At 40.0% G+C, this 142,443-nt stretch overlaps 2 protein-coding genes and 5 long non-coding RNA genes across 7 annotated transcripts in view; 4 read left to right on the forward strand and 3 right to left on the reverse strand.

The window, feature by feature from the left end:
• The first annotated feature begins 6,199 nt into the window (after positions 1–6,199).
• LOC103476643 (uncharacterized) lies at positions 6,200–15,462 on the forward strand. Its single transcript, XR_014091045.1, has 2 exons — positions 6,200–12,074; positions 13,420–15,462. It is a non-coding gene; the product is annotated as an uncharacterized LOC103476643 (long non-coding RNA).
• A 5,726-nt stretch (positions 15,463–21,188) lies between these two features.
• On the reverse strand, positions 21,189–75,227 carry cdh5 (cadherin 5). Its single transcript, XM_008429111.3, has 15 exons — positions 74,328–75,227; positions 52,694–52,933; positions 52,204–52,477; positions 50,301–50,423; positions 49,998–50,165; positions 49,486–49,667; positions 45,923–46,030; positions 44,954–45,099; positions 44,745–44,878; positions 42,214–42,323; positions 41,969–42,071; positions 36,963–37,093; positions 36,748–36,862; positions 25,898–26,030; positions 21,189–24,178 (listed from the first exon to the last, which is right to left on the reverse strand). The coding sequence occupies exons 2-15, from the start codon at positions 52,928–52,930 to the stop codon at positions 23,794–23,796; spliced, it is 2,349 nt and encodes a 782-aa protein (XP_008427333.2). The 5' UTR covers positions 52,931–52,933; positions 74,328–75,227; the 3' UTR covers positions 21,189–23,793.
• LOC103476641 (uncharacterized) lies at positions 63,142–65,934 on the forward strand. The gene is made up of 3 exons (XR_001777348.2): positions 63,142–65,381; positions 65,489–65,582; positions 65,669–65,934. It is a non-coding gene; the product is annotated as an uncharacterized LOC103476641 (long non-coding RNA).
• A 2,954-nt stretch (positions 75,228–78,181) lies between the features above and the next one.
• Positions 78,182–79,535, reverse strand: LOC103476640 (uncharacterized). Its single transcript, XR_001777347.2, has 4 exons — positions 79,471–79,535; positions 79,251–79,325; positions 79,093–79,145; positions 78,182–78,672 (listed from the first exon to the last, which is right to left on the reverse strand). It is a non-coding gene; the product is annotated as an uncharacterized LOC103476640 (long non-coding RNA).
• An 8,408-nt stretch (positions 79,536–87,943) lies between these two features.
• Positions 87,944–89,232, forward strand: LOC145555153 (uncharacterized). The gene is made up of 5 exons (XR_014091249.1): positions 87,944–88,028; positions 88,319–88,460; positions 88,633–88,770; positions 88,883–88,988; positions 89,079–89,232. It is a non-coding gene; the product is annotated as an uncharacterized LOC145555153 (long non-coding RNA).
• A 42,044-nt stretch (positions 89,233–131,276) lies between these two features.
• LOC145555121 (uncharacterized) lies at positions 131,277–131,792 on the forward strand. The gene is made up of 2 exons (XR_014091211.1): positions 131,277–131,479; positions 131,570–131,792. It is a non-coding gene; the product is annotated as an uncharacterized LOC145555121 (long non-coding RNA).
• Positions 131,793–139,630: 7,838 nt separating this feature from the next.
• Positions 139,631–142,443, reverse strand: part of LOC145555188 (rap1 GTPase-GDP dissociation stimulator 1-A-like) — a 10,902-nt gene continuing 8,089 nt past the window's right edge. Inside the window, exons 6-7 of the mRNA XM_081616626.1 lie at positions 140,053–140,168; positions 139,631–139,954 (exon numbers count right to left, since the gene is read on the reverse strand). Coding sequence (XP_081472752.1) covers positions 139,631–139,954; positions 140,053–140,168 — 440 coding nt within the window. The remainder of the gene's footprint in view (positions 139,955–140,052; positions 140,169–142,443) is intronic.

Below are 142,443 nucleotides of genomic sequence, written 5' to 3' on the forward strand. Positions count from 1 at the left end.
CCACCCCCACCATTTACATGAGTGGGATGGCCCAACCACACAGCTGCTTCGCTGTTGGCTTGTTGGCAAAATATGTTAATTCAATGTTGAATGGTGTCAGAGTCTGGTCCGCATTGCCGGCAGTAAGTTGGGCTCGTTTCCGGTGAGAGTTGGACTTCGCCAAGGCTGCCCTTTGTCACCGATTCTGTTCATTACTTTTATGGACAGAATTTCTAGGTGCAGCCGAGGTGTTGAGGGGATCCGTTTTGGTGGCCTTAGGATTACATCTCTGCTTTTTGCGGATGATGTGATCCTGTTGGCTTCATCGGAACCTGATCTGCAGCTCTGACTGGAGCGGTTCGCAGCCGAGTGTGAAGCAGCCGGGATGAGGCTCAGTGCCTCCAAATCCGAGGCCATGGTCTTGAGCCGGAGAAAGGTAGAGTGCCTTCTCCGGGTCAGGGGGGTCGTCCTGCCTCAAGTGGAGGAGCTTAAGTATCTGGGGATCTTGTTCACGAATGAGGGAAGAAGGGAGCGGGAGATCGACAGGCGGATTGGGGCAGCGTCTGCCGTGAAGCGGGCGCTGTACCGGTCCGTCGTGGTGAAGAGAGAGCTGAGCCAAAAAGTGAAGCTCTCGATTTACCGGTCGATCTACGTTCCCACCCTCATCTATGGTCATGAGCTTTGGGTCATGACCGAAAGAACGAGATCACGGGTACAAGCGGCCGAAATGGGTTTCCTCCGCAGGGTGGCTGGGCTCTCCCTTAGAGATAGGGTGAGAAGCTCAGTCATCCGAGGGACTCAAAGTAGAGCCGCTGCTCCTCCACGTCGAGAGGAGCCAGTTGAGGTGGCTCGGGCATCTGGTAAGGATGCCTCCCTGGTGAGGTGTTCCAGGCACGTCCCACCGGGAGGAGGCCTCGGGGAAGACCCAGGACACGCTGAAGGGACTATGTCTCTTGGCTGGCCTGGGAACGCCTTGGGATTCCTCCGTAGGAGCTGGAAGAAGTGGCTGGGGTGAGGGAAATCTGGGCCTCCCCTCATGAAGCTGCTGCCCCTGCGACCCGACCCCGGATAAATGGAAGAAGATGGATGGATGGATGGTTAATATTGGTATTTTATAAATTGTGTTGACAGACTTTCAAAATCAATTACTTTCATTCGCTAATTAACTGTTTTTGGGCATTAAAATTCGTAGTAAGAAAAATATTTTAATACAATGTCCCTTCATGATCAGAGAATCATACTTTAATTTGTAAATTAAAGTAAATGGAGAAGAAGAACAGAACGCACGAGAGTAAAGAGAGAACTGAAGCTGAGCTACGTCTGATGCCTGCTTATTTCCACTATTTCAATATAACACCACAGTGCCATGGCCCAGCAGCACAGGGTGCCAGATCTGCCAGCCTGCCTCAGCCTGGCACGGGGTGCCACAACCAGCTAACGGCAACTTCTTGCTTATTTGACGTATGCCACGGCTTTTGTGCCAGACTGAAATTTTATTATTTTATTTTGAACCAAAAACAAAACAAGCAACAAAAAAGCAAATACATCCGTCACGAATTCGGTGACATATACACCGCAGCTTCTGTGTCAGATTGAATAGGAATGAATTTATTTGGAAAATTAAAAAAAAAAAAGACACCAGTAGATCTGGCACAAAGTATTGCATTTCCTCTTAAGTGTTGCGTTCCGTCACAAAAAGCAAATACGCCCTGGTCTATTTTGGATACAGTCAGAAATGTCAATTTAAAATTTCTAATATATACACATTTAAAGAGCCTCAGTGAAAACATGTTGACAACTGCCACGTAAGGAGCCACGGGTGCCACGGACTGCTGCGTAAGCTGCCACGGGTGTCACGGGCTGCAGCGATCTGCTACTGGCACCTGGGACGGGTGCCACGGCCCAGCAGCACAGGGCGCTGGACCAGCCAGCCTGTCACAACCTGGAACGGGGTGCCATGAGCTACAGCTTAATCACGGCAACTTCTTGCTTCTTTGACGTATGCCACAGCCTTTGTATCAGACTGAAAATATATTATTTTATTTTAAACAAAAAACAAACAAACAAAACCAAATGCATGCACCATCACGGATTCGGTGACATATACCTTCTGTGTCAGATTAAATATGAATGAATTTATTAAAAAAACGAAAGAAAGGAAGAATAGAAAGAAAACATCGTTTTCTTTTGCGTTTCCTCGCAAAAGTATTGCATTTCCTCTCAATTGTTGCGTCCCCTTGCAATAAGCAAATTTGCCCTGGTCTATTTTGGATACATTCACAAATGTCAATTTAAAATTTCTTATATATACATATTTAAAGAGCCTCAGTGAAAACGTGTTTATATATTCTTAACTCTGTTTTGCAAAAAAACGGATTGAAAATTGACTAGTGAAATTAAACCTTGGCATTCAGACAACACTTCTGAGCGCTTCACAACTGAACAGGACACGTAAAAACAGAGGTATTTTTGTTTTATTGATCTTTGTCTCATTAACATTTGAAACAGAAACATTTAAATTTGACAAACAAAAAATCTGTAAGAGGGTAAATGTTTTCAGATAATAGATTCACATTTTGTCATCAATATAACCGTACAATTGTAATTGTATAATCGGAAAACCTGCTGAAATAATCAGTTTTGTAAAAAAGATGTTTAATTTTGTTATCTGGGATACCTCCAGTCTGTATTTTCTTGGGTAAGAGAACTTCAGCTCTTGTAGTTCATACTTTAAACCACAAGGTGGTTTAAAGTACAAAGCACAAAAGCACTGCCAGGTTGTTTTGAACCAGCTTATGCTCATTTTCTGTCATTTACTATTTCAGATTTAGTTTCTCCATACACATTAGGAATATCACAATAACTGCAATAATACAACATGGGCCAAAGTTTCCTTTCACCTTTAGTAAATGTGTTACAAAACAGTGATTCTTGAGAAATGGGACAAAATGGATTTACATTTTCCCACAAAAATTTTTAATTATTCCTCAAGCTTATGTATACAAATATGACAAATAATGATTTGGAAATGTAAAGATTCTAAGGTGCAGGCTCCCAGGTGCAACATTTTTTTTGAAAATTACATTTTTAATGGACCTGACCCAGAACTTTGTCAACACCATCTGACAAAAATAAATATAATTTTTTAATGACCCTATTAGTGACATTTTTACTCAGTTTTGCAGACAAATGCTTCTCAAGAAACAAAAGAAATAGTATTTAAAACAAAAAACAACAAAGTCCATCTGATGGAGTTGACAGTGCATGTCGGAGTTGACACAGAACTGAAAGTGGTGACAAACTAGTGAGTAAAATGAAAAACGTGATACATGTGAAGTAATGCCATTTATGTAAAATATATTAAAATGAGTTCGTCCTGTGTGTCACTGTTGCCCTGTGACAGACTGGCGACCTGTCCAGGGTGAACCCTGCCTCTCGCCCGGAACGTTAGCTGGAGATAGGCACCGGCAACCCTCACGACCCCACTGAGGGACAAGGGTGTCAAGAAAATGGATGGATGGATGGATATTAAAATGAATTAACTACACATTTAAGTGAGATTTGTCAACACTATCACCGAATGAGTCACACTGCCAGTTAAAAACTCTGATGGAGTTGACACATGAAGGAGTTGACAAAATGTCAAACTACCTCAATTTATATGATGTTATTCTGAAGGAGGCCATATTGTATCTCATCAGGTTCATGAAATCTTTACAGTATACCAAAATTAAACATTTATTTCACAAAATTTCAAAGTTTTGTAAATTGTCAGTTATGGAGTTCACACATCATGGTTGTGATGCACAACTTAGGAATAAAACAGAAGAAAAAACTAAAGAGTAACATATGCCAACCAGAGCTGCCTAGCCCTCTTAGCAAAGGAAGAGAAGGGAAAGTGTCATGGGGTCCTCAGAAGTTCTGATGCCCACCAATGGTGCCCGATTTTTATTTTTTATTTTGCATTCTTTTTATGTCTCACGGTGTTGACAAAAACTTGGGACAAATTTCAACTGAGTTGGAAAATATATAAAAATTATTTTTAATTCAACTTGATACTTTTACAATTATTTATTTAAATACTTATACTTAATTGTCATAATATATTATTTTAATATTTCTATATTTGTTTTAAACTATTATAATGTGTTGAGTTCTGCTCCATGACAAGGGATTTTACAGACACTATCCACATACTACAAAGTTTACAAAAAACACCAGGAAAACATACATTGTTGTGCTCACATGACCCAGGTTAGTCAAGTCAGATATTTGAAAAAAATATATTTTGTGTATATTTTATTCAAATTTTGTGCTTCATGCATAGGACCTGTTTTGTCCCTATTCTCAAGAATCACTGAAAATATAAAAAATATATTTTTATTGATCAGTCCTCCTAGACTTGATTATAATGATCAAACATGAAGACAGTTTTTTAATTTTAAATCAGACATAGCACACATTGTCTGTGTCCATGAAAAGCTGACATGCTTTCCGGTTTATGGAGGTAAAAACTGAGTGGGCTTTCTTTATTGTCAGCTGCTGATCAATGGCAGAATGCTTGGCAAAAGCTCGAGAGTCAGGCTTTGTTCAAAGTTAACCTTTTGTGAGCACTCTGGATTTCTACAGGGAAGAAAGCAATCAGTCTTCCAGAGGAAAACATTTCCTTGGGGATTATTTACCACAACATTTCTTGTTTTTTTTTTTCCTGTTTTTATTGGTTTTTGTTGCCAAACAGCCTGTCTGCGGTTCCCCTCAAACGCTCAGTGACATGTTGGCTGTCTACATATGAGGCAGCTCTGGCTCTTTTAGTGGCTCTTTAGTGTTCGTTGGTGTGTGTGATGCCGTCTTGTTTTCGTAATGGTTGACTGCAGTGCTGCTCTGAGGAGGAATGAGGAGTTTTCAGTTACTATTTGCATGTAAGGCTAGCTGGTGGGTGTGAGCGGTCCTGCTTGAGGCGAGGAAATAAAATCCTAAAATCTGCCAAATGTCACAGTCTATCCACTTTTCTGCTGCACAGGCATTCCATTTTCCTTATGACAAATACAGAAACACATCTGCTAAACAGACCCAACTGAGGGACATGAGACAAAGCAAACCTTGTGCAAATACACACATTTCACATTTATGTTCATGTTTAATGTGTTTAGTGTTTCTTAGAAACAATATCCAGTTGCTTTTGACACTAGAACACAGAACCTGGGAACTTCAGGGAGTTTTTTTGTGTGGAGCAGTTGTGGAAAATAAGTATCCAAGGAGCTGTAGATTAGAGTTTAGATTTGCCCTGCTCTGCTCCTATCAGTCAAACATAATTTTTGTCAAAAGAATTCAAGCCAACAACTAATCAGAGCAGGATTAACGACTTCCATGTTAAATGCCTCAAACTTAACACTTCATTCACAGTTCTAGCAAACATGTTAATTTTGAAGGGCTGTAGACAGTGCTGAAGATGAACAAACTGTCAAGCCCCCATATTTTCTACAAAGCAACATTAATGAAGTGTCTGTTTTAGAGAATGAAGAATTTAATTTTGATTCCAGCTTTCGCTATAGTCAGATGCAAAGACAGGCTATTCAATCTGAACTTCTTAACAGTTATTGACCAGGAGCAGCACATTTTATCTGAAGTTGCTGTTGATTATAATTTATTATTTATCTAACATTAGTAAGAAGGCTATCATTTTTGTTTCTAATTATTTTTCATCAAAAATTCTTAAAATCTGATTATAATTGAATTTATTCTAAATATACTAAATAATGCAAAATACTATGCTATTTTGGATAGTATACCATTTTATAGATTTTATAGATACCATTTTATAGATTTACAGATTTTTTAAATTTTGGAATTAGATTTTACAGAACAATATACCAAAATCTGATAAAATGTTTGCTGAATAGTTGTAATGAGCTTTTTTAGAACATTCCACATAGCCGTTTTATTCCTTTTTCATATTTGCCTTCAAAGTTTCTGTGACAAAGTGGTTCAGTTTGTGTTCACCACTTGTCCCCTATTTTTATTTCTGATTCTCTTACTTTCTATAGTTGCTATATTGCTTAATTGGGGCCTGCCAATGCCAGCATTACACAGGGAAGTGAAGTGACTGCCTTGCAAAGCATTATCATTAGCCTTTTCCCTAAAGTTAGCAATAATATTAGCCCATTGCTCTGGGCAATGGGCTAATTGCCCAGAGCAATGGGCAATTAGCCCATTGCTGATTTAAACAAACCAGTCACATGAACCAATTACACATTGAATTAGTGTGGTCATTAAAATGAAGCTTACTGAAAGTTTCAAAATAAAAGCCTGCATATTCCTCTCACGTTAGTGCACCGCCATAGGCGGTGCAATAATATTAGCCTTTTTAATGTTTTTCTCAGGATAGGGATAGTGAACATTAGCACAAATATTAGTGCACATTATTTTTCTCTCATCGCTGTTAATACTGTGAGTGAGGTAGAGATATGAATCGCGGGAATATCAGAGATGACATATGCTTCAAACGGTTTTCGAATATGTGTCACGGTTCCTGAACGGAAAGAAACATAGAAGCATTTTATTTTAAACATTAGCAAATGAAAATGTTAGAATATTTTGTTTCAAATTTTTATGGAAACACCTTAAAATCACCGTTTCTTTTTAACCAAGGTTATGAAACAACTCTTGAAATTACTCCTGCCATTTTATGTCTAATATTAAGTAATACTATGGACTGGTTTAGTTGAAATTTGTTAGTCAAAATCCAGAACTATGTCCACATTTTGTTTTGAAAGATGAGGCAAAAAGAATTACACATGTGCGAGATATTCAGTGTGATGAAAGTAGAATCTGGAATTGGCTTATATAGCCCCAAAGCATTTGCGCATTACATAATTAGTGCCATATTTTAACCAGGTCAGTGGAAGAGTGTCCATGGATCTAAATGGACACCCTTCCACTGCTTCTGATTAAAAGAGACTTCCATATACGAGTTGAGATCACTTTCTTTGTGTCAAACATTCTATCTGTAAGAAATCCCCCTGATCCCTTTCAACTTAATCAAATGGAATCAAATGTGACCTGGAGGAAATCCTGGGTTTTTCTCCAAGTATAAATGAATCACAGCTTGGTGCTGATCTCGGATCGTCTGGGGAGAGCTTGGAGGTTTCAGGGTCAGTCCTCTGTGATTGTGTTTGTGAGAGATTTGACTGATTGTCCAAGAGGAAAAGGGGGCAAAAACCAACAGTGGGAAGCAGACAAACTTTGACAAGGAAGAGACCAAAGAGACATTTTAGCAAAGACATGTTGAGGACTTGGAAACACACCATGCACAGAAATTAAGATAAAATTAAGTCAGTTTGTGCACAAACTGACTTTAAAATGGCACCGGATGCATGTTCAGTTTTATTTTCACTCTGCTGTAAGTTTCTAATTCTTCAATGTCAATCTGTTAATGTTTTAAAGTTTGGAAACCTAAATAAAGCTCGTCATTCAAGTCAGAAAATGATTCATGCAACCACTAAACCATTATCTGCACTTCTGAAAAAAGTATAGATAAGCAGTATCTAGATGTCTTCTACATCAAGATGGTTTTGAAAACATTTAGATAAGATTCTGTTTCAGGATTTGAAACATTTTGGTGTGGTGTTATACGAGAAAAATCTAAACTAAAGTGTTACCTGATAGATGTGGTCACTGCAAAGAAGTAGAAATTCATTTACCAGGGTTTGTTTCACCCGCAGGACCATATAGAGGAGGTGATTCTATCAACTGGAAACCAGGAACAAAGAGGTCACACACTCAGGAAACTCAGATAGTTGAAGCACACACTGCAATCTGCATTACCAGGTTCACCAATAGACAGACAGAGGCAGTGTTCACCATCCAGTCAGGAAAAACTGTCCAGGTCAATTACAAGGTAGGCAGAGACGGCATAACCGGTTCAGAATCCATGAGCCAATAATCATATTCAGGTACAAGAAGAGAGTTCAGACCTAGAATCAGAATTACTAACAGGACAGACAGGAAGCAGGCAGGAGGAATAAAACAGGACAGGGTTAGAAATAAGACAATTATGATGCCAATTTCCCACACCCACATATTAATTTCATTCTAGTTTGAAACTGCAGCTATTGTTTACTATGGGGTACTGGAGTCTTATGATTACAAGAAACCAGTGAGATATTAGAGCTTGGTATCAGTGACTTATACTCTATGCATATTACACACACTGTGGTCATAAAGGCATGGTCTGCATTAATAATCGATTCGTATTAAAGGTGCCAGTAAAATGTCCTCCCACCATGACACCCCCACCACAAGAACTGCTGATTCAAGGCAGAATAAAGCATGTTGCTCACACCAAATTCTGGCTCTACTATTTGAACGTTGCTATTAAATCAAGACCAACCAATCTGTGTGATTCAAGCCTTTAGTTTTATGTCCTCAGTTGATGGGAAATTCAAAGATTATTTTCTGCATAAATTGATTGTGATGAGCTGATATTTGAACTACTGTTGCCTTTGTACCATCTTGATGTTGAAAGTTCAGACATCAAGAAGGTGTCAAATTCAAACAACTTTTGCTCACTGGATATTTGCTGTTACTCTTTTTTTGGGTCATTCACCATAAAACTAAAACATGATTTAATCTCATTGTGTGAGCAGTTTTTGACTAGCCATCAACAACCAAAAGTCTTCCCTACAAAACTTCACCAGGTCAACTTTTCCATGTTTGAGTTGAGCTGAGGCTGTGTGATTGGCTATTTATCTTTCTGCATGTCTCCGTTTCCATCTTCTATTGTCTGCCTGGACAGCATTTCATTAAATTCTAAGTTTTTGATTATCGTGACCCTCCAAAACAGCTATACGAGGCAGAAAGATGCTTTTACTGTGCAAATTCACGGAGTCATCAGTTATTCAGGCGAGGAGGACAGCTGGGAAACAGGACAGATGTCATCAAGAAGGAGGAAAAGATGGTCAATCAGCAGAGAACTGCAGCAGGACTAGACAGTTAACTTTGTAACAGGCTCCATCACACTGTGGTTTCTCTAAATATGACAACATGGAGAATATGAGAGGATAATCCTCTGAAGCTGGATCAAAGGAAATCAATGTGGGTTTCTGTCTGTACAAACAGAAAAAGTTGATATATGCACATTTACATAATGGCAGGATGCAGTCCTCTAAGGATATAGCATGTATATGTAGCTTCGACTACCTGAATAGATAAGATTAGCAGGAAGCTGCAACTTCCTGTGCCCGCTACAGCTGCTGCAAAAGCTGCTTTGTTAAATGGACCTCATACAAAGTGTTTCTAAAAATTGTATCATTTTTAAGTTCTGCTAAATTACCTATTTCAAAATGATATCCAAATTATTACAAAAATCTGGCAAATGTCCCACAAATCCAGTCACTGTTTGAAGCAACGTCAACCTTTTAGCTTTGAATCACTGAACCCAGCAGATGTAGCTCAATCAAAATAAACCCAGAGGGCAAAACAGGCAGATGCTATCAAAGAGAGGAAAGGAATCTATTCATGCACTGTTATCATTTTAAGTCCCACAACCCCTTTGGTCATTCATTACAGAAGCTGGTTGAGCACCAAAGCAATGCTTGAACCTTGAAAAATTTGATTCCCAAAGTAATCTCAGGAGTTCAAATGACTGCATGAAAACATGTGGAAATTAGCTACAAATCCTGTTGAATTTGCTGCTTAACGCGAAGCTGCAGCAATAGAAATGGAGCCAGTGATGCATACAAAATGGATGCATCACTGGCATTTTTTAAGTAAGAAAATTAGCTAAAAATGTATTTTAGGTGAAATGCTAATGCACTGGCCTGCGCAAGCCAGTTCCATAACCTGAGAGAAAATGCTAATAAAGGCTAAAATTATAACTAACTCGAGGAAAAAAGACAATAAAAGCTAATATTATTGCACCGCCTATGGTGGTGCACTTACCTGAGAGGATTATTGAGGCTTTTATTTTGAAATTTTCATTAAGCTTCATTTGAAATTGCAACACTAATCCCAGGTGTAACAGCGGTTTTGTTAAACCACTCATCCAATGGCCAAAAAAGCAATTACATGATGTAAAAATTGTCAAGGTTTTTATTTTGAAATTTTCAGTAAGCTTCATTTGAAATGGCCTCACTAATCCCATGTGTAATAGTGATTGGGTTTAAATCAGTTACATAATGCTCAAAACACAAGTAGTTCTGAATACCAGCTAAGTCCTCCTCTGCAGTAACTGACAGTTCCGCCATGTTGTAGTTCTGACATGCTGCTCAGGCCTCTCTTTTAACTGAGTCTTGGTCAGTTAAAAGAGACTACAGTTATGGCGTGTTTGTAGTCCCAAGCAGCCGCTCTGCCCTGGTCTGTGTTCTATTGCTACGGTAACAGTTGCTACAGTAATTAATCCCCTAGTGCAGCTGTGAGTGACAGACAGTTCCCCCATGTTGTAGTTCTAACATTCTGCTCAACCCTCTGTCAATAACTGAGTGTTCAGGCATAGTTAGAACTACAATTAAAGCTGCAAGCAGCCTCGAGCGGCCCTCGCAGCAAAACGCCACTCCTGCCTATTGGCCACCACGGGGGTTCCAGCTCTGCCACCCGCCGGCCACCTCGGACCCTCCCGTGTCCGTCTGCCAGGCGATACGCATTAATGCGTTCGGCAGTGCTCCCTGGCAATGCACAAAAAAATCTGGTGCAGATTGGGCCATGTAGCAAGGAGATACAGCCGTTTGATTAACCTAGTGATGTCAAATTACAATGTAATGCTATTGGGCTCTTTAGAGGTTCATCAGAGTCAATCATAAAAAGTCTGGTGCAAATCGGACAATGCATGTGTGAATTAGAGACGATCGTAGACACATAGCGAGTATTGCCATTTGTTATTTAGCCACGTCCACACAGTTCAGCCAGTAGCAAACATTCGCAGATTTCATTATCATGTCATTTTATGTCAGTTGGCACAGCATTCAACCCATTTGAATCAGAGAGTAAAAGTAAGACATCCAGCAGAAAAAACAGGTGACTTGTTGTTGGAGGTGGGTGGGGCTTAGGTGTTGTCATCAATTGACCACCTGAATGTGATGAGGGCTGGTCTGTAGTCAGACATAGTGTAATGCAGCTGTGACCTTCTATGTGGAAGTTATCGCATCTTGATGTTTTATGGCGAGTAGTCAAAGTTTGGCACTTAGCCACGCCCACACTCTTTGATGTACGGGAAATCTTTTGATAACTTTTCACCTTCAATGTCTCAAGACTGTGCTGAGTTAGTTTGAAGTCTGTATCTCAAAAGCTGTAGGAGGAGTTCGATCAGATGTGACGTCTATAAAAAAGAGAAAATGGTGGCTTTTATCCAAAGTGGCCAACTTCCTGTTGGGTTTGGACCATGGCTCCAAGAAACTTTGTAGGGTCTGACAAGATACACAAGTGTACCGAATTTCATATTTCTTGGTTAAAGCATGGCGTGGGGCTGATCATTTAACAAATTATAACGGGCGCTATTGAGAAATTAGGCCACGCCCTCCAAATATTTTTGAGATTACAGACAAACAAACCCTAACTGACTCTAATTTGCTTCTTTCCTTTTCCTCTGTCTGAGCCTTGCTGCGGTGCATCTGACCTCTGATCTTAACTCAGACCTGTCCTGCCGATCAGATGACATACCCCCTTCATCACCAGCCAATGACAGTTGATATAGAACCGAAAAAGGAGAAGGAAGATTTCTACCACCTGGACACTGAAGGCACTAAAGTGTCCGCTGATCCTAATTCCTGGACATCTGGGAACTGCCATGCAGCAGACTACTGTATGGAGTCCTGCTGGACATTTTGACTGGAAGCTGATGCAGCTGATCTTTTACAATCCTCGCTGGTTTACTCTTTGGCATCAGCGTAGAGAAGGAAAATAATGTGTTTTAAAGAAAAAGAAAGCAAACTGAACTGTTGCCGCTTGTTTCATTGGTGGACAAAGGGACGGTTTGGACAACTTATAAAAAAATCCAACACCAGAGCCAGTTGGACTGTCAGGGAGCTGGAAGAGAGACGGAGGGAGGACCAGCTGCAGCGATGCCAGCAGCAGGAGGGGGAAGCGAGACGGAAAGGAGAAATGTGAGATAAATTATACACACACCGCTGTGATAGAGAATGTGTTCACTAATCCTGTTCACATATAGGAATTATCTATCTAGAAAAGAACATTTTGAAGGTTTTTAGGTACAATGTTAGATAAAATCATTCATTTTGTACCCTTTAAGGACCAGTGATCCTCTTAGGGCCCACAAGCCATAGGGAAACTGTGAAGGAAAAAAACTGTAATGACTAAAAGTTAAGAAAAAAAAAAAACGACAACGTGATACTGCTAAATTACATCAACAAAAAATCATCACAGATTCAAAACTAATAATGATTTGCAAATGTTTTAATTCCTTTGAAATAGTTTGGAACTAAATTAAACATCTCTAAGTGTTGAAAATAATTGATATTGCAGTGTTAAAATATTAAGAAGTATTTCTTTGCATTTAACTGAAACATTTAACTTAGAGTTGAATTCTATAAAGAATCCACAAATTGATTGAGATAAGTTTTGTGTATTTTGTATTGGGATGAATGAAAATTATTATGAGAAGAGAGAAATTTTACTACAAAATTGAGTAACGGATGAAATTATTGACTATTTAATTTAAAATATAAAAAAAAAACTTACATTGTTAACTTGTCTGAAATGCAAGGTAAAGTGAAAGTCTGAGACTTTAAGCAACCTGGGAGATGTAAATGGCTACTAAAAACTGATTGTGAGTAAAAGCAACATTTTCTAGATTTCAGTCTAAAACATTTTAATCTAGATTTGACAGTCAGTAAATTCAAAAAGAAAAATGTTGAATTAGAGGATTTGAGATTTGGTTTAAATTAAAGATGGCCATGTTTATTTTAGAGAAATAACATAGAGATGTTGAAAGCTGCTGAATTAAAATAAATAAATAAATAAATGAAAGGTAAACCTGTAATTAAAAGACTTGTTTGCTAAAGGATCTTCTAAAAGCAGTAAATATATGAGTTCACCTGAATTAACTATTAATCCTCCCAAAGTCATTATTTGAAGCAAAAGTGATTGTGACACATGGACAATGCCATGTGTAAAAAGGGGGGGAAAGGGAAAATGGTGTGGTAATACTATATAACTACTAAAAAATTCTTACATAAATTTTTTTTTATGAACTTTTGAATTAACAAATACTGTTAGATGATTGATGCTTTTTCTAAATGGGTTGAAATAGTTCCAGCAAAGCATGCTTTTGAAATAATTCATGGGAGAACTTATAGATTGCCTCTGTTTGCTCCAGACTTACAGAAAGCAGATGAAGAACAAACATTAGCAGATTTTATGATCAGGACTCTTAAACTGAAGGAAGTGTCCAGTACAGATTTACTGCCTTCTGATTCTATTCCTTGGCAGGAGGCCGTTCCCATCGAGCCAGGAGACTGGGTCTACATTAAAGTCATGAAACAAAAGAACTGGACGAGTCCACGGTGGGAAGGACCATTCCAGGTGCTGATGACAACACCAACAGCTGTAAAGATTGCTGAAAGACCTAGTTGGATACATCTCAGTCACTGCAAGCTGCAGAGAGTGTTGGACCCCTAATCCTGAGTGGCGGGGAAGGTTGGCTACACAGGGGTTCCTGACCAATAGGGAGGTTCGTCTCAATGCCAGTTAAGAAACTCGACGCATCCTCACTGTTTAGTTTGGGGGTTTTGACATCTCTGCGCGCCGAGCAGCAATAGAGACTCCATATGCCAGGTGGATCTTCTACTGCGCTGTGACTGCAGCATGCCTGATGTTCGGAGGAGGAAGTGACCTCACTTTCCACCCACATGAATACAGCACCAACCTGTGGTGGCAGCTGATGAACAGGACTGCTCACGAGGAGAAAGAGGTGAATTGCTAAGTGTGTGCGCAGCTGCCAATTGCCACACACAACTCAGGTCTGCGTGTAGGACACATCACTGATGACAAACAGATGTGTCTCTATGGCCTGAGCACACAACCACGACTTAGCGTGCCAATACCAAAAGGATGCAAATGGTGCAAAAAGGATTATTCTGTTCTACTTCGGACAGGAGATGCCACGAAGGGACTTTTTGGAGTTATGAACTGTTCCTTTAGTGCTGACGTACTTCCGTTTCCACAAACTGCATGGAAAATACCACAGACCATTTCTTTGGCAGGAGCTGAACCCGGGTCTCTGAGGAGCTGCGTTTTCAACAACGGACACGTTTCTCTTGGGATGTTACCTTGGAATTTGTGTAGCAAAGTTTACACCTACTACGAAATGACACCTGATTACATCAACTGCATTGCCTGCAGGGGTCAGAGGGCGACCCCCGACTGCAAAGTCTGGAAGGACAACCCAGTCTGTGACAACTTGCTTCAGGAGAAGAGTTTCAACATCATACATCGGACGAGAGGACGACAGGAGACAACACTGTGCAGCGCAATAGTGCCAGGAGACTATGGTTCACGTGTGATGGCGGACTGGTACTTCCTGTGTGGAAATGGAGCTTACATGGTCTTGCCACGATATTGGGGAGGACTGTGTGCTTTGGTCCCCTTAATCAGCCCGATTGCATTCATCAGGAAAGGACAACACGTTCTAGCTGCCCGCTCCAAGCGTGCAGTTATGCCGGAGGTCAAAAGATGGGGAGGCCTCACTACAGAGACTGGAGTTCCTTGGGAGTTCAAGCTTTGGGGCAGGGGAGAAAAGTTTATGCAAGGCATGTTTCTATGGGTCGGAGTAGGTGAGATTCGGGACCACGTTGAAATCAACAGATATGGATTACTGCGACTCAACAGCACACACCAGCTGGCCAATGGCACCGTGAGAGAGCTGACTGAACTGAGAAACATGGTTTTGCAAAACCGTGTTGTACTGGACTTCCTCACAGCCTCTCAGGGAGGTGTTTGTAAAATCATTGGCCCAGCGGGCTGTACATTTGTTCCTGACGAAACAGGAACTGGTGGAACTATTTCTGATGCTCTGACCTGGAGGAACTTAAACTTTATGTGGAAAGTGGAACGCAGGGATAATCTTCTTTAGACTTTCTTTCTTGGCTCACTTCCGGACCATGATGGAATTTACTGTTGAAGCTTGGAACATCTATTCTGGGTGTTTTGATTCTTTTTTGCCTATTCACAAGTTGCATTATTCCATGCCTTCGAAGCATGATGCTAAAGACATTTAACACTGCTGTGGTCAGCTATCAGCTGGTGAAAATAACCTATGACACAAATGAAGACGACTTGTTTTCTGATGATGAAGTTCTGTAATCAATAAACGGATTAATTCATTTGCTGAATGATTCCCACACCAAAAATGTGAAAACAAGTGGTGTTAGTGATGAGAAAACTGCATTTGATTTTTTTGCTGTTTCTTTTATTTTTCATTTTTTATTATATTCATATATTCATTGTGTATTTAAAAAAAGGTTCTTGCAGCTATTGGATGTATTCTTTTCTTTTCTATGCTTTGCTTTTGAATAAAGTTTACACACATTGTAAAATGATAAAAAAGGGGAGAAAATGATAGGTGTTTTTCCCTTTTGAACCTTCATTAAAAGAACCACAGACAACGTATATGAATTTTATGACCAAGCTTTTGCAAAAGAAGACTCAGCAAACTGCTCCTCCAAGCCATTCGTTCACTGAGCTTTCTAAAGACCTTTGGTTACAGCTTGTCTTTTATTATCAAGCAGAAACGGGGAGGATAGCTAAAGAAGACAGCGGAGACAAATTATTACTGCACACAGGCAGTTTCTAAAATGGGGAGTATTCCGGTCGATAAGGCACCTGTGGAAACGTAATTTAAGGTCTGGGAAACACGCAGTTAACCGTTTCACATGAAGACAAACAGGCAGATGGGGCCTCCAGGTCAGTTTATACACACAGAAGAAAGAACACTTTAAATTGAACATTGGACTGAATATGAACTAAAGTAATAACAAAATGACAATACCAAAAAATCTCTAACATATGGCTTTTCATCATGCTTAGGATCACTTGCTGGCAGCTGCAGAATGTAGAAAAGAGTATCAGGGCATATGGGAGGCTCCAGGAGGGACAGTTAGTTTATCTGCGTGATCATAGTGCTAGAGGTCGTCATAAAATCCAGGACCTCTGGAACCTGGTTATCCATCAGGTTATGAGAGCTCCAACAGCTGGAGGGCCAGTTTATACTGTTGCTCCTGTGGGCAGCTTGCAGAGAACTCAGAATGTGCTTCCTGACATGCTGAAGGCTTGGGCTGGGCAGGAACCCATATCTGTACCCCTGCAATTAAAGCCTACTTTGCCTTCAAAGGGGTTGAATGACTCCCTGGAGGATGACTTGTGCTGGTTAGTTCCTGATGCTTCAGTACCCACCTCTGCAGCTCCAGGGTTGCCTCCATAGGTGACTTCAGTAAATGTTCACCCTGTTCAAACTTCTGCAGAAGTTTATCCACACTTTCGTTGCACTGTAGGTGTTCAAGTGCTGGACAGCATTCAAATGTCCATCACCTTCCTCGACCTATGGGTCAAGCCAGAGGATCTACACAGCCAGTCTCCAATGCGCAGTTTGCCATTTTTCACCCTTGGTGTTGAAGTGTGCAAGGTTATCAACAAGGTGACGATGCAACACTGGGAGGTAGAATGTGGTGAGATGGGGTTCCACCCTCCCCATTCTGCGCACCAGGTAAGGGCAGAAGTGCACTGCTGATTGATGGGCAGGGCAGATGCCTTTATAGTTAGGCAGGCCGCTGCTAAGGTGTGTGTGTCTTTGTTTCTCCCGCTACATGTCAGCTGCCTGAATTGCTTGTGTTCTTGATCTGATTCTAAGTGCCATTTTTACAATCAGTGGCTGGAATTGTGGTTGGTTTTTGGGTGCAACACCTACCATGCATTTCTGAAGTGTTGTTGCTCTGCTGGTGTTACAGGTGTTCTGTGTATCTGTGCTATAGTCAGAACACCGGTGCTTTTTATATATAGCCTTTTAAAAGTAACCCCCATCACCCCCATACTGGTAACAAGTGGAATACAAGAGGCAAAATATGTAATAAACTCCTGCTGTATTTACTGTAGTTGAGGTTTGTTAGTAAAAATTGTTTTTTTGAGGAATATTAGCTTGTTAGACTAAGAGTCTAGCAAGCTAATACTAGCTGGTTTTTTAGCTGGGCTGTTGGCTCATTTAGCTAGCCTACACATAATATAACTTTAGGCTATTAGCACACCAGCTCTGCTTTCCAAAAACCATTACCATACAAGCCACCCACCTTTAGTTTCCTCCCAAATAACATTTGAAACTTTACATAAAAGACTTCTTGAAAGTGGCAGACTGATTAGCCTTTTTAGCCAGCAAAAGATTTTAATTATTCTTCTTCTGATTAAAATTAACACCATGTATCGTTTTCCTTCATTATACACGCTGTGCTGTTGGTCTGCTATTTAAAGTTTCACAACTAAAACTGTGTTGTAGATTAAAAAATCTTCAACTGATACAGAAAAAAAAACAACAGAAGACAAACGAGATTTTTTTGCCATTTATTTTGTTTCTACACTTACAAATAATGGCAGGTAATAAAAAGTAGCTGCTATACACCATAGAAATAATATAAAACATTGTGTTAACCATAAAAACAATTTTCTTTACTTTTAAGAATAAAGGCACATGGTCCTCCCCTACAAACCTCCATATTTATATAAAGAAAAAAATCATTGTTGCTTTTATGAGATTAACACTATATGAATGCAATGGAGACTAAAACTAATCATTATGGCTAGATACCTATTCTTCACATCATGCAATTTTCTGTAGATTTTTTCTTCAGAAATAAAAAAATGCCAAATTTAGAAATAAAGTAATTTCTCAAAGTAAAATCCCTCGAGGAAAGCGCAAAAAATTCAAATAAGTTCACTTTAGACCAGTGTCATCAATTCTAGAGATGTTACTTGTTTTGTTATGAATGTAAAACTTTATTTGCCTGGATCCCATCCTGAGACATTTGTCTTCATTGTCTGAATCCAAGCTGAGTTTTTTTAAAGACAAAAGAAACACCATTAATATCCTAAAACTGTTTTAACTATTTTTAATGGATAGTTTTTGAAGAGCTCTTACGTTGAAAGGTTAGAGAGAATAACTCTTAGTATCTTCATTTACTATAAAGTCATCTTAAAACAAAAGGTCAAACTAAAGGCAGACCAAGACAAAAGTGGGCTTTTATTAGTTTAAACAACTAATATTTTAAAAAATCTTAAGGCAGTTTATGCAAAAGCTATTTTATCAACCTTCAAATCATAGTCATGTTTCAGATATGGTAACTATTTACACAGAAATCGCTGATTATTACAACAAATAGAGGTTGGAGGTTGTGCACCACTGATGATCTTCCTATGTGAAACACAAACAAAATGAAAATGGTATTTCCAGTTACAGTATAGCTGTCTATATAATGTAAAAAGCAAAAATAATAATTACAGCAGCTCAAGTGAACTCCATAGATTTTTACAATGCTTCTCCATTTAAGTTGTCTCTTTGACTTGAAATGTCTCAAAAAAACATTTAAAAAAATGTCTCTAAAAATGACCAATAAACTCACTAGAAAGTCAAGATATGAGAGAAAAGTTAATCACCAGCTGAAGCTGAGATCAAGTAGAACTAGAAACAAAAGCGGTTTTCAGTCACCATTTTCACAAAATGTTAACCTCCACGTTTACGTGTTTGTGGCTTCTTTAATAATCTGTGAATGCTCATGTATTGACATGAGCATTCACATTTTGGCTTAAAGGTTTTAAAATAATGTTTGCATTAGGACACTTTTCACACTGTAGTCTCCTTTAGTCTTCTTGGATTAGCCGTTAGCTTCCGCTAAGACCAACTAATTTGCTTTTATACTAACATTAATGAGATGTTAACTGCTTTTGCCATGACATATTTAAAAATCCCATCATTTCTCTTAAGATTTTTACGGAAAATAAAAACGTTTCTCAAGTTGTGTTTCACAAATCTCTGCGGTTTGTGAAACAACCACTCGAACCAAGTGCATACACTAACACACAAATCACATTTATAAAACAAAATTTGCATACAATATCTCATCTTCATCTTTGAAAAACATCTTTACATTGTCTGCACTAAAACGATGCAGCAAACATTTCTTGATGAAAAAAAAAACATACTGAACTTGTGTGGTGTCTGGCCAATCCTTTTCTATTTTTTTAGACATGCACATTGTTTTCAAAAACAAGTGTAAATACATAAATGATGACAATACATGACAGATTAAAGGGCGTAGTGAGTTCTAAAATATGTCAAAATAACACTGACAGATTGTAGGGATTTTAAAGCGCCAGCCCAGGGGTGCTATGGTGACACAGGGGTTGAGCACAACCCAGATAAGGAGGCCTTTGTCCTCATCGCAGGTTTGATTCCTGGCCTGGTGACCTTTGCCGTATGTCTCTTTCTCTCATTTCCTATCTTCCTATCAATTCATTATCAAATAAAGGCTAGAGCCAATAAAACCTTTAAAAAAAAAGCTCCAGTCCAGTGTTTTGTTCCCATCTTTGGTCCTTTTGTTTTTATGGCCTAAAACTGTTTAAATTTTCATGCATATTTCATGATAATTTCTCACATTTTAAAAATTAATTTGAAATTTAGATTTCTGAAAAGAAATGTATTGCTTCATAAAGAAGGGTTTTTTCCATGTTTTCTGCGTTATGCCCCAGTATTTCATCAGACGTAGTAGTGTTTCTCCTCTCCCCTTGTCCCTCCTTATCCTGCCCTAACCCCGTCTCTTCCCCTCATCCTGTGTTTCTACTCAAATCGCTCCCTCTTCCCCTGCAAGACACTTCCCACCTCCTCTTAACAGGAAGCCAACATAATACAAGAGAATGCAGACAGGAAGGGGCGGGGCCAGCACCCAGATGGACAGGAAGCCGTGTCCGCTGTTTTAGCTGATTAAAGGACAAAGAAGGGGGGTGAGGGGAAGATATGGTAAGGTTGCTCTCATTGTATATAAATATAAAAGTGAAGTAATCAAAGAGTTGGCTTCTAGCTATTGTTCCCACGTTTATCCTGTGACATTCCCAGCAGGTCCGGCTTTTAAAGAAGCACTGCAGGCCAAGAAAAACAGAATAAACAGCAGAACAAATAAACTAAAGCATTTCTAAACAAAGGAGCCATCAGTAACGCACAAAATGGATTTTCAGAACAACGGTGTGATGTCATCACTGCACAGTTGGTGACCTTTTTGCTTTATGGCTGGTTATGAATGCGTTTTTAATGGCAGAAGCCATCATTTATGACCAGCCTGTTATTATTTAAATAATGAGTAATAGCCGGGCTCTCAGGCCAGGGTTAATCAGCAGTTACTCCTGATTACTCCAGTTACCCAGGAGCCAGAAACCCAGCAGAGGAAGTTAATTCAAAATGTCCCAAAAAAAAGAGAGAGAGACATTTTGAATGATTTGCTGCTACCAGTTATTCAGATGGAAATATGTACTTTAAATGTAATCTGTGAGGTTCAAACAGGATTGGATTAGTCGAGACTTTGATTTGTAACTTTGATTTGTATGTCAGCATAAAACTAAACACAAAAATAAAAATGTGACCTTATGTTTAGTTTTCATTCTCCATATAAACTGTTTGGAGAAAGAGCAAAGAGCTCTTTCTCCAAACATTTATCTATTGATTTTCTGTCACCCCGTTGATGTTTTTAGCAAAGTGACTGAATCATATTTCCATTAAAGTGCATTTGCAAGGCGTGGAAAAAATAAGTGGCAATAATAAGAGAAGGAGGAATTTAGCATCGATAGCTATGCGTCTTCCACTTTTATATTTATTGTTAAAATAAACTAATAAAAAATCTGAACACTAAACTTGGACAAATAACAAAGGCAGTAAAGCCTTCAAGATCCTTAAAACTGCATTTTGTACCCTACAAAGTCTTTCTTATTTTCTATAACTGCACTAAAAGTCAACAAAAGTTGCAACAAGAAAGTGACTTGAGACCAGAATTGGACGAATTTCAGCTTGTTTGGCTCTGATTAGTAACTCACCAAGCAGAAACTTGGCAGGACGAACGACCTGCCAAGTCACATTGAGGTCAAAACACTTTGGTGTGGATGTTATTACTGAATGAAGACAGCTAGTAGCTAGCTTGCAGTATCAAAGTATTTGAAATCAAATTAAAGCACAACAGAGTTGTAAGAATTTAATTAAGCAGAAGCGGTGTATTCAGCATGTTGAATACATGTAGCCACTATCGTGACATGTTTACAGTCAAAGAGACAGACCATTTCAGGAGATAACAGAAAGGCTACAACAAAGCTGCTCAGGTGTTTACAGCAAAGCTGATCAGGAATCATGGAGTATTTGGAAATAATGGCAGCGTCTGTCAAATCTTTAAGGAAAAGTTGGGAGATTGTCAGGGGAATACAAATGTAGACAGCTGTTTTGCTGATCTAGCAAAAACAGCTAGCTTAATTAACATGGTGACTTAGCAGGTTGTTGTCTATGGCTCAAATTGGGAATTTGTAATAATTTGATTAAAAAGTTTTTAAGGATGAACCGATATGAAAATGTGCATTTATCAGACCTATACTGATATGCTAAAAAATGACAAATATCGTCCGATACAGAAGCTGATATGGTGCATTTGTACAAATAACATAAAAATTTTGTTTTGCAGTGACTTCTCTCTCACACATGGTGAGACGACACCATCTTTCACTTGAACTACTGACTCATTTCAGGAAGTCAAAAATATTTTGAATGCTTTCTTAGAAAGAAATCTGAGCCACAGATCAATAATCAGCCAAAGAAAACTGATTTTAGGTTGGAGGTTTGATGAGCGGACAGAAGCCAAAAAGGCGGAGAGGTTAAAGTTATCAAAGCACCTCACTGCAGCCCAATAAGCTGCTACTGCTGCTCTGTGCTTCCTTATCTGAGTCAATTCGGTTTGTTTGACTCTGCCTCTGAGGACTCAGCTTTCATCACAACAATAACTGTGATTAGTTCTGTCAAATAAAAGCCAGGAACAAGCTGTAATTCTGTCAGAGCAGCAGTAGAGCCATTTCCTTTCTGTCTTTCTATTGTCTAGTTTTGTTCTCTTTCAGCACAGAGGTAGTCTGGCCCATGAAGGCACACACCACCTTCCAAACTGGGTTTCTGTTCAGGTTTTAGCCCATAAAAATCAAAACATGGGCTAAATTTAACTCATTTTAACTGTTAAACATGACTGCTGCTCAGACACCCGATGATGAGCGAAAAAGAAGAAAAATGACTTTCCTCCATGAAGACATTAAATATCACTGTGAAAACCCACTGGACATCTCAGTGGGAGCTCAGAGCCAAACATTCCCCAAAGACGAATGTTAATAATGTCTCAGATAAAGAAAAGCCAGCTGGCACCTCGCTGTGATCAAACACCTCCAAACCCTTACAGCTCAAATTCCTGTGATTTTTTTTTTTTGCACATTAAAATCCCCAAGCAATCCTATTTGAAAATAACAAAGTTCAGAAAAGCGTTGCTTTCACTTGGAGTGTGTTATATTCCAAATAGGACTGAAACCAATAAGACTTCTTCTCTTAGATAAGAGTCCATGTTGAAAATTTTGGGAAGCCTATATGGTTTCATCCTTCATATAAAATCATATCAAATCCAAGAGTTTTTGAATGTGTTCATATTTAGAAAACTTGTTCAAATTTTGAATAGGTGAAGAAAAAGGAATTTATCAGCAACACTTTGTGCGTAACCAAAAATGTTGCTTCATATTGGAGTAAAAGCATATACAAAGAACATGACTAACATTAACAAATCCATGATCCCAGATCAGTTCTGATTAGGTTTACAAGGTATACAAACAATTACAAAAGTTAAAGTTTTAAAACACCAACAGTTTTATATCACACCATCCCTATGGCCTCTCTGCCCTTCAGTGAGAAACCAAAGAAAGTCTTATTTTGGGAAGTTTTTTAGAGCATAAAAAAAAACCCACACCTCTTAGAAAGGTCAAATAGTTTTAAAATGACACTTGTCACACTAAAACCAACAAGCAGCAGCCTGCAGGCTAGTTCCCTGAACAAAACCCAGTCAATCAGTAAATCATATCCATTGCTGTAACATAATTATTTATAGACTCACTTTTACCACATATTTACTCCAGACAGTAACGCAATATGTTCCATTTTCAAAGTAAATTTCACTGAGGAAGATCTTTTTTTAACGCATAATGACCCAATGCAAATGTACTATTGTTTAAAGGTTCATTAAAATAGCATTAGCATTAGCAAATATTGGAGTTGTTTTAAAATGACAGTGCTTTGGTTTTGCTAATTCTGACTGGCTAAATTCTACAGCCTTTCATCTGTTAGCATCTGTTTTCAGGTGAAACAGAAAGGTTAAATCCTCTTCTGCAAGTTCTTTGACCATTTGCTGAATCTTGTGTTGGATCCATAGGGTGCTCCGATGTTCGATCACAAATAAAAACCAGATGAAAATTGGTATATTTGTTGATGTCACCTTCATTCATCATGTTGGAACCTCCCGGATTTTGATGAAGGTTGCTTAGTGATTATGAGTGAATAGATAAGAGACACAAACACAAATGGATTGCTGAATCACACGTGATAGAGTAAAAAACAAAATTGTGTTTGTCGAAGTGTTGGGGACGCTTGGCTGTCTGCCTACTGTAAATAGATGTTCCTGTTTTCTGTCCGTCCTATTTCTATGGCTGTTTTCAACCACCGACGCACAACCTGTGAGGCACTCAGCGGGGCAGAGGGGATTCTCACGTTTTCTCTCAGTACTGATGGTAGTAGTCGGCACCATCCACGCCATACAGCTCAGCCAGTGCCTTGAACCTCGGCCCCCAGTTATTGAGGAAGTCGTAATCCACGTTTGATCCTGAGGAGGAACTGTCCAGAGAGCTGAGGCTTGCTGCCAGAGACTCTGGTCCCTCGTAGCCATAGATGTGTAGAGTGTCATACGGGACTCCGTCTCGGTCGTGGTCGGCCTCGTCTTTCTTCATATCGATCATGGCTGCCATGTCACCTTTGCAGGCTGTGGGCTGAGAGAGGTGGTGGGGTTTCTGGACCATGGCGTACATGGAGGGGTGGGAGCGGCGGTCGGGGTGGCGGAGCAAGGAGCTGTCATTACACGCTGAGGTGAGAATTGAAACGTCGTAGCTGGAACAAAATACGGACAACTTCATTGAATGAGCTTATAGCTAGCATGCAAACAGATCCCAGGGCTATGAGAAATGTAACTCCTAGAAAATTAGAAGATTTTGAAAAAATTTAAATTTATTAAACACACACACAGTGGTGTTTAGATTCAGGTGTTTGTCAGATAAACTCTTAGTTTATCTGCCACTAAGCCTGTCCTGTGAACTTTTCAGTGGTGCCAGAATTGCCATTCTTATAAATGTGAATGCTGATAGTTGTTGTGGTTTTTCTGCTTCGTTTTTCCTCTTTCTGCAGGTTTAGAAACACACGTCTAGCCTGACTCCTTTACCTTTAAACCTTTGCCCCACTGTTCTCCCTTTCTTTTTCATCTTTGTGTCCACTACATTTTAAATAAACCCAAAGAAATTTCATATGAAGTTTCTCATATATTTATCAAGTGGCACGCATTGGTGATGCTGTTACACTTGTAAATCATTTCCATTTGTTCTAAATCTGTTGGCCTCACCTCGATACTCAACCATTATGAGTGAAAGAAAAAAGTTAGTAATTTCCTTCAAAGTGAAGCACATAAAGGGGCGCTGCCAGAAATCGTGGGCCCCCTGACAAAAAATTTGTTTGCCCCCCCCGTGCAGCTGCTGTTACAATATTTTGAGTCTACTTGACCCATAAAAAGCGTCACAATTTTAAAGGCTTGCATCTGCCTTGCTTTCTTTGGTTTAATACTGATAATTAGCACAATATTTACTGCTCATGAATTTAACATCCAACAGTCCACATCCAGTATGCAAGTAGGTTGTTTAATTTTTTTCTATTAGTTTTAGATTACTGAAATGTCTCTCCCCAATGAGCAACAGCCAAAAGAAATGTTCAACTACACATAAAGCAATCCAGACTTCTCAAAAATGCTATGTAGATACATTTATGAATATGATTTCAATTGTAACAGAATAACTTTATTCAAAACAAATTTAAAAAAGTAAAAGTTCAGGTTTTGCAAACAATTTACAGGACAAATTAGACAAACTGTAATTACAGCAAATGTAACTTTTTAATTTCCACCCTGTGTGGCAGAACCAAAATCTATATTTTTTCCACATTGTGAAGTGTTTCTAATTTCTGCGTTATCCATAGAGATAGTCTACAGTAGAGTAAAATTTTATGATTTTATTTGGTTCTCACAATGAGCCACTGACAATTTTCGTCATAGTACCAGCAAGAATGTAAAACTAGTTTCACTCTTGACTGAACCACAAACAAGTGAGTGTCACTTTTTGACTTGAATTGCAGAGATTAAAGAACTTTTCAATGGTATTTTAAGTCATTAAAAATAACTTTTAAAAAATATCTTCCTTTTCTATTGTGCTATTTCTAAATATTTTGCTTTCAAAGCGCTTTCTGAATCTGGATGGGTAAAACCTTTGTTGTAGTTTCCGTACTTTACAAATTATCAAAACGTTCTTGAATTTTTCCGATCGGACTGTGCTATGATCAGCCAAGCTTCTTGGAATCGCAGAAAAATACTTGAGTTTCTAGAGCTGATGTTTTTATTTCCTCTTAGTGGAAATGAAGAACAAAAGAGAAAATTACCAAGAGAAGTCACAACCTCACAAGGATAAAGAAAAAAAATTGCAAGAAAAAGAAATTTTCATGGAGAAAACTGCAAAGGATAAAATGTCTTCCTCAGGTTTATATGAAATATACATATGTTTTTCTACATACCCATTTGTGTCCATCTCTCCTCCTCCTTCCTCATCATATGTGACCAGCTGCTCATGGATCTCACCATTGTTCTTCATACTGGCCAAAGAATCCTTCTGGTAATGTTTCCTCATCACAAACAGGATCACTATCACTGTACAAAGGAAATAAATATTAATGTCTTTTGGCATTAATCATTGCAAGAAGAAAATCTGATACAAAAGTGCAAATATCTGAATCTAAGATTACCATCTGAGAGACAGTAATAAGTGTAAATAATGCATTTGGGTCTTCTTGACTGAAAAAGTAAAACATATAGTGCAAAAGAAAAGATTGCAGGAAAGATGTTGATGATGTTAAAGCCACAGACAATGTAAAATGAGATGGTTAGAAAGCCAAAACAAAATGAGAAGTAGGTCTTGAAACAAATGCCACATCAGCAAGAGGATAACAGGAGGAAACCTGAAAGGAACAAATTCAGCCAGACTCCAGAAGAAACAATCTGCACAAAGGGAGAGAAGGGAGGGAGTAAACACAAGAAAGGAAATGAGTAAGAAAACAAGGTGGAAGAGGATGAGTCAGACAGAGAAAAGAGAAGAGAGAAAAGGTTCACAGAGGGTGAGGCACAGACAAGGAAGTGAGAGAATAAATAAGAAAAACATTACGTTAAAAAGAAAAAAAAACAAACAAACAAGAACTTAACAATTACTGAGGAAACACACAATGCCCTCTGTTCATTCTATGGCGTTATGATTCAATTCAGTTTGCTGTTCAATATGAGCCACTAGTCTCAAAAAACCTTTAATAAAAGAATTGACTAAAAATGAAATTAAAACATGTCCTCTATTAGGGGTGAAGTGATACAATAATTTCACAATACAATACGATATTCTGATCACGATACAATATATATCACAATATCTGGCAAACGATTCAATTCCATATGATTCAATGCAATTTTACGATTTTCTGAAAGATTTTAGAGGAACAGAGTAATTTTGATGACATTTTGTGTTCCATAGAGTGGATTTAATTAACTGAAAACTTATTAAAAGCACCAACTACACAATACCTGACTCTGGCAGGCACGTGCAAAGAGGAGGGCTGGGGGTGCTTGAGCACCTGCCCCTTTTGCTCCTTGCCCCCAAGTGCCCTTTTGGTCAAATTTTTTTGGTGTTATTATTTTCTAAGTCCTCTTCTGACACATAATAACATGTACTAAAATTATTAGTTTTTTGTTGGGGTTTTTTTTGTACATCATAATAAGCCCTCCGGTCACCTTGTAACCTATGACCTTCTGCCCGTGATTTAAAAAAGTAAAAGTTCAGGTTGCTTCTCGCACAGTGAGATAAGGCGGCTAACTGGAGTTTAACGTAGCGAACGTTCCAGATTACAGAACAGTTTTTGGTGAATTAAAAAAAAAAAAACGTTTTTGATGAATAAAGTGGAGTAGACGTGCTACTTGTCAGATGACGTGCTATCGTTTTTGCTTCAGCACGGAGTAGCAGTTTAAGCAGAGAGGTAATGAAATACAACAGACACTGACAGGTTTCTGCGTCTGCCTTTCTCTGAAGTACTACTGAGCCAGAGGAGACAGCCAGGTGAGAAAAAACTGTTCTTATCCATCGATTCAGTATTTTTATCATACAGACATTAGTCTGTTGTTGTGCTATTAGCTAGCTATTTTGAAATTATACATCAGATCTGGTTGACATTTTCTGGTGGTGTTCCAGAGGTGTCCCTCTGTCACCCAGAAGTAAGAGAAGTCACTGGAAACAGAGAGTTTTTAAGCAATAAGCACGGCAACTTAGGGGGAAAATGAATTTTTTTTGATAGGCTTTCATTTTGAAATTATACATCAGACCTGGTTTATGTTTTCAGGTTGTGTTCTAGAGGTGTCCCTCTGTCACCCAGAAGTGAGAGAAGTCACTGGAAACAGAGTTTTCAAGCAATAAGCACGGCAACTTAGGGGGAAAAAAGTTAAAATGTCCTTTTTTAATAGGTTTTTATTTTGAAATTATACATCAGATCTGGTTGATGTTTGCTGGTTCTGTTCACTCACTTCCACCCAGAAGTGAGCGAAATCACTGGAAACAGAGTTTTTCGCCATTGCATAATGTCCCCAATTATTTCTGATACATAATTTTTTTTTGCAACTGCAGCGGTTGGAAATCTATTTGCAGTATATAAACATGGACCAGATGTGCGCTTTTATTGTGAAAGCAGCATGTAAATGGGTGTACAATAATGTCTTGAGCTGTCGCGCACATAAATATCTTGTGCGGGCCGGCTGTTCGAAGAGCCGGCTAGCCAGTGGCGCAACTACACATTATTCAGGTGGATGCGAAAACATAGAAAGTCATGGGTGGCTAGCCTGGGCATGCTAATTACCAGCCTATCCATGCTTATGCCAGCCTACTCATGCTAATGACCGGTAGAGGAAAAAAGCAATTAAGCACTTGACCATTTGCGTCAGCATCCTTCTCATTTCCCAAAGCGGTCAATCAGTTACCATTTGTGGTTGCTTAGTTACCAGTGCTGGTCTGTGAGCAGGGGCCTCTGTCTGCTAGATAGTCTTAATTTTGGCGCTCATACACACCATTAAAAAGCTTTTATGGTTTATCATCAGCATTGTTCACAGGTTGAAACAATATTTGAAGTAAACCCTGTGATTTAGTCAGAGTAAGACTGAAAATGTTGATGCGAATCAAAAGATGAGTCTGGAAAAAAAGGATGACATTTTCACTGTTAAGAAGATCTTCCGGTTGGACTGCAAGATGGAGTAGACGCTTTTTCTGAAGCTCCCACCTCTAACATTACTATTTTACTAATTTTCACTTTGTGCTTGTTAAGCTAATTGTAACAATATCGCTGCACTGGAACAGTGACCAGTTAGTCAGATGATGACCAGCAGAACAAGAAAAGAAGAGCAGAAAAAAGACGAGGGGAACATCATGGCTGTGCTAATGGCTATGCTTGCTGACCACAGAAAATCCCTATCAGCGGAGTTCAATGTGGGGTTTACTAAACTTGAAACAAAACTGGAGCTCTTTGAGTCTACTATTTCTACCCACCACCAGCGTATCTCATCACTGGAGAATGTGGCCACTACCATGAGCGATGACATACAGGCAATTCAAGCCGAGCTAGCTACGGTGACCGGAGAGAACAACAGACTAAAAGCTAATGGACCTTACCACAGGGGCCGCGCTTCATTGGCTAATGCCCATTTCACGTCACAGTGCAGCTACCACGTGCGTGACCGTCTCACAAACACGAGCTACAGTAGTAAACACATGCATGTACATTGTGGACTAGCAGACCGGCAGAAAGTTTTTGCGTCAGGACTCGAAAAAGAATGGTTCTTCACTGTCAGTGACAGGATACCTGACAGGCGATGTCAGGTATCCTGATCGTATTTGTGGAACTAAAATTCACAGATTTCCAAAATCTGAAACAAAATGCCTTGCTTGGATCAAAGCTTGTGCACGACCGCATTTGCAGCTCAACCGTCATAGGATCAATAAGAGCAAAGGAGTGTGTGCTGGTGTAAGTATTGTTGCTTTGCTTTCTTTATGTGCCTATAATGTGTGAACAATGACCCCAAGTCTGAAAAAAAGAAAGTCAATAATAAACACATCCATTATGAAAACCTTTTAGCTAAGTACAGCATAATGGCAGTACCGATACAACTTCTACACCTTGAAGCCTGTCTGTTACACAGTCTTACGTTAGCTGAACAGATCAATATGCAATGTGTACCGTATCTGACATAATTGTGACATCTTGTATCTTGTATAACTGTGACATCTTGAATATAACTGTGGACATTTTGTCCACAGTTATATTTATGCTGAGGGTGTGAGGATCTGCTGTTTTCCTCATCGACCGGTAGCTTTTCTCTGTGACACGCATAATGTTGGAGGCATCGTGTGACTCAAACATCTTGAGTCAAAAAGATGACATGAACTTGTTGGTTCCCCTGTCCATTGTCGTGGCTGATATTTTGTGAAAATCCGGTAGAAATGCTAAACTAATCGACTCAGAAATACTCTTCAGAGAGTCGGTCGAAATGAAAGACGCCATGTTTACATAGAAACTAAGCTCCGCGAGTCTTTGTTTGTGAGACATGCAGCCGCGTGGGATTTTCGAGGGCGTTTCTGTGCGGAGCTTGGTAAGGTCCATTGACTTGGAAAGTAAGAGCCGCCGCAACAACGCCACGTTGGTGGGACTTCCTGAAGGCATTGAAGGATCGCATTCGACAACATTTTTCTCTCAACTACTTCTGGAGGTCTTTGGAAAAGTACGTTGAAAAGGGCTCCAGAGCTGGATCGAACACACCGGATACTAACGGCGAAACCGGGTCGTTAGTATCCGGCTCTGGGCTTCCCACCGGGAGCCCGATATACCCATCAGATCAGAGAGCTCGCTACACGTAAAGCCAGAGAGTTACGAGGTAAACTGAAGTACAAGGGTTCCCCGTTTCACATTTTTGAAGATTAGCGACAGCAGCGCTTTGCCTACCGCGGGATCATGAAAGAACTATATGATCGGGGACTCAAGCCTACATTGCGCTACCCTGCCAAACTATTCATTATGACTGAGAATGGGAGTTGAAGGTTCCTGGCTTCTCCTGAGGACGCCAAGCGCTATATCGACTCTCTTCATCCGCCCAGCCCTAGCCCCCCAGTGGAGTAATTATTAGTTGGATCCAAGCGGTTTATTTGTGGTATTAATCGAGCCACTTCCAGAACTCAGTCGGTTCTTTATAGCTTGTTTAAAGCGAAGCCCTCTCAAGGATTTCTTTACTTTGTTATTATTCCGATTAGCCTGTACAATTAAAATTAGCCTGGGACTTGATTATTTTCATACAGACTGGACTAGATGACCATGATAATATTCTACTACTCATTCTGAGCCAGCATATCTATCTTGAGGTGTATTAGGCTTTTATGTTGATTTAACAAAGTAATGGAGTTTTTTTTCTTTGTTCTTCTTAGAAGTTCTTCTACAGTTACATTAATGGAATTTGTAGTTGACAGGATTGAGCTGGTTGCCTTACCTCAAGTGACGACCCTGATTTTGGGAGGAGGAAAATGTTAGTCTAAAATGAAGGAAACCTCGCAGGGGATAGAAGATGCCCTGCTGTGCGATGGACACGTACACTTAGTTTTTTTCTTTAAAGGGGGTTTGGGTCCAGATGTGTATGTTTTTGGTTATGGCATGGATGTGAATGTGTGTAGTTTTTTTCTCTTTCTTTCGTCTTCTCTCTCTACAGTTGTTGGCCAACTATATACCAGGTACCAGTCTCCTCTCAGCCAAAGTCGGACTGCCATACTGTACATATCTCTTCAGGAATAGTAAAGTATGACTAGCACAAGGAAGAATCTGAGGGTTGTTTCGTGGAACGTGAGAGGCTTGGGGAATGCTACTAAGATTGCTAAAGTTATGTCTCATTTGCAGCAACTTAAAGGGGACATATTCTTCTTACAAGGAACACACCTTTGTAATAGAGAAATTATGCGTCTTAAAAGAAGTTGGGTTGGCCATGTATTTCATTCTAGATTCAATGCCAAGGCTAGAGGAACAGCCATACTTAAAAAACAATCTCATTACCTAATGTTGCTAAAAGTCTTAATGTTTTTAAAACTGAGTTGGGATTGGTGGATCCGTGGAGACTTGGGAACCCGGCACTTAAGGAGTTTTCCTTCTTTTCCTATGTCCATCGTACCTATACACGCATAGATTTTTTCCTTATCAATATCAGACTGCTTCCTAAAGTAAAAACCTGCGATTATCACACCATAACTATTTTCGACCACGCGCCAGTCTCCTTAGATCTAGAATTGTTATGTCAATCTCGTTGTTTCAAATTTTGGAGATTCAATTCTATACTGCTTACAGAAGAGGACTATAAACAGTTTTTAAAAAATCAGCATTCACTTTACTTTGATCTTAATGATCTACCTGGCATATCGAGAAGCACCCTCTGGGAAGTTTCAAAAGCGTATATAAGAGGTCATCTTATTAGTTTTACTTCTAATTTGACAAAGAAGAGGTCACGTTACACCAATGTCTTGCTGAACCAGATTAAAGATGTGGATTTTAGATATGCAGCCAACCCGGATCCTGATCCGGATCCTAATGAGCATGTAAAACTCTAAACTGATTTCAATTTGATTACATCTACAAATGCTCTACTTCAACTAACCAAGACAAGGCAGCGTTTTTTTGAATCTGGCGACAAAGCCAGGAAGCTTTTAGCTTTCCAAGCGCGAGCTCAGGCTACCTCCAAATTAATTCCATTCATCAGATCAGCGACGGGGGAGATTCTTTCTGATCCCAGAAAGATAAATGATAGATTTTTGTCATTCTATTCAGAACTGTATCCCTCCCTAGCACCTCCTTCAGCACATGATATACTTAATGATATCAGCTTTCCAATGATAGATAATGATTTTGGGAGAGGTCTTGGCGGGCCCATCACTATAATAGAGGTGCAGGTATCTATCAAGTCCTTAAGTTCGGGTAAATCCCTTGGGCCTGATGGTTTCTCTTCAGAATACTATAAAGCCAATGTGGATCTTCTGGCACCAGTATTGACAGATGTGATTCTTAAGAACGATAAAGACCTCTCCTTTTGTAGTAGCTATAGACCTATTTCCCTCCTCAATGTAGATTTAAAGATCTTATCTAAAATTCTTGCAACACGTCTCCAGCGAGTACTTCCCCTCATTATTTCATTAGATCAGACAGGCTTTATGACTGGACGACAGTCATAAAGCCAGACGTCTTTTAAATATTATCCATACACCAAGCACCTCATCACCTAAAATAATTGTATCTCTTGATGCCGAGAAGGCATTTGATCAGGTCGAATGGGGTTTTTTATATGAAGTAATGGAAAGATTTGGTTTTGATAACAATTTTATCCTTTGGGTTAAGGTGTTGTACTCATCACCGGTGGCCTCAATTAAAACAAATGACATGGTGTCTTCACCCTTTCCTCTTGGGAGGGGCACTATGCAGGGATGCCCTTTGTCTCCCTTGCTATTTGCCATCGCAATAGAGCCTCTGGCCATCTGGTTGTGTGCCGAGGGGGGTTTTAAGGGAATTCTGAGATCTGCTGTAACCCATACAATGTCCCTTTATGCGGATGATTTGCTCTTATACATTTCTGATCCTCATACTTCTCTTCCAGTGCTCTTTAACATTCTAGAACAATATAGCAAGCTTTCAGGTTACAAGCTCAACTACCAGAAAAGCCATTTATTTCCCTTGAACACTCTGGAAAGGAACCTTCCACATTCAATCTCACCCTTTAAATGGGCAGAAGCAGGGTTTCGTTATTTGGGAATATTCATCTGTGCTTCTATGTCTAACATGATGAATAAGAACTTCTCACCGTTATTGGAGAGCATGGAGAAAGATTTTGACCGGTGGTCCCAATTACCACTATCTATGATGGGACGGGTGAACCTAGTTAAAATTTTAATTTTCCCCAAATTTTTATACCTCTTTCAACATGTTCCTATACTAATTACACAGACCTTTTTTGAGAAATTAGACAGGAAGATATCCCAATTTTTGTGGCTTAAAAAACCTGCCAGACTTTGCAAATCAGTGTTACAGTCCCCAACTTATGAGGGTGGACTTGTTCTTCCCAACTTCAGGCAGTACTACTGGGCAGCTAATGTACAGAAACTTTTATATTGAGGGTGTGATGCTGAGGCTTCACCTGCCTGGGTGCAGATTGAAAGGGCATCTAGCCGTTATTCGTTGTCTTCTCTGCTTTGTTCTCAGCTCCCCCTTCCCCTCTCTCTGGTAGAGAACAATCCTATAGTCAGGGCTACATTAAGAATCTGGAGACAATTCACAAAATAGTTTGGCCTGCAAGGACCCTCTTGGGTCAGTCAAAAATTGCAACTTTATGCCTTCAGCCATTGATTTGACAGAGGGATCAAAACTGTAAAGGATCTTTATAGCAACAATACATTTTCATCCTTTGCTGAACTTTCATCTAAATTCCAACTGCCCAATTCTCATCTCTTTCGGTTCTTTCAGGCCAGGGATTATGTTAAAAAGTTGTTTCCGCACTTTCCTAATCGTCCACCTGAAACAGTTTTGGATACTCTCCTGCAATTAGATCCTCAACACAGAAAATTTATTTCATTTTTATATAATTCTATTAGTAATAACAACACCTCAAGATTTGCAGCTCCTGTTAAAACAGTGTGGGAGGGGGAGCTGGGTGCCGAAGTGGAGGGGGAGCAGTGGGAGGCTGCCAGGAATCTAATTCATAAGTCTTCGATTTTTGCCCGGCATGTTTTAATACAGTGCAAAATATTCTATAAAGTGCATTACACTAACAAACAATTAGCAAAAATGTATTCATCAGTCAGCGATGCTTGCAATAGGTGTGGACAATCGCCAGCTAACCATGCCCACATGTTTTGGGCTAATCGGGTATTGGGGTAACATTTTTAAGATACTAAGTCAAGCATATAATCAGACAATTCTCACCAATCCATTATCGGCAATATTTGGCATCCCTCCAGACCTGGGCCTTTTGTGTTCTTTGAAGCCTTCACTATGCTGCTAGCTCAGAGACTTATCCTACTCAAGTGGAAACTAAGCGTCTCGCCATCTTATGACCACTGGGTTAGAGAAGTTCTATACAACCTTAAGGTGGAAAAGCTCAGATTTGCACTTAACGGTTCCACCAGTAAATTTATGGAGACTTGGAGACCTTTCCTATCTGTAGTAGGTACAAAGACTTTGCTACTTGATTCAGAAGAAAAGTAAATTATCTGTAGGCCCTCTCATCTATATTCAGTTCTTTTGTTTTTACCCAATATATATTCTGTGTATTATAATTTTTTCTATTCTTTATTTATTTGACATTTTGTTTGTATTTATTTATTTCTCTGCCTCCTTTGGAATGAGTGTGGATGGGTGTGTGTGTGTGTGTCGTGTTGCTAAAAGTTGTTGCAGAGATTGAATCTCTGCTGACTTGTCTTGTGTTTTGACCTAGACAGGGGTGTGTTCGGGGTGGGTGGGGTTTTGGGATAAATCTGCTTGAACTTCTCTCAATGTTATCTGTGACTACTGTGTCTTCATGGTAATAATGATTACTGTATGTGAAGCTGTAAAATTCAATAAAGAAAGTGAAACAAGAAGATCTGTGACTGTATCAATCTGAAAATGCATCAATTTAAGACATGAAAGCTAAGAAGTATTCACTAAGAAGAAAAGAAAGGAAAGGAGGGAAAATATGGCAAGCAGCTGCTGAGTGAAGAAAGAAGGCAGAGTGAGAGCAAATCAAGCACAAGGACAGATGAGGAGGAAAAGAAGGAAAATGTGACATTTGATTGGGCCCCAAGTCTCTGTCTCCATGTGAACATCGAACTCTCTCAGCAATAGCCACAGCTCTTGACTGAGGGAGAGCGGACTGATTTAAGTTTGCATGGGAAACCAACAGATTAATCTTTTACAACACATGCTTCTCAGCTTAATAAGCTGCAGATATCAGGCTTAGAGGCTTAGAGACAAGAGAAAGTGATGGAAAAGACGACTGAGAAAAACTTCTGGGTGTCAAACCTGACTTTATGTGAGAAAATGTGTGTGTGAATGGCAAATTGCTTTGTGGCCAGACAGATAATGACAAGGGCATTAAATAGTTAATCTGGCTTGCTTTTGGGCAGTTTGATAAAAAGAGAGGAAGACAGAAAAGCGTGGTAGAAGAAGAGACACCCTCAGGGAGAGAGGAAGAGGAAGAGAGAGATGAATAAAAATGAAAGAGAAAGGATGATAGTGAAGGAGTGAATTAATAGTTAATTGGTTGGGTGTTTGCTGGTGTTTGATAAGCAGATGGCACCTAAAGAGCTGATAAACTTTCCTTATTACCACTCCTATTCTTCCACTGTTTTTCCCACAGTTCTCTCTTTCCAACCGCTTCCAAACCACGTTGTCTTCTGACATTTAGCCTGACCGATCGCACCTCAACTCTTTGCCTTTGTCGCGTCTTTCACCTTCTTAGTTTCCCCAGATCCATGTCTGCATAGATGTGTTTCTCTCTCTGCCTCCATCTCTTTTTAACTTCCTTGTCTCTTTTCCTTCCGTCTTACGCACCCCTCATCCTGGACCCCTCACGTCTGTCCGACTGTCTCCATTGGGCCTCTGATTTGACATGACAAGTGTCTCTTTTTCTCCAGGAAGAAAAACGAACATTGGGTGAAGGTATCAAACAGAATCTTGAGCTCACAACCACGAGCGTTATTTCCACATCCGTCGCTGTATTATTCATAAAACCAAGATCTTGGAGAATGGGGTTTGGTGCACCAAAACCTAAATCATTTATTGAACCTATGTTTATGTGCCAATTGCTTAGCAGTGCATCATTCGCTGCTGCTGCTTTATGGATTTCAGTTTTTCAGTTGAAGCTCTAAACTTTAGAGTGATAAGTCATTAAAAAACACTTCCTGTCTTCTTCATTGTTGTTTCCACCACCAGTAACGTCACTGATCACCTGACTCGTGTGATGCAATAAGTGTGAAACACGCTAATTTTTACACAGCCGAAAAGTGTGAGGTTTTTTTTAATTGGTGTATTTTCCTTAACAATTATTAATTATAGTTAAACATAATAAATTATTTTCGTACTTCCAATTTGTGCAGTGGAAACACAGCTGCTGAGATTCATGGGAATGTTCTCCAAACTTACATCAAACAAATTTCCTAACATTCTCCACAGGACTATTTTGTCCAATCAAAAGAGATACGCAGAAACATAGGCTATATTAAAGAAAAAATAAAAATGCACAAAAGACAAAAAGGTTCATGCATGAACCAAGAACATAAATCCAGACTTACCCAGTATGGTCAGTATGCACAGCAGTATGGTAATCAGGGCGTGGACGCTGACCCCCATCCTCTGCATACTGGCCTTACACCTTGAAAAAACTCGCTTGGCGTCACACTGGCATAACTGAGACAAAGAAAGCAAGCGCTTGGTTCTTTCTGTTGCCTACTCCTTCAGAAGACATGTTGGACATTCCCCTTTCAATCAAAGCAAAGCATAAAAGAACCTTGATTTGCAGTTTGGTGATGCTGCTCATGAGAGGCTGGCCTCCATCACTGATGCGCACTTCCACACTGTAATCACTGGAATCCTCCAGGTTGAAGGGGCCCTCCTTCACCAGTAAAGCAGCCGTGTTATCTGCACAAGATGAGTGGGAACACAAGTAGTTAGCATGCACATCAAATTATCTTTGGACTAGGGCTGGCAGAGATCAAATTAGCCCTGGAAAAAGTCATTAGTAGTGCCAGTAGGAAATGTTAGAATGTTATGTTTTCTACAGGCCATGTCCAAAACAATGGAGTCATTAGTTCAATTATTGGAGGACAGAAGTTTCCTGCTGAGCCAATGAGGAGAGCTGTCCACAATATACCTCGGTTTTAGGAATTTGAGCGAATACAATGACAGGAAAGTTCCTTTTGCTCCACTTGCTGTTCTGCGTTAAAGTTCGGTTTGGGGTGGTCACTAAGACTTTGGAATGCTTTTGTCTAAAACTCACTCTATTTTCAGTCCATGTCTATGATTTCAGTCCATTTTAAAGCAACGGCAGTGAAAGAGAGAGCAAATTTTCTCAGGTTTTCCATAGCATTCAGTTAAGCAGTGCTATTCCTTCCTCTTATGTTGCTTGAGGCCTGCTGGCTGAAAACGCCTTTTCTGCAATCTGGATCTAAATCAGACTGATTGGCTTTATAATTAGTGCTGTCAATCAATTAAAAAATTGAATCAATAAATCTATCACTATGATTTATCACAATCTATCACTATGCTAACTTTGTAAACTTGAAATGTAAAAATACACGTTTTCCAAAATTGCTTTATTGCCTCAAACCAAACGATTCAGTTTTCCAGGTTTTCATATTCAATAAGCTTTAAAAGAAATCATTTTGTTTCAATCTGTAAACTGGTTGAGCTTCCAATGAAGGATAATTCACCTTTACAGTGTCGGCTACATGCTAGCTTGGTTTTATCCAAACGTTCATCACGGTGGATTTTAAAATCAAACTTACAGCCGAGTCACCAGCCTCATTCAATCATCTTTCCCTCATATTTGTGACTGCATTGCTGACCGCAGCACAAGACAGCATACCGTGCTGCTGTCAACTAAGTAAGACTATTAGAGGTTTTTAAGTCAAAACAGGTAACAGGTCAAAACATAATGTATGTTTCTCTGCATTACGAAATATTAACACATTAAAGTTTAAAATATTAAACTTTATAGATTAATCACATGCGCTAACGCGTTAGCGTTGGTAGCCCTAGCTGCAATGGAACAAGCCAGTTACTGGAGCAGAACAGGATTGTGTGTGTTAGGATCCATTTGCCATTTGTTGTGAATTGTTGCCCTATGGAGGAACTGAATTGGAAGGAAACTGTCAGACATACAGGAGAAGATAACTGTAATCAAGGCTTTTAATTCATTTCAATCTGACAGACTTCTTTGTAATGTTATAAATTCAGGGTTTCACAGGTGCCAGGATGGGACCAGATTTGTATTCTGAATCCAAATTTAACAAATGTGATGAGATTGAAATCATTTTGCTCTACTGAATCAAGGACAGTCTTCAGCCCTCAACTAACAATTCTCAGTAAGGTCTGAATGAAAGTGTCACTTTATTCCACTATTTCATTTAGATATTTAAAGAATGAACAAAACATGATCAAACTATTTGATCACATCATTGTAATTATTGATTGGAGACAAAGAACTTCACCAGTGCATGTTAACACTTAAAATACAAGCTTGTTAAAAACATTTGTACATTAACTGAGTGAAGAAACGATAGAACCAGTGTCTATCAACCCTTCATCCCATCACTCTTCTCTTTTTGATCCGCCTCTCGTTCTGTTTTATTTTCGTTCTTAATCCCATCTGTGAGGATTGTCCTCGCTGCCCTCCGGAGGTTTCTTCTCCTCTATCTCATTACTCATGTTTCCTTTTCCTTGTTTGTCCATCTCACCCTGCCTCTCTGGTTCTAATGTAGCGAGCTGCACAGAACAGTCGTCAGTCATGCTGTTACTGAAGGTTGTTTATGACAGATTTAAAGAGGTGGCAGACGATTAATATTTCAGCTTTCACTTTGAAGGTTTAGCGTGTTGGGAGTTTGTGGATGTTTTTGAGAGGAGCTCCAACAAACAACTACAGTCTCTTTTCTCCGTCTTCTTCACCATTCATGTCTTTTCAACAGCTGACATTTCGATTTGATTCGTTTTTCATGAAGTCTGGCTCACAGCTATTCCTTCCTTCATGTAATTTATTTGTTATTCTCCCCATCCCAACCCTCACAGTCTCTCTGCTAATTTATTCCTTCTTTGTCTTCATTTTTTGCCAACTTTTCCTCTAATATTATTCTCTTTTGATTATTCTTCATTAATCTCACACAGGATTTTTTTTCTGGAATCATGAGTAGAGACTTCCTTTTTATCTTTAACTCTGGTGTTTATTTTTCTTTTAATGCTGTTTTTCCCCAGTGCCTCCTCTCATCTACACTTCTCTCTGTTCTCCTTTCATGTCTTTCTGTTGCTCTCCTTTATTCTCCTTTTCCTCCCTCATCTTCACACATCAGCTCCTCCAGGCATGTGAAGACTGGAAATGGATGAGTGTTGGGCTGGAAAGGGTTGTTTATTCCCTTTTTTTCTCTGTTTTTCTTGCTTTTAGATCTGATCAAGTTCCACTTAAATTAAATATTAACTCTTTGCCTGAATCTTTCATCTGACTACCTGAGGCTCTGAACATTTGTTAAGTCATTTGGGGCAATGTTTTCAGATGAAACGTAAAAACCCAAAATGCTGTCATTTTGTGTCCTATTATGTTTAAAATGTGCTTTGCAAAGGTATTCACGCCCTATGAACATTTTTTCATTTTGTCACATTGCATTTCAAAACTATTTTCTTGATGCTAATGAGTGTATAATAGTAAAATGAAAGGAAAATTAGAAATAATTTTGTCTTAATTTTTACAAATAAAAATCTGAAATGTGTTGCACCCACTTTAGTTTTGTAACATTGAATAAAAATCCAGGTCAACACTAAAGAGCAAATAATACCAGACCGGTCAGTGTAACTAAGTGTAAAGCAGATTAGGATTAAAACAAAATCCAAAATCTAACACTTTTCAGTTCATCTGAAAATTAATTGAACCATCTCAGTTAATTTAACTTGGGAATATGGACACAGTGCAACACCACACAATTAAAACCTGCTGGGCTATGCTTACGTAGCAGGCAAAGGCAACACAAATCTACTTGTTTACTACAATTTGAACAATCCGACCTGAGCCACGTCTACACCTGATGCTAATTCAAATTCATATCCAATTGTTTCATCTCCAGTCTGAAGGTCCTGTCATATTTATTTTAGTTCATTGATGTGACATATGCATCATAATTGTGTACCAAAAGTCGCTGTAAATTGGGATGAAAATCATATGAAATGATGAAAGATGTTCATGTCACCACTCATGGTCCCCACTGCACATCCTTTTCTTCTCAACACAAACTGCAGTCAGCAGCAGTCATGTGATTCTTTTCGTATCTTAACTTCTTTTTAAATTCTCCAATGCTAAAGGCAGAAAATCTCATATGGAAAGATTGAAAATCTCTCTATGGGAATATAAATTATTTAGATGTCAGAAGCCAAACCAGAGCTTCAAATCAGCCAAACACCGACTGCAACAAACAAACTTACTGAAACTTTTACATCACTACTAATATTTTCATTCACAGCTTCCAAAAATCCATAATTTGTTGTAATTTTTGAAAGTGGTATTTATCCCTATCCCTCTAGAATTCTTAAGAGTTTTTGATTTATCCATTGAGTACGACAGCGATTAATAGGTGAAAGAAAGAAAAAAATAGGCCCTGCACTAACAATAAAATGAAAATATTGTGGAAAAAAAAGAAAATCGGAAAATCAAAGTTGGCAAACCAAACACCAAGACTGTATTTAGGGAGTGTGGGGAGGCGGGGCTATTAGCATGCAGCTTGCTTACCACCATCAGTTTTAGGTGTCATGTTGTCAACTTAACTAAATCTTAAATGTGTTGCTACTGCAAACACAATGACAACTAAACAACAAGGTCAGGAAATAGTTTTATTATTTAAAAAAATAGCAATGGAGAGGGAAGTAGGTTAGTTATGCTAGCTTGACTTTGACAACAGTAACAAGTAGTTACAGAATTTGGTGTGTTTCAGAGCAGTAAAAATTAGATGAACTAATCAGCCATCACTGTGTTCAGATGATCACAGATGATCAATTATTAATAATTACAAAATAAGCATCAAGCCCAGAAACATTCAACTGTAACAGATTCTGTTCTTTGTGTGGGAAATGTTTGTGTGGTTTTTGGTGTTGAAACATGATAGCTGAGAGTTATCAGTCAGTTGCTATGGCAACGCATCTGTGTGTAATGTAGCTGACACAGAGCGAGAAAAAATATTTAAGCGTGGTTTGAGTTCTTCAATGGTTTTTCTCTCTGCTGTGACACACTGACCTGAATGAATCACAACTTCATCTCTAGATTTTGTTTTAACTGATTTGTTCTAATGCAGCTGTGGCCACGGATGGCAAGGAAAATAATCGCCTTTTTGCCCTCCAGCGTTTTGCACAAGCAAAGTGTCCAGATGTAAACAATAAGATTTTATCCGTTGCAACGTGTCTGCCACTCATAAAAGCAGTCCTCTTTTTTTCTAAAGTAGTGTTTTATGCCGAAAGGGCAAAGATTAGCTCTCATTAAATTCATTCTGAAATGCCCTGTACTTCATTAAAAAAATAAAAAAATAAAAATAAAACAGAGGATCAGTGAAGAAACTGTGACCATCTTTATTCTCTGAGGAATAATGAAGCACAAAACGTGCTACAAAAGCACTCACTTACAACTAATCAACACTGAGCACTCTGCTGCCGATAGTTTCATCTGTTGCTTAGCAACAAGTTAGCAGGCCATTTGAAAGTTCCTCTTTTTGCTTGGATCAACAGGTAAAGAAGCAGCAGAGCAAGATAATTATTACAAGCACTCACTGCCGTGGTCTCTGATGGAGAAGTTGGAGCTGGGAAGAGCGAGACTGAAAGTGAAGATAGCTGCTTGATCGTCTTTGTCCGAGGCTCCCAAGTTACCGATCACCTAAAAACAGAAAACAAGTAACACACAGACTGTAGCAAATTATGTCATACAAAACACCAGATAGAGAAGATAAAATTGAGTTAAATGCAAATGTCTGTTATCTAAAAGTAACCAAACGGTATTTAGAATGTTCTCCTCTCACCGTGTTTCTGACGTCATTCTCACACACAAAGATATCATTGGCAATCAGTTCAGGTGGATTGTCATTGACGTCCAGAACCGTTACAAAAACCTCAGCAAATGACGCCAGGCCTACAGAGGAGAGACATTTCATGAATATCTGGGTGTTTTTGTAGTTTTATGTCAGCAGTTTTTCCATAAGCTGTGTTTCTGTAAATGAACCAGAAAATTCTTGCTTAGTTTTCTTCTGGTTTTGCCTTTCCTGTAATTTCTGTTATTGGCTTTCAGGAGAGCCTGCGCACTGAGTAAACTCGGCTTCTTACTGACATGATGCCTCAATCTGTCGCCACATTTTACTGTTTACAGACAGTTTATATATTTAGTCTCAACAAAGAGTTACATCTGCAATAGATGACATCACTCAGGTCAAAAGTAAAGCGAGACTCTGCATTTGCTTAGCCACTTTGCTTTACTAGCCTAGCACAGCGGCTAATTGTAGAGTGAAAAGGGATTTAACACAAGTGAGAACAATGCACCAACTTCAAGCAAAGTTTATCAATAAAACACAAATGCAGATGAAGGTGAGACGTTTGTTAAACCACTGACATAGAAACACTTTGGCCTTTTTACTACAATAAAAGAAAACGATACACAGCAACAATACTTAATGCAGTTCTCTGATGTTATGTGCTCTACCATTTTGACTTCCTGTCTTGGTTTCAGTGATACTGCTACATGGGCTTGTGTGGTTTATTACACTAGTTTCCATAGTAAGCAGACAATGGAAACAGACACTGTCCGGAAACATTGTCTGTAAAAGCGACCCGTTCTGCACCGTCCTGGGCCCTGTACAGAGGGACATCTGCAGGATAAAGTACACAACACGGTCCAACACTGGAGGATAGAAAAATGAGACTGCTTGACACAAATACAAGACACACTTGAACATCATGGTTGTTGTTACACTGTGTGACGCAACATTTCACTGCAAAACACAAAATCGCACAGAGTTTTGGTTTAGCTTCTCACGTAAATACCTTTTTACAGTTGAAATGAGACAAAACTAATTTACAAGTGACTTTTCAGCAAGTTATAGGAGCTTGTTTTAAGTCAACAATTCCTCAACAATAATCAAAAGTGCTTCTACTGGCAGATTATTTCACTTATAAGTTTTCTCTTAAGTGAAATAACCTGCCAATTGACATGTACGTTTTCATATATATTGAGGAATTATTGATTTAAAAGAAGCTCCTATGTCTTGCTGATATATGTTGTCTGTGGTTCTTTTTATGTAGGTTGAGAAAATACCTATTATATTTGCACTAGAGAGTAGAACAGAGATATTTGGTAAGATTTATAATTTTTTACAGTGTAGGTGTTGGTGTTAAACACCTACACTGGGTTAGGGTAGTCTAGAGTCATTGCCAGTCTAGAGCAATTTCCTCCTGCATACTCCAGACTTTAGCATGGCGTACCGAAGCGCAGTGAGCCATACTGAATTGCTCTGTAGAGCCAATAGTGGCTGCTGCTTAGTGATTGAGTAGTCTGTTCAGAACAAGGCAGAATTTATGGGCGACACTTTGAGTCTGTGACCATTCTAGTACTTTCATATAGAAGTCTGTTTCATTAAGAAACATCTGCTGCATGTTGCGTCTGCAATCTACAAAATTAAGGTAAAAAATGTGTTAGACAGCCTTAGAACGTCTAAATGGAGACGGTCATACTGGAATATTTCTGTTTATAAATATTAGATTTTGTGTTTTAGGCTCAGAGTCCTGATCAGAGCTCTTGTTTATTTATTTTTCAGCGGATGGGTCTGGCAGTGACTAGCTGTGATTATAATTAGTTATGAGCAATTTGCGTCTGTGACGGATCTGATTAAGGTCAACTGACTGAAAAGTTTTATATTTGCGCGCTCCGTGTTTGACGGGTATTGTTTTTTATTAAAGTGTCTCTTATTCTGCATTTGGAACTTATTTTGCTTTGCTCCTCCTTTGCTGTCTCTGTTTTTAAAAATATCTCCAGCACAAGAACAAGTTTTATATATGGAGGACCTAGTCAAAGCTCGGGGGACTGTTGTGCTCCCTAAACGTTGTGACATGCAGCTAAAATAGATCTCTGGATTTTATTATTTGCTTGTCTAAAAATACAGAAAGCTGTGTGTGAACAAAAAGACTTGCTAATGTGATTTTCCTACTTAGTTTCTATTTCCAGAGCGGTGGAAGCAGATGTTACAGGAACATGTTAAATCTGTGATACTGTCCGGAAACATTGTCTGTAAAAGCGACCCGTTCTGCACCGTCCTGGGCCCTGTACAGAGGGACATCTGCAGGATAAAGTACACAACACGGTCCAACACTGGAGGATAGAAAAATGAGACTGCTTGACACAAATACAAGACACACTTGTACATCATGGTTGTTGATGTACAACAAACAAACATGCCGTCCACTTTAAGCCCTTTTTCCTGTAATACTTTCAAATTTTCATTGTTTAAAAAAATGCACACGTTCCCATCTTTATGTGTTGGTTCAGTGTTGATGTGTGACGTACCGCCATTCTCCTCTTGCGCCTTAACTTTAAACATGTGTTGCTCCTCCGCCTCTCTGTCCAGCCTCTTCAGAACCGACAGCTGACCCAAGGTCGGGTCGATCCTAAAGGGTAAGCCCGTTTCCAGGATGGAGTACCTGAAAACAATGAGAGCTAGTGATGAGCAGGACGAGTGGCTGCACAGCTGAACTCGACTGTAAGGGGAACCGTACTCTATGCGCTTCCTGACTCCATCTGGGTCTCTGGCTTGGAGTCTCCCCAATATTGTTTTTTCCATCTGCTCCTCTAGAACGCTGAAGTTGTAGATGGAGTGAGTGAAAACTGGCGGCTCGTCCACATCGGTCACCTTGATGGTCACCTGCAGTATATTACAGAAGAGAAACGCCTTGATTTGGACATGATCTTCACTTTCCCCTCTGCTGCCCTCTTAGGTTCACAGTCGATTATTTGATGATTGTACATTCTGGATTCCTTCAAAACATCCCAGTTCAAACCTTTCTAAACTTAAACATCTTGATTTTATGGGATTATTTGTGACTCTATCTCTGGTGCTCACACATTAAACACATTAAACTTTCATTTGGGTTAAGTTTGATTTTCATTTTCTCATAATAAAAATGTCAAAAAATGAGTTCTTGGTATTTAAACTTGATCTTGTTTAATAATCAGAAAAAGAAGTAAAACGTCCCATTTTTGCTTTTGAATGAGGGCGCATTCGATCCTCACTCAATCACCATCACTGTAAAAAAATTGTTTCTTTATAACATTTTGACTTTACATCTTTTAAATAATTGGATTTGAAAAACAAGAGAGTGGAAATTCAAGCAGGTTTTGACACTCAATATGTTTTTTTTATTTTCCATAATGATGCAGTAATGTATTGTGCGAAAATCTTTGTTTGAAAGCTGATAGTTTTGTCTGAAAATGAGAGGAAATTTAGATTTAAGACTTTTGCACAGAAATGTCTGCATCTAACTCTGTTTTCTGGGGGGGTTGTGGCTGTATTTTGTGTTTGCATACAGTATCAATGTGTCTTCATTTCTTAAACAGGGTGTTTGTGTTTTTTGTTGATTATTAACAAAATACAGAATGAAAGTTAGTGAGATCCAATCTCTAAATCAGAAATGTAGAACTTTCAATTTTCTTTCAGCTCTTCTTATGCAAGCTGATGAGGGACTTACCTGTGCCGTTATATTTGCGATGTTGAGGTTTTCTGCTGGAGAAAATTGTAGTCGTTCATCCACACCGACAGTGAAGGTGTAGTCGTTCCGCGTCTCGTAGTCTAAAGCCTGCAGAGAGGGGAGGAGGTTAGTGAGCCGCTGCTATTTTAAACCTTCTGACATCATGTCATTTGCACATTTGAAGTCAATCTGTTCTAACGCTGGATTCATCCTCCAGAGAGCATGTGAAAACATGAGCGTTCTTGTTTTTGCTGAGCAGGAGCACATTTGCACTTCCATTTATTTGAACAGGAACAGCTGAGAACTTCAGGTGTGAAAAGGATGCAAACATAAAACAACCCTGGAGACTCAATCATTTACAAAATGTCAGCTAAAGCTTTTTCAAATATTCTGGTGGATTCTGGTGGATTCTTCCTCCAGAATCAGAATTATAGTAGAAGTCATCAGAACAAACATGTTTCCCATAACGTTGAGCATCTTTTTCATTTATGAGACAATGTTCTCAGCAGAGATCTAACATAGGATTTGAAACAAACACTGACATCATTCCAGGATGTTGGGTCACATTTTTAGAGTTTTAGTTTACAATTGAAAAGTTGTTTCACACTTAAATATTAAAAGTATGTACAATACTTTTAATATTAGGGTTAGGGTTAAATCTGTAAACATAGCGACCAAACAGATGTTTCATCCATCCATTTTCTTACACCCTTGTCCCTCAGTTGGGTCCTGAGGGGTGCTGGTGCCTATCTCCAGCTAGCGTGCCGGGCGAGAGGCGGGGTACACCCTGGACAGGTCACCAGTCTGTCGCAGGGCAACACAGAGACACACAACCATACACACACTCACACCTAGGGGCAATTTGGAGAGGCCAATTAACCTGACAGTCATGTTTTTGGACTGTGGGAGGAAACCGGAGTACCCGGAGAAAACCCACGCATGCACAGGGAGAACATGCAATGCAGAAAGACCGGGGCTGGGAATTGAACCCAGAACCTTCTTGCTGCAGGGCAACAGCTCTACCAACTGCGCCACTGTGCAGCCCCAGGTGTTTCATAAATGTCATTAGATTAATATGTTAGATGACTTAAAGATCCATGTCTAGACACCTGCAGAGTTAGCCTTCTACTGACAGAGAAAGATTAAATATTTGCTTTGCATTAAAAGTTGTTGAACACCACTGAGATAGCGATGATATCAGTCTGGCCACACCCATGAAAACTTTCCAGCTCTACCACTGAGTTGTACTTAATATCCTATTGGCCGACACCTGAGTCAGCCAATCAAAAAGCTGTGTTTATTTTTCTTGGTTTTGACTGGGTGTTTCCACAAAAATGGAAATAAGGAAGACTGTAGTTAGCTTCTGCAGTAGTGCTAACATGGTTTCCACTGAGTGTATTAATTCATATTAAGGTATGTTATCTATTAATTTATTAAAATAGATATTTTTACAGAGATATTTCAGCCATTCACAGGAAAATGTGGTGCCTAAACCCCTGAAAATACTAGAGGCTCAATGTGTGCAGACACTGTTATAGTCAGTGATGCTAGCTATGCTAACGGTGCTATTCACAAATAAAAGCTGCTCAGTCATTTGGTCAATTCACTAAATATAATCGCAATGTAAATGATGTGTCAAAAGACCACTGTGACTTAAACATTTGAGTCAATAAAAGTGAGGATGTGAGGAAAACTGTAGCAGTATAACTGAGTTAGCGTATACAACACAGGGAAATAAAATATATTTGTGAATGTAAAACCATTCTAGAGCAAAATATGTCAGTAACAGCAGATATGCAAGTTCAGATTAAAAGACAGGTTGAGCATCTCCATTCTGTGTGAACTTTTTTTAAGGTTAGACTTTTATTGCTTTGTTTTTTCAACATGATGCTTCAAAATTAATTTGTTTCATTATAGCATCAACTTTGAATCTTTCCGAGGTTGTTAAAGACACAGCTTGACTTCAAGCTTTGGTACTACACACATTTTCTCACTTCCTAAAATGTTAAATTCCCACCTCAATAGTGACAGTAACTTATTTTTCACACTTGAAACATCAAAATAATTTTCTTTTTAAATATGTCACTGTTTCCCCACAATAATTTTTTTTAAAAGTAAACGAAAAAAACCAACATGCTCCTCCTTTGTGATCGTATTCCTAATCAAAAAAGTTTTGCTTTACTCTGATTTTTATTTATCTTGAACAAGCTCTGCAATGAGAAACCATTCTTATCCTGTTTGTTATTTTCTTTCTGCTGCATTACAACAGCAAATTTTCATCTGCAGACGGGACAATACAGGTAGACGGGAATATTCTAACAGGATTATCCACAGTCATAATGCTGCTCAGTCGCAGGCTACCAAAAGCATTAGCAAACACAGCAATGAAGTCTTGATGGCGGCGGCGTGGACGATAGCTGGGTTTATTTTGTGAATACAGACAAAATAAGGAAGATGAAGAGCGGCTACAGAGCTGAGGGGTGAGTGAACAGATCAAAGTCCAATTTGGTTCCAGGCCAGCATGGGAGCCAGTTATTACCCTGCTTATTTTACAATAGTGCATCTTCAACTCTCTGAAGCCCTAAATACTTTATCTTGACAAGTAAACCTCCAGAAATTCCTGCAGGGATAAAATAAAAACATAATAAGGATGTCAGTGTACTGGTGTATGAGAATTTATGGAAATCTTGTCAGAGCTCGCTGCTATCATCCTTCTGCTCGACTCCTTTGTGTTTGTAATGTTCTGTGATAGCGGGAGGTATTTTTACTCTCGGGTTTTAATGTTCCTGCAAGAGTTTTCCATCAGTTCCTGGGCCTCCAAAATTTCAACACCCGAGTGTTACAAATTCTCTGCAGTTTTCACTTATTTCATGGAGTAAGTTTAGAAGAAACTCATCCATGTTTTGGATGTGCAGCTGAAGGAAACAATTCATGTGCAACACAAAGGCAGAGCTGTTTTCTGTTTTTTCTCTTGGACATGTTTAAATCCATCTTGCTTGCATTTTGTTGCAACAGACAATATATTTCAGGATCTTCGCTTTAAATACTTCAGTGTATCATCAGCTGTGTACGTATGTAACATTATACTAAGAAGTTACATTTCAGAATTTCAGATTTGAGCCAGTTCGGATGTGGTGATCTGAATGGGCCAGATTTCTACAGAAGCTGAGAGTGGATTTACATATATGTGAATTGTTTTACATTCACATATATACTTTTTGCCAATAGTTTTCTTGAGGTAATTTCTCAATGGGTTTCATTGCTAAAACTACAGGCAGACTTCAAACTTAAAACAGTGCAGAAAATCAAAGTCATCATTCATGACTTCTTCTGTTTGCTGATTGGCATGTTTGAAATTCAACCACAGCTATCCACTTCAATGGGTGAAAGCCAATGGTCAGGCTAATTCAGAACATTTTCAAACAAAAATTCCTCCCTAACCAAGAATCTGAATGAATTGAACCATAAAGATTTAAAATCTCTTACACCACATTAACTGTGAATTAAAAACAAGACTGCTTTGAGACATTATCTCATCAGTTTCTCCCCTCCAAGCCTCCTACCTGTTTGAGCACCAGTATACAGTTGTTATCCTTACTGGGTTTGGTGCTGAATACATTCCCATTGCCACTTGGAATAGAAAAGATGGGCTGCTTGTTCTCATCCTCGTCTAAGTCTATTAACTCCAGGATGCCAATCTTCTCATTAACTTTAAGGTTTTCTGGGACACTTATTTCATATTTTCCTTATGACAGAAAGCAAACACAAAAATAACACATTATATAAATATATATACAAACATGTATAAATAGATATAGACATTATTTATGTAGATATGGGAAGAGTTGCATGTATTGGTTCTGTGACTTTCTTAAAGCAAAAAAATATAAATAAAAAATAAATATATACATACATATATACATGGTTATATATATATAAATATATACATACATATATACATGGTTATATATATATATATATATATATATATATATATATATATATATATATATATATATATATATATATATATATATATATATGTTTGCTAAAGAGTTAGATGACTGTTGCTTACTTTTGGTAAAAGACGCTATATTGTCATTGGCGTCAGTGATGGTGATGGCTACTGAGGTGGTGGCAATGCAGCCAGACTCCCTTCCTTTCATGTCCTGAGCCCGGACCACCACCACGTATTGACTCTTTGTCTCCCGGTCCAGGCTACTTACCTTAGTGGTGATCACACCTGCCAAGACACAGACGAGGTGTTATCTTTGATCTCAGCTCTGACTCATGTTCAAGCACAAATAGTCTTATAGCTGTTCAAAAAAAATAAAAAATTTAGCATGGAGAAAATGTTATAGTGCTGCAGGGTGCCTACCTGTTTCATAGTTGATTTCAAATAAACCAGAGGTCCGGCCATTGAGCAGAGTGTACCTGACTTGTCCGTTGTCTGTGTTTGGGTCGTCTGCGTCGGTCGCCTTCACTTGAACTACGGTATCCTCTAGAGGAGAGGAAGTATAGTGATTTATACAATAGTGCAGCAGATAAATGAATAATTAATCAAAATCTTTCACATGCAGATAGATACAAGAACCTAACTCGGTCCAGTTTTTTAGGGGCTCCAAAAAAAAGACAGCCACTGAAAAATTCAAGATGGCCGCCCTGGTCATTAAAGAAAATTAATTTTTGTTCTAAATTTTCAAAATATTTATCAAAAATGAATATTTTCAGTTTTATATCATACATAGTTTAAATATTACATTTACTGACCAGGAAAATTTGTTTTTGCACTAACATTGGAAATGAAATTAATGTGTTTGTGGTCAAACCATAGCCTACATATGTTGAACCATAGAAATCATAAGCTTTTCCTCAATTTTGTTTCCTTTCCTGGTTTCCATGGTTGTAGTGGAGAATATATGTTTGCACTAAAATTGGCAGTAGTCATTGCCAGTGGTGGGCACAGCAAACCAAAAAGTTACATTTATTAACCACTAATTCACTAGACTATAATCTCAACTCTGCTCATGCTAAATACATATACTAAATTAACAGAAAGTAATAATAAACTCCTAAACACATAAAAAAAATTAAGAAACTTAGCTAAACTGCTAAATGCATTTTAAAAATAGCAAAAACCAACGCTCAACTGCTACACATAAAAAGCTAGCATAAGCTAACACTAAACACAAAAACACTGGTGGAAGCTAACTAAACTGCAAAACAGATTTTAAAAATTAACAGAAGATGACACTAACCATTAAGAAGTCTGCAAAATCAATGTGGGACAACTCAGTGTTACAATCTTTACCTCCTTCCAGTTGACAACACTTTTGTTACTCTCATCTGCAAAGTCCTCAGATTCAGTTTTGGTGTCTGATTTAGTAGTAAAATATTATTAATTTAAGGTTGCATAAATAGGATGAAGTTATTAAAATTGGTGACATTATATGGCAATAATTGGTGTAAAAGGCTCAAAAACGGCAGCCATGTTGAAAATGGCTGACATGCTGAAATATGGCTAATGGGACATATGGAAAACATACAGCTCAGAGGTGAGCATATCCACACATGAACAATTTTACAGTAATATGCTGCACTATAACTGACAGCAATCACTTTAATATCTTCAAATATTGTATTTGTATACAGCTCCCTTAATTTTAATACTTGGCATTAAAAGCTATTGCAGCTCAAAGCCATCAGAAATTACCCGCGAGCCCCTCAGCTACCATGGACTGAACCACAAGCAGAATAGAGACTGATGTAAAAACACAGCTGCAATGGAATTGTTAAAACAAAGCAAATTCATTGAATAGAATGGCCCAGTCAAAGTCTAGATCAAAATCCAAACCAAAATGTATAGCAGGATGCTATCCAATCTTTTAAGACTTGCAGTTGCAATTGTAGCAAAGTTAGTCGAACTGATCAGAATGCCAATGTGCATTCTGATCAGTTCAGAGGGATGCGTCTACATTTATATTTAGCCATAAATAAAAAAATACAATTCCTGAGATGCTTTCCTTAAACGTTGCAATCAAGGACTATCTTATATTGAACTATCAAGTAAAATCCCCAAAAATTTATCAAATAAAGGATGTTATTTTTTAGGCTCTGACATGGGAAACACAGGTTTTCTGTTTTTCTTTTTTTTGGCTGTATGAACTAAGTGAAGAATATTAATTCAATCATACTACTCTCTATTCAAGATCTGTAAACCAAATACATTATGGATCAAAGTGATTCATTTCTGTACTTCCTCTGCTTGTGGTCCAACATACTTGTTCTCTCCATGATGGATCCTTTGTACTCTTCTTGAAAAACTGGGCAGTTGTCATTGATATCTGTCACTTCAATATCAAATTCCCCAGCGTCCTCTATCAACAGGCCGTTTCCATCGTACATCCTGGCCGTCAGATGATACCAGGCCTTCTTCTCTCTGTCCAGACGCTCCTTGACATACAGGTTTCCTTTGTTGTCCACAATGAAGGTTTGGTTCACTCCTTCACCTTCTATTGTAAACGTCCTCACTGCCACTTTTTGGTCTGACCGAAGCTATAAAAGAACAAGAACAATACGACATTCATAACACATACCAAGATATTCTATATATTTATTAAAAAACTAGAACTCAATGCCCTAGATTGTTGTATGGCATAAGACAAAACAAAAACACAAATGTATCTGCTTTAAGTAAGAAAACAGTGCACATAAACAAAAATATAGTCCCAAAAGTCATAAAATCCTAGATTATAGAGTTACAAACCATACCTGTTTTATCTTGTAAGGGGTGGGTGCCTCTCTTTCTTCTGTCACAGAAATGGAATTCCACACCCAAGCCCTCTTCTGCCTGACCAGCACCGGATGGGACTCTTTCTTTACAATGTCAACTGAGTCTCGTCTTTCTGGTACCACCCCAGAAAGACCAGCGTCTGGAGCAACAATGACATAGAATTGGAGCGCCAAAGTGAGAAGGAGTCCTGCTGTCTGCACCTGGAGCCACGCCATTGTCTAAAAACACATCGAGACAGGGACAAGAGCAGGGAGATGAGAGAATGAGGTGATGAAAGGAAAGGATGAGCGAAGAAAGAGGCAAGGCAGTAACGAGGGAAAGAGGGATGAAAATAGAGAAAAAAAGAAGAGTGGAGATCAAATTAAAACCACTTATCAGCTGTGGACAGACCTCTTCACTGTGCCTGGGCGAGAATTAGAGGCAAGACCAAGGACTCTTTGTCCCATTACGATCTATGGCTGAGCTCGAGGTCTAGCTATCATTTAGGTCCAGGGCTCTTAAATCTTTGCAGCTTGGGACTCAAATTAAACATTTAGCCTCTCACCAAGGGAGCTGTACTGAAAGCATTTCACCAGAGTGGTCATTTGGGGATCCATTAAACATAGGCCTGTGACCCAAATTAGGTCCTCACTACAGCCTGACATATTGGCTGCAGTCAGAGAGAGACTGGCATACATGGAGAGATGACATTAAAGAACACTTTGGACGCCTGTTTTAATCAGTCATTGAAATTTTGAGTTTGTGACAACTGTTTTAACACAGCAAAATAATTCAGGGTTTCCTCCAGTGTATTATAAGCCTGGCGGGGCACAGGCTTTACCTGTGCCCCTACCGGGCTAAGCATTGCAATGCTTATTTATTAAAGTTTTTTCTTTTAATGTTTACATTTTTTAAGACTTTATAGTTGGTGTTCAGGTATTAATCTTCCAATCTTTCAATAGCACATAATTATCAAGTGATATTTTCAAATTTCCTGTCAACTTTAGAAAAATTTTAACTGAAAAATAGGACAGGTGGCTGGATGAATGACTGCCCTGGCACCCAATCACCGGGCTTGGCAAGTTTTCTGGGGAAAACTTTGCAATTGATTTGAAAAGTAAGGGATTTGAGACTAATAGTTCCTATTTAAAAGAGGGGTTATTTTGGTATATTGATATGTTCTAATAGTCGTTTGTGTTTTTAGCATAAGATTATTTGGGAGGTTGTGTTATGTCAGATGCACAATCAGCCACAATCTGACTGATTAACTCTGACATCTTACCTGATAAAGGTCTATGTTAAGAATTCAATCTCAAAGCATCACAAGTCTAAAAGAAGCTGAATTTTTATCATGATACTCTGTGATTTATGAAATTTCTGTGTATCATTCAGTTCCACCTTTGTACTCACATGTATAATTAAACTTCATCTAATAAGTTCTTCAAAAATGTCAACCCATTCATCTAATCCAGTGTTTCTCACCCTGGTCCTCACTGTCCCCCTGCTCTGCATGTTTTAGAAGTGTCTCAATTCCAGAACAGCTGATTCAAATGATTGCGTGACCATCAAGTGCTGCAAGAAGCCTCTTAATCACCCCAGATACAATTCAGGTGTGTGACAGAAGGGAAATACCTAGGACATGCAGGACATTTGGGCGGTGAGGACCAGGGTTGAGAAACACTGATCTAATCTCTTCCACTAGTCTGAGATGGTAAGGAGGGAAACTCAACATACTTCTGGACAATGACAGCATCCAGTTAATTCTCGGAAATTTAAATTTTTTTCCAAAAGCCAGGAGTGAAATCTATACATCCAGTGTGTTCTGGGTCTCTTCCCTGTAGGATGTGCCCTATCAATACATGGGAGCAGTGAATAGTTCATGTCTATTGGGATTAACACTGTGGAATCCACAGTTTTTAGCTGTGTCAGGACAGGGTGCATTACTTTTCTCCTGATGTCACCATCTCCCTATATAGATATTTACATGTTTTTATTGGCTTGCTAGTTTTAAGCACTCAAATTGATTGTGTCTCTTTATACCATTAAAACAAAAGGCAGATATGAAACAATGTGATGTAGAAATTGTGATGACATCCAAAGTTCAACAACATTATAGAAAAAAGTTCCTGAATATGTTCAGTCATACCCTGACATATTGAAGAAAAAAACTAACACAGTGGCTCCTAAATTATTATAGCTAAACTTTCAAACATTTTAGACACCTTTGCAAATTCTTGGCATCACCATATTTAAAGGTTTTGTTATAACAGATGTTTTGGTAGACTGTAACACACTCAGAGGATTAGCAACTTTGATTAGCCTGATTTATTCTGATTAAATTATTGAATAATTACATTGAATTAATTTGAGTCCCTTTTGAGTTCATGGATTTTGACTAGTTACAAGCATCTTGCATAATTTTTTTCTGCCTCCAAGCTTTTTAGTTTAATTGAACCTAAATAAATGTATACAAAATACCAGCAGTTGTGAGTGGAGTTGCTTTTTTGCAGTGTGCTTACGTTACCATGTCTGTTTACGTCGTTGTTCTCATGTCTACTGCCCCCACCCCCAACAGCTCTATCTAATAAGGCAGAAATGCCAGGGAAATAATCCTCAAAACACTTTAGCCTTTCTGCCCTGAACTGCAGCTGATTTGTTGGCGCAGCCCAGTGCCATCCCAGTGGACGGATTAGAGCATTTTATTGTCTCGCAGCCATTAGCAGCAGGGAAGGAGAAAGAGAGATTATGGTGAAGGGATTATTCTGGCACAGTTCTCCGTCTAATGGCCTAATCTGGTATTCTGCCGACCTCCCCTCACCTCTTCACACAGCTCTGTAGAATTAAGCACTAACAAAGACTCAACAGTGTTTTGTGGCCTTTGCTTGACTTCCTTCTGTTTACATTTCATGCTGTTTTCTTTGTTTTGGGACTCCATTAACTGAATGGCACTGTATTGTCCTTTGTTGCACTTCACTGCAGACTACAGAATGCAGGAGCTGATTGTGAGCCCTTATGTTTTTATGATTCTATTATAGTTAGATGTTATGTGTAGAACATATACTGAAAGCCAAAGCAAGCCATTTAGGTTTTGAAAGATTTTTTCATGTGTTTTTATTTGGACTTTGCCTGCTTTTCATTAAATCCCCATCCACCTTTTGAACCAGATTGATTAGAAATGATGAAAATTGACAAGCTGATTATGTATGAAGAATATATAAGCAGTATCTAAAAAGTCATGCCCTGAAGAAATCACAATTAAAGAGATTGATTGTAAATGCCCGTTCCATGTTTTATGTCCCGTTTGTAGGTTGTTACCCATGGTACCCAGTAGGGGCGCTGTTCATGTTGAGTTAGTGCCTTTATTTAAACAGTAAAATAAGATGATGTGCTGCTAGCCTGCCGTCAGTCAGCACTTTGGGCTGAAATATCCCAGGGACAAGAGGAAGAAGAGGATATTCTTCATCTTAATGACTCTGGACTGTAGCACACTCTTCAGAACAGGCTAAAGACAGCACAGCACGGACTTTACCGCCATAAACTTTGCAGCCCTTGGACAGCGGAGCGAGGTACATGTTTAGAGCTCTATAAGTTTAAGTTAGCGTTATTATTATGTATTCATGTTTGTCAAACAAACGCACTTAAGCAAAATGTATTTTCTTTTCTTTTAGTTTTCACGATGTATTCGAAGCACGGTGTATTCAGTGCAACAACTTGGTTCAAAAGAAGTCCGTGTTTTCTTGGGTCTGAGGGACTGCTACAGTGAAAACTCGACGCTGAGTGAAAGACGGTCCCATATCTGGCGAGTACAACCCACGTGTCAGTCGAGCAAGGCCTGCGCCAGCCGAGAGAGACTCAACTCCTGTCAAGAATCATTGCCACTTCCTCACGACTCTTCATATTGGACTCTGTCTCGGTTATTCATAAAGGTTCAGGTATTTTACTCAATAAGGACTTTGCTGATAAAAAGACCAAATTACCTGCACAGTAATTAAAAATTTAAAGCCTTAAATGCAGTCGTGGTTTTATTGTCTTAAAGCTACAGTTTGTGTGCATTAAGTAAATGCTATTTCTTAAATTGTATGGGTTACTTATCCTCTAAATAATTTGTGGTATATCAGCAGTATTTACAGTCACATTTGTTATGTGTGGATGCTAAATTGTACACCTATATGGTTTAAATGTCTGATTTGAGTGTTGTTTCCCATATAGTCTTGAAGTTAAAGCAACACTTATTCAAATTTAAGTCCAGACATTACTACAAAGAGCAAACACACGCATTAAAGGAACAAAATGTTGTACCCTGCTGAAGAACCTGACAACTTAGAACAGCAAGAGGTGAGATCCAGCAATCGTGAAAGACGCCTAACCGAAAAGGGCAAAGAAATGCATGAACAGGATGCAAAGAAACATGAACGAGCATTTAACAGAGCATATAATTCTTGGAAAGAGTCGGCTAAAGAAATTAGAACAAAACTGAAGGCCTTCTGCTCACCTGGAGATTTAAACAGTGCCAGTCATGACATAAGGGACAAGCATGCTGCTGTACAACAACATTATTATTCGCCGCAACCAAAACATGACTCCAAACGTAGTAAAAAGAATGGATGCCTGCACTGTGCTTACAACAGACATTTGTGAGATTATTGCTAAACGACAAGAAAATATTGATCAGCCCTTCAATGATCATCTTGAGAAGGAAAGAGTAAGGCTGATACTAAACAAAAATGACTATGGCTCTGTGTTTGGAGATACAAAAACTGAAACATCGTTCCCAGACGGTTCAGTTGCACACTCAAAGACGGATTCTTCAAGCAACCGTGAAGCAGAAGCTGAATTTGCAGCTAAAATGGAACAAGCAAAGGCTGCGCATGAAATACTTGCACAGCAAACTAAAGTCAACCACATGGAGAATGAATGGAAGTTGAAGGAAAATGAAGCACTGGCAAAGTTAAAACAAGAAGAAGTGGAAACGAAGGCAAGGCTTGAGCAGGAAAAAATTTAACTGCAGCATTTAAAGGCAGAAAGTGAAGTAAGAATAGCAGCAGCACGTGTAAGAGCTTTAAGCACTCTATATGATGTTGAAAGCTGTGATCTAGCATCCTGCAACAACTTTGAGAACGCTCTAAATGACTCCGTCAGTGTACCACAGCCCTCCTTAAATCCGTTGGCTCCGTCGTTTAAGCATCACTACACCGGTGCAGAACGAGGAGAACTTAGTTTAGCTGAAGCTCTAGCAAACTCCCTTACCTTAAACCGACTTCCAGTACCTGAGCCAGCTATCTTTAGTGGTGACCCTCTGAAGTTTGTTGACTGGAAAGTATCCTTTATGGCACTAATTGGCAACAAACCCCTACCTGCATGTGAGAAAATATTGTATCTAAAGAGTTATATTGCAGGTGAAGCTCGAAAGGCAGTAGAGGGATATTTTATCGTAACACTGAAGAGGCATACCAGAGCATCTGGAATGTTCTGCAAGAAAGGTATGGCAGCCCATTCATTGTGCAAAGAGCATTTAGAAACAAACTTACAAAATGGCCCAAAATAGCTGCCAACGATCCTTTAGCACTGAGAGAGTTTGCAGACTTTCTTCAGAGCTGCGCAGAGGCTATTCCCCAAGTCAAGGGCCTAGAAATCCTTCATGATTGTGAGGAAAATCACAAGCTTCTCAAAAAACTGCCAGACTGGATAATACAGAGATGGAGTCGTATTGTTGTGGAAGATTTAGACAAACATCAGGAGTACCATAAGTGATTTTGCTCACTTCACACAGTTCTTACAAAAAGAAGCGAAAGTTGCTTGCCACCCTGTCGCCTCACCATTCCTAATAAGTGAAAAAACAGAAGAGAGACACATTAAGAGAGCTAAAGCACTTACTACAACTGTCCAGTCAAAGTCTCCCTTCCCCACAGTGGTCGTTCCTAAACTTAAGCCACCTTGTTTGTTTTGCAAGGACGAACTGCATTGTGTGGCCAAGTGTCCTACATTTGCAGCAAAAACCATTGATGAAAAGAAAGTTTTCATTCGTGAAAATCACCTCTGCTTCGGATGTTTGAGAAAAGGCCATGTGACTAAAGAATGCAAAGTACGTCACTCATGCAGTAAGTGTGGCCGACATCACCCTACCTGTCTCCACAAAGAGGGGTAAAAGAACCCAAAGAAACTAAAACTGAGGACTCCGTTTCTCCAGCTGAAAATGCAAACAGGGAAGTACATAAATTCATGACCCATGTACTTACAAGAAAAACATCTGCAACATCCAGCATAGTACCAGTTTTTGTGTCAGCTACATCAGAGCCACAGAAAGAAATACTCACATCTGCCCTGCTTGACACCTAAAGTGACTCTTCCTTCATTTTAGGAGACCTGGCCTCTGAGCTGAATGTGGATAAGCAACCAGTGCAGTTAAAGCTCAGCACAATGACCTCTGTTGACACAGTTGTGGCAAGTAGACTTGCTAGCAACTTACAGGTGCGTAGCTTTGACTCTGATGCTCATGTCAAAATAAAACAAGCCTACTCTCATGACTTTATCCCAGTTGACAAGTCCCATATTCCCACTAGAGAAACTGCACTTCAGTGGCCACACCTTAAAGACCTAGCCAACCAGTTACAGCCACTTCAAGATTGTGAAGTGGGCTTGTTAATCGGTTATGACTGTCCATCAGCTCTAGCTCCCTTAGAAATTGTCACAGGACAATTAAATGAGCCTTTTGCACAAAGAACCATACTTGGTTGGAGTATCATTGGGTCTGGTAATCCCCACTTAGACAGAGAGGGAAATCAGAGTTATGTGCATCGTGTCAATGTCAAACAAATGCCGACACCCTCAACTGCTGATGTGCTTAAAGTCTTGGAGTCAGACTTCAATGAGAGAAACTATGAGGATAAGTACGTATTCCAGGACGATGTTCGTTTCTTACAACTACTCAGTGACACAATAAAGCAGAGAGAAGATGGACATTATCAGATGCCCCTTCCCTTCAAAGACAGCAAGCCACCAGCCCTTCCCAACAATAAGAGGCTAGCCACAGTTCGACTGCAACACCTAAAGAAAAGGCTAAAAGCTGACAAACAGTATCATGAGCATTACAACGCCTTTATGAAAGACGTTATCAGCAGTGGTGATGCAGAACTAGCCCCTCCTGTGACTGATGATGAGATCGCTTGGTACATCCCACACCACGGGGTGTACCATCCCAAAAAGCCAACAAAGTTAAGAGTCGTCTTTGATTGTTCTGCTAAGTTTCTTGGCGTCTCACTGAACGATACTCTTCTCACAGGTCCTGATATGATTAATTCACTGGTGGGAATTCTCTGTTGTTTCAGAAGGGTGAATGTAGCCATCATCTGCGACATCGAACGAATGTTCCATCAGTTCTTTGTCTGCCCAGAGATGCGTAACTACTTACGATTTCTATGGTGGCCGGATGGACAACTAGATGTAGAGCCCAAAGAGTACAGAATGGCTGTGCATTTGTTTGGTGCTGGATCCTCCCCTGGATGTGCTAATTTTGGCCTTAAGTACCTAGCACAACAGCACAAATCCGACTACACAAAGGCCTCCGACTTTGTCGAAAGAAGTTTTTATGTAGACGATGGGTTGACAAGTGTCCCATCAGTCAAAGAGGCTCAAGAGCTCATAAACGAAACACAAGCCCTGTGCAAACTTGGAGGTTTACGTCTGCACAAGTTTAATTCCAACCAAAGTGATGCTCTCTCTCATCTACCACCCTCAGAAAGAGCCAATACAACAGAGTCACTCGACCTCAAACCTGATACTACATCTGAAGGCCATGTGCTTGGAATCCAGTGGTCAGTCAAAAATGACACCTTCAACTTCAGTGTAAACACAAAGGACCAGCCTCCTACTCGCCGGAGCCTACTGTCAGTTATCTCATCTTTGCACGACCCCCTGGGGTTTGTAGCTCCATTCACTTTGAGTGGCAAAAGTATCCTACAGGAGCTCTGCCGTAGAGGTACCAAATGGGATGATCCCATTCCCGACAATCTGCGCTCACGGTGGGAGGACTGGAAAAATGGTTTGGGAAAACTGAAATCAGTCGTAGTACCCAGATGTTACCATCCACCTGAACTAAAGGACATTGCTAAAGTGGAACTGCATCACTTTTCCGACGCCAGTAACACAGGCTATGGAGCATGTTCCTACATTAGGTTCATAAGTGATGGCAGCAAAGTGCACTGTAGTCTGGTTATAGCTAAAGCTAGAGTCGCACCTACCAAAGTTATAAGCATACCACGACTCGAACTGTCAGCTGCAGTCACTTCAGCAAAGATGAGCGTTATGCTAAGATCAGAGCTTGAGATTAATGTTGATGAGGAGTTCTTTTGGACTGACTCCCAAGTAGTCTTGGCATATATCAACAACGAGGCACGAAGATTTCACATCTTTGTCCCAAATTGTGTCCAGTTGATTAGGGAAACTACAGATCCCAAACAGTGGCACTACACTGACACAGCTCAGAATCCAGCGGACCATGCCTCTAGGGGCCTTGGTGCATCAGAGGTTATGACAACCTGCTGGTTGTCTGGCCCAAAGTTTCTGTGGGAACAAGAGATTTCCTACTCAGCTGCCCCCTCAGCTGAACTGTTGGTAGGTGATCCAGAGGTTAAAGCAGTCAAAACCTTTACAACTCAAGCAAGTGAACAAGACACTATCCTCAGATGCTTCAACAGGCTCTCTAGCTGGTCAATGCTCCTTAAAGTAGTGGGAAGAATAAAAAGACTGAGACCAAACAAAACCCAATATGGCAGTGTCATAACAGCGGATGAATGCAAGGGAGCAGCTGACATAATAATAAAACTCCTCCAGCAGCAATCCTTCTTTCAAGAACTGAGAGCATTGAAAGTAAATGATAGTCTTCCAAGTTCAAGTCCTCTCTTTCAACTAGATCCCGTTGTAGATCAGGGACTTCTCCGGGTTGGAGGAAGACTAAAAAAGTCAACACTCTGCCAAGGTTTGAAACATCCTATTATTCTCCCAAAGGACCATCACATTACAAACCTGATCATGTCTCACTTTCATTCAAAGATTTGTCATCAAGGCCGAAGCCAGACGCTCATGGAGATCAGAGCAAATGGGTTTTGGGTGATTGGTGGGAGCAAAGAAGTTGCAAAGCTAATAAGCAGATGTGTTCAATGTCGAAAACTTCGGCGGCCTCCTGAAGAACAGCGCATGTCTGAACTACCGAAGGAACGAGTTGAAGTCTCAGATCCTTTCATTTACAGTGGAATGGATTGTTTCGGACCATTCATCACCAAGCAAGGTTGCAAAGAGCAAAAGAGGTACGGACTCCTCTTTACCTGCCTTTCCTCGCGCTCAGTCCACATTGAAATGCTAGAGAACCTATCTACAGACTCTTTCATTAATGGCCTACGATGCTTTATCAGCTTAAGAGGAGCTGTCTGTAAGGTGTACTGCAATCAAGGTACAAATTTCATTGGGGCCAAAAATTAGCTAAAAGAGGCTCTCAAGGAATGTGACAGAAATGCCCTGCAGGCTTTTCTTGCAGATAAACAGTGCGAGTTTGTATTTAATGCCCCATCTGCCAGCCATGCAGGAGGTGTGTGGGAACGACAGATTCGAACCATCCGCAGCGTTCTCAATGCCACCATTGCTCAATCACAAGGCAGGCTGGATGACGCTTCTCTAAGAACACTGTTTTATGAGGCAATGTCTATTTTCAATAGCCGACCACTAAGCATTGATGGAATCAATGACCCTAAATCACCTGAACCTCTAACTCCAAACCATCTCATATTAATGAAATCAAAGGTTGCACTGCCTCCTCCTGGAAAGTTTGTGAAGGAGGACTTGTATGCAAGAAAAAGATGGCGCAGAGTGCAATATCCAACGGAACAGTTTTGGAGTAGGTGGAAAGTGGAGTACCTTCTGAACATATCCACAAGACAAAAATGGCACCTGCCTCGTCGCAATCTTGAGGTCAATGACATCGTCATCATAAAGGAAGACATGCTTCCCAGAAGTCAGTGGCAACTGGGTCGAGTTGTTGAAGCACCACAAGAGGATGATGGCTTGGTGCGCAGAGTGAAGCTTCAAGTTGGTGATTGAAATCCAGCAAAGAAGCAGGGTACAACACACAAACCTCATATTATTGAAAGACCTGTTCAAAAACTTGTGGTTCTTTTAGAAAGTCACTAATTGATGCTTATTAGTCTCACATCAGACATTATGTCGCTGAAGGTTAATGAGTGACGTTAACTGTATTTTTGTTTGTTCGCTTCATTAACGTCCATTTGTCATGCTTAAAATCATGCATGAATCGTTGATAAGCTCTCATCATACATGATTTGGTGGGAGTGTAAATGCCCGTTCCATGTTTTATGTCCTGTTTGTAGGTTGTTACCCATGGTACCCAGTAGGGGCGCTGTAGTTTGGTTCATGTTGAGTTAGTGCCTTTATTTAAACAGTAAAATAAGATGAAGTGTTGCTAGCCTCCTGTCAGTCAGCACTTTGGGCTGAAATATCCCAGGGACAAGAGGAAGAAGAGGATATTCTTCATCTTAATGACTGGACTGTAGCACGCTCTTCAGAACAGGCTAAAGACAGCACAGCACGGACTTTACCGCCATAAACTTTGTAGCCCTTGGACAGCGGAACGAGGTTTAGAGCTCTATAAGTTTAAGTTAGCGTTATTATTATGTATTTATGTTTGTCAAACAAAAGCACTTAAGCAAAATGTATTTTCTTTTCTTTTAGTTTTCACGGTGTATTCGAAGCACGGTGTATTCAGTGCAACAACTTGGTTCGAAAGAAGTAAATATAATTCTACTGCACCCGTCAAAGCTCTCTGTGTTTTCTTGGGTTTGAGGGACTGCTACATTGATCATCCCTCACTTCATCTTCTCCTCTGCGACTAGTTTTCTGCCTATAATTCAGAAGCAATGGACCTGAAGATGCTTTTTTGTCAAACTGTGTTATGTTTCACCCGCTTCGAATGTTATCATCCCATAGAATGGCCATTATCAGTGGTTATCAGCCCCATTGAATGGCCTCAGTTGGTCCCTGCTCTGCCTGCTAGCAGGCTCAGTAGATTATCAACCATTCGTATCGGTGATCACAGCAGCTTGTCGCCGATAGAATCTTTTTTTTTTTTTAGCTTTTTTAAAAAGCCTTTATTTACAATTTATGTGCTAGTTTGAACAGGATATTAAGAATATTTACTACAAATACATGTCAGACGCATCGGTCATAATTCGGTATTTAAAAATAACTTAGTAAAGTATAAAACTGGAGGGTTTTTGTCACTTGATTTAAAAACCTTTTTTTAATTTACCAACTATTTTTGAGTATGATATCAATGATTTACTCCAAATAAATGTAAGAAAAAATTAAGATGTATTTTCTTTTGTGATTGCATGCCAAACTGTTCTGTAAACGTTTTAATATTTTTGATTGAAATAATAAAAATAAGGACGGATCCCGCAAAAATCCAAGAAGAATAAGCTGACGTCATCATATGCGACACTTACACTCCGGTGAGTAAAAATCTGCACCTGTCAAAATGTTTTTGTACTCTAAAGCCAAAAATAACTCCAAAGTGTCACGTTATAAAGTTACTGATGGTAGTTTTAGGACTTCATGGCGGTAGGACTGTGATGCGAATGGTTGAAGACACGTTTGTAACATTTTTTTCGCCGGAAAATATGCGGTGGAAGCTAGCTAAATTAGCCTCTAGGAGGCTAATTGTACCTGTACACTGTACCTGTTCTTAATACGTTTAATTAGCCATGATAGAGTCACATCATAGTTTTCATATTCATGCTTGTTGTTGCCACTTTGTAAAATTGGAGGGTTGCTAAAAACATCAGTGCCCCTAGGCCAGGGGTGGGCAACTCCAGGCCTCGAGGGTCGGTCTCCTGCAACTTTTAGATGTGTCTCTACTTCAACACACCTGCGTCAAATAATAAGGTCGTTAGCAGGACTCTAGAACCTGCCTGCACTGAGGAGGTGATTCAGCTATTGGATCCAGGTGTGTTCTACCAGGGAGACATCTAAGAGTTGCAGGACACTGGCCCTCGAGGACCAGGATTGCCCACCCCTGCCCTAGGCTGTGATGATCTTTAAAGTTTTGTTTATGAACCCTGTTTGAATACACTGATTGCATCTAGGTCATTTACTTGAATTAAAAACGAACTTGCATCAGTACAAGCACATTTATTTCCTCCTGTCTATGGTATTTATTGTTGTTACAAGCCAGATGAAGATAAGTAAAGAGCTGAGAACCTGATCTTTGAACAGACAGAGACCATAGGTCAGGAGCAGCCTAGGATGCTTACTGAGGAGCATCCAATGATGACACCAGAGAACCAGGAAGATACAGTGATAGTGCTTGATCTGGTTCCTGTTTCTTCTACTGTTGTCCCTTCCTCTCAGTCTTTTCAGAAGAAGAAAAGACCCAGAAGCATCTCTCCAGCTGCTTCTCCTCCCAGTCTGTCATCTGTCTCCCCCCCAAAGATCAGCCACATCTGCATTCATGTCATCTGCTGACCATCCCATCTCCTTAAGTCATGGTGGCCGATAAGAAGAGAAAGCATAAGTTAAAATGTTAAGGAAGGATCCCTTCAAGTGTCAAGTTTGTACCCCAGATGTGCTTTCAGTTTCTGTAGATGGAAATTGCAAGTATTACCATTTAAAGAATGCAGCAAGGTATTGTAAAATGTGTACAATATAACAATTCTTTGTATACGTTAGTGATGTTCACTACCTTTGGACTATAACACCTCATGAAGTGTATTTTATTGCTTGTTTTTCAGATTGGAGGAACAGGCTATATTTCAGGACTTTTTCATAGCCATGGATGAAAACGTAGGAAAATTTGTGGACTGTATACACAAATCAACCAAAAATGTAAGACTGCAGATTGTAAATGTATAATAACAGTAACATTTTAGCCTGTAATAACAGCATGCCTGACTGAATTGTATGCATTCTAGATTTTGTGGTGGGCAATGGTCAGCAGCCAGGGTAAGTAAGTAAGTAAGCTTTATTTCTATAGCACTTTTCACAGACCAGGGTCACAAAGTGCTGCACAAAGTGTAAAAAGTAAAACAAGTTAAAAACAACATACAAACAATAAAACACGGAATTACACTAAAAAGCAAGTTTAAAAAAGTGGGTCTTAAGTTGTTTCCTGAAAGTGTCTATACAATGTAGAGATTGAATGGTGCAAGGTAAGTCATTCCATAGGCGGGGCACCACAGCTTTAAAAGATCTGTCTCGACCGAGCTAAGATCCTGTGGGACTTCCAGATCCAGACAGACAGGATGGTAATAGCAAACCAACCGGACATTGTGGTGGTGGATAAAGAACAGAGGAAAGCCGTTGTGGAGGATGTAGCAATACCAAGTGATTACAACATCAGGAAAAAGGAGCACGAGAAACTGGATAAATACCAGGGCCTCAGGGAGGAACTGGAAAAGACCTGGAAGGTGAAGACCACAGTGGTGCCTGTGGTCATCGGGGCCCTCGGGGCAGTCACTCCCAAACTGGAGCAGTGGCTAAAACGGATCCCAGGAACAACATCAGACATCTCAGTCCAGAAATGTGCAGTTCTAGGCACAGCCAAGATACTGCGCAGAACCCTCAAGCTCCCAGGCCTCTGGTAGAGGACCCAAGCTCAGAGGATGTGAGAAACCACTCGTGGAGGGTGAGAAGGGAATTTTATTTTATACTGTATATGTATGTCATGTTTCAGACTTGATCTTCCATAATGTATTCCAGCTTATCCATGTGTATAGATCTCTCTCTCTCTCTCTCTCTCTCTCTGAGTGAATGGCGGAGTGAATGGAGCTGGAGACGGGAGTGTCAGCGTGAGTGGATTTTCGAGTCTTTTTTCAACCTTTTTCTGCAAGGTGTTTCGAACACTTTTTTCTTTATACAGTTATTCGATCTTTAAGTTAGTTTGGTTGTTCCAGACTGGTCCGGTAGCTTGTAGCTACCGGTTTGGTTTGGCGTTTGTTTGGCATCATGCCCGTTGTGGAGGGCGGTGCCGATTTTGAAAAGTTGACACGCCGTCATGCTGTCAAACTCATACCAACAGTGAATTGTTCAGTAGAGGAGGCAGCTTTAGCTGTTGGAGGAGCGGTAGGTTGCGATAGTGTGAAATCTGCTTCCCGTATGAATGGAGCGATTGTGATCTTTCTTGATAGTACATCTAAAGTGAATGAGTTGGTTGAAAGGGGCGTCGTCATTCAGGACACTTTCACGCCGGTTCTCCCGCTGGTTAGTCCAGCTAAAAAGATCATCATCTCAAATGCACCCCCGTTTATTAAAAACGATCTCCTTGTTAAGGAGTTGTCACGGTATGGACAGCTAGTTTCACCCATAAAGATGGTTTCTTTAGGTTGTAAATCTGTGCTTCTTAAGCATGTCGTGTGTCACAGAAGGCAGGTATTTATGATCCTTAAGGAAACAGCTAATGACCTTAATCTGTCCTTTACTTTTAAAGTAGATGGTTTTAATTATATGGTTTTTGCCTCTTCAGAGACCATGAAATGTTTTGGTTGTGGTGCAGAAGGTCATATCATTCGATCGTGCCCAGACAAACTCAAGAAAACACAGTTGGTGAGGGTTGGTGATGGTGGCGGTTCCGCTGAAGCGGGCCGCGGTGCCGCCGAAGCGGACCGCGGTGCCGCCGCGGAAGCGGACCGCGGTGCCGCCGGGGCGGCCTGGGGCGCCGCCGGGCTGGGCCCCACGGCCGCTGGTGGTCTCACGGTAGTCGGTGCGGATCTTGATGCTACTGGAGCCGGGGATCTTGGTGACCCTTCTGTTGTAACTGTAGAGGAACAGCCTGAGGTGCGATCCTCTGTACGTTGTGATCGCTTTAATGAGTTTGATACCACTGATGGTGAGATGATACATGATCAATCTATCAATAGTTTTGATGCAGTTTCAGAGGAGAAAAGATCTGGTGAAATTCTGTGTGAAAACCTTTGTGAAGATGAAAGCATGCTTGATGACGATTTGTTGAAATTGTCTCAGAAAAGGAAAAGTTCTGAACCTGCTAACAGCAGCACTAAAGCTCTCAGACCTAAGAGAACAAACAAAGCAGAAGAGAGCATTCTAGAGTCTGATAGTAGCTTTTCTTTGAGCCAAGATCAGCAGAATCTGTATCCTCCTGCTGAAATTAAGAAATTTTTGCAAAGAACTAAATGACTCAGGATCAAAGTAGAAGAATACTTTCCAGATTTAAAATTGTTTGTTGAATCCTCTCGCGTTTTAACAAAGAAAACTGGACATTTTGTTGATGACGTGTTAACGGATCAGGAAATATATCGCTTAAAGAAACTGATTTTGAAAGTCAGAGCCCAAGCACTCACTGCTGATGAAGATGAGGACATTTAGAGAAATATTTTACATGTCTCTGTGTCTTTTCTTTTGTTTCCTCATTTCAATGTGTGACTTTAAAATAGGCACATTAAATCTAAATGGTGCCAGAAATGAAGAAAAGAGGGCTGAGTTTTTTAGACTTATGGCTCTAAAGAACATTGATATAATGTTGATTCAAGAGACACACAGCACTGCTGATAATGAGAGCGATTGGAAGAAGGAATGTGGAGGGGAGGTCTTTTTTAGCCACAAGTCCAGTTGTTGTGGTGGTGTGGGGATTGTGTTTTCTAAGAATTTTTTGCCTGTTTCTTGTGAAGCAGAAGAATTAATTGAAGGCCACTTATTAAAAGTTAAAGCCAAATATGAAAATGTGAATATAGTTTTTCTTAATGTGTATGCGCCAACTAAAGAGGTTGATAGAATGGTTTTATTGAATACTTTAGGTGACATTGTAAGTTACTGTAGTGATCATGATTATTTGTTTTTGTGTGGAGATTTTAATTGCACCGAGTATCCGTTACTTGATAGGAACCACCTAGAACCTCATGCTGAATCCTCTCGGAGGCTCAGGCAGCTGACTGCTGCCTCTGACCTTTCGGATGTGTGGAGAGATTTCAACAGGAATCAGAGACAATATACATGGAGTCATTCTAAAGATAATCTTTTATCCTTGGCAAGATTGGACCGCATATATACTTTTAAACATCATTTGAGTATATTTAAAAATTGTCAAATAATTCCTGTTGGTTTTTCTGATCACTGTCTGGTTTGTTGCTCTGTGTTTATTAAAAATGTCCGTATTCAGAGTGTCTATTGGCATTTTAACACAGCTCTTTTGAATGATACAGCTTTTAAAAAAGCTTTTGAATATTTCTGGGTCAGTCATAAACAATCTAAATCAGATTTTTCTTGTGTCCAACAGTGGTGGGATTATGGTAAATGTCAAATCAAGCAGTTGTGTCAACAGTTCACTCGCAATGTCACTAGAGACATAACCAGATCTATGAGGGACTTGGAGACTCAGATAGTAGAGCTGCAGGGTTTGGCAGCCTCTACAGGAAATCGAGGGTTTTTAACTTCCCTCAAAGATAAAAAGGCCGTTCTGGCCAACCTGTTGGGCACAGCAGCCAAAGGAGCCTTGGTCAGATCACGTTTCCTGAATGTATCGGAGATGGATGCCCCGTCTCACTTTTTCTTTGGACTAGAAAAAAAGAATGGACAAAGGAAGATTATTCACTCCTTAAAGACTGATTGTGGTTCTACTATCTCAGGTTCTTCTTACTTACAGCATCAACCATTTGACAATTTTCAGCTGACTTATATCAAGTATATCTTTCATTTAACAACTTTATAAAAAAGTAGGTCAAATGGACCATTTCAAAACTTTTATCACATTTGAAAAACGTAAAATCTGCAGCTGTTTTCTTCCAGTTACTTCTCAGAGGTCTTTTCCCTGCATGAGCATTTTTAAATACAGCACTTCCTTCTGTTTCAAGAGTCGGTGTCCGTTCTATTATCGGCACTAGGAAGTGTAAACACTGTACCTTCTGGGAAATACCACTGGTCTGGTCATATGTGAGCTAACACGCCCTTCCTGCATTCAGAGCTCACGGACTATCGCTTCACACTGGCTTTCGCCACATGTCGTGTGGTATAGACTTTTTCCACCACTTTGATCTTTTGAGGTTTTTAATGTGTTTTTTGTCCCAGGTTGGGCACTTCAGAACTCCCATAATTTCCAGCTTTAAACTTGTTGAATATTTCAAATTGAAAGGTGTATTTTCTTGTTCACATCATCTATTTCTGTCTACTCTCAATCATTCCTTTTTCTCACCTCTACCTCTTCACGTTGCTCGTTTAGCACCTTGTTCACACTCTCCGCTGCACCTTGAAAGCAGATTTAGCTGGTCAGTATGAAGGATTAACACACCGCCACTTTCACCTTGACAAACTCTGAATTCCAGCCCATTTTAAAACTTTTACTGCTCATGAAAGTGGGTAAATTCTGTGAAATATACAAGAATTGTAAAAAGAAAATTGTTTAAATTTGACATTTTTAAACTGTGATGTTCAGGCACAAAAAGTTAGTTATTTAAAGAATTTTTAATCAAAGCATCTCTAAGAGGTATGCAGAATAAACAACACCCTAAAATATCTGTAACTATCTGTACGCTGTCTGCGAGCACGATGGTGTGGGAAGAGGCAGACACTGGAGATATAGTTGTCATTCTCAGGGATGCTGTGTGACTGACAGGTCTGACCCAGTTTTCCAGTGGAACCACAGGCTAAACCACAAAAACCAAACAAACTTCACATGGCCTTCAGCAACCGGTGGGATTATGAAGTCTTAACGTTTAACTCGTGCCATCGTTTCTGTTTTAATTATGGCAATATGTTTTGATTGTCACTCTGAAGAAACGTGTAAGAACAACATCCACAATTCCTTTTGTTTATCCTCAACTGGATTAATACTTTTTTGTCTTGATCTTTGAAAAGAGAAATTTATTTATGTTCTGGACTTTATAAATCTTCATAAAGTTAGACTTTGTCCACATTGATGTAGGCCTAGTCACGGAAGCCGCTAGGAATCGTGGGAGCCCTGACAAAAAATTTGTTTTGTCCTCCCGCGCAATTACCGTTACAATTTTTTGAGTCTATATGACCCTTAAAAAGCATCACAATTTTAAAGGCTTGCATCTACCTTGCTTTCTTTGGTTCAATACTGATCATTAGCACAATATTTACTGCTCATGAATTTAACATCCAACAGTCCACATCCAGTATGCAAGTAGGTTGCTTACATTTTTTCTTAGTTTTAGATTACTGAAATGTCTCTCCCCACGAGCAACAGTCAAAAGCAACGTGCAACTACACATAAAGCAATCCAGATTTCTCAAAACTGCTATGTAGTTGCATTTTATTCAAGCTGCAGTACATAACTTTAATAAAAAATATGTTTTCTCCATATTTTTGAAAGCTGTCACGTTGTTGTAGCAGTTTATGAGACAGATAATCTGTGAAAACAATCAATCTCCTCCAACTCCTTTCTGAATTACTATTACTGGTTAAAGTAATGCACGGTTCTGACCGAAAAGAACCAATCAGAACTAGTAGGACACTCTTAGCACTGTCAATTAGCCTCATTCACTCACTGCTAAATGTGCTAATGGTGGAGAAACAACTTATCATGACAAGAAATTGTTTATCTGCCGTCTTTGGTAGCTATGCTAACTAAACTGAGCATTCACAGTTTGAATCTGCACAGCTCTGTGCTATGCTAGCTGCAGCACGGCACAAATCGAGTGGGGGATGAGCAGCATCACATGAGATTGTGATTGACTTCACTAAAACTCCTGCCACTGACTGGTTGTTTCTAGCACTGAAAGAAAGCAGAGAAAATAGAGTTTTCACAGATTACCTTTCATACCATACTGTCACAACATAATGACAGTTTTAACAAATATGTCAAAAAAATATTCAGGGTTTCCCCTACTGTATTAAAGGTCTGGCAGCCCGCCATTCTTTACTAATAATAATAACAATAAAGCGTTCTTTCTTTCTTTCCTCTCTTAAGCCTGATTGCAAGCGTCTCTGTTGCTCTGAGTGCTTCGCTGGCAGAGCAGATTTAAAAGATATGTTTATAGAAGATAAACATATCTTCTGGCTTTAAATGCTTTTATGCATTTAAAGCCAGACCAATTACACCACTGGCACCTCTGTGTTTTATCGCGCGCTGCAGTAGCTGGGTTAAGTTTACCTTAGCGCGGATCCTGCTCGCCTCCTTTCACTCAAACTGGACAAAAGCAACGTGCAACTACTACTACTACACAGTTTGAATCTGCACAGCTCTTTGCTATGCTAGCTGCAGCATGGCACAAATCGAGGGGGTGATGAGCAGCACCACAAGATTGTGATTGACAGCACTAAAACTCTCCTGCCACTGACTGGTTGTTTCTAGGGGGGTGTTCAGGGCAAATATGGATGTGTGTTTTTTGATCTGGGAGTGAGAATATAATAATTAATTGGTTTGTTGCTGTAACTAACCATCAGATCTCAAGCAGTTGTAGTTTCTGAGATGGCCCTGTCCCTTCCTAGACTAAAGTTGATTCTTACCAACTGATGTCATCTACAGAGGGACTTACTGCTGATAAAATGTTAACAGCTTCTAACCTTTTAATAAAACCTTATAAAATCCCAAACTATCCCAGTGAGGACAGTTCTGGACAAAAACATGTAACAATTTTAGTTTATCTGGTAGCAATTTTACCAGATAATCATTTTAAAAAATGATTCCCAACAAAAATGTCAAGCATTTATTTGCAGAGAAAAATACTGGTTTTCTTACCTAACACAAGTATTATATTATAATAATTGTTAAACATAGTACTTAGTTTAGAAATCGCCTTTCACTGTGCTGCTGGGTTCAGCTGATCAAGACCTCGAGATAATGCCTCCTTTGGTCAAATTCAACATACATTCTAATGTAAACATATCTACAATGATCTCAAAAAATCTTAAAAGTTGATGCTTACAAAAAAGACATACTTTCACTTAATGTTTGAGAAAGCATTTTCTTTGAACATCACTGATTTTTTTCCCTGTTCTAATCTCAGCGAAAGACACACACTAACAGACAGACAGATCTAACAATCTGTCTGCCAGCAAGTCACAGCAACACACAAACACAGACACTGCAAGTCAAATCAGGCTAATTAGACTTTCACTCTGTCCTGAAGGATGTCTGCCAACTCCAAAACCGACGCTAATTATGCCATCTCTACTCATCTTTTATTCCTCAAAAATCCATACCCCACAGCTTAAATCAAGTATGTCTAACAGATGTTAGACATCTGCATTAAACAGATGACTAATGCTTAACATCTGTTTAGCATTAAACAAATGTTAAAACATGACCATTCAGTTTAATTTAAAGCTGTTCAAACCCAAAATCCCAAATATGGAACCCTTCAAAATTCTTCTTTTTAACTTTTGCTTTTTTACTTAAAACCTTACCGAGTCTTTCCTGTAGAAAAAGAAAAAATATTGTATTACAGGCCAGAGTTTAGTATGCTATAAAAAAAAAGGGGGGTAAATGCAGGTCAGTCTGAGAATAAACCTTAACTGGGTCTTTCAGCAGTAATCAGTGACTTGAGCTGAGCTAACAGCACCACAGCTGGACAGCTCGTGGTGCTGTCCAGCTGACATATATCTGAATGAATGAACAGCTCTAATCATGAATCTTGGGTATGTGTGCGAGTCGAGTGAGTGCACGCGTGTGTGTGTGTGTTCGTGTGTGTGTGTGAAGTCTCCCAGATGGCAGCCAAAGGATTTTTCCTGATCGTTTGCTCTTCAGGAATTAAACCACCGAGTTTAGTTGGCATCGGCAGCTTTCCATGTAACAACTAAATCAAATCACTTCTGTTGCCCTCTGGAGAAAATCCACCACAGAGGAGTGAAGATTACCACAGACAAAAACAACAGAAAAACAAGGTTGTCTCTGAAACCTGTGCTGAAATCTGTGTTGGAGGCTTTATTTCACCTTCCACACTGCCAAGAAACCACAAAGCTAATAAATTAGGACTCCACTGCATATTAGGGAGGGCTTCATCTGACAAAATGACACCACTCAAAAGACAAGATCATCTCTGACTGTTAAATATTAGATGCGTGTCATCAATACTTCATAGGTGAAGCCAACTTGAGCTTTCAACAGCCGCGACAAATCGGTTTCCTCGCAAAATGTTGGAACTCTTCAAAAGCGAGCAGCTGAGGACCCTCCTTGTGGATTTAGTTAAATTTCTTCCTGCTGTGTCTATAAATCAGCCTGTATCATTTTAATGGGCCTCGGCCGTCCGTCTCCAGGAATGACAGACCACCCTTGGGGACGGCACAATTACTGCATTCAAATCCACACCGAGCTGTCTGAGGCCATTGCCATAACATAGGAGTGACAGGTGCTGACAACCTGTCTGGGAAGGGGTTGTCATTGTGAGCTCCAGTTATTTTGGTGCCTTCTTTGAGACGTTTTTATTCCCCCACTATTCAATAGCATTTCGCCCCGTAGTGAATGAGAAAGTGGCCTGGAGCGTTTTCAAGGGATTCGGGTTACATTTTTTGCTGAAGTACGCCGCTCTTCATTCATTAGTAAAATGTATATTCACAGGCCCATTTGCTGAACAGGGATGCTCTGGTTGGAACACTTCATCATGCCCACAGAAAACTCTTAATTTACCTTCATAATTGAGATAAAAAAAATTAACTCACCTGGTTTGACTCTTGTCTTGGTGAAGCCCAAATCCTCTAAAAATTGCGTACTTGTTCGAAGACGCTGAGAGTCTACTTTAACTCCAGGAAATTCAACAGTTCCTGAGTCCTGCTACTTTTTCTGTCCAGAAAAAAGTGTTTTCATCAAAGTAAGAGATTTCAGCTGAAGTAGCTATTTCCTCCAAAGCCTTTGACTGAATCTTTTCCGGGAATCAGAAAGCCTGTTGAAGTCTCTTCAACAAGTATACAAAAGATGTAATTCCAAGGACACTTCCAAAGTCAGATCCCAGAATATTTAAGAATTAGATTATTGTACAACCTCGGCTTTTGCTAAGACTTTGGGCTTTACAGATACAAGAAAGAAAGTCCAAGTCACTCCAAGTGTGGAGTTTTATCACCAAAATGTCTTTCTCGCCTCCTTTTTGTCCTCAGGTTGTAGAGAGTTTTTTCCCCCCTCAGGTGTGAATCCAGCAGGTTCTCCGTCTCAGTTTTTTCCCTTGCTCGTCTTCTTCTCGCAGACTGCTTTGATGTGGTTTTCTCATCCCAACATCCAAAAACTGTTGAGCCCACAGCTGTTCGACTCCAGTCCCCTCTCGCACAGAGGGGACTGCCCACTTCCTATTTCCTGTTTTTGTGGTAACGGTCTTCTTTGCCGGTGATCTCTGCTACTGCTCCTTTTTTCGTGTCCTGGGAGAAGCAGGACAAAAACTTAGAGAGACTGGCTCCCCTGGTGAGGTACGGGGTTGATAGATAGATGGCAAAAAGAAAGCAGCAGGAAGGCAGAGGGGAAGCGCATGTCAGAACGGCTCAAAGATGCACAACGAAGGCAGAAAAAGCAGCCAGCTCATGCTCGAAAAGCAGATGGAGTGAGGGAGTGTGTGTGTTTGAGGAGGGAGAGGAGAGGGAGTGTAATGGAGAGCAAGGTGAGAGAGGCGCTACTCCCCTCATTCCATCTCAGAAAAACAGAGAAGAAAGGTGGTGGGGATTTATGATTCATGTGTGTGAGATAAGGATTAAGTTAAACAGGTTATTGGGGATAATCCTCAGAGATTTCCCCACATCTGACTAGTAAATATTCCAGGGGGCTGACTTTGAGATAAGAGTGTGTGTGAGTGTATCTGACAAAGTGATCTGGTCTAAGCCTTGAAATGAGATAAGATGAGCAGGACTTTTGCCACACACACAAGGAGATAAACACTTTCCACCCCACCCTAACTCCCCTTTTGCCATCTTTGGGGTGGCTGGGTTTGTCAGTAATTTAGCAAATTGGAATGTGTGTTTTCATATGAAATTCTCCCCTGGCAACAACAGTCCAGTCTTTTCCCCCTCCCTTCTCCCTCCATTGTCTTTCCCATGTTTGCTTTTATTGTTTGCACTTTCAGTTCTGTTTCTACATCTCCAATTCTAACAATATGTTCTTAACATCTGGGAGTAGTTGTGCCTCATGACATTCATCAAAGATTTATTTTGACTCTGTATATGCAATTGTTCTCACAGCTTTCCGATTGAGGCTGTTCCAATTCATAGTCAGCTCCAAATGTCGACACAGTGTTTGGCATTTTTACACAGGCTTACACTCTTAATACTCCAATATCAAAAACGTCTTGCATCAGAGACAAAAGATGAGGATTAACATGTGTATCCAAGTAAGTGTCATGAATTAAATAGTAGTAGTTGGTGGTGAGGATGAGACCTGGTCAGACACAGGTTAAGTGCAAAAATTATGGTTTTAATGATAATCTTAAACATTGCAAAATCCAGGCAGCATAGGTGAGCAATGAGCAAGGCCGAGACACTGGTAGCACTGGAAACACACAGGACTGTAACACGACATATGACACACAACTAAGAGCCGACAGGGAACAAGAGACACAGGTGGGTTTAAATACACAGAGACTAATCAGGTAACACAATAGACAGCTGGAAACAATCAGGGGCAGACATGACAACATGGAGACTCAATTAACTAGTAACACACACGCAAAAACCAAATCCTAACAGTTAAGTGTCCTTACAGCTTGGTGTTAGGACACAATCTGTTCCCAGGAGTTTTGTTAAGTTACCAACAAGAACAGTTTAATAAACAAAAAAAAACATCATTTTAGCTCCAACAAGGCAATTCTTAGAGTTGTAAAGAGTGATAAGCTGAAAAATGCTGCCGTGCTTCAGCTTTCCATTGGGGCTTAGCTAGATTTCTTTTAGCGATATTGGAAAGTTGGCTAGAAAGCAGGATCTACTCAGTTGCAACAAACTCCGGCTAATGATAAGAGTTAGAATCTCAAACATTCGATTGTTTCCCAGCACTGCAAAACATCATGGGTACAACATCAGCTGGGCTGACCAGCACCCTCTGTGATATGGATGCTGTCTATGGCTGTTACTGTAAGGATTCTTCTTCTTTTTTTTGGCAAGCAACATATTGATGTGAATTACTGCCATCTACTGAAATGGAATGTGGACCAGGATGCTACATGCACTCCTGATCAAAATCTTAAGTCCAGTCAAAAAATTGCAAGAATTTGCATTTAGCACTATTGGATCTTAAGAAGGTTCTAAGTAGAGCTTCACAATGTTAAAGGAAAAAATCAGTGCAAGAGACAAGAACTTTTGAGCAGGGAATTTTCTGAAAACTGCATTTACACTCAAACATGATTTTTTCAGCTGATCAAAAGTTTAAGACCATAGTCTTTAAAAACCAAAAGCTGTGCAAAAATCTGGATTCCAAGTCATTTTCTGTCAAGTCTTTACACTGTCAAGACCTCCTGATGGCAAAAGCAAAAAAGCTCACTGACTTTGACCGTGGTAGGATTGTTGAGCAAGGCCTCTCACAACGTGTCATCGCTGCTGAGGTTGGATGCAGTAGGACAGTTTTTTGCATTTTTTTAAAATGATCCTGAGGGTTATGGTACAAAAAAGTAAAGTGGTAGACCCAAAAAAATGTCACTAGCTCTGAGCCGCAGGATCCGATTGGCTGTCCGTCAAGACACGGAATGATCCTCTACCCAAATTAAAGCCATTACTGCTGCTGACTGCAGCCCAATAACCATCAGACAGCATCTGCGAGAGAAGGGCTTCAGAAACAAAAACCTTCTTCAAAGGCCACGTCTTCTTCAACGCCACAAAATTGCCCGTTTGGACTTTGCAAGGGTTAGCCGACAGGGAACATGGGACATTGAAAGGTGGAAGAAAGTTGTCTTCTCTGATGACAAAAAATGTAACCTTGATGGTCCTGATGGCTTCCAACGTTACTGGCATGACAAGGAGATCCCACCTGAGATGTTTTCTACACGGCACAGTGGTGGGGGCGCCATCATAATTTGGGGTGCGTTTTCCTTCAATGGAACAATGGAGCTTCAGGTTGTGCAGGGGCGTCAAACAGCAGCTGGCTATGTGGAGATGTTGCAGCGGGCATCCCTCAATCCCTGAATGATTGGGTTTTTCAACAGGACAATCACTGGACGAAAAGTGGAATTTTTGACCCTGTATTCTGATGCAAATGCAGCTAGTTAGCGACAGATATCAACAGCAATCGACAGTTGGTGGGACAGCGCAGTTTCGCCGGCCGCAGTCGAATGCTGTATCCTTCAAGGGGGGGAGGAGGCGCGGGGGAAGTGCGGGGGTGTTAACAGCTTAACGACTCTACTTAACATGTGAATAGCAACAGGAGACCCACGTGAATTGTCAGTCATTGGATGAAAAAACAAAGACATCACAATTCATTTCTTACACGTGATTGGTTGGTAGATATCTCCCTATTGGACACACTAGACCTTTATAATTACAGGCCTGGTTAAGCCCCTCCCTAATAAATTATAAAAAATAACCCAGACATAAAAATACACCAAGCACAAGGCATAAGTTAATATTTTTAATTTTTGTTGAAAAATAAATATGTACATACATGCATATAACACACATCTATCTACAAATAAAGAAACCACACATATATAAAATAAAACATCTACAAGAAACTACACATATATTTAAAAAACACATCTATAAATAAAGAAACCACAAATAACATAAAATAACATATCTATAAATTAAAAAAAACTTCAGTTTAAAAAATAAAAATAGATTACAGCACAAAATGCTTGTCTACTTCTGGGCTGTGTGGTGGTGGCTTTCTTTCTGAGCATGATCCAACATACAAACGCTTATGACGCAACATGCTGTATTTAGGGTTCGCTTCAAGTCTCTCTTGTAGTTTGGAGCAGAGGTTGCCGAGTTCCTGGCTGCGGAAACTTGGTGGTCTCACAATCCAGCCCGATACACCCTCAAAGATGACACCTTCCCAAAAGGAAATCTCCTCTGCTGCCAAGACGTTCTCCTTCACCTCAAGCAGCTGTTGACACAGAACATACATAAAGTCATAAAGAATCTTTATGAAAACATATTGTTGAAACTATACTGACATTTTAAGTGTCTTGGTTTAGAAACACCAAATATGGGGAGGTGTATTCGCCATATTTGGTCATTGAAAATTATGGCTATGTGGTAAAGTATCAACTCCTGACTATCATGTGAATAAACATGATATTTAACAAAACATTGATAAAAGTACTTAAGTGATTTGTCATTAACCATTGAGGATACATTAAAATTATTGTACACCATCTTGTCCCAAAATGTTACAGCTTCTTAAGAAAATTTAATGTTATTTTTATTTTCACTGCTGATTGCATTCATACACACATATATACAAACATGCATGCAAAACTGATGCATTTGATGCAATTGTGACATCTCTAGTAATAAATCTTGCCTGCTTCTTTCTTTAGCTACATCTGGATGACTGGCAGTAGGTCCTAGATGCAGCTGGAAAACATTTTTGTGCATTGTCAATACATAGCATAATTACAATATGTACATAAACAATGTTGAAGCATAAAATATCATCATTCTAAAATAGTAGATACTCACACCCAGTTGCATCTCTATCCTCATCACGGACATCCAAACGTTCCAGAAGAGTCTGACACAAATGTGACTCTCATTCTGTGGAGTATGTGGAAATAAATGCAAAATTAAAAAAACATTGTAGCAAATATATCGCTTTCTCAAAAATACGTAAGTAAATAAGTTAAAATTATTCTCAACCAGCCATTGTACAGTCTGTAATAAACGCAGTGATTATACATACCGGTTTCATGACTTTGTCCTCACACCTGTCCTCCATTTTGTAGATCAAATAAGCACGACATGCCGGCTCAGATGTCGCCCAGTGTTCCAACATCCGCAAACGGCAACTGCTGTCACAACTTGAGCTGACTGTATAGCTCAATAGGTAAGTCACCAGTCTTCCACCCGGGAGACCTGGGTTCGAGGCCAGGCTGGGGGCTGGGGCAAAAAGTTACAACGGTGACGTTGAGCTGTCAGTGTGGGTCCTTAGGCAAGACCCTTGGAGCTATATAGCCTACCTCATACCATGAGAGACACGAATAAGCACGACATGCCGTCGCCCGGCCAAACAAGGTGCTGGGGAACCAGAGCTTTGACCCTGATGAAAAATGGGCATTTTCCAACAAGCTCCAACTGATGAAAAATGGGCTACTGGAACAAGATGGAAATGGGCGAGAGGTGAAAACATGGATCTGTTGGAATGCTACTACTCAAGTAATCCTAGTCAGAGGGCCTGAACCCTGCATAGGCCTGAACCCTCTCAGCCAAATCATCAGCTACGGATACCGACTCAAGAATGGGGCCACGATCAGTCACCTCCTCTACATGGATGACATCAGCTGTACGCCGCGAGCGAGACATCGACTCACTGATCCACACCACCAGGATCTACAGCACTGACATTGGGATGTCATTCGGACTAGAGAAGTGTGGTCGGATGGTTACAAAGAGAGGGAAGGTAAGGAACAATAGCAGACATAGAGCACAGCTACAAGTACCTTGGAAGCACAGCTACAAGTACCTTGGAATACCACAAGCAAATGGCAACCTCGATGAGGTCACAAGGAAAGTAGCCACAGCCAAATACCTCCAACGAATAAGGCAAGCCAGCTCAATGGCAAGAACAAGATCTGTGCAATAAACAGCTATGCCTTACCAGTAATCAGATACCCTGCCGGAATACTTAACTGGCCAATGGAAGAGATGAAGGCCACGGATGTTAAGACTAGGAAGCTACTAACCATGCATGGAGGGTTCCACCCCAAATCCAGCACCCTGAGACTGTACACAAGCCGTAAGGAAGTGAGTGTGAGAGCCACTGTCCACGATGAAACATCCAAGATCCATAAATACATCAAGGACAAAGCCTCAACGGATGATGTGCTCAGCGAATGTCTCAGGCAATGGGGAACAGAAGACAGAAGATGGAAGTACCATCATGGGAGGACAAGCCCCTACATGGGATGTACCACCGACAAATAACTGAAGTGGCTGATGTCAGGAAAACCTACCAATGGCTGGAGAAAGCTGGACTCAAGGACAGCACAGAGGCACTCATCCTGGCCGCCCAGGAACAGGCCCTTAACACCAGAGCAATAGAGGCTCAGATCTACCACACCAGACAAGACCCAAGGTGTAGGTTGTGCAGGTCTCCTGGTGTACTGGCCTGTCTCCTGGTAGCGCCTCCAGCCTCTGGACACTACGCTGACAGACACAGCAAACCTTCTTGCCACAGCTCGCATTAATTTGCCATCCTGGATGAGCTGCACTACCTGAGCCACTTGTGTGGGTTGTAGAGTCCGTCTCATGCTGCCACGAGTGTGAAAGCACCACCAACATTCAAAACTGACCAAAACATCAGCCAGACAGCATAGGTACTGAGAAGTGGTCTGTGGTCCCCACCTGCAGAACCACTCCTTTATTGAGTGTGTCTTGCTAATTGCCAATAATTTCCATCTGTTGTCTATTCCATTTGCACAACAGCTGGTGAAATTGATTGTCAATCAGTGTTGCTTCCTAAGTGGACAGTTTGATTTCACAGAAGTTTGATTTACTTGGAGTTATATTGTGTTGTTAAAGTGTTCCCTTTATTTTTTGAGCAGTGTATATTAGTATATATCTCCTTACTATCAATGTCGCCTTCTAAAAGTATTTCAGTAAAGAACAAAAATATTCATTAGTAGAAATTTTGTCCAAAATATCTTGCATATTTAACTGTAATGTATTGTCTTGTAGTATTCCCTTCTCTCAACAGAATATTTGGAACAGAACAACAAAACATGTTTACTGTCTCTTCAGCAAAACATGTTGAAAACAAAAATCACATTTTCCTGTTGGATGTTACTGTAAGGATTTAGGTTTCTGAGTTGTTTTCTAGTTAATTTAGTTCCTGTGTTGTCTTGTTCACAGCTGTGTCTTGTGTTCCCTGATTAGCCCTTGTGTATTTAATCCCACCTCTGTCTGTATTTCCTGTCGGGTCCTTGTCATTAGTCATGTCATTGCTGTGCAGTCATGAATTTCCCAGTTGCTACCAGTGTCAGAGCTACTTTCCTTTTGCTCATCTTTGCTGCCTGGACTTTGTACTCTTGTTGGACTTCATTAAAACCATAATTTTTCCACTACTACTTGGGTCCACCGCATCCATCCTCACCATCAAACAGTCACACTTCATGATAGAACAGTGGTTCTTAACCTTTTTTGAGGTACCGAAACCACCAGTTTCATATGCGCACTCACTGAACCCTTCTGCAGTGATAAATAAAATACTTTTTTTCACCCCAAATTCAAGACATAGGGGTGACCCAACTAGAATCTAGTTGGGTCACCCCAAGATCACCAAGTATTCTTAAAAGGTAGAGTCTCTGAGAACAGTTCTTCAAAATATAGTCAGTGTTTTCAGCAAAGTTGAGCTGACTGTCCAGGAACGACCCAAGGTATTTAAAATTTGCCACAGTTTCAACAGGTTGGCCATTGAGAGAAACTGGAACCACTTTAAGGTCTTGTTTAGGTCATTTAATTAGCTCTACATTCTTAAGAGAATGAAAAATTAATAATAAATAATAAAGACTGCGGTATTCTGATTTAGTAAATTATATTAGTTGTGTTACCACCTCCACACCACTAGAGGCAGTAGCAACCCCGAAAAGATGCTACTAAGGAGCAGATTTAGAACCAAAAGCTACAGAATTTGGTAAAAACGGTGAGCTTTGTTGAAGTAATTAAAGACACAAGTTCAAATCCATGCTGAGAGTGGAGCTCCTTTAATCAGTGCTCCTCCGCAGCACTGATTGGCTAAGCAATGTAACGTGATCCTCTGCAGCAAGTGATGGCAAAGCGGGGCGCGTCATCACGACTTTACACAAGTGTGTCTTTACCTCCGCAGCAGAGGCTCCGCCGAACCCTTGAGACCGACTCATCGAACCCAGGTTAAGAACCACTGTGATAGAAGGACCCGACCAAACTAATGATGAGGTTCACTGTTAAAAGGCAGTATCTACAATATGAACCCAGCGAAACTTGAAAGCCTTCAACAGGTTGTATGAGAATCTTTAGACACAGCGGTAAAACCTCGCTCCATTCAGAGACATTTTAGGGTGAACCGTCAGATAAGGCTTCCGCATGTAGGTGTTCCCGCTAAACCCTGAATATACCCAATTTGGGTTGTCTTGGCCCTTTTATCGCAGGTTTTGCCTGACTGGAAACGAGAATACAACCTGTTGAATGTGACAGGTAGCCAATTAAAAAGCGCCGTAACGTAAGAACAGAGGGGAATCCCAAACAGCTGACATATCGCGCAACTGAGAGTCCGGTGGATATCGGAGATGATATGTGGAAATGTTTATTACATGTAAAGGTCATTATTATATATGTTTATTCAGTTAAAATGTTTTTTTTTTTAAAAAAGGTTTTGTTGGCTCTAGTGGCCCCCACCCGAAAGCAGTTCGACAGGAAAGAGGGAAATGAGAGAGGAGGAAGACATGCGGCAAACGCCACCAGGCCGAGAATTGAACCTGCGACCACCGCCACAAGGACCAAGGTCCAAACACGAGGGCTGCGCCCCGCCCCGCCCCTGCGCCACCACAGCACTCCATTCAGTTAAAATGTTAACTATGAAAAGACATAGTCACCTCCAAATCATAGTGCAGCAAATAGTGCGGCTGCTCCCGCGTCTTTTATCCACCGCCTTTTCTTTTTGTTACGTCTTTTATCTCTTAAAATGAGTCCACAAACTATCACTATTGGTTCTACATAGTCATCCATGTTTAAATTCCCTAAATTCCCGCTATCTTGGGGGAACCGTGGATTATCCTCTGGATTATCCTACATGGATTATTCTCTGGAATCGGGATGTTCGTGACTGGAATCTGTTTGTGTGTGGTGTGTTGCTCCTGCCTTGGACACACGAACTGATCAAACCTGTTGTACTTTTATCAGCTCTATGGTCACAGAGGTTTGGAAAATCGGCCGACAATTCTTAAATCTTGCCGTCTAAACCAGATTTAAGACTCACAAGCTCTACTCATCTCCTCTCGACCACTGCCCAAACGCTCTCTGACTGTTCGCTATGGTAACATTTACATATCCCTTCAAAATAAGATACAGATGCGCCACTGTTACCCTGCAACCTTGGATGGCTGAGAGTAATGTATAAGATGATCTTCCCTCAACGTGTGATGCTGTGGTATGAGAAAAACGAGACACACACGTGGAGCTTCTTTCACATTCAACCGGAAGATTTATTCTTCTTCTGTGTTATATACATATACATATACTCTTCATATACAACATACTTTAGATATCACATACTTCAGGTATTGCATACTTCAGGTATCATATACTTCAGGTAGAGAACCATTAACTTCATTACATCAGAAATTACTTTAATATATCTTTAAACCAAACCACATTCTTTTAACATGCTCTATTTCGCATTATGAATTCTATCAAAATACAAAATTAATTTACAAATAGCTTTCACTTCTCTAAACCATATTAATTTTGTAGTTAGTGCTTTAAATTCAAGACCTTGTCCTCTTTTCTGAGACCTTTTGTATTTAACTATCAAAATAAAATATGTAAAATATTTAAGCATTTTAACTTTTAACAATGTCCATTGTTTCAGTAGAACAATATTTTACATCTTGCATAAACAACTATTCCCTCAATATCAAACTGAAAAAGGCATAATGCTCCTTTAATACTATGCCTCGGTTTAACACAAAGATATAGTCTATCTGGTTTTTCAACAAACCCATGAAAAACATCACATTTATAAAATAAAGAAACTAGAACAATGTCCTTTGAGTGAGAACTCTCTCAAAAAGTGCAAAATACAAGTTCAAATGAACTCCGCTGTCCTTCAGCTAGCTCCTCAGCTAGCTCACACACGTGTAAAGGCCAGCTAGCATTTGCTCCCATTAACCTTCATGAACAAGTCCCGTTTTCGTACACAATAACAATTACAAAGCAAACTCCACGACTCATTAGTTGAGATACGATTCAAGAACCTTTTCAACTCTTCCAAGAGACTATGCATAAAACACATTTTTACTGACCTGTGGTATGAGAAAGACGAGACACACACATTGAGCTTCCTTCACATTCAACCGGAAGATTTATTCTTCTTGTGTGCTCAATCTTCTCTATGCCACCAACGCAACAGCGTCCCTAGCGGTTGTGTGTGGAATTGCATAGGACTAACTAAAATGACACTAAAGAACTTAGTACAATGAGAAATTAAAGATACAAAAATAAAAATTATGTTGGGGTGCCTATTTTTTTACTTATTGTTTTTATTTACTAAGAACTCATTTTTCACCCCTCTACACCACAAAAACGAAAATTTTACTTTCGTGAAAATTTAAGCTCACAATAATGACCAATAGGAACCCTGAGCGTCTTTCTCTGTAACGAGATGGTTCCTTCTGGGAGTGATGAGAGACAATGACACCCAAAGTTTGCTTATATGCAAAGCGTGCTTGGTGTCTACGTGGCGAAGCAGTTTGAAGGCTTCATTGTCTCATTAGCGAGCCTGTCGCCGCATGTTACGCAGAGCGGGCTTGTAATGTAGGACTCACCTACCAGTCCGGGATAAATCCATTCTCTTTTCCAAGTACATCTGTTTCTTACTCATTTTGCTACTTGTGGGCTCAGTGTTGGCGCTCAAGTAACCGAGAGAATCTGGATTTTCAAAATAAAAGATCCTCCAGACTCAAATAAGACATAAAATGGAAATATTTAATTATTTCTTGCGCAGCCCGGTACCAATTGGTCCACGGACTGGTACCGGTCCACGGCCCGGGGGTTGGGGACCACCGGTTTATTGGGCTGAGTTATTTTGTGTCTTTTCTTTGTGTTTACTTTGGACTCTTCAAAATGTAAAAACAGTGTTTACTGCAAAAGGCTAATGCTACATTTACATGAGACCACTGCCAGGAAATTTCCAGTGTTTTTGGATGTTTGTGAAAAGTTAGAAGCAAGATCTTCTTTAAATTTATTAGTTCAAAGAACATCTTGTAAAGATCGCCAACTCATCACAGGGCAACACAGAAACAACTTACAAATAACCATGCACCCACTCACTCCCAAATGTACTTTGGAGAGTGTGAGAAAACAAACTTTCCTCTTCTACACAGATTTATGATGACCTGGAACCATTTATTAACAACTGAAAACAGCTGGTTCAGGTTTTGAAAGGACACTTGCAACTAAATCAAGCCGAGGGTGCTTTTATAAGACATTCACAGGGAAATCTAACTAAGACCATTAAATAATGTGTTCTACATTCTTAAAATGTTTTTTAAACTAGTACTCAGTGCTGTGAAAGATTTTTAAAATGCCTTGTTTTCATTTCATTCAATAAACAAGTCTAATAGCATATGTGGAGTTTGTAGCCAACATTTCAGATGAGTTAACCTTTCTTTCTCAACACTCAGCACAGCCCATCAATTTGCAGATGTCTGCCATTTAACACAGCTCAATTCTCAATTTCTTTTCTGCTTTGTGTTAGGAAACTATTTGATCCTTCACCTTGTCCATTCAACAAGAACGCTGCTACTTTTGTCAGATCTTTAGCTCAATTGAATTCACTGAATACTTCAAAGTGTATACTTCCATTAAATTCCTTTTGCACTGGATTCCATTGGTCTAATCCCAAAACAAATGAGTTTATGATCCTGGGTGGAGCTTCTCCTTTTCCTTTTTCACATCTCTCCACCTTCATCTCTCACAGATGCGTACGCCTGGCATGTTTTCATCTTCCTGCCGTTTCCTAATCACATCTCGTCTCATCCCTTTGGTTGCACTTATCTGTTCATTCTCCGTGTCATTAAGAACCTACTGGGACTACTTACATTCAGGGGCAGATCTACTGGGGTGACAATTGCCACCCCAATTGAGAGCCTTGCCACTCCTGTTGCCACCCCAGCTGGCGACTATGAATTCAATAAATAGTTATGGCAAATCGGACATTAAGCGCATGAATCTCTTTTTTTGGATTACATTGAATGCAACACAATGTAATCTTTTGCGAATGTGTGTGTGCGTGTTTGGATTGGCAGGTAAGAAATTAACGCTCATCTTGCTCCAGTTTGTTAGTTTTATTTAAAATGATGCTTAATTAATTTTTCACAGGTCCCCCACAGTTGGACCATTGCTACTCTGTTCTGCTCTGCTTCGTTTTGTTCCACTCTGCTCGGCTTTGTCTGAGTTCGTCTCACGGATCTCTGTCTGCGTTCGTTTCACGGACTTCTAAACATTCGTTTTAAAGTTGGACTGCGGCGGCATTATCCGCCTTCATCGAAGTGGTGTTTGGGGTGTGGCATTGGCGCGCCCATTTCACCTCCCGCTGTGGAGTGACAAAAGGGCCATGCCTGGTCCTGATGTTTTAACTTGTATTGTCTATTGTTAATTTCTATTTCTTTACTTATTTTGTTTACGGCCCTTTTTGTTCTTTATTTAGTCGGGCTGATATTGTTTTTCTTTTATTAGGTCTAAGATTGTTATATTGGTTAACTGTTTTTCTTTTGTTGTTTTGCAGTTGCTGAGGTCCGGTGGCAGTGTTGGTGTTGAGTTTGGGTTGTCTCACTGCATCTGGTGTGTTAAAGGTTTTTTTTTGTTTGCAGTGTTTGGTGGATGCCGTCCCTATAGCGCCCCCTCTGGCCGGTAACCTCAGCTACTGCACTTTCTTTGATTTTCTGTTTTCCTTCGTGCTCTATTCTTAAAAAGAAACTGGTTTTAAAAAGAAAAATTTTATCATAAATTTGAAACTGTCTCATACACTTTTAATTTATTAAATAAAAGTATACTTTAAGTGAACAAAATATGAATGAATATGTATTAATTTTTAAGTGCCTTAATAATCTTTTAATATTTATTAAAATTGCATACAATAAAAATTATAATCATTTTGTAATGTTTAAAAAAGTACCCAATCCATTTTCAGATGTGTGATGTAAAACCTTATAATCAACGGCATTAGCTACAGTTCACACTCCAGACCAGATGGTGGCGGTATTGCACACTTTCATTTATTTAAACAACGCCACAAACAGAAGAAAAAACTTGAACGCATCGAAGATAACAGACGCAAATTCTCAAATTTGCCATTTTTACTCGCATAATATTGCCATAAAAGTAGAGAGGGCCTTGACAATAGTTACTAATTTTGGTAAATTCAAGCTCGTGACGTCCTACTCCGAGTTAGATGACAACACAACGGGACAACGACCGATGGAAATGAAATGTGTGTCACAAAAGGAGCCCGGAGGGACGACAGCTGCTAAGTGTTGCTAGCTGGTGGTAAGTTTGCTTATTAATTATCTTCATTTAATTATAAACAGTGCAGTAAAGATATATAATTTACGTTGGTTTCTTAAATAATTATTTTATTGTGACTTGTATGATTATTACTATAGCAATCATTCAGCTTCATGTTATAACTGCATGGAGGCTGTTTGTTGCAACTTATACTTTAATTCATAAACTTAACCTGGTTTTAATTAAGCTCCATAAGACAAAGAGACTTTGATATTGTAAAGTTGTTGTTCTAACTCATTCATCAATGTTTTATGTTCAACATATTTTTGCAGTCTAAGCAAATGAAAATGAAAGAGGAAGCCGGAGAAATCAGGTGTTAGGAAACCTAGACTTTCTGTCTCAGAAAAAGCTCTGACTCCACCAGATCACCAACCAACTCTGAGGATGAACCTCCACATCGTCTTTATGATGCAGGTTTGGTTTTTCAATGAGGAGCTAGCTACATTTTCAACAACAAAAACTGCTGTGTTACCAACACTAAATGCTTAATAAACATGATTTGATTTAAAGGTAACTGGAAAGAATTTTTCTCTTCTTGTTAATCTAACATTTCTCTTTCATTTTTTTATTTGTTATTGGCTTTCAGGGCCCTGTGATGAACTGGTGACCTGTCTAGGGTGAATCCTGCCACTCATCTGATGGCTGCTGGAGATGGGCACCACCAGCCCCCCTCACCACCCTGCAAGAATCAGTGTGTTCAGATCATGGATGGAAAGATTTTAAGGTAGTTTGTTTATCTCCTTAAGTCCACAATTAAAACAACTTCATAGTTAATGCCAACATCAACTGATTCTATGACATTGCTGACTATTTTTTTCTACTTCTAACATAAACAGGCAAAGAAGAAACCCAGAAATGTTTTTCCACCCCAGGGATCCGGTCCCAATCATTATCAGTTCTTATGATGTCACATACATGGCGAGTCCACAATGTCTTAAAATTGTAAGTCTTATTTTTTTATTTGCCATTTTTCTGTTCTCTTTAAATACAAATGCTTTCTCTGTTTTATTGCTCTATTGTTCTTTTTTGTAGGTTTCTGTAAGGTGCAGTGAACGTCGTTGATCCTCACTTACATGTTTTATTGTCACACTTAAATTTTCATGTTCATTGGGTTCACTTTTGATGTGTAAATTGATAATTTATGTAAAGTTCATAAAGTTGTGAGTAAAATTGGACAATTTTAAAATGTTGGTAATAAAACAAAATATTTGAATTACCTTGGGCATCAAAATAAAAATTAAGTGTAATTTAAATACATTAAATTACACCCGAAGTGTTGCTTATATCCACAGCCTGCTTGGTCTCTACGTGGCGAAGCAGCTTGAAGTTTCACTGCCTCATTAGCAGCCGGTCGCCGCATGTTACGCAGAGCGGCTTGTAAGTCCAGTAGGACCGGTAGGTCCGGGACTCACCTGCTCATTTTACTATTAATATATTGACAGTAAATATACTATTAATATATTAATAGTAAATTTAAAATATATTTGAAGTATATTAAATACATATTTTTAATATAATTCTGAGACAGATTACACTCAAAATATAATTATATCAAAATATAATAAAGCTCTGAAATATTTAAAAAGTGTATACTAAGTACACTTGAAGTTGTTCCAAAAAAGTACGTTTAGTATACTAAAATATACTATTAGTTGTAATTTAATACTATTTAAATACTACTAAAGTATACTAAGCACAAAATTAGTTGTTCCAAAATAGTACAGTTTAAGTACATCGATAAAAGTATGTTAAAATTTAGTATACTAAAGCAGTGGTCCCCAACCCCTGGTCCGTGGACCGGTACCGGTCCGTGGACCAATTGGTACTGGGCCGCGCAAGAAATAGTGAAATATTTCTGTTTTATGTTTTATTTGAGTCTGGAGGATCTTTTATTTTGAAAATCCTTTAACCGGATTCTCTCGGTTACTCGAGCACCAACACTGAGGCCACAAGCAGCAAAATGAGTAAGAAACAGATCAGATGTCTTTGGAAAGTTTCTTTGCAAAAGGAAAAAGGGCCAGAGAAGAGACAGGAGAATGGATTTATCCTGGACCGGTAGGTGAGTCCCACATTACAAGCCCGGTCTGCGTAACATGCGGCGACCCGCTGCTAGTGAGGCAATGAAGCTTCAAGCTGCTTCACCACGTAGAGACCAAGCAGGCTGTTGATATAAGCAACACAGCTTGGGTGTTATTGCCTCCCTTCACTCCCAGATCGGACCGTCTCGTTGCAGAGAAACAAGCTCAGGGCTCCCGTTAGTCATTATCGTGAGTTAAAATGTTCACGAAAGTGTGGCACATCTGTATCTTTTTTTGAAGCGATATATAAACGTTACCATAGCGACCAGAGTTCAGAGCGTTTGGGCAAGCATTTGAATGGGAAAATGTCTTCTACTTCTGCTGATTTTATTATCTTTTAGCTTGTTGTTAGAATTATTATTTGTTTAATCTTACTTATATGAAGCTTATAGTGTTATGCCACTTTTAGAAGTTTGTTCTGTCTGTTGTTTGTTCACTTCTTGTGTTGCAGAAGATAAGCGGCAGTACAGGAACACACTCCAACGACCTCGAGGAGAATGTGCTGTTCAGTTATCTTATATGGATAAGAGTTTGCTGTGTCAAGCTCCAACAGAGTATACTTCCCCCCCCTTTAGCTTCATGTAATTAGGGCGTTCCTAATCTAATAAAAGAGCGAGGCGAGCTGAGAAACTTCAGAGTGTTGGTCGGAGATTGTAACTGAAGCATTCTCTGAGCATTCTCCTCGCGAGTAAGAAACTCATCACTGACTCTTTGTCTCTGTTTTTTTGCAGTGTGTAAGAAATGTCTAGTGTTTGAACCTGACATTTAATTGGTCCTTCGAGCCGGAGACCGATATACCTGACGACTCCAGAGGGTGAGTAAAAAATCCAGGAAGCCTGTGCACAGCATTAAGACCCTTTCCGGGACTGGTTTTTTTCTCACGAGCTGGAGTCCGACGGTTGACGGTTTTCCTCAGAGACTGGAGACACAGTGAGTAGTTTCAGTTTAAAACCAGTATGTATGGGGAAGAAAATAAAAAATAAAAATGAAGAACGGTAAAAAATTAGAATAAAATAAAATAAAACCAGTTAAAGTCCGCGGGAGAGCAGACTCCTCTAACTATAAGTTAAATTCTGTGTGGGACGGCGGCGTCCTCTGGTAAGAAATTAAAACCCTGAGAATCCTAGGCACTATCAGGTAAAATAAAAGCAGTTAAAGTCCGCGGGAGGGCAGACTCCCCTAACTCTATCAATCAATAAATCAATCAAATTTTATTTGTATGGCACATTTCGGCAGCAAGGCATTTCAAAGTGCTTTACATAATTAAAATAAAAACAGAAAAAATCAGTGAGAAAGAGAGAAATAAAAAAATAATAATAATAATAATAAACATTACATCATTAAAACGTCGAAAAAGTTAGTTAAATTCTCTGAGTTAGTTAAAATCTGTGTGGGACGGCGGCGTCCCCTGCTAAAGGACGGCGGGAGTCCTCTACTAGGTAGTTAAAATCCGCGAAGGACAGGAGCGTCCTACTTAAAAGTGTGAAAGTGTGTGAGTGAATGAAAACTGATTATCACTAGATAAACAGTTTTATACCAAAACAACGGGAAACAAATGGTGAGATTTTGTGGATGTTTGTAGACAAGAAAACTCCGCTCTCTGAGTTGAAGTGAGTTTTACCACAATCTATTTATCACCATCCTGTTGAAATTTTCCAGTGTTTAGAACACAGCAGGTGTTAAGACCACACTGGACTAAATTTAGTTCAAAATGGGTAAAGGGGGAAGCAAACATAAACAGAAGGTCTTAGAAGACCTGTCTAGTAAGGATTGGAAAAGAGTTGAAAAAATAAATGAGGATGCAGTAAACCCGCCTTGTCATTGGGTGAAGCAGTACGATTTTTATGGCAGGTTAAGTACCACAGGCATAAAAGAACTGCAGAAAAAATTAGGAGAGGAAACAGAGGTTTTCTACCAGGGAGGAAGAGACAGAGGTAGAAGCAGAGGACGTGGGAAAAGACGAGGCAGGGGGCGAGGATTTGGTCCACACCCAGAAACTCGAGCTTGTTGGAAATGTGGAAAAGAGGGCCATCTAATAAAGGACTGTAGAAGTTCCCAACACCAACAATCAGCATGACTAGATGATGTTGAGAAAGAAAAGGATCTTGAAACAGGGGAAGAGGAAATTTTGAATTTAGAGGACTTATTTTTCGAGGAGAGATACAGGCCAGAGGTGACTTTGATGATAAAAGGGAATCTACTCACAAGCAATGTCAGCCAGCCTCTCCACCTTTGAACCTCCAAAAGGGAGCCAAATCCTGTTGTATGTAGGTGACATTCTACTAGCATCAAAAAAAAAACCAAAGAAGATTGTTTGATAGACTCTCTGGCATTATTGAAACACCTATTACTACAAGGACACAAGGTCAACAAAAATAAATACAGCCAGCAGTAAAGCATCTAGGTCACCAACTAGCATCCGGGGGCCGTACAGTAATACAGGATAGAAAAACAGCAATACTACAGGTTCCAAAGCCACAGACAAAAAAACAAATGGCAAAAGAGGGTTATGAACAGACAAAAGTCTGGCTCCAAATAGCTGAGAGAAGAGAAAAGGGAGAAAGAAAGGCTAAAGAAAAAAAAAAAAAAAAAAAAAAAGAACAGGAAACGGAGGAGCAGAAAAATAAGGCGGAGGGGAACCAGTCATTCTGTTCACAGCCGATGTTTTATCAGTTTGTATTGGAATAGTTTGTTCTTGATATGCGGAGGGCTCCATCCTAATCAGACATCCTTGAGCCTGTTCTTCTGAAGCGATGGTCACATTGTTGTTCTTGTTGATAAAATGAAAAAAACGTTTGCAGTGAGCAGCCTTATTCCGTGTTTTGTTAAGATTGCGTCCTCCTCTTCCAAAGAGGTGAAAGCGCTGCCAGTAGATCCAAAGGTTATCGATAAAAGTCACTGAGCTGGCAGAGCAGGTTTTAATCAGCCACTTGTTTATCATAAGCAGCCTGGAATGTTTTTCGTCTCCCCATTGAGGCGATGGAATTGGACCACTGAGAAATAACTTCATTTTTAATTTTCCCATAGTGTCCAGAAGAATATTAAAGTCCTTTTTTTCAGAATCTCGGATTTTTGCTTTTCCAGATCATTGGCTCCAGCATGCACAGCTAAAGTCTCCATGTTTGGCTGATTAGTGGTTGGGGGGAGCACTTTGCGGGTCAAATCAGATGCAGTGTCACCGGGAAAAGAAACCACTCTCATTTTCTTGGGATTGCAAACATGACTGATTCCATTTGCTGCCTCGTCTCCAACGATAAGCACTCTTGGCATACCTTTTGTTTTCCTGGTGGTCACTTTGTCCTTCGGAGCTTTGGGGGGTGGATGCGTTGGTTTAGCCTCATTGCTGATGTTTGAAGGTGGATTTTCACTCAGAGGCTCGTGCTGAAGTGCAGAAAATCTGTTTTTCAGTGGGATTCCCACGGAGTCAGGATGTTTTGAGGCTCGGGCTGGTCGCTTTGTCCTTGGGAGTGGGCTCGGTGTAGTCGTTTTGGTTCCAGCCACTTGTTTGTTATTCTTTGGCGGAGCAGGTGTTGAGGTTGAAGGTGCGTTTCTGCTCAGAGCTGGCCACACTGATTCATCCAGGTGAGGGGTTCTCCCCGTTAGTCGTCTCATGGGATCTGCAGTGTGAGACTTTTGTTTTGGCTTGGCTCCCTGAGCGATCCAGGGTGAGCTGTTTGGTGCGGGGTGTACGACCTCTCCGCTGATTTGAGGAAGAGTTGTTTTATATCCACAGGTAGCGTTGATCTCAAAGTTCACCTCCAGCCGTTGAATCTTTGTTTCTACTACATAGTACTGTGGTCCACAGAAGAACAAATCGATAATGAAATATTGAAAGACATGCAAAAACAAGCAAGCACACAGGAACAAAAAACCTGGATAAAAAATGGAGCAACTGTGAAAAATGACTTATACATCTGACCAGAAGGAAAACCAATCCTACCAAAAAATCTATATAAATGGGCAGCAATATTGAGCCATGGGAAAACACATGTCTCAACAGGAGGGATGGTAGGATTAGTAAATCAGCATTATACAACCTATGGTTTTAATCTATATTCAAAAAATTTTTGTAGAGCTTGCCTCATATGCGCTAAGCACAACGCTCAAGGTAATCTACGTCCAAAGCGAGGGAGGTTTCCAACACCTAACTATCCTTTCCAGAGTATACACATGGACTTTATAGAACTAAATCAAAGTGAAGGGAAAAAGTACTGTCTAGTGATCATAGATTCATTTTCAAAATGGATAGAACTGTTCCCAACTAAAACACCAGATGCCCTAACAGTGGCAAAAGCCCTATGTAAAGACATAATACCCAGATATGGAATACCAGAAAAAATCTATAGTGATAATGGTACACACTTTGTGAACCAAGTGGTAAAAAACATAGGAACTGCCTTCCACATAAACTTAAAAAATCACTGTAGCTACCACCCACAAAGTGCAGGACTGGTAGAAAGAATGAATGGTACTATAAAAAATAGATTAAAGAAGTGTATGGAAGAAACAGGAAGGCCCTGGACACGGTGTTTGGACCTAGTTAAAATGTATATAAATATCACTAGTACATCAGGGCTAACACCTTATAAAACACTATTTGGGAGACCGTACAGACTTCCATTATTTAAAAATGAATGGGAAACAGAGGATGAACCTAACTTAGCAGACTATATGAGAAAAATGTTGGAAAGACACAAGAAAGAAACTAAGACTGATGAATCTGATCCTTCTGTGTCTTCACAGGACGTCCCGTTAGTAAAACCTGGATAATAACTCTCTTAGTAATAGCCTTCACTGCTACAGTATTGCTAAGTGTTTTGGTCATCAGCCTTTTCTACCTTTTATGAACAAAGTTTTGCCTACCTTCAGTTAGACCCCCAGAGGAAGCCCGTGGTACAAAGGGAACTGTATTTCTAGTATACAGTTGTCTCAAACCGGTGAAGATAGTCCACAACTCTGCCGAGGGGTTCTTAGGAAGGGAATCAAAACATAAAACATGATGACTGAAAGAAAAAAAAAAAAAAAAAAAAAGGTGATCTTTGGTGTAGGAGCTACGGTCGTAATTATTACAGCTCTCCTGTTGTTTTGGTATGAAACAAAATTAAAGGAAGAACACATAACACGGAGGAGTATGGATGCCTCCTGGGAAGAGTTGTACGTGGTGTCCAAGGTTAGGGACATGGAAAATCCCTGTAAAGGGTCAGGTGAAGAGGTTGTAGATGAAATCTACCTGTGTGTTAATGCATCTAGATTGGCAACTGTGGTTTCCCTAGACCTAAATAAGATCAATATTGGGGGCTACCCAGGCAAACCTGGGCAGGTTATGATTGGTACATGACGTCACGGGACGTTGTTCGCAGTGTACAATGGGAAAACGTTTTTAGCTGGAGGCCAAATCCAAAGGATAGTTACCAAGCACAGTACTGGGCTAAGGTTATACATCTGGAAAAAATCAATAAAGAGCTAAAAATGATCATAAACACCACAAACAATCCGATTCCTTTCAAAAATGGTGTTACTTGTTTCTACTTCTCCCTGTGGATTGAGAAAATTGGAGAAGACCCCTATAAAATGTTTTCCCTGTGCCAGAACTTCACAGAGTCAGGTAACACCTCCCCAGGCGTAGTGGTGGCGGGCCCACACTCAACCAAACTCGCAAGTTCTGTAATGACTATATTCAATGCAGATGATGGTGATGATGTAGATGAGCTAATTAGAATAACCACAGGAGTTACCAGCCGAAGCAACAACTGGCTTCTAATGATAGAACAGGCTGCAAAAGTTCCACAAGGGGACTGTGTGGTATGTATGGGTCCACGACCACTTTTGAGAGTGGTTCCAGCAACGCTCCCAAATGAATGTCTGATTCCACTAATGAATGCAACAAACCCTACAGGTAATTGCAGTATATGGGATGATGTGTATCCACTCTCCCCTCTTGGAAAAAACAGACCTGTCTTCTCTAGAAATGTGGCCCGAAATAACTTCACTTGCATCCAACGTTCTGGTAACGGACCTAAATTAGGAACTCTCACAGCAGGAAATTGTTCAACTATAATAAATGTTACTCGGTACTTCCACCCATTATTCCGTAGTGACATCTGGTGGTGGTGTGGAGATAACAGGTTGTTTGACAAACTGCCATCAAATACTACTGGTTTGTGCACTGTAGTGACTCTGCTGTTACCTGTTTCAATATATCCTATGACAGTATCACAATTACTTGACTCACTAGGTAATGTGCTTCCATCAGTGTGGCAGCAGCGTCAGAAACGCTCACTGAAAGATGACGATGATCCCACATACATAGACAGTATTGGGGTCCCACGTGGTATACCTGATGAATATAAGCTGGTAAAATAAAAAATAAATAAAAATGTTGATAGAATAAAACTACATCCACTACAATGTCCAGAGGTTAGGTAACAAAACAGAGCAAGGTTTCTCAGCCGTCCACGAGCAACTGTCAGCTACCTCCCTGATGGCTTTCCAAAACCGCATTGCTGTTGACATGTTTGTTGGCTGAGAGGGGTGGGGTCTGCGCCCTTTTGGGGAGCAGTGCTCCGCCCTTATCCCCAACAACACCACTGCAGATGGCAGCCTCACCAAGGCCTTGGATGGGTTGAGGGCTCTAAACAGCAAAATGAAAGACCACTCTGGAGCTGATACAGAAATGTGGGACGTTTTGGGTAATGTATTTGGCCAATATTAACAACTAATAGTCTCTGTCTTAATTTCCATAGCTGTGTTTGCAGCAATACTGGCCTTGTGTGGATGTTGTTGTATTCCCTGTATTAGAGCTTTAATTCAAAAGCTCATCACCACTGCCATCACTCCGATGCAGGAACAAATGTATTCTCTCCTTCCTCCTGACGACAATAAAAATGTAACAGATGCTGAGTCCAGTGATGAAGAAGATGAAATGTCTCTCAACTTTCCAGACTTGTATCCTGACTCAAATGTTCCTATGTTGAACTTGTAAATACAATGTTATTGATGTAAGGTGTGAAATGTGTCCTTTTCCCTCTGAGTGTACCTGTTTTGAACCACTTAATGAATTACCAATAGAAAATCGAAAGAAGTTATTGAGTAAGGACTAGCTCTGGCTAAAAATGGCATAAACAGGAGGGAAATGTTAGAATTATTATTTGTTTAATCTTACTTATATGAAGCTTATAGTGTTATGCCACTTTTAGAAGTTTGTTCTGTCTGTTGTTTGTTCACTTCTTGTGTTGCAGAAGATAAGCGGCAGTACAGGAACACACTCCAACGACCTCGAGGAGAATGTGCTGTTCAGTTATCTTATATGGATAAGAGTTTGCTGTGTCAAGCTCCAACAGAGTATACTTCCTCCCCCTTTAGCTTCATGTAATTAGGGCGTTCCTAATCTAATAAAAGAGCGAGGCGAGCTGAGAAACTTCAGAGTGTTGGTCGGAGATTGTAACTGAAGCATTCTCTGAGCATTCTCCTCGCGAGTAAGAAACTCATCACTGACTCTTTGTCTCTGTTTTTTTGCAGTGTGTAAGAAATGTCTAGTGTTTGAACCTGACACTTGTCTACTTTTCTGTATGCCTTCTAATTCTGCTGGTTTCACAATTTTTTAGCTTATCTACTTTTCTGTATGCTTTCTACTTCTGCTGGTTGTACTATCTTTTAGCTTGTCTACTCTTCTGTATGCCTTCTACTTCTCCTGGATTTACTATCTCTTAAGGTATACTGAAATCTTTTATCAATTTTAGTAAATCATTAATCAAACTGTTCTGCCTCTACTGCTCCTCTATGCCTTTTTGTTTTGCTATATTTCACTGCTTCAAATATTTCTGGCTTTGTAATCATTTCTGCTTCTCCTATTTTATTCTTTTTCCTATGTTGCTATGTTTCACTGTTCCAACTGTTTCTACTATTTCTGGTTTTGTCCTGATTTCCGCTTCTGCTAAATTTCTGCTTTTTGATTTGTTTCACTGTTCAACTGTTTAAACCATTTGTATTTCTTCTGCTTTCTTTGACTTCTTATGCTTTTCTCTTCTTTTTCTTGCATTTCTGCAGCAGACTTTCTGCAAATATGCATTCCCACTGCTGTTTTGCTAGGAACAGCTATTTTTCTAGTATTATTCAGTATTCCATATGTTTTTTGTTCGTTAACTACTACTATCTTTCACTAATTGTACTAATTCATATATCAAAATGTTCAGCTTCTTCAGGAGATTTATGCTATATCTTTTGGTAAACTTCCCTATTGTACTTTTTGAAATAATTGCCCTTTTGTGCAATTTTTTTGCCCCATTGAAATACATGGTGGAATTCACTAACTGACGTCTGTTACTAGAGTGTCCATTCTAGTAACTGCCGTTTTTGAACTTTTTCTGCTTTTTTACAAACAAAATGATGCTGTTCATACCTATTTCACTGTAGATAAATAATTTATGCATTAAAATGTAGCCACGAGTGTCTACTTTATGGAACTATTACTATTATTGCTACAGATCTTACTGGTTTCTGTCAAGCTCCTCTGGAGTAAAGCCATGTAACACTTTCTCCTATTCTTTCAATGTATTTTTCTCGTGCTGTTTCTATCTGTTTCTTTTTTTGAACATTCTTTATTTAATATTGTTAATCCAACATATGTACATATGTGTATATATACATTCAAGTACATAGTAAAACAGAAAAAAAAGAAGCTCAGCAAACATTTAAATCCATTTCAGCAATTGACATTTTGAAAAGGGGACCACATGGACTCACATGAAAGGGTGGTGCACATATCCAATGTCTTCCATCAGAAGAGAGACATGCAAAGGGGACCGACAGCTTTTTATAACCCATAGCATCTTTATCTGTGTGGCCATCCAAAGTGGAAAATAGCTTGAGTCCATACGCTCAGAAAAATGTCCATTCTTACATGAAGTTTTGCCGTTATCCTTTCCATTACATACACATTCTTCAATCTTTCTTGCCATTGTTGAAGGGTGGGAGGTAAAGGTTTGAGCCATGACAGAGTTATCATTTTCCTTGCAACCAGTAGAAGAATCTGTAATAACTGGACTTCTCTTTTCCCCAAATTTTGGGTGGGTTTAGTGGCAACGTGAACTTAAATATTTTTTGAATTTCTGTCTGAACCCCCTGCCAGAATGGAATCAGTACTGGGCAGTCCCAAAAGACTTGCGTGTGATCCCCAATCTGATTACAGTTCCTCCAGCACAAATTTGTAGCATTTCTCTCATATTTTGAAATACTGAGAGGTGTTTTGAAGAATCTCATTCTTAATTTCCAGTCAAATTCCTTCCAGCCTGGACTGTGGGTGATCTTAAAACCTTTTTCACAAATCTCCTCCCATTCCCCATCTTCAACAACAATATTTATTTCTAGTTCTCACTTTTGCTTCACATCTATAGAATTATCAGAGAAGTGCATCTGTAGAAATTTATATAAATTGGATATGATCTTCCTCTTATTATTTTCCTCTACACTTTTTATCATAAAGTTTTCTAAAGGTAAAGTGTTTTGTTTCAAAGTAGACCATTCTTTGTGTGATAAAAGATAATCCCTTAATTGTAAGTACTTATAGAAATCTTTATAACATAAATCATGTTTATCTTGCAACTCTTTAAATGACTTAAGTGTTTCTCCACTAAATAACTGATTAATTTGTATTAATCCTTTCTGTGCCAATCTCCGATAACCCGTATCCAATTTGTTTGGAAAAAAGTCAGTAATCTTGGCTATTTTTATTATGCGTGATATTGTTAAAGGTGCTCCTACTTTCTTCCTCACTAGAGACCGCATTCTGTATGTACAATTAATCCACTCATTTTCAATTTTTAGATCCTTCCATTTTTTCCCCTCCATAAATGGCATCACTTCCAGAGGTACCAAGGGGCATGCGTTGTTCTCCAAACCAATCCAGTTCATCTCCTCATCCTGTATCAGCCACTCGACCACAACACGAAGTTGTGCTGCCCAGTAGTACAGTTTCAGATTAGGCAGACCAAGGCCATCTTTTTCTCTTGGGCTTAATAATAATTTCTGTCTGATTCTTGTTTTCCTCCTTTGTCAAATGAAATTATTAATAATTTTATCCAAAATTTTAAAAGTGGGGGCAGGTATCCAAATAGGTAGTACCTGAAATAGATACATTATTCTCGGGAGTAAGTTCATTCTCACTGTTTCTATTCTGCCCAAAAGGGACAGAGGAAGAATCTCCCATCTATTCAGGTCAGACTTTATTTGTGTGATTAATCTACCATAATTTCCATTAAATAGTTGCGAGGTTTGTGGAGTAATCATCACACCTAAATATTTGAATCCCCTCTTGGACCAATTAAAATTGACCTCTTTATCTAAACCTGTAGACCATTTGCTCACTAACATCATGGCTTCAGACTTGATTTCATTAATTTTGTAGCCTGAGATTTCTCCAAACTCTTTTAAGCTAGACATGAGACTGGGTATTGAGCTCAGAGGGTTAGAAATATACAGAATAATGTCATCTGCATACAATGAGATTTTATAGGTTACTCCTCCTTTCTGCCAGGGGCTCGATACTAATAGCAAATAGTAGAACCAAAGTTCTTTGAGGAGTATCCATTCACCCGTACTTTGGATGTGGGTCCAGAATATAGCACACTTATCCACTTGATGAAATCTCTATGAAATCCCATTTTTTCCAATGTATGCTTCAGGTACTGCCAGTCCACCCTATCAAATGCTTTCTCAGCATCCAGGCTGAGTAGCATTGAAGGATCCTGTTTTTGTCTTGCCACCGAGATCACATTTAAGGTTCTCCTAATATTATTTATCCCTAAACGACCCGTTATAAACCCTGTTTGGTCTGGTTTGATTATTGTGTGGATACATTTTTGAATTCGATTTGCTAGTATTGTAGTTAAAATTTTTAAATCACAGCAGAGCAAACTTATTGGTCTGTAGGACAAGCAATTTATGGAGTCTTTACCTTCTTTGGGAATTATAGATATTATTGCTTCTGACCAAGACTTTGGGGGGTACTCGTTTGTGAGGGCGTAATTAAATACTCTTTGTAATAGGGGCGTGACCTCAGCTTTAAAATGCTTATAAAATTCCGCGGGGAATCCATCAGCTCCTGGCACCTTGTTCTTTAAGTTTTTTTATGACCTACTCAATATCCTGTTTTGTGATTGAATCCCTCATTGCCCTGGCATCACTTTCTGTTAATTTTGATAACTTAATTTTACTCAATTGACTCTCAATCTTCTCCATTTTGCTCTCTATGTCCTCTGAATCATAAAGTGTCTCATAGTAAGCTGAGAAAGCTTCTGCAATGTCCTTAGGTTGGGACAGTATTTTTCCTGTCAAAGGGTTCATTATCTTTTCCACTGTGCGATCTGCCTGTTTCTTGCGCAACTGAAATGCTAGTAGCCTGCTGGCCCTATTCCCCGATTCATAATACTTTTGATTGGCAAACCGTAATGCCCCCTCTGCCTTATTCGTCAGCAGAATATCCAGTGTTTGTCTGTATTCACCAAGGGATTTTAAAGTATAAAGTAGTTTCATCATTAGTCTTTTTATGATCCACCTCCAATTGTCGTATGCAGTTTTCTAATTCTACTTGTTTTTTATCGCGTTCTTTTTTTATTTGGGACGAAAAAGAAATTAGCTTCCCCCTCAGCACAGCTTTAGTCGCTTCCCAAAGGGTGGAGACTGATACTTCCCCATTGTCATTGTGTTCCATATACTCTGTCCAGTCTTTCTTAATTCTTTGAACTATTTCTGGGTAGTTTAGAAGCAAAACATTCATTCTCCACTGTTTGGGTTGTTTATCATTCTCTAGGTTTATTTTCATAACAACCGGACTGTGGTCTGATATTGTTATTGGTTCAATATGACAATTTATAACTTTATGTGCATCCCTCTTTAAAACAAAAAAGAAATCTATTCTAGAATAGCTTCCATGGACCTTTGAGAAAAAGGTGTAATCACGTTCTTTTGGGTGGGTTTGACGCCATATATATCTACCAGCCCCATTTCTCCAATCAAACTGGGCAGAATTTTAGCCTTCTGGGATACTGGTCTCTGTTCACATGGGTATTTATCCATTTTGTGGTTCATCACACAGTTAAAATCCCCTCCAGCTATTATAAATCTATCAGCTTTTGTTGTCAGAAGAGCTGAGATATCCTTGAAGAAGCTAGGATCATCTTGATTAGGCGCATAAATGTTTAAGAGGGATATTCTCACCCCTCTGATTGTACCTATCGCCAAAATGTAGCGCCCCTTTTTGTCTTCATGTTCTCTAAAACAAAGCCTAGTGATCTATGACATAAAATGGCAACACCTCTCTGCCGGCCCCTCTCACATGAAGCACTGTAAACCTGTCCCACCCATCCCATTCTGAGTTTATTATGTTCTGTTTCACTAAGGTGGGTTTCCTGAAGCATTGCAATTGAACAGTTCAGTCTTTTCAGCTGGGTCAGTGTTTCATTTCTCTTTATTGGATTATTTACTCCATTTATATTATAAGGGATTACTGTTAATGTATCCATTTTTATAGTTTAAGGTTGTTTCAACGGTGTAGCTTCGGCTAACGTTCATCAACATCTGATTGATTTGAAAATCCTCTGCTGGTCCAATAGTGGAACTGTTCTCCGACAGCTTTCAGACCAGCCAATCAGGAAGGTGTGCTCCCACAGCTGAATCTGCATAACAAAAGGAGCCTGCACAGCCTCAAGAGGCCAAGGGCCGTAACAAATACATATTTATATAACTATAAAACACAAATAAATAATGATTTATTAAAATGCATTCCCTTTTTATCGGCTTAGAATTAATTCTAACATTCAAAATCATATATACTCATTCTTAATTACCTTCATCACTCATGCTTTATTATTGCTTTAGTTCAAAGTTAAAAATGCATTAGCAATGTTATTTAGTATCAATTAAATAACATTGCTAATACATTTAGCATGATAGTGATGCTTCTTCATCACTATCATGAACAAAATATTTAATAGAAAATATAATTTTTATTTACTGTGGAAGGCGTGGCAGGAGTTTCCTCCGGTCAGCAAGTGCAGGTGACGTTCATAGAACGCCACTTACAGCCACTCAATTGCGCATGTCCAAAAGCCCGTGGTTGTTTGGCAAGCCGTTTTAACATAAATTCGGTTTTACCACTCTTACATTCCAGATATCTCAAAATGTTTTGTGACTAGACATTTTAGCCATTTAAGATTTCTCTAATTATATTTCGACTACACAAAATAACTATATCTCTAATTACATTCTAACTAGTCGAAATGACGTCAGATTTACTATTGACTTGTATGGAGACTTTAATTCAAGATATCTAAAATGAATTACTGACTATCTGAAATACACATTTCAAATATCCACAATTAAATTATGACTAGTCATAAAGTAAATTCTAAATATCTCGATTTTGTTTTTGACTAGTCATAATTCTAATTAAAGCCGCAAGCGGTGTTGGAGGCCCTCGCAGCCAAGCGCCGCTCCGGCCTATTTGCCACCGTAGGGGTTCCTGCCCCACCACTCTCTCGCCACCGCTGATGCTCTGGCGCAGTTCCCCCAGCCTTGATGTTTTATGGCGAATGGCCAGATTTGAGGCTTGGCCACATGCTTTAACATAGGAAAATTCCTTTGCTAACTTTTGACCCTCAATGCCTCAAGACTGTGCTGACTGAGTTTGAAGCCTGGATCTGGAAAGCTCTAGGACGAGTTCACCCAGATACGACATCAATGAAAAGAGACAAAGTGGTGACTTTGATCAAAAATTGGCGGCTTCCTGTTGGGTTTTACCATGGCTCCAAGAGACTTTTTTGTAGGTCCTGACAAGTTACACATGTGTACCAAGTTTCATAATTGTGGGATAAAGCATGGCTGGGGGCTGATTACTTAAAATATTCTAGGGGGGGCTGTGGAGGAATTAAGCCACGCCCATCAAATTTTCCACTGGATTTATGTCGGGGGGGGGGTGGACAATGATCGATCTCAGTGAGTTTGGTGCAGCTGGACTGAGACATGTGGAATCTAGAGCCAAAAGTATGGTGGCGGCTGTAGAGCCGTTTGGCTACCCCCACTTCGGATTCCACCAGAATCCAATTTTGAATATGATAAAGCCCCCAAACAGCCCTGCTAAGTGACAGAAAAATAATAAAAACAACAACAAGAACGAGCGGCCCTCGCAGCCAAGCGCCGCTCCGACCTATAGCCACCGCGTGGTTCCAGCACCGCCTCCCCCCAGCCACTGCTGACGCTGTGATGGAGCAGCCGAACCCTCCCGCCTTGAATTACTCAGTGTGTCATGTTTGGCATTGCTCACAGACAATGCACAAAATCTGGTGCAGATCGGCTTATGCAGTGAATAGATACAGCTGTACAATCAATCACACATCTCCCGGCAGGTCTAGGTGATATTGAAGCTTGGTTGGCCTTGAACTTTTTAAATTTTAATGAATACAAAACATAGGTGATGGTGTTTGGACCCAGTGGCTCCTGTGAGTCCTCCTCTGTTGACCTGGGACCTTTGGAGGTATATTTTAAACCCATCATTACAGATCTTGGTTTTAAGGTGGACAGTGATTTTAAATTGGACAGCCAAATCAGAGGCGTGGTTAAGTCCAGTTTTTATCATTTAAGGCGATTGGCATCAGTGAAATATTTTCTTTCCAGGCAGCATTTTGAAACAGTGATCCAGGCTTTTATTTCAACTCGGTTGGATTACTGTAGCTCACTTTATCTGGGAGTCAGTCACTGCTCTCACGTCTGCAGCTAGTACAGAATGCTGCTGCACAACTTCTGACAGGAACTCGAAAGAGGGAGCATGTGACCCCTGTCCTGGCCTCACTTCACTGGCTGCCTGTATATTTTAGGATTCATTTTAAAATTCTTATGTTTGTTTTTAAATCACTGCATAATCTTGCCCCGGCTTACCTCTCTGAGCTTCTTCACCCCTACGTACACTATCGGTCTCTCATGTCAGCAGATCAGCTGCTCTTGGAAGTACCAAGATCCAGAAGGAAGCTCAGCGGGGTCAGGGTTTTCTGTCATTGGCCCTAAATTATGGAACGACTTGCCTTTGCAGGTCAGAGAGGCCCCTTCACTGTCCACTTTTAAAGCTCATCTTAAAACCCATCTATTTTACTTGGCTTTCAACACCAGTGGGATCTAGTTTTAAATTGTATGTTTTTGTTTTTAAACTGTAAGTTTTTATTTATTTTTTATTATGTTGTGTTTTAATGTACAGCACTTTGTATCAGTTGTGGTTGTTTTAAACTGCTTTATAAATAAAGTTGGTTTGATTTGGTTTGATTTGATAAACCTAGAGGGAAAAGTGGAGTCAAGTTATAATGTAATAATGTAGCTGTCACATTCAGTCTTCAGTTTTTTCAGTGGCTACCTGTATTAGCTGTGTGCAAGTTTTCCTGCCGCGTTGCCCGTACTGGACTGTGTTTGAGCTTCTCTTTATTAAATTATAATAAAAATCATCATCACCTTAGTCTCAGTGTGTTTGAGCTTCTCTTTATAAAATTATTATAAACATCATCATCTTCATTACCTTGGTCACACCGTTCATCCTCACTACCACAACCACAGTTTATGACAGTTTAAGTTTTGGGAGAATGTATGTGTATCTGAACAGCTGGATTGATACTTTATCTAGTCACTTAGGTTGGCATTAGCTGCATTGTGTTTCCAGCAGCTCTCCTTGGTGAAGCATGCAACATCTCAGGCAGATTAGCCAATGTAGAGAGGAGATACAGCTGTTTGATTAAGCTAGGGAGCGCAGTGGAGTCAAGTTATGATGTAATGCTATTAGGCTCTTTAGAGGTTCACTAAAGTCAACCATAAAAGTCTGGTGGAAATCACATGAAGCCTGGTTGATTTAGAGACAATCGTAGACATGGCTGGCATTGCTATTTGCTAATAAGCCACGCCCACATGCTTCAACTAGCAGCCAACATTCACAGAGTTCATCATCATGTCATTTTATATCAATTTGTACAGCATTGAACCCATTTGAATCATAGCGTAAAAATAAGAATTCAGGCAGGCAAAAACAGGTGACTTCCTGTTGGAGAGGGGCGTGGCTTAGGTGATGTCATCAATTGACCATGTGAATGTGATCAAGGCTGGTCAATAATGAGACATGGAAAGTCTGATTCAGTTGTCACTTTGCCTGTAGAAGTTATTGCATTTTAATGTTTCATTGTCATGATGGGAGGTAGTTTACGAACCCACATGCAAGAACACGACCAGACAGGCAGGTGAATTACAATGATATTTATTGAAAGGGAAGGAGGAGAGTTCTGGAGCTGCGGACCGGGTCGTCTGACTGTCAACAGGGGAGCACAGGGTTAGACAGAGATCTGTGATGACTTGAAGGGAAACGACTGAGGAGGGCTTACTTGGAAGGAGGATGAAGTAGATGGAGTGGAGTGAGAACGGTAAGTAGTCCTGGAACGGTCAGGTGACTTCACCTGAGGTGACAGCCTGGAGCTAGGTCTGTCGGAGGTAGTTCTCCGGCAACGGTAAGTAATCCTGGAAAGGTCAGGTGACTTCACCTGGGATGACAGCCTGGAGCTAGATCTGTCGGAGGTTGTTCTCCGGAAGGGTTCGGGCGTGGGTCTCCTGACCCGTAGCGTCCCGAAGGGGAATCCACCGGAGACGGATCGACAACAGGGAGCAATACGCACACACACTCGGGGTTGGCGACAGCCGGTAACACCGGCTGCGTCGGGGAAGGACACAGACGGGAGGATCTCACGAGGGGTGGCGTCTAGGCCGGTAACACCGGTAGCGTCGAGGGAGGACACAGAGGGAGATGATCCACGGAGGGAAAAGGCACACTCACTCAGAAGCCAGCAACGATGGAACGAACCAGAGCAACGAGGAGACGGCGGGAGAATCTGACGAGGAAACAACAGAGGTTAGATTCAAACAATACTCAGAGGGCCTAGCTCTGGAACGAAGTGTTACCAATGCGAGCAAACACTCAGGCGGTGAGATGGAGTGGAGCCGCTGCTTATATCCACCGTCAACGCCTCCTCAACAAGCTGCAGGTGTGTGTACGGGTTGGCCCTGGCGGCTTCTCAGGGGTGGAGAGGTGGTGCCCTCTGGTGGACACCAGGCGTGATGCCGGTTCCATCCAGGATGGAAAACTTCCCAAAACAAACTAAAAAGACTAACAAAAAATAACTGGGGAAAACACGGATCCTGACATTCATGGCACAAAGCCAAAGTTTGACGCTCAGCCACGCCCACATGCTTTGATGTACGAGAATTCTTTTAATAACTTTTCATTTTCAATGTCTTAAGTGTGGGCTGAGTGAATTTGAAGTCTGTATCTCAAAAGCTGTAGGAGTTTGATCAGATGTGATATCTATGGAAAACAGGAAATGGCGGCTTTTATCCAAAATGGCCGACTTCCTGTTGGGTTTGGACCATGGCTCCAAGAGACTTTTTTGTAGGTCTTGTGAAGATACACATGTGTACCAAGTTACATAATTCTAGGTTAAAGCATGGCTTGGCGCTGATTATTTAAAATATTCGAGGGGGCGCTGTTGAGACATTAGGCCACGCCCACAAAATATTGCACTGGATTCCTATCCGGAGTTGGATAAGGATCCATCCCAGTGAGTTTGATGCAGCTGGACTCAAAATTGTGGAATTCAGACCCAAATGTATGGACATGCCGTTACAGGTCAATTTGCCACGCCACCAGGCCCACCTGCTGCATCCAAACCACATGGGGTTAGAAACCATAAAACACCAACATGTCTTCTGTCTGTGGACACAGTTTCATGTTGATTAGGTTAAAGGGGTCAGATAGCGACCGTTCACAGTAAAACATGACACTTCCTGTTCTAAGGGGGCGTGACTTAAGTGATGTCAAAATTTCATGATTGGGTCTTGTAGGGCATCCAAAGGTCATCACACAGAAGGTTTGGTGGCTCTGTGAGTTTCTTTGTAGGATATATAACAGTTTATTATTTTCTGGTGAGTCGGTGAACTTTGACCACTGGTATCACCCATTCAGCATGCATGAATTTGAATGATTTTGATAACTTTGAATCGGGCATGCCTTATGAACCAACTGACCAAGTTTGAAGCCGATCCATCAAAAGCCCTAGCAGGAGTTCGATCAAATGCGAAGGCTATAAACGGCCAAAATGGGGTCAAATTCGCAACTTCAATCCAAACTGGCCGACTTTCTGTTTGACTTACACTATGAGAATAATTATAAATTCTGAGTGGCTTGGGGAGTTCTACAAGTGTACCGAATTTCATGTCTCTACGATAAAGTAACTGAATAGGAAAGGGTCTTTTGAAATTTTCTAGGGGGCGCTGTTGAGCCGTTTCTTTTGCGATTTTTGCGTAGACCTTAAAATACGTAAAATTTTCACAGTCTCTATGGGCCCACCATTTTTGGTGAGTTTTTGAATATGTTAAAGCCCCCAAAAGGCCAATTCATTTTTCAGGATAAAAAAAAAACATTTGAAAAACAATAGGCCTTCGCAGCAATAGGCCTTCGCAGCGCTTAGCTGCTCGGGCCTAATAAACATTTGAAAAACAATAGGCCTTCGCAGCACTTAGCTGCTCGGGCCTAATTAACTATACTATATTAAGAAATTGTATTTAAGCCTCTGTGCTACGTGAAGCTCATTTTGAAACAATTCAAGTTAAAAACAATATTTTGCAACAGCTAAATTAAGTCTAATGTTAGGTCTATGTAAGCTAAAAGTGAGAATGAGACAAACACACACACGCATATATATATATATATATATATATATATATATATATATATATATATATATATATATATATATATATATACTGCCCCCCATGAAAAAATCCCTGCCCCCCTCTTCCCACCCCATAGATATTTTTCTAGATCTGCCTCTGCTTACATTGACTCACCTGGAAAGTAAACGTCTTCTGTGCAACTGTCTGCTGGTCGTTGCTTGTTTCAAAAGAGAAATGCAATGCAAAGTCTGTGGAGTACAGCAGGGAACCAATGTAGGAGGCCAGAAACGATCACTTCATACAATGAAAACTATGTTTTTAGGCAGCATAGTAGTGTTAGAATTAGAGGTGTGCCGATTGATCGGCCACCGATCATAATCGGCCAATTTCCATGAAAAAGTGTATGATCAGTAATCGCCGATCACCGTCTCTTGTTGCCGATCACACAACCCGATCACCTGCATCTTATTTTGCAGCCTGCCTGTGCAGCTGGTCTTCTCTTTCCTTCACACTGCGCAAACGCGCAGCAACAAATCCTAAGCGATGTGGAACTATAACGCACTGAGTGAATGGGGACGTTTGCTTGTTGCAGCGGAAAATTGAAGCACGTGGGGTGAAGCACGTCAAAATGCATCAACACGACAAATCTAATATGGCATAAAAACAATGCCATACTTGACGGAGTTTGGCTACATCGAGGCTCACTGCAGTAAGAAAGACATATGGAGGATCAGATAGCAGGTAAAGCAGCGCATAGCTACAAACACTCACCCGGATTAGAATGACGGTCAGAAAGCTGAACAAATAGCCCGCAAAATTATTTAAGTCTTCGAGCTGCGATGTAAGACGCTGCTTCTGTTCTCGCTGTTGAACCGCTGCTACGCGCTACAGGTACATATTTCACAAACGGAGCGCCGCTTCTGCTCCACCTGGTAGTGACTCTCACAACGAACCTCTACTTAAAGCTGCAGCATCTAACCTAAAAAATAAATTTTACAAACGTTTTAAAACTTTCGCTGTCCTAAACATGAGACAGATAATCTCTGAAAAAATAATCGATCTCCTCCCTGTTCTGCATAATTACTCCGCTCAGTCAGAAACAGCCACTCAGAACTAGCAATAATCAGCTAGCTGCCATGATATCAGGAAGTTTTCATTCAGTAACTCAGGACTGTTTATTGTAATAGATTCTGTATTTGCCTTTGAATGTTAAGTTTTATACTTGAATTTTTTTTTGGCAATGTTGAGGTTTTATTTTGGCTCTTTGCATTATTTAGCCTCTTCAGAGCCTTCATATGTTTTCAGTCTGTTAAAGATAGTACTATCGATAGCAGTACAATTTGCACAATGCCTGTTTTGTTTAGTTTTCTTCATGGAGGAAGTTATTAAAAACAAGTTTTTGTCTAAGGTGAATTTATGGTTCCTTTTTCCACATAATGTAACCGATAGTGTTTATGATAAAAAATAAATAAATAATAATTATATGATCAGTATCGGTGATCGGCCCTCATGGGTGATCGGTATCGGCAGGAAAAAACCTGGCACATCTCTAGTTAGAATAATAAGAACAACGATCCCATCAAAACTTTGGATGCTTTTTCTCTAGAAAATCAAATCAAACTCATGCTTCCAAACCAGAATATTCTCCCACCAGCTTTTAGTACCATCATATTGTTAGTAATTTGGGTCAAAGAGCCTTGAACCAATTTTCTCATTTGGACAAAAAAAGTACTCCAGGCTCTAACACAAAAGCTGGTCCTAGTAGCTATATTTGACATTAACAAAATGCTTTACTTGACATCTTTTCAAATTGAGACTAGAGTGTAACCAATTATTTTGTTGTCTGCATGAGAATTACCACTTTTCCAAAGATTGACGTTAATAGAAAGCACGATCTTGGGCAAATGGCAATGCTAACAATCTCAGAAAGAGAAGAAAAAAAGGTCTCACCCAGAGAGGCTCTGGTTAATGTTGAACATTCAAGCAGAGATTCTTGTTAATTACTGTGTGGCATAAATGCTGTATGTCAGCATTTGGCCCCTTGGTTATTAGAAAACAGGATAAAATAACAGACTCCAAATTTTAACCGAGAGGTCTTTCACTGTTTTAAAGAGAGTATTGTACTATTCTTCTTCAACTTCTTTACTGACTCTTTTAACTTCCTTCTTTAAGTACTTGCCTGTTTCACGACACATACCCTCCATCTGTCTCTTTGATTCTAATAAAGAAGCTATAACTTCCAGGAACGTCACCTCCACCCATCTCACCCCATCCTGTCCTTCTCCTGGCTTTGTCTCAAACCCAAAGAGAACATTTAAAGAATCTGGATGACATCTGTTCACCAGAGAGAAATAACTAAAACAGAAACAAGTCCTTCAGTCTTACTGTAATTCCTACATTTTAAGTGTTTGCACATTTTTTAAAAGTCTTAAATGAAATAAAGATGCCTGAAATAATTTTTAATGCTGGTTGGCTTTAAATACATTAATCACAGGTCTTAAATGTTGTCATTGCAGGGATATTTAATCTTGTACGCAGTTATTTTTTCTCATTGGACTTTTTTTGTCAAGTTCGCTGCTGACATCTTCATTATGTTCACTGACTCACGCCAGTAGAGGCTATGCTGCCGATATGTTCTTGATAGCTAGCTTTTTTAAGTCCATGAATAAGCGCAAATGTGTCAGCAATTCTTTTGTCTTGGTACATTTCTGTTGGTCTTAATTTTAATTTATTATGGTCTTAAAAAGTCTTACATTGAGTTTTTGAAGCCTGCAGTCAAAAGTTCTTTTGGAGCATCCTTTCTACTCCCTCACCTGTGGCAGCACTGCACCAATAACCACTGAAGGACATGAAAACCTCTGAAGAAGACGTGAGCGCAACTTCCTTCTTAACAAAAAGTACAAAAAAAATGGAGTGACGTTTCAATTTACCGTTTGTTGGATTTCTGTTTTGTCTCTGGCAAAAGACCAAGAGCCATTTCTCCTGCTGGTACTAGATGCACATGTTTTTTTTGGCTGGATTTACCCAGAATGCCCTGCGCTTTCAGCTATTGGAGCTGTCTCCGGTCTGCTTGGCATTCACATATGCATTCAAACTGCACCAGATTTCACTTCAGCTGTTTTTGGACCAGATCAGAGTTCGGCTGAACTGATCTGATCTTTTTCCTTAAATCAAACTCTAGTTCACAAATGAACTAGAGTTAATTTGTGAACTAGACATAAACTAGAATTAAAATGCCCATAAACACTTATGGGCATTTTAAGCAGAACTCTAGAGAACTGTTAATGTATACTATGGAGATAATACAGATTGATTCAGGTGTGTCAAAGTTTAAAAGTTGCAGGACTGCGACCCTCAAGGGCTGGAATTGAAGACCCCAGCTCTAAATGTAGCAAAAAGCACAGTTAGCTGTATCGATGGGAAAAACACAAAAAGAGAGAATAAAAAACACAAGTTTGTACCCATGTTGGATATTTTCTGTGATTCACCCAACATGTACAAGAGTGATGGTTGTCTCTTTAACAAGCAAACAAAATGTCATACTGTATGTATGGAGGAAACTTTATTTACCCGTCTCATTCCCTGAACCCACTGTGTGTGTATCTTTTAGATATTTGCTTTTAAGAAAAAAATCCAGGTACTCTTGACCTACTTTTCTTTTAAAAAAAAAGAAAAGAAAAAACGGCATCTCCGTTCCAATCATGACATGTAAGGAAGCATATCCCCCCCCACTGGTGAGGGGAACACCACAGGAGGTGAACATCAAGGACCGTAGGACCGAGAGCAAGGGGAGTCAGCAAGAGACAGAAAGATGTTTAACATGAGATTTTTAAAATAGTGTCTTTCTGCCTAGATTGCCCACTTTCAACAATAACACCTACAATACTTCAGCTACAAAGATCTCCAGAGAAGCGCTGAAATCACATGAAAAATGGCGACTGGAAACCTTGTAACAAATCTGGGTCAGCAGGTTTAGGACTTCACAAGGTAAGAGACATGGCAAGCTAACTTAAGGAAGTGTGTGATCTTTGAACTGATGTTCTTTAACTTTCTCATGATAGTTCCCTGTTTAAAAAAAATGTTCAGATTATGTGGATGATTTATTTCTAATGCATGATGATCCTCAGAGTCTTGAAATGTTTTTTTTTTTCTGGCATCAATTTGTTTGCATTGTGCTCTTACTCACAGACTGCCTTTTATTACCAGCTGCACAACAGTTTGTTCAAGGACTTTAAAAGCAACAATAAATAAATTCCATTTACTAAGGGAATTTCCCTTTACTAAGGGAATTTATTTAATTCCCTTTATTTAATAAATAAATTCCCTTTACTAAGGGAATTTATTTACTCAAGTGTCACGTTTTTTCAACGTTTCCAACACAAGTGTGTGTTTTTGACTAGCCTGAGCTTTTAAAGGTGCTTGTGATTATTTCATGTGGAGATAATGGGCTTTTTAGCTTGACAAAGGCCCGTGGATGCAACAAAGCACTTACCATGAAAATGGACTCCAGTAATGATTGCCTTTCATTGTAGCTTATGTTGGTTTATTCTTTTTCCATCTGCATGGTAACATGTTGGAATAAACTTTTGCTTTACAGTTACATTTAAAAGGCATTTAAGTATTGTTGAAGCGATTTGGTTTAAAAAAAAAAAAACTCTAATCTTTTTATATCAAATTTGATTTCAAAGTATTTTTTTCCTCACTTTTTCCTTAAAAATACAAATGACGGATAATATTTTTAAAAATTATTTTATTTTGACAATTCCTTCTCTGAGTTAACCCGACTTCAAAGTCAAAATAATCTGTAGATAATCACTTAGGAAACCCAAATGGTGAAAAACAAAATCCATATTTTTTCCAAAATTAAACCTACAAAAAAAAATTCATTAATTGAATTGGTTTATTGCCCAGCCATACATTGGAGGATATGTGTCAAAGTGGTTTTGCTGATCAGGCAGCGCAGGGGTCAAGGTTGAACAATTCAAAAGTCTGAGATACCTGCATCCTCAGACTTTGCTTGCTGTTACAAGACACAGGAAATACATATTTCTGGTGTTTCATCTGAATGTCCTTGTTTCAAGGACTCTAAGACTGAAATGAAGCACTGCCTGTTGCCAGAGATTGCATCATCTGGTGTAGTATTTTGGACTGAACCAGGCATGTCTGCAAGATGTGATGAACATCTGCACAGGAAAATAATAAATGCATAAGCAGAGTGATAGAGCAACTGTAGTTTTCATTGATATGAGTCACTGTGTCATTCATAAAACATTTTTGTCTTTCTCAAACATCTATTAGCATAATGTGTCAATTATAAGAGACCAAGATGTGTGCTTGCTACTTTTTGAAGGGATAGAAAAATAAACTAAGAATCAATCATAGCTGCAGACATGGTAAAACTATAAAAAATAAACAAACTCTAATTTAATCTTTGGCATTTCAGGTGGCATGATTTTCAAATAACTTTGTTTAATCTGGTTTAGAAAAAAATCATGTTGAATTCATTAAATAAAACATCTATTTGATCAATATGTTTCATATTTTATGTGTTCCACTTTCTAACTGTTAAATTTTTGAATAAACTTTGCAGCTTTACTATCAGCCTGTCTCATACATGCTGAGAAACACATTTCCATGTCTTTACAAACTAATCACTAATTTCATTTTCTGATCATTTTTAGTCGGGATTCATCAGTCAGCTTGATCGTTGTTTATCACAAGTATCACACCACAAACAAGCATTTAAAGAAGCATTATGCAAATAGAAAAAGTTATTAAAGTGGTTTCTCAGGGTTTGTTGGTTAAGGAAAAGTTTTCATCTGTACTGAAAGGCAGCATCTCTTTAGGATTACCTCATTCTTAGTGGTTGTAGTGAATTTGGGTCACAAGTAGGGATTATAGTTTAAATAAATTCAACCTAGACACTTGAGAAGATAATGTGATATATCCACTATGATATGAGCAATTAGACGATCCATCGAATGGTAAAGCTAGGATAACCATCAGCTAGGATGCTATTCTAGCTAATGAATGGTATCCTATTACCAGGCTTACAGTATATTACCAGCGTACGTAAACGATGCCATGCTTCTTCCTTTGAGAGACAATTTTTCTTTGATTCCAGTAGTAGGTGCATGATACATACATTCAACTTACAGAATGAAACTGTACAAAACTGGAAGATTTGATCATAGGCTGGTAAAAACGCTTCACTTTGTACACCCATCCAGCCTCACCCGCCTCGGTTGAGGTGACTATTCTAGATTCAACAAGAAGAAAGAGATTTGGTAAAAACGGCCTCCTTTGTAGAGTTTAATGCTAATGCTGATCAAAATGAATGCAAAGGTCTGTCTCACATTTTCTAAAAACATCTTGATTCCCAACATTTTTGGCAGTGGTTGGTGAACACTGCTAACTAGAATGTTAGCTATGCTAACCCCAAAGTATAAATCACAAGCATTAGTTCTGCATTAGTGTTGGTGTAATGCTAAAGCATTAACTCCCACTGTAGTTCTACAGCATCATAGCTGGAGAACTTGAGGAGAGGAAATGGACTTGCTGCGTAAACAGTCTAAAGCCACTTCAAAATAAGAGCATGAACATAAACGTCTAACTACTTGAACAATTCCTAACTGTCAATAAATGAAGCTTCAATATAGACATTGAACTTTAGTTGACTAAAGAACAAAACAGTCTCAGTAAATTAGAGATTTTAGTTTCTTCTCTTTGAACAAAGCCAGGCTTCTGCTTTCGCTTAATTTAATTAGATTTGAAATCTGCTTTCTGTATTTAGTCAGGCTGTCTTTATTGGATATTAAAATTTGATTGGTTATCCAAAACATTTAGTGTGGTGAAAAAGAAACAGAATAAGTGGGAAAATACATTTTATGGCCTCTCTGTCCACCAGCAGAATTCAGGCATGGCAGTGACTTTGATCCAAAACATCATTTCAATTTTTGTCTGACCGTTGTGACATGTCTCCAGAGACATATTTCACTGGAGACATTAACCGATAACACATTCATGTGTGCAACTACTTTACTCCGACTATATCATGCTTGTTGAGATCAGTGCGTCTGCTAATTTTTGTGTACGTGTTGTGGTTTAAATAGAAAATTATCCCCTGGGACAGATCTTGTGAAGTGTGCCCTTTAAAAATAGCAGGGTCGCTGTCAACATTGTTTGGATCGGGCTCACTTGCTCCACGCGTGTTTCTGTGAGGGTGTATTTCTGTATGCCACCATGATCAGTGTGTGTGTGTTGTGCATACTGCAGTCCCTCTGTTTGTTTTCTGCATGTGCGTAGACAAGCAACAGCTATTAGGATCTGTCATCATGCATGACTGATCTCCACATGCCCTGTGTGTATGTATGTACTAATAAACGGCAGTGTCTTCAAAGAGGTATGAGGTGGATTTATCCAGAGCCCCTGTGACTGATGTTCGTAGTAATGCGAAACACTGCCTGAGGCTGACATGGGTAGAGGGGAAGAGAGAAAGGGGGCGGGATGTAATAAAAAAAGGTGGCTGAGGAGACAAAGAACAATATAAAACAAATAATGTATTTACATTCATATGTTGCCAAAATGTAATTCCTTAATTTTTTTTTATTTCCTTATCTCGTTTTACACTAGCCTCCGTAATGGAGACCATGATAATTGCAGTATTGCATTTAGGGGCAGCGGCAGCACAACACACTCAAATACAAACCTGTGACAATAAAATAATAAAAGGACAATAAAATGCAATTCAGCAGTGACTGATTGTCACAGCTGTGAAATTTCTCAAAAATCCAAACCAAAAAGACAACATACTGTACGTACTGATGTGATAGTTAGCAGGGATGTGGAACCAGAAGCATCCTGACACTTTGATCAGCAACAAATGGGGAAACAGACAGAACAAGGTTATATATAGTCATGGCCAAAAGTTTTGAGAATGACACAAATATTATATTTTCACATGATCTGCTGCCCTCTGGTTTTCATGTGTGTATGTCAGATGTTTTCATCACATACAGAAACACAATTGCAATCATATTATGAATAACAAAAGCTTTTATTGACAGAATGAGTCAATATTTGCAGTGTTGACCCCTCTTCTTCAGGACCTCTGCAATTCTCCCTGGCATGCTCTCAATCAATTTCTGGACCAAATCCTGACTGATAGCAGTCCATTCTTGCGCAATCAATGCTTGCATTTTGTCAGAATTGCAAGCATAGGTTTTTGTTTGTCCACCCGTCTGTTTGTCCACCCGTCTCTTGATGATTGACCACAAGTTTTCAATGGGATTAAGATCTGGGGAGTTTCCAGGCCATGGACCCAAAATCTCTATGTTTTGTTCCCTGAGCCAGTTAGTTATCACCTTTGCTTTATGGCAAGGTGCTCCATCATGCTGGAAAAGGCATTGTTCATCACCAAACTGCTCTTAGACATTTGGGAGAAGTTGCTCTCGGAGGACATTTTGGCACCATTCTTTATTCATGGCTGTGTTTTTAGGCAAGACTGTGAGAGAGTGGACTCCCTTGGCTGAGAAGCAACCCCACACATGAATGGTTTCAGGATGCTTTACAGTTGGCATGAGACAAGACTGGTGGTAGCGCTCACCTTGTCTTCTCCGAACAAGCTGTTTTCCAGATGTCCCAAACAATCGGAAAGGGGATTCATCAGAGAAAATGACTTTACCCCAGTCCTCAGCAGTCCACTCCCTGTACCTTTTGCAGAATATCAGTCTGTCCCTGATGGTTTTCCTGGAGAGAAGTGGCTTCTTTGCTGCCCTCCTTGAGACCAGGCCTTGCTCCAAGAGTCTCTGCCTCACAGTGCGTGCAGATGCACTCACACCTGCCTGCTGCCATTCCTGAGCAAGCTTTGCACTGCTGGTAGCCCGATCCCGCAGCTGAAACACTTTTAAGAGACGGTCCTGGCGCTTGCTGGTCTTTCTTGGGCACCCTGGAGCCTTTTTGGCAATAATGGAACCTCTCTCCTTGAAGTTCTTGATGTGATAGATTGCTGACTGAGACTGAGAGGATGGGACAACAGGAGGAGAAACAGGAACCAGATCAAGCACTATCACAGTATCTTCCTGGTTCTCTGGTATCATCATCGGATGCTCCTCAATAAGCATCCCAGGCTGCTCCTTACCTATGGTCTCTGTCTGTTCAAAGATCAGGTTCTCAGTTCTTTACTTCTCTTCATCTGGCTTGCAACAGAAATAAATAACATAGACAGGAGGAAAGAAATGTGTATGTACTGTTGCAAGTTCGTTTTTAATTCAAGTAAATGACCTAGCTGCAATCAGTGTATTCAGACAGGGTTCATAAACAAAACTTAAGATCATCACAGCATAGGGGCACTGATGTTTTTAGCAACCCTCCAATTTTACAAAGTGGCAACAACAAGCATGACTATAAATACTATTATGTGACTTTAGCATTGCTAATTAAACGTATTAAGAACAGGTACAGTGTACAGGTACAATTAGCCTCCTAGAGGCTAATTTAGCTAGCGTCCACCGCATATTCTCCGGCAAAAAAATGTTACAAACGTGTCTTCAACCATTCTCATCCCAGTCCTACTGCCATGAAGTCCTAAAACTACCATGAGTAACTTTATAACGTGACACTTTGGAGTTATTTTTGGTTTTAGAGTACAAAAACATTTTGACATGTGCAGATTTTTACTCACCGGAGTCTAAGTGTCGCATAGGATGACGTCAGCTCATTCTTCTTCTTGGGTTTTTGTGGGATCCATCCTTATTTTTATTATTTCAATAAAAAATATTAAACGTTTACTGAACAGTTTCCATGCAATCACAAAAGAAAATACATCTTAATTACTTTTTTTAATTTATTTGGTGTAAATCATTGATATCATACTCAAAAATAGTTGGTAAATAAAAAAATAAAAAAGGCTTTTAAATCAAGTTACAACCACAACAAAAACCCTCCGGTTTTATATTTTACTGAGTTATTTTTAAATACCGAATTAAAGTCCTTTGACCGATACGTCTGACATGTATTTGTAGTAAATATTCTTAATATCCTGTTCAAACTGGCACATAAACTCTAAATAAAGGTTTTTAAAAAAATAGAATAGACTCGTCATCTTATTCGTTCCCAGGTCGTCAGTATCGGACGCTTAGGGAGCGGTACAGCATTCAATGAGAGAACCCTTCTCGTCAATATTGACGCCGAGGGTACCTGCCCAAGCGTCAATATGTGAGGAGTTGGGAGTGAGAATGTGTTGAAAAGACATACTTCTGCATATGTATTAATTAGTTTTATGTTGTAATCAGGTTGCTGCTGGTTGCAGACTTCTGCCCAGGTCCGTCTTGAAAATGAGCTCTGGATCTCAACGGGGTTCACCCGGTTAAATAAAGTTTACAAAAGGCATACTTTATTAGCCTAAAATTTACACTGAGGTGTAATTCAAAACATAGTGAAAATAATGATTTAAAGTAGTGTTAAGTGAATTTAAAAAAAATCTATTTTGAGCATATATTTTTAAATATTCACAAAATATATTTTAAATATATTTTAAATATACTTGAGCAAGTGTATATTTAGACTTGGGCAAATATATATTTTGTTCACTTAAAGTATACTTTTATTTAATATATTAAAAGTGTATTTTGGTACAATTACATTTAAGTGTGTTTAAAGTTAAAAATTTCGAAATTGGTACAAGCATACTTTCAGTATACTTCAGATATATTTATAGGTAGTACACTTAATACTTAGTATACTTTTCACAAATGTAAGAATGTTTGAAATATACTTAAGTATACTTTCTTCACCTGGGTTCACTAAATGAAAATGGAAAAAACGGATATCGAGCTGTCAATTTCTATTTTCATTATTTCATTTTTGACAAGCGGTCTGACCCAGAAGTTCTCTCTGTCCCACACAGTTTGTTTTTCCACACTTGTCCAAATCGGCATGTAATTAATTTGATCATAATACCTTCACACAGAAAGCCTCATACTCTGACTTTGTTTTGAATATGAAGCTAATGACTTCTAAATGCAGCTTCTGATTCAGTAAATGGCTAAAGTGCTAGTCCGCCAAATTTTTACCAACCTTTAATCTGCTCTGGTTTAAAAAGACTCTTAAAAAGCTGAGAACATTCTGCCAGTCATTCAAAACCTTTAGTTTTTCCTTTCTGAATAGAATTAGCATACCAATTATAATCCGGTATGTTATGAACAAGCATGCAGAAAAGGTTATCCAAAATATACAATAAAAATTTATCCATTTCTACCAGGTAGGAAATGTTTGAAATAATGTGCCAATTAGATTATTAAAAGCTTAACTAACTAAATATTTCCCTACGGAAGAGGATTTGGGAAAGAAAACAGGTTATCATTCTGGCTATAGTCTAAACAAAAGTCTTGCACATCAGTGGGTGTTAGAAAAATGTTATAGGCCCCTTATCCTCTTCTATGGTTTAACACCACACAATATTTTTTCACATTTTTATAAGGGAAGTATGACCAATTAGAAATGCTTCTATGCAAGTGGATGCTTTAGTCCAGCAGGCAGGGGCGCCCACGAATCCTGGCTAGGAATCGTGTGCCCCCTGACAAAAAATTAGATTGGGCCCCCCATGCGCAGCTGCTGTTACAATTTTTTGAGTCTATTTGACCCATAAAAAGCATCACAATTTTAAAGGCTTGCAACTTGCTTGGTACTAGCACAATATTTACTGCTAATGGGTTTAACATCCAACAGTCCGTATACAGTATGCAAGTAGGTTCCTTAAATTTTTTCTATCAGTTTTAGCTACTGAAATGTCTCCAGGGGCGGAGCCAGAGGAGGACCGGGGGGACCAGTGCCCCGGTCCTCTTCTGGGTGCGGGAGGGTAACATCTTCATCTTCATTTGTTAAAACTGCAGGGCGAGTTACGTCTAATTCTTCGAAGTGGCGGAGCCTCGTCCGCATTGGTTGTGCAGTGCACTGCGCATGGATCTAATTAACTTCTGCACCTTAATTTATTTCCTCAAAGTAAACTGCTGGCTCCTCTGTTTAGACTGTAAATGGATAGCTCTATGTTGCATTCTCTTTAGTTTTCTCTGTTCTGTACTGGAGACTGGAGTTAAAGGCGCTATTTCAACTAAAGGTTTGCAATGAGCTTCCTTATCAAGGTGTCCTGTCCATAACTCTTCAACACGCTGCCAGCTCCCGGTGAGAAAGACGCATTTAGTTCAGTGTCCATGAGATGATATTCAGAAAGGATTTTTTTATTGATTGATTTTAGTTGCTTCTGTGATGAACTCATTGCGTAAAGTCTGTCATGACTCCATGTGCACCAGTCAAAGGTGTTAATTATAAACTGTCAAATGACAGAGGGGCTTAAAAAAATAACCACATATTCAGTTTGGCTATTTTTATATATATATATATATATATATATATATATATATATATATATATATATATATATATATATATATATATATGCGCACACACATTTAAAATTTTGCCCCCCCAGAGGTAGTCCTGGCCCCCCCTTGGCCCACCCAACTTTGGCTCCGCCACTGAATGTCTCTCCTCATGAGCAACAATGAAAAAAGAAACTTGATAAAATATAAAAGTTACATACTGCAGCTTTAATTTCACTTAGGAGAGGACAGGTCAGGAGGGAAATGGGTTAGAGCTGCTGATGACTGACTCATCTGTTAAGTGTGTAATTTTTTTTTCTTAATTCATTAAATGCTAATGAAAGGGAGGCAAACAGTAGTCTGTAGCTAAGCTAACTAAGCTGAACGGTTGATAACCTCATACAGTCTACCCACCTCTCTCGGAGAAAACCTGGATTTACAAATTGACACTCTAACCTCTCCCTCTATCTTTTTTTTTTTGAAAACCTGATTTTATAATATAATTTTTCTTTTCTGATTTTATAATTTTCTGTCGGTCAGAGGGCATGGTAACTGCCACAGACGTTTTTGTCTTCTATTGTCTGCTGGTGAACACCTTCACCATCAAGTGCGCCAAGCAGGAGCGAACCATTTCATGCAGATCTAGGGGGGTTCAGAGCAAATATGGATGTGTGTTTTTGGTCTGGGATTGGCAACATTACATTTTTACTGCTAAAAACAATCTTCGAAAACACAATATGATTAATTTTGTAATCGACAGGGCCCCAATTTTTTTATTTTTATTTCTATGAACAAAAAATAAAAAAAGTAAATTGCGGAGGGTCCCCTGTCGGTCAGGGGGCCCTCCCTGACCTGTCAGTCACATTGTGAAATGTGCCCTTAGAATTGTCATAACTTTTATGACATTTCTAAGGGCACATTTCACAATTCACATATTTCAATAACATGCAATACAATTTCTTAATAAAAAAAATTTGTTTTAAGTAACTTTTATTCTCATAATGTCCTTAAAACAAGTCAAAATGAGGCTCTGTATAGTGTGTGGCCTCCACGTGCCTGTATGACCTCCCTAGAATGCCTGGGCTCTTAATGAGGTGGTCTCCTGAGGGATCTCCTGCTAGCAGGAGTAAAATGGCAGCAAATTTGCTTATTTCATAACTTCGTAACCAGCTATGTTCTCTCCAATGGTCTGTTTAACAACTACAGTCTCAGATCAGCTCAGCCCTTCCGGACTGTCAGCAGCAGAAACAGTTTCATACATGTTGGGGAAAATATACTACATTTGCTTTGCATTGTCCCCGCATAATGGCAATGATATAGTAGGATCCAATTAAATTCTTGATTAATATGGGTTGTTGCCATGTTGTTGTACGGTGTTTTAAGATCTTGTTCAATGTGCCCCTTTTTAACTCTGAGCCTCTGCCCCTCCAAAGGCACAGCCCTGTGAACAGTCTTACCTTAGCAGGAACAAGAAAACTTCAGCATGCAGCAGTGCCTGCTGGAGCTTTTCCAGAGCCGTTAAGTGTCATACAACACGCTTATGGTACTTTGTCTCAATTATGCCGAAAGGAAGGTGCTGAGCTCAGGTCCCAGTGTAAAGAAAAAAACACCTCAGAAACATAAGGGTAGACCAAAGGGCTGAGAAGGAACTTGGTATCTGTAGGATGGTAAGCATACGATGTTCACTAGACAAATTTTATGTTTCCTAAGGACAGATTTCCATCTTTCATCTTTTGTTAAAAATGTCAGCATTTTGTCATAAAGTGTGGTTGTGAGATGGTGAGGTAGATCCAGGTTGTTGAGTAAATGATGATGTTTAATATGACAAAAAGTACAAAATCAGACAACACAGGTGAGCAAAAGCTAAGAGCTTAATCTCTGGTAGCAGACAAAGACAATGACACAACATACGGCATCCAACAAGGAGCAGGGAACACAGGTGGGGTTAAATACTGTTAGAAAAATAAATTTAAAATATGCTAGTTTTTAGACTTGATTATATGTTCAAATTATTCAGTTAGAGCAGTGTGGTTTTCATCCTGGTCGTGGACCACTGGACCAGCTTCTACACCATCAGCAGGGTCCTGGAGGGTACATGGGAGTACGCCCAACCAGTCTACATGTGTTTTGTGGACTTGGAGAAGGCGTTCAACCGTGTCCCTAGGGGGGCCTTGTGGGAGGTTCTCCGGGAGTATGGGGTACTGGCCCTTTGATATGGGTTGTCAGGTCCCTGTATGACCGGTGTCAGTCTGGTCCTCATTGCCGGCAGTAAGTCGGGCTCGTTTCCGGTGAGAGTTGGACTCCGCCAAGGCTGACCTTTGTCACCAATTCTGTTCATTACTTTCATGGACAGAATTTCTAGGCACAGCCGAGGTGTTGAGGGGATCCGTTTTAGTGGCCTTAGGATCACATCTCTGCTTTATACGGATGATGTGGTCCTGTTGGCTTCATCAGATTGTGATCTGCAGCTCTCGCTGGAGCGGTTCACGGCCGAGTGTGAAGCAGCCGGGATGAGGCTCAGTGCCTCCAAATCCGAGGCCATGGTCTTGAGCCGGAAAAGGGTAGAGTGCCTTCTCCAGGTTAGGGGGGTCGTCCTGCCTCAAGTGGAGGAGTTCAAGTATCTGGGGAACTTCTTCACGAATGAGGGAAGAAGGGAGAGGGAGATCGACAGGCGGATTGGGGCAGCATCTGCGGTGAAACGGTCGCTGTACCGGTCCGTCGTGGTGAAGAGAGAGCTGAGTCAAAAAGCGAAGTTCCTGATTTACCGGTCGATCTACGTTCCCACCCTCATCTATGGTCATGAGCTTTGGGTCATGATCAAAAGAACGAGATCACGGATACAAGCGGACGAAATGGGTTTCCTCCGCAGGGTGGCTGGGCTCTCCCTTAGAGATAGGATGAGAAGCTCGGTCATCCGGGAGGGACTCAGAGTAGAGCCGCTGCTCCTCCACGTCGAGAGGAGCCAGTTGAGGTGGCTCAGGCATCTAGTAAGGATGTCTCCTGGACGCCTCCCTGGTGAGGTTTTCCGGGCACGTCCCACTGGGAGGAGGCCTCAGGGAAGACCCAGGACACACTGGAGGGACTATGTCTCTCGGCTGGCCTGGGAACGCCTTGGGGTTCCCCTAGAGGAGCTGGAAGAAGTGGCTGGGGAGAGGGAAATCTGGGCCTCCCTTCTGAAGCTGCTGCCCCTGCGACCCGACCCTGGATAAGTGGAAGATAATGGATGAATGGTGGATGGATGGAGGTTCAAAATATTTGACAAAATTAATAGTGTTTTAAATAAGAAAATGTGGCTCCAAATTAGGGTAACTCAATCAGTGTAATCTCTTATATAGGATATTTGTATTGAAATATAATACATTAAGTTGAATTAAATAATTTAGCTTGTAGTTCTCTATAATTTAAAACACAGCTAGTTTCTCTGTGGACTGAGCAGGCATTCACAGGGGGTTGTGGCTCTGTGTGAGAGTTTAACCTTTTGACCACCTTGATAAGATTTAACAGCTGGTGTAAAACAATCTGGCCTTGTTGCCAGAGCAGAGCTTCCTCTCTGGTAGGCTAATAAAAAACATCTGTCTCCACTCAAAAGAAAATAAAACTTATTTGATCTTAAAAAGAAGTGTTACCATGTTCCAGGCTTTTACTGGAACATGGTAAACTAGATTAAATGAACTTAGCTAAGGACAGTTCCCTAATTCGAATACAACAGAGAAGGGAAACACGCCCTCCTTTAAAAATATAGGACCCGAAACCCTCATTCAGATCACTCCGGGGTTTCCCGTGAGGCTGTCTCCGGGGAACAGTGCGTTGGTGAAATGGTTCCTTGCAAGTTTGTCTTGGTGTGTGGATGTCTGTGGAGTAAGGTAAATATTGAATTGGATGCTGGTTTGTGATTTTATTATGAGTTTTGTCAGCTTCATTAGTTGTTTGTCTAACAAATGTTATGATTGTACTTGGAAAGCGTTTGTCTTTGTCTTTGTGGCTCAGCTGATACAATGAAGACATCAAGAAATCCGGGCAGAAGAGAGAATAAAAATGAGTCAAAAGATTTTAATTATTCCTCTTCTGATTAAAATTAACTATACATAAGGTAATCAGGGGAAACGAGGGACAGCTGGGGACAATCAAGTGGTAGGACAACACGGAGACAAAACTGAACACAAAAACCTAAATAAACACACAGAATAACCAAATCCTCACTTTTAGGGGGGGAAAAGAAACATTTTTATTGTTTTTATTACACTAAATCTGCTATTTGTTAATTTTTGCTTTAGATCAGTGTTTTCCAACCCTGGTCCTCAAGGCACACTGTCCTACTTGTCTTAGAGGTTTCCCTGATTTAATGTGCCTGACTCAACTTATTGCATTTCATGAAACTTCAATCGATGACTGATTAAGTCATCGATTGACTTAAGTTATAACGGGCAGAAGAAGCTAGCCTTAGCGCTGTTGGCATATAAAGTTTATATGTTTTAGTCACAGTAGACTCAACAGTTTAAAGTTGAAAACAGATCCTGAATGTTTCTGTGACAATGAATGATCAGACAGCCAGAGCCTTTACTCGATTCTCAACACAACAGGGCAAGCTAAGGACGTCCTGTCCTATGTTACAGAAGTTGCTGTCATTTGCTTAGATCATCTTGGGAAATCATACAACGTACCAGATTACACTGATGTTAGCAGGCAAGCTATACTGACAGCAACTGGGCAGCCAGTTACAGGAGGGTATACATTTCCATACTCAGAGATATTGTAATGTAATGTTTGAATGATGCTAATATTTCTGCATTATTGCTGAATTATTAATAGTAATAGTAATTCCAGCAATAATGATTTCTCCTGGACACTTTCTAGTCATAGTTAGGCTGGTTTGGCTTTTATAAGTCAAACATTAAAATTATATTTTAGAAAATTATTTAAAGCAAAGAGTGAAATAATGTTTTCCAACCACATCCTGAGGCATTCATAGTACAGCAAGTTTTATATGGGGATACAAATAGTCACAGTAAAGACTGACATCAGCACAGAAATGGTTGGTTTGACTCAGAGCACACAAATTAAACCACAGCAGCTGTAAATGTAACAAATGTTGGATTTGTAATAAAAGCTACATTTCCTCAGATTACCGTCAAGGCCAGAATGAATATTTTCCTCAGTTCCATTACGGAATGTCATTTCGACAAAATGAGATTGTTTTGGATAAAAGTGACATCAACACAACTCATATGTTCATCAATAACAGATCAGGTTGTTTCAGTTTTAAATGGGAATTAAATCAGGAGGAATAAATAAAAAAAATAACACACACACACTACAGACAAATCCCAGAGACCACCCAGGAGCTCCTCCTTGTATATCAATCTGACCCAGAGTTGTGATTGTTTGTGCTCAGCCAAAGCCACAAGGAGATCACTGAGTTCCAAACACGCCTGTCTGCCTTATTTGCACTTAATATCCCCCTCAGTTTTTTTTTTTTTATTTTCCCGTCCCTGCGTTGTATGCTTCAGCTAATATCTAGATATAAATGTATATATTTTTCAGGGGTTTTTTTGCAAATAAAAAATTCCCATCAGTCTTTTTTTCCCCCATTGATTTTAACACGAATTCGGTCCTGGTGGCATCTTAGCATGAACTCTTGTGTGTGCACTTGCATATCTTTGTGTACTTGGCAGGAGGCAACAAGGCAGGGAAAGCATAGTGGGGTTTTATGATGAAATTCAGTGGCAATTTGAAGTCTCCAATCACCGAACCATGCAAGAAACAGAGGGGGAAAAAGGCAGAAAGGTGAATAGACAGAAATAGGAGGTGAAGTCAAAGATGGAAGGCTCCAAAGAGATCAGAAAGAGGTAAACAAAGGAGAGAAATATTGTTAATTACTTCATCGCACAGTTAAACTAGAGACATGAAAGCATGGCCTCGGTCTGTTTATTATGTGAAAAAAATTAAATTAAATTTATGTGTCTCTGACTGTGCCATTGCATCTCCTGCAAGTTTTTCCCTCCTTCTCTGAATCTGTCAGTCTGTGTAATTAGTCTCATTCTTTTCCACACAACAGCTATAGCTGCAGGCTTCACCAAGTTGATGTTGGAACATCAGCGATAAACAACTCAGATTTGTTGCTCTCTGTGTGGTTCTAGGGAGGACATCTGAATCACAAGCAGAGACGGCAGAGAGAAAGAACAACATGAATGGAGGAGAGGGGGATGAAAAGGAAGAAAGAAAAGGCATCAAGGAGGCCCAGAGCCAAGCGCTAGTTAGCACCGTTCAGCAAGGAATGATGAGGAGTTGCATCATCAGAGAGAAGGAGAGGGGAGATCACCTACTGGAAACATCAAAACATTTTAACCTTGATGCTCACCTTCGTATCATAGCTGGACTGCGGGGCATCACAGAAAATAATGCAACCCCGCTGACCTTGGGAACAGAAAAAATCACGCCGTAATTGTGTTGCATGTTTCATCTCTGAATGCTGGGGCACCATTGTGTTTTTGTGTTAAAAAGAAGTTCAGGTGTCAGATTTCCAGACTCCTCGGTTCTCACTGAGATATTTTAAAAGATAAATGTAAACGTTCAATAAGATATAGCAAATATTTACAAGGAGGGAAGAAAAGAAGAGACTGTCAGTCATCCAGTTATTCATCCAATCATCTTTAGGATGGATCGATGGATGGATCTTTTGGACAGCGTGTTCAGTACTAATGTTGGTTAATATTTTCACATTATTAAACTAATAATCTGGTAGATGAGTAAACTCACATCAGGACTCAGCAATGAGCTGAACATGGTTCCCTTACAGCTGAGATTATTATACAAACATGCTTAAAACTAAGGGATTATAAAAAAATAAATAAAAACCATGTGCATACAGAAAATTAGAAGAGCTTCATTAATAGACAGAAAGACATGACATTTATTATGCATCAAATATTTGGTGGCTATTCAGGCAACAAAGCCTTACTATAAAATGGCATGCAGCAGTAGGGAACTTAAAAGGACTCCATTTCCCAACCAAAATGCAGGAGGAATAACAAAAGGAGGCTTACAGAGCATGTACATTTCTCCTTTTTGTGCCTCAGGCAGTTTAAACTGAACACATTTTCCTTTGCACTGTGAGTTCATTTGAAAAGATAGTCTCTCTAGCAATTTTTACCCCCTCTCCCTTCCTTATTTATCAACGGGAACTCATTCGTTTCACCTTGTTTGAAGAGTGCTACCAAAAATTCAAACAAGGGAGAACAAACACTTCCAGTTTTCCTGTTCTGCATTTTAATGCTCTCTGCAGCAGGGAGAGTTGGTTTTCTGCTGCCTCCTTCGAAAAACAACAGCAGCTCTCCCTTTGCCTATACACAGAGTGGAGCTGAGCTTCAAGGCTGCTTCGTAAACACAATGACAAATAAATATGTCTGTAGTTGAGATTAATGTTTATTTGAACATATCCAGGGCTTTTCCGTTTTTGATCTATGCTTCAATGGCGTGGGTTCTCTCTGGGTACTCGTGTTTCCTCCCAATGGCCAAAAACCAAACACATTGAGTGCAAATTAACCTTGAATGGGTTTGTGAACAAATATGTGACTGATTTGCAAAAGACAACAAAAAAACTGAATGCCTCACAGAAATGTGGCGATACTAGATGGAAACTCAGATTTGGTGAATTTTTAGTTTTAATAGGTTGCACACAACGCCACCCAGGGAATTTCACCAAGAGAATATTTCTCTTGGTTTAAGACACACAGGTTCAGTTATGCATGAATTTAGCACATCTGAGACAGTTTCAAATTTATAAGACAACCATTTATTAAGCTTTTTTTAAAACACTTTTTAAAACCAGTTTTTTTTATTTATTTATTTTTATTTTTTTTTTTTATTTAAAACATGGTCAGATCTTTCAACCAGAGAGAAGCCTTGGGAGGGTGCTTTGATTTCCACGCTAAAAGTATTCTTCGGGCGAGGAGAGTTGAAAAGGCCAGTACATTTTTAAAATCATGTGTTAATGATATACCCTCCCCTGGAACTCCAAAGATAGCCAATACAGCACTGGGTTGGATGCCTATTTCAAAAGCTTCAGATAGGATCTGAAAAACTGTAGACCAGAAGTTACACAGTTTGTTACAGGACCAGAACATGTGTGTTAAATTCGCCTTAGCTATATAGCAACGAGCACAGGTTTCACTGACTGTAGAATAAATCCTTGAGAGTCTGGCTCTGCTGTAATGAATCCTATGAAGAACCTTGAACTGAATAAGTCCAAGTCGAGCGCATGATGTTGACCCATTAACTCTATGCAATGCATGATCCCAAGTCTCATCAGAGATGTGTATTCCAAGTTCTTCTGACCATTCTGCTCTGATCTCATCGAGCTTTACTGCGTTGAGTGATGAGATGCTATTATAAATTTTAGAGATGAGACCTCTACAATGTGTAGGGGTTTGCAAGAGGATGTCCATTCCTCCCTTTGGAGGCAAGTTGGGAAAGCGAGGACTGATGTTACGAACAAAGTCTCGAATCTGGAGATATCGGAATAGGGAGGAATGCTGTAAACTGAATTTGGCGGAAATGGCATCAAAGGTAGTGAAAACACCATTCATATAAAGGTCACTAAATTTACTTAAGCCTGCTCTCTGCCATTGGGCAAAGACAGGATCCAACATGGATGGCAGGAAAACATGATTATTACATATGGGACTGTAGATAGAGAAGTTTGTCATATTGAAGTGTTGTCTGAATTGTGAAGAATGTTGCTTAGGAGAGAAAGGGAGCTTTGAGGTAATTATGCAGGGAGTGATGATGGCCGAAATGCATTCAGTTCTAATTGGCACCAGTCAACATCTGGTTGTTGGAGCAAACAGACTACTTTTTGTAGGTTTAAAACCAGTTTCTTTTTAAGAATGGGACACAAAGGAAAACAAAGAAAATCAAAGTAAGTGCAGTAGCTGAAGTTACCGGCCAGAGGGGGCGCTATAGGGACGGCATCCACCAAACAAAACAAAAAAACCTTTGACACACCAGACGCAGTGAGACAACGCCAACTCAAGAGTCACAGCACGCAGAAGGGGAAGACACCGTCACCACACCAACACAGCCACCGGACCTCAGCAACTGCAAAACAGTTAACCAAGATAACAATCTTAAACCTAATTAGAAAAAAGCAATATCAGCCCAACTAAATAAAGGACAAAAAGGGCCGTAACAAAATAAGTAAGGGAATAGAAATTAACAATAGACAATACAAGTTAAAACATTAGGACCATGCGTGGCCCGCTTGTCACACCATAGCGGGAGGTGAAATGGGTGCCCCGATTCCACAACCCAAGCACCGCTTCGATGGAGGCGGATAATACCGCCGCAGTCCAACATTAAAACGAAGAGATAGAAGTCCGGGAAAACGAACGCCGACGGACAGATCCGGGAAACGAACGCAGACAGAGCAAAGCAGAGTAGATCGGAGCAGAACAGAGCAGATCGGAGCAGAACAGAGCAGCAATGGTCCAACTGTGGGGGAACCTAGGAAAAATTAATTAGCCACCATTTTAAATAAAACTAACAAACTGTAGCTTAGATGAGCGTTAATTTCTTACCTGCCGATCCAAACACGCACACACTCGCAGAAGGAGGAAGAGAAGGAGCGCAGCGCAGTGGCGCTTTACCTATAATCACAATTCAATTTAGATTTTCTGGCCAAGATCAGCTGAAATGCAGGGAGAGAGAACACCTACCACCAGGATCTCAGCGTAGCACGCACCAGCCAGCGATTTGTTACTTTCCGCTGCCAGAGTCCACAGGACGCAAGCCACACAGTGGGAGAACAAAGACGACACATCCCAAATGAACGCCGCAGCTCCTTATATACCACACCCACCTTAACAACCGGAACTTCTCACCTGACAACCACCTGTGTGGAATTAGGTGTATTTATATACCACTACATTCTACCCCCCACCCCCCTTCCTTCTTGCATCGTCGTCCCGACGATGACCAATACCATTAGTTCCAAGGTCTAAACATAGCTGATACAGTTGACAGGGATGCAGAAGAAACTCCAGGAAGAACGTCTCCTGCTGGCCGTGCGGTACACATTAGAATGTTGTCCAGCAGTTGTACGTTTGGAGCGACGTAGGGCCACTGGGTAAAAACAGCTGTGGAACAGTCCCAGATGTAGAGGGTTCAGCGGATACAACTGGTTCACATGGTGACCCAGGTTCCCGGGATGCAGCTGGAGGCTGTGATCTACCAGAAGGTAAGTCAGAAGCAACCACCAGGGATTGTTCACAAACAAACAGATCATAATCAAATGGGCCATTGTCCTCAGACAGTCCCTTTTCTACAGGAGGCAAGTTGTGAGGAGGAATGTGATCAGGAGGAACAACACCAACCGCAGGCTTTAGCATGGTACGGTGCACCTGTCTTACTTTACTCTGGTCATTCATAGGTGCAAGGGTGTAAACAGAGCCATCCTCCTTTGCTGCCCTGAACACTTTATACTTAACAGAGCTCCATCGGTCCCTGGTCTTATGAGACCCCCTAGCAGTAAAGTCACGCAAAAACACAAATTGACCTTCCTTTAGTGGCAGATGTTTCACATGAGTGTCATGGGCCTGCCTTTGGCAATCTGCAGCATGTTTCAGGTGCTCTCTAGCCCCATCAAAGGCTACCTGCAAACGTGCTTGATGCTCTTGAACTCACTCATGGACAGAACCACCAACTGGACTCTCAACTCTACCCAACAGGAAATCTAGGGGCAATCTAGGTTTCTGTCCAAACATTAAAAGGAAAGGAGACTCTCCAGTAGATTGGTGAGGAGTTGTGTTGTAACAATAAAGAACCTGGGGCAAACAGGCATGCCAATCTCTTTTCCAAGATACAGGCAGCGTCCTTAACAGATTGTGCAGCGTCCGATTAAAACGCTCACATTGGCCATTTCCTTCTGGGTGGTATGGAGTGGTGCGTGATTTTACAATACCATACAAGCTACACAGCTGCTGGATAAGTGAGCTCTCAAAGTTACGACCCTGGTCGGAGTGCAACCGAGCTGGAACACCAAACTTAAAACCATTCAGACACCAAAATCTTAGCCACAGTGGCTGCTCGCTGATCCCGTGTGGGGACAGCAACAGTATATTTACTGAAAACATCTGTCAAGACCAAGACATTTTCTAAGCCATTCTGAGTGGGCTCTAAGGTGGTATAATCAATAGCCAAAATTTCATTAGGACGTGACGCTAGTAAATGTCCCATGTAGCCATGAGCTTTAGGGTGGACGTCCTTTGCCACCTGGCACCTCTCACAAGCCTGGCACCATTGGGCCACATCAGAGGCCATATGAGCCCAGTAACACCGGGACCGCAAGAGCGCCAACGTTCGCTGCACTCCCTGGTGAACATGTTCTTCATGGACTTGGGTCAGAACATCCTTAATTAGCACACTTGGTAACACCAACTGGAACACAACATCACTACCGTCAGATCTAAATACCTTTCGATAGAGAACTCCATCTCTCTCGACAAACCGGTCCCACTGTCAAAGCAAAACCAACGTGGATGAAGACAACTGGGCCCGCTCTTCTCGACTGGGATGCTGTACTCTCTTCCAAACACCAACATGTCCTGTAAAACAGGATCTGCCTGCTGCAAAGCATAAAGTTCAGCTGTAGTATGCTGTGGCAAAACTGCAACAACTGCTTGGGTTGCCTCAACCTTTTCAAACCCCAAAGCTTCCTGCAATGCTCTAGGCATAGCTGTACCCGGAAGCATGACTTTCACATCTGGTGGATCAGGTGGATGTTGGCGAGAAAGTGCATCAGCATTGGTGTTACTCCGACCTGACCGGTACTTGATCTCAAAATCAAAAGATGCTAGCTGAGCAGCCCACCTCTGTTCAGAGGCAGCCAATTTAGAGGTGGACAGGTGGCTGAGAGGGTTGCTATCAGTGTAGACAATACATTTGTTCCCCAACAGATACTCCCTAAACTTGTCAGTCATGGCCCACTTAAGGGCCAGAAACTCAAGCTCCATGGAGCTGTAATTTACCATGTTTCGCTCTGTGGGTCTCAAACCTCGACTGGCATAAGCAATCGGTCTGCCTCTGAGAGAGGACTGCTCCCAGGCCACCATGGCTGGCATCAACCTCCAAGATAAATGGCTGAGTGAAATCTGCATAGGCTAACACTGGTGTTGTTATTAACTTAGCCTTCAGGATTTCAAAGCTCTTTTGACACTCAGTCCAATATGCAGCAAGTCCACAATCTGATTTCTTACCAGCTTTGGCACCAGCACACTGAGCCAAAGCTGTATGCAAAGGAGCTGCCAGTTTTGCAAAACCTTCCACAAAACGACAGTTTTGTGGAAGGTTTTTTTTAACTGGCAAAGCCAAGGAACGACAGAAGTTCTGAAACTTTAGAGGGAGTTGGCCAGTTGGCTACAACTTCAACTTTACTAGGATCTGTAGCAACCCCTTCACCAGAGATCTCTTTTTGAAAGAAGGATCATTTACTGAGCTTTGCTTTAAGCCCCTGTTGTAAAAGTCGATCCAGCACCACCTTCAAGCGCTCCACATGTTGATCCACATTTGAAGAGAAAACAACAATGTCATCAATATATAACAGGACAGATTGGCACTGTTGATCCCCAAAAATCCGCTGCATTAGCCGTCGGAATGTGCTAGGCGCATTTCAGAGCCCAAAAGGCATCCGGTTCCATTCAAACAGTCCAAAGGGGGTACAAAAGGCAGTTTTTGGATGATCTGCCTCCACAACTGGAACCTGATTATACCCACTAGCCAGATCAAGGGTGGAAAACCAACATGCACCAGACAAGGCATCCAACGACTTTTCTATTTGTGGAAGAGGGAATGAATCTTTGAGTCTTGCCATTTAACTGTCTATAGTCAACACTCATCCGAATGCTTCCATCTTTCTTTCTCACCAAGACTATGGGTGAAGCATATGGGCTGCTACTCTCTCTAATGATCTGTGAAGCTAGTAATTGGTTGATATGGTCACACCACAAAATAAATCAAAAAATGAAGAAAATGAGTGAAATAAATAAAAAATTTGTTAAATAAATAATTTAGCTTTTTCATTAACCCATTTTTCATGTATTTATTTTTCATATCAATTTCTCAATTTCCTTTTTTTCATTAATCTATTTTTCATTTACCCATTTTTCATTAATCTATTTTTTCAATTTCCTTTTTCCATTAACCTGATTTTCTATTTCCCAGTTTCATTAATCAATTTCTCATATATCCCTTTTTTATTTACCCATTTTTCTTTTATCTATTTTTCATTTAACATTTGTTTGAAAAATTTTTCATTTTCCCATTTTCCAATTTCCCTTATTCATTTAGTATTTCTTATTTTCTTATTTATCACATTCCATTTCCCCGCCAAACTTGGAAATAATAAATGCAAATGAGGAGAGACACGTCATCAGGCTACAACTTCTCCAATTGGTTGGTTAGCGTCACACCCATAATTTGCTTCACGAAAGATGGCGACCTACTAACAGGTTATCAATAAGCTGAAGCTCATTAACTTAATTAGAAAATAGTGTTATTATTCCTGACTTTAGTTTTCGTGTGGCCGTTCAGACAGAACGTGTTTCAGTTGGCGGCTCTCATGGACTCAGAGCTTCACCGTCGGGAGTTTTTATAGTTTGGACGAAGCGGCCGCTGAAGTTGGCTTACGATTGAAGGTTTGGGACACCATCGTAGCTACCAGCTGTGAACCAACTATAAGGAGCAGACTTTACTGTACATCGTAAGTGAACTGCAATATCCAGAGGCAGCTCTACGGAGCATAGAGCTGAAAGAATGAGAGTGGCAAGACTTGGAGATCTTCGTCAGAGGCCATCTTTCAGACATGCACCGCTGCTGTCCGTCCAGGATCCTCCGGTTGCCCAGACGTTGCACGGTAAGCTACCGCTGATGTTTGTTTTCCAACTACAGTCATATTTAATCAGTAGGGCTCAATTACGATCGTGGAAGGTTTTGAGTTGATCTCGGCAGTAGGTGACAAACTGAACGCCGCCAGGATGTTGAGACCAGCACGTCCTCTGATCCAATACATCTTATTAAGGATAAAATCAACAAAACGTGGTCAAATTAATGGCCTAACAAAATTAATAATCTCAGTAATTATTGTTTAAACAAGGTGTGTGCATTTCGGTACCATTACAAAAATAAAAAGGGACTCAAAGACCCTGATGAGCAGAGCAGTAAATAGAAAGCCTGAAAACCTGATATCTTAACGGACTGAATCTTTTGTGTTTTTAACTAATCTCTGCTGGGTTTGTGGGGCGCAAGCGGTTGCCACGGCAACAGGTTGATTAAATGACATTAAAAAGTTAAGAGACATTTAGTCGATCGCCTTGTTTTACCTTTGTTTACCTTTGCTGGGATGCATCACAGCTGCTGTAGTTTCTGAACGTTCAATAAACGACAAACTTGGAGTAACTACCTCGTTCGTCTGCGACTATATTTCATTAAGTAACAAACAAATGGCTTCTACCGCGATAATTATGTAAAATTAAATTAATATTTTTTTTAATTTTTGTGCGCTCTGGCATTTTGCCTTGAGTCTGAGAGGCTTTTCATGTATCAAACATGCTATTTATTTAGTGGAAATATTGATGGGATAAAACTCTCCAAAATAACCTTTCAACTTTTAAACTCCACTGTTGAAAATGAGAAGCTGACATTCACAAATGACATTGAAATAAATTCTAGTCCAACTTCTGGTTTGTTGCAATTCCTCTGGATCCTGTTGGAGGAAAAATATACCAACTTCACAAGATGTGGCTTTAACCCAACTCCTGTCAGTCTGAAGTTTCTCATATTTAGGTCATCAAACCAAAGTTCAGAGCTACCATAACTGGTACCATCGCCACCAGGTCAAAAGTACAGCTTTTTGGCGCAGTACATTCATTAATGTTTCCATCATGTATGTTTTCAGATGCAAACCATCCTGCAGGCCTCTGGTCTCGGTGTTTCCTCAGTAACACACAGTAACTCAGACAGCTCTTCAGCAGAGCAGGTGCTTAAATTAGCTAATCAATCATCACTGCGTTCAGATGATCAATTATTAATATTCACAAAATAAGCATAAAGCCTGAAAATATAATACTGTAGTGGATTGAATGCTTGTGTGGGAAATGTTTAGGTGTTTTTGGTTTTGAATCTTGGTACACTAGTGGAGCTGTTGTCAGTAACTATGGCAACAAGTCTGCGTGTAGCATAGCTGGCACAGAGAGCAAAGGAGAATGTGAGTGGTCAACATTTTTCTGTTATTTATTTTTTCCTGTGTTGTGGCACAGTGCAGTAAATGAATACCTCCATCTCCATTTTTCTGACATGTTTGGATTTAACCTTCTGACCCACATGCAGAATCAGCAGAGTCCAAATAAAGAATTGGGTTTTATTTTCAAAGAAATCAACAACTGACAGATCTTGATCTTTCTGGAGGATGGAAAGGGTCAAATGATCGGTGGTGTCTGGAATGAGAGTGAAGTTAATGGTGGCCTGCAACGAGTTTATCAGGGATGAAATATAAGAGAGCTTACTTTAGAATGATTCAGAGTGAGGTGTGGAGGAAAAGATGGCCAGGGTCCTGTGTGGATAATTATTGATGGTGATTCCTTAGACCAGTCTTGGTACACTAGTGTCACTAGAGTAGTGACACAGAGAACCAGGGGTCCGATGGAGCAGGGTGGAGAAATGAGGAACAGCAGAGCAGCCAGGCAGGTAACTTCCAGATAGGATCCACAGAAGGAGAAACAGTGGAACTAGTGATGGGTCCAGCAACAGCGACGCGCCGGCGCATGCATCAAGCCCATAGACCCAACACACGTGTTGGTGCGCGTATTGGTTTCAGCAAGTCACATGACCAATACAGGAACTGTTTCGAAATGGCACTGGATGCCAAACTGTTTATAAGGGAGCGAATCTTTCAAAAGCATTTTGTCAAACAAATTCTTGATCTTTTACATCGTCATCTATGGAGCAGCTTCAAAGGAAATGTTTACGCAGTGTGGGACCATTTTGATCTTATATTGGAAAATAAATTTGTTTTCATTTTTGTCGTTTCATCCGGTACTTGTCAGTTTCTACTTAATCTATCTGAACCCAAATTCAGCTGAAACTCACTTTTAGTTTACTTTTATATTATGTTCTGCAGGTTAAGTGCAGAACATAACCTGCAGAACAGGTTTATAAGACAGTTTTAAACTGTCTTATTTAAATAAATCCACCTTTTCAATACTGAGGCATTATGAGTCCAGCAGGCATGAGAATGAAGTCCCAGATACACTTAGATATACAGCCATTCTACAAATTACTCACTCTCTTTTTATAAATTATTTCATATACAGTGAACCCTCGCTGTAACGCGGTTCACTTTTCACGGTATCGCTGCTTCGCAGATTTTTTTTGTGCAGTTTTTTTTTCCTCAGTGTTCTTCGTCCTAATTGACCGTATGATTGGTAAAAACAGTCTCCGCGCTACCTTAATGCCAATAAAGTTACGGTGTTTAATACAGATTGGCCACTAAGGAGATGGAAATAGAAACTTTCAATGTCTGCTGGAAAAAAAAAAAAACTGTGGCCAGAGGCAGCGCAAAACCCGACCGGAGGCTCGTTTGATGAGATCCGTCGCTCTGCCGTAGATACAGCTGTGAATCTGGCGGGGCAGGTTGGAGGAGACGCTTTAATGACATGACTGCGGATCACATTAATAAGGCCTGATTGATGCACACGCACATCCGCTGACCTGAAATCAGGTTTTGTTCTTTGGTTTCAATGTAGAGTATTTATTTATGCTGTGTAATAACTGTAAAACTAAAGGTAACTACTTCACGGATTTCGCCTATCACGGGTTATTTTCGGAACGCAACCCCTAAGAAAAACAAGGGTTCGCTGTAAATGTAGAGTTAACTTAATTTTTTTCTACAGCAGAAGTTTTGTCAAAAAAGCGCAACAGGCTCAATTTCAAAAGGTTGTAAAAACTTTTTTTTTAATAAAACCCAACATGCATCCTCATTCCAAACACATTCACTTAAATTTTCACTTTATGGTACATGTTCACATTCTTTATTGACTGTATATCAAATATATTTTAAATGTAAATGAAGATATGACATAATACAACATATAATATTCAATAAAATAAAAAGACTTAAATCCTATTGTAGGTCATCAAATCACTATGTTGCCTGTAGGAATTTTTAATGTCCAGCAGGTGTCAGTATTGAGTGACACAGTATCAATACAGTGTTGCTATGAGTCGAAACGCCTCATAACGCCTCATTTACCCATCACTAAGCGGAACTGATTCTTCAAAATCCAATGAGACAAACTGATAAGTGTTAATCATCCAGCACCGAGTGAAGGCTCTGCTGCCATTTAATTCCCAGCACTCTGGTGAGGCTAATGAGCTCCACCTGTGTAGGCTGCCCAGGTTCTCCACCAAGATCCTCACTGGAAAAGATGCATCACTCACACACACACACAGGAACCCCAAGAAGTTTCTTTTAGTTAATGCAATTGCTCTTTCGCAGCAACGTGGGTGTGGTGGCAAGGAAGAGAATCATCTTTTTATCCCGCAGAGTTGTACACATACATAAAATTTCCAGGACGACCCCCCTGACCCGGAAAAGGCACTCTACCCTTTTCCGGCTCAAGACCATGGCCTCGGATTTGGAGGCACTGAGCCTCATCCCGGCCGCTTCACACTCGGCTGCGAACCACTCCAGTGAGAGCTGCAGATCACGATCTGATGAAGCCAACAGGACCACATCATCCGCAAAAAGCAGAGATGCAATCCTAAGGCCACCAAAACGGATCCCCTCAACACCTCGGCTGCGCCTAGAAATTCTCTCCATGAAAGTAATGAACAGAATCAGTGACAAAGGTCAGCCTTGGTGGAGTCCAACTCTCACCGGAAACGAGCCTGACTTACTGCCGGCAATGCAGACCAGACTCTGACACCGGTCATACAGGGACCTGACAGCCCGTATCAAAGGGCCCTATACCCCATACTCCTGGAGAACCCCCCACAGGGACACGGTCGAATGCCTTCTCCAAGTCCACAAAACACATGTAGACTGGTTGGGCGAACTCCCTTGCACCTTCCAGTACCCTGCTGAGGGTGTAGAGCTGGTCCCAGAAAGATAGCACACAGCTAAATACCGGTAGCAACTGAAAAGACTGAAGCGAGAGCTAAGCCAACACAGGACTTGACAGTACGACTGTGAAGGTATGCAGACAAACAAGGAGTGACGTACACGATGTTAGACGAGGATCACAGACAACAGGTGGGACTAAATACAATGGGAGGGTAATCACAGGAACGAGACACAGCTGGGATCAATAAACAGGGAAGACGCAGAAACAGAGACTCAGGACAGAAACTGAACACAGAAAAACCCAACAGGGTGGGCGGAGTACCAGGAAGCCAGGAGGCAGGTCCGGCGGGGGACGCCACCGGCGCAGGAAGCGTAGACGAGGAGGCGGTTCCGGTGGTCGCCGCCGCAGCAGCAGGAAGCGGTCGGGCCCGTAGGGCCGCTGGAGGCTCTGGAAGACCGGCAGAGGGGCCGGTCGGCGGGACGCTCGGACGGAGCACTGGAGAACTCTGGGGGCTGCTCGCCAGCAGCGGGCATTGGGAACTCCGGGGGCTGCTCGCCTGCAGCGGGCACGGGGATCTGGGGGCTGCTCGCCAGCAGCTGGCACGGGGAACTCGGGAGACGAGAGTTCCACTGCCGGGCCATGCCACCAGCCGCGCCACCTGACGACCTGGCATCAGGTGGCCTGACCACCTTGCCACTTGAAACCCCATGCCCAAGGGAACTGTGGCAACTGGAGACGAGCAGTCAGTGGCGGCTGGAGATGGTGATGCCGCATCCACAGCGGCAGGCTCGGGCGGCGGGGAGGCTGGAGCTGGCGGAGTTGCGGGGAACATGGAGTTAACTGGCCTCGGTGGACAAAGGTCCGCCTTTCAGCACTGCTCTCGCCGTCTGGAATTGCCAGTACACCTCCTGGCGCAGCAGCTCCAAATCCAAATGAGGGCAACGCGGAATCCACGTATCTAGCATGATCAGCATACGGGTGGCAATGTTAAGGCGGCTGATCGGATTGTTAGGCTTGGCTACTTCCTCACAATAAAACCTGACATCCTTCATCAGGCGATGTTAGTCTACTGCGTCCATGATGTTAGTAATTGCGTTCCTCACAGGTTTGGGTCAGATCCTTCTGTCATGAGGTGGGGTTTGAGGTGGTGTGAGGAGAGACGTAGAGACCCAGATTTTAGAAGAAAATGATTAATTTTATGAAGACGCTCAAAACAGTCCCGATCAGGTAGCACGGCAGAAAGATAGCACACAGCTAAATACCGGTAGCAACTGAAAAGACTGAGGACTGAAGCGAGAGCTCTGCCAACACAGGACTTGACAGTACGACTGTGAAGGTATGCAGACAAACAAGGAGTGACATACACATGAAGTTAGACGAGGAACACAGACAACATGTGGGACTAAATACACTGGGAGGGTAATCACAGGAACGAGACACAGCTGGGATCAATCAACGGGGAAGCTGCAGAAACAGAGACTCACAGGACAGAAACTGAACACAGAAAAACCTTAAAATAAATACACAGAAACACAGATCATGACAGTCTTAATGTTTCTTTAGTGTTAGACGTATTCCTAGATGCCTTCTGTTTCCTCCCTCACTATTTTGAGTTCCCCTGTGTATCCTTATTTCCAACTTCCCTGTGTCACCTTCACCTCACCCCTCAGCCTGGCTCCTGCTCTACCACTCTCACTTGCAATCATTTAGTCTCATCAGCTCAGGATTTTTTGTCCAGCTCTAGTTATTTTAGCTCCTCATTCTCACCCACATCTCCTCAGGCCCTTACGTCTATTCATGTTTACTTGCGTTAGTCTGTTGTGCTTACTTCTGTTTTTCCTTGTGCCCTTTTCTGGATGTTTTTTAAATATTAGTTCCTGATCTCATCATTAAATCACCAATCTCAAAATGTGATCTGGATCTCAACGAGGTTCAACGGGTTAAATAAAGAACATTTAAAAAAGCATACTTTATTAGCCTAAAATTTACACTCAGATGGAATTTAATACATAGTGAAATTAATAATTTAAAGTAGTGTTAAGTGAATTTAAAAAAAATCTATTTTGAGCATATATTTTAAATTATACACAAAATATATTTTAAATATACTTGAGCAAGTGTATATTTACACTTGGGCAAATATATATTTTGTTCACTTAAAGTCTACTTTTATTTAATATATTAAAAGTGTATTTTGGTACAATTTTGTTTAAGTGTGTTTAAAGTTCTAATTTCGAAATTGGTACAAGCATACTTTTAGTATACTTCAGATATATTTATAGGTAGTACACTTAGTACTTAGTATACTTAAAGTGTATGATAGGAATTTTTTGGTATTATCATTTTGTTGTTACTTTAGTTCATATTCAGTCTAATGTTAGTTTAAAGTATTCTCTTCTTTAGTGTGTGTATGAACTAACCTGGGGGTCACAGCTGCCTGTTCATCTTCATGTGAAACAGTTTGACCGAGATTTGAACCGGGCTCAGATCGTAGGTCAAATGTTAAATTGTTTTACGACCTCTTACATTTGTACTTTCACAAATGTAAGTATGTTTGAAATATACTTAAGTATACTTTTTTTTCACCTGGGAACTTCCTAATTAAATCCTAGATGTACTTTTTTTCTCAGCTGAATGCATTAAATAAAATTTAATAACATTGTCATTCTCTATAAGTGAATGCTACAGCTTTACATCCATGGTCTGTGTTACAATTCAACCATTTCTAGGGGCCCCTGAATGGCCCCTACCAGCAGCTACTGAGTTTTCTTTGCCTTGATATCCAAGTCTTACAATTGTAGATCTCAGAGGTGCTAACATCAAAAAATTATATAGAGTTACCCCTTTGAGCTTTTTTGATCTATAAAGCAATCTGCAGCCAAGATGTTCTAGAGGTTAAAATAGATATTATTAGGGCTTAATTAGTAAAATAGCAACAAATTTGCTTATTTCATAACTTCGTAACCAGCAACGTTCTCTCCGATATTGTTTAACAGCTACTGTCTCAGATCACCTTAGCCCTCCAGGACTGTCAGCAGCAGAAACAGTAATATACCTGTTGACGAAAATATACTACATTTGCTTT

The sequence above is a fragment of the Poecilia reticulata genome, chromosome 15 (assembly GCF_904066995.2).
Source record: "Poecilia reticulata chromosome 15, P_reticulata-male-v2, whole genome shotgun sequence".
Classification (NCBI taxonomy): domain Eukaryota; kingdom Metazoa; phylum Chordata; class Actinopteri; order Cyprinodontiformes; family Poeciliidae; genus Poecilia; species Poecilia reticulata.

Coding starts and splice junctions, on each gene's coding strand:
- cdh5 (XM_008429111.3), bottom strand. CDS start 52,930: ATGGCGTGGCTCCAGGTGCAGACAGCAGGACTCCTTCTCACTTTGGCG. Junction 44,879..44,953: donor GGAGTCAGGAAGCGCATAGA/GTACGGTTCCCC, acceptor CATTGTTTTCAG/GTACTCCATCCTGGAAACGG. Junction 36,863..36,962: donor TCACCAAACTGCAAATCAAG/GTTCTTTTATGC, acceptor TCTTTGTCTCAG/TTATGCCAGTGTGACGCCAA.